Source organism: Lissotriton helveticus, chromosome 5_1 (assembly GCF_964261635.1).
Source record: "Lissotriton helveticus chromosome 5_1, aLisHel1.1, whole genome shotgun sequence".
Classification (NCBI taxonomy): Eukaryota; Metazoa; Chordata; class Amphibia; order Caudata; family Salamandridae; genus Lissotriton; species Lissotriton helveticus.
Window position 1 is genome coordinate 549390411 of NC_136065.1, and position 144179 is coordinate 549534589.

A 144179-nucleotide genomic window follows, 5' to 3' on the forward strand; every position below is an offset into this window, starting at 1 on the left:
CCTGAAACCCAATAGACTTGCGTTGAGTCTCATGGACACAGGCAGGGAGTTCCAAAGCTTGGGAGCCAGATAGCGGAAAGAGCGTCCACCAATCCTGGCCCGTCTAATTGATGGAACTTGAGCCAGAGCCAAGGAAGCTGACCTTAGGGTCCTCATAGGCAGATAGAATGCCAAACGATTTCTAATGTATTTAGCTCCTGTGCCATGAAGCGCCTTGAAAGTCAGTGAGAGAGCCTTAAAAGTCACTCATTTTTTAATGGGGAGCCAGTGAAGATTTTTTAATAAAATAGTCGCACTAGTTCTGCGATGAAGCCCGTAAATGGCTCTCGCAGCAGCATTCTGCACGACCTGCAGGCGAGAAAGAAGAAGCTCCGGCAGGCCCAGGTAGAGAACATTGGAATAGTCCAAACGTGAACCAATGAGAGCCTGGACCGTAACCTTCCGATGGCAAAGGGCCAGCAAAGGAAGAAATGTTCTCAACATCTTAATAATACCGAAGCATTTGCCAACAAGACCCAAGACCTGAGGCTTCAAGGTAAGACCGTCGTCTATCTGAACCCCCAGATTCTTGGCCCTGGAGGACACAGCTGCGGGGGGAAACATAGCCGGCGGCCACGAGGACTGCCATCTGGGGTCGGCGGGACAGCCAAAAAACAGCAGCTCCGACTTGTCGGAGTTGCATTTCAGGCTGTGCCGTTCAAATCACTCAAAAACGGCTCCCAAACAGCCTCTGATCTGCCCCCCATCGAAGTCTGACCCCTTCTGACTGGTAAAAAGAAGCTGGGTTTCATCAGCATAGGACACGATCTGGGCACCGAAGGACTCCGCCTGAGCTGACAGGGGTGCCATATCGATGTTAAACAACGTAGGGCTCAAAACAGAGCCCTGAGGCACCCCTACCTCGAGAGGTGGCATCTCGGCGGAGAACGGAGGGGCCCAGACCGTTTGCTGGCGGCCGGCAAGAAAGGACTTAAACCAATTAAACACCGCTCCCCGCAGCCCAATCTCCCTGAGTCTCAAAAGGAGACTGCCGTGGGGAACGGTGTCAAAAGCCGCCGACAAGTCCAACATAATCAGCATGGCCTTACCTCCCGCATCCAGCACCTCTCTGATGGCATCCGTCACCTCCAGTAGCAGATGCAGATGTTCCTTTTAGCTGAAACTGTGGATGGCAATGTCGCCTAAGTAGGTAGGACAAAAGGCATCCGTACCAGCGAGGACCATGTTAACCAACCATTGGAAGGTAGCAGGGACAGTTTTCTAGCCAAAGGTCATAACCCAAAACTGGAAGTGGCCCTCTGGGGTTAAAAATGCTGTCCTCTCTCTGGCCCCTTCAGTGAGAAAGATTTGCCAGTTCTACGATGTCAAATCAAAGGTGCTGAGAAATTTGGCAGCACCCTGACAGGCAATAACTCATCAGCATGGGGGCTGGGGTGTGCGTCAGTCCTGGTAATGGAATTGAGTCATCGGTAGTCAACACAACATAGAACAGAAGTTTTGGTGCGGGACCTGCTGGGGCAGCCTTCAGTGCCAGAGCCACAGGGCTGGACCAGGTACCATGGGATGGCTTAATCACTCCTAATGCCAACATCTTGGTGACTTTATCCTTGGTTCTGGCCCTCACCCTGTTTGACAACCTGTAAACTCTGTTCTTTACATGTAAGCTGTCTTCAGAGCCAACATCATGGATGCACAGATGTGTGAGTCCAGGGGGTAAGTGAGATCAGTGCAGCAAACTGTCCCAGCAACTGGTAACATTCACTATGCTGTTCTGAGGTCAGGGTGGAAGAGAGGTTGACACCCTCCACTTGCAAATCATGGTCCTGTGCAGAAAGGAGTTCAGGGAGAGGTTCCCTCTCCTCTTCTGGTGATCAGACAAAATATTGAGTATAAAATATTATGTGCCAAATATATCATGTAAAAAATATTGAAATATTACATATTGTGGTATGTAATATTGAAGTTAAAAATATCATAATTAGGTGTTGTGTAAAATATTGATGTTAAAAATATTGGTCTATAAAACGTCAATTCAGTTAGTTGAAAATATGTTGTACTAATATGTATCATCTATTGTTATTAATAGTAAAAGAATATAAATATATATACATTCTTATCTGTAAATATATATGTTGTAAATTATTTAAATTGTAAAATTGTTTTATTTGTGTTTATTAATATTTTAAGAAATAGGATGTTGGGGTTCTAGGGAATAAGGGTGGGTAGTAATATAAAAAATGAAAACATTGAATAAAAGTATTTTTTTATTAATGAGATCAATTTTTAGAATTTGAAAAAATTTAGGAGCGGGAAGTTGGGTTTAAAGGCGATAAAGGTGGGGAGTAAATTAACAAATTGTAAAAATGTGGGTAATAATATAAAACAATTATTGAGTTTAATACATTTATATAAAATTTGTAGAAATGTTGTAGTGGGATGAATTTGAGATTTCAAGGGTGAGAAGTTAGTTTTCAATTCGAAAGAACATTTTTGTTAAGTTTTTTAATTTCACATTTTTTACCAAATTTGTAAATTTGAAGTAATTTAGGTGTTTGAATTTTGCTGCTATAGGTTATTATGGTGGGGAGTAATTTAAAAATAAATAAATGTGGGTAATTAAATTATACAAATGTAAATTTAAAAAAAATTATATACATTTTTTGAAATTTTTATGGATGATTTTGTGAGTTAATTTATGTTTTTAGTTGCTGGTAATTATACATAAATGATTTAATAAAGGTTTTTTCAAATAGTTTTAGTGAAAATAAAAAATTGTAAAACTAGTTTTTGCATATCGGTGTTATGTTTATAGTTAAGAACAGTTTGTATAGGGACCTCCTGATCATTTGCTGCTGAGGAAGTGTTTGGGACTTCCAATCCCAGGAAGCTTTGCTGTGCCCAGGAGGAGGGACATGATTATGCGCATATGTGTGCAAATGTGTGCAACATCTCCCAGGGCATGGGATCCGAGCAGGCCACGCCCGGGCGGGCCCGTTCTGCGCTCGTCGGCGACAGGAGGATGTGGATCGGGCCATCTCCCTTGGTTGTAAAAACTTGGTTGCACTTGACCAGACCCCAAACAGTGGGCTCGACAGGAGGGTGCCCACCTAATACACAACATATGTAATGTTCTTAAACAGCTGTAAGGACAGTCATTCCAGCCTGTTTGTATTTGCCCTAACCTGGAGGGAAGCCAAATCATAATACCTCACAGTAACGTCACCGTAAGTAGCATGGCAAGTGTTATTAAGCCACGTCGAGTACAAGGTTCTTTTTCGATCTCTGCCTATCTTTCCCTACACTTTTGCATGTGACTTATCTGAAAACCGTCTTGGCATCTGTGGGGTCACATAACCAGGAGCCGAGCTCAATTCTACCAGAACACGAAGGCGGCGTTTCGACTCTTGTGCTCTCAAAGGGGGAAACGATACTTAGACTACTGAGTCCTGTTGGACCAACGATCACCAGCAGGGTCTGAATTTTGGTCATGATTTCAGAGGGGGATGGGGGTGCTTAGACATTCTGTTAACCTTCTCTGTATTAACTTGTATTAACCTGCACTTCCGCTCTATATACTGCTCTGCTTTATGATGTTAATTTGATTTCTATTGCCATTATCTTTCTCACCAATTAAAGTATTCCTTGAAAATGGGTAGGAGAATGCACCCTGCTGCTGCGAACAAGTCTCCGACTCTGCCCTCAGACAAATCACAATTGTTGTTACTAAAATATATTACAGGAGCAATTTGCAGATAGGCAAACATCATTGGTTGAAGAATCACTGTTAACCTGTGGGGAATCTGTAAAAACCTTAGCATCTTCGACTAATGTCACTTCTAAATGACCCAAAGGACCCCACAGAGAGTCTTACAACTAATGATGAAGGAAGACGGTTAAGCAAGGACAATTATATGATCTGGGGCACAAAGGATACTGGGTGAATTCAATTTATTTCTGAGTCAATATCCCCATCTTAACCCAACTCACCACCACCACCAAAATGAGTATTAAACCCCCCTAAATATTCTGTAAGCACTTGCCCTACAAATAAATCTTCATGAATAAGCAAATAAACACTCAAAATAATGGTTCCCAGCAAGCAGAAACAGCCCCGACTAAAATCAATATGGCTTCTAATAATTCAATACCTACTAAATTGGATGCCCTTGATGAGACATTTAAGCTATTCGTGCAAAATGTCAACAATGCACTGGGGGCTATGTACACCTATTTAACGAAAGTGGAAAGTAAAACCAATACCTGTCTGGACCTGCTGAATTCTCTTGTGAAGGGGCAAACACCAAATTTAAAACATCATGACCTGCATGTATCCTACAGAAGCCCCGACTAAGCCTCTAGCTAGAAAAACAGCTTCGGTTAAATCAAACTGTACCCTCACATTCACTCAAGTACCAAACCAACTTCCTATAATGGCAGAATCATTGATGGAGAGTCCCTAATTCAGGAAGTGCCCGGTCCCAGGGTGGATGGTGGCAGACATCTAGGCTCTTCCACAGTAACCTCACCCTTTGATGACTATCCGTGAGAACAAATGGAACAGATAGATGATTTCCTTGATCTCCACCCAGCTGCCATCCCATATGTGATCGTTTTGGCCAGTGCTTCTCTTCTACCTACTAATATAAAGGAGAATTGGACTGCACTAAGAAACAAGTCCCTAAATTGGCTGGGTGTAAGAATGGGTTGAACTGATCATCTGTTTAATGCTATCAAAATGGTGAGAAGGGCTAAATGAGTGGGGAAAGGTAAAACAACTTTGCACAGTGACTGTATAGTCCTGTATAGTCCTGTCCTTTAAAACCCCCTTATTTGGTGGATACTATTTGTGCAGGACTATAATATTTCCACAAGCTCCATCTCCTCTCTCCCTATGGGTTACTTCTATCAACCAGTTTGATAGGGATAGATCGTGTCTTTTATCCAACCCAGGACCCACACAGTATTTTAACTATGTGGTACCAACTTATAACTGCTTCCAAAGCCTGTCAAATTTGGATGGGCTGGATTGACTTAATGGGGAGGCCTCTATAGTTAGTGAGGAAGATCTAATGATTACCTCCAACTTAGTCAGCGAGGGACTTATGTAGTCGCATGATAGCACCACCCAATCTTTTAGTACTAATACACCAGCTGCTTCGATCAATAATCATAATTCCAAACCTGCATTAGTCACTTGTGAAAGACTTGGCTTTGTATTTTGGAACATGGCTGGTCTGTGGAGCAAGGGTCAATATCCAGAATGGTAGAGTTTGTTGTTGGCTTTCATTTTATACGTATACAAGAGACCTGGCTCGAGGAGCCCATTCACACGAATGGGTATAAAACATATTTCACCCCTGCCACCCCATTCCTGCACCATAGATCAAAGGGTAGACTATGTACATATGTATCTAATAGTCTACAATTTATCAACATCACCATGGCAACACATAACCCCCTTTGTCAACTAATATTATGTGACTCAACTGGTCTTATCAAGTTAACAAATAATTAACTTCTATGATAATGCCACTAGGCGAGTTATCATAGATACACTACACAAACTGAACGATGATCTGGATCACATTCACACAAACAATAGCAAGCATACTATAATTTTATGGGCATAATATAATTTTATGGACATGTGATTTTAATCTACGTCTGTGTAATGTACAGTCAAGAAAAATATGTGATATGACAAATGCAGAAGATGCTGACCAAACCCATTCCTACCACAACATTTACAGGGATAAGATTAATAAATTAATATTTAAGTTTGGTCTTGCCCTTGCAAACGAGATCTCCTCCCTTTATGCCCTTTCAATGGGAGAAATGCACATATTATCATTGATCCTTTTCTACTATCTAATAGGTGTGCTGCCGAGACTTTTAAATTCCATACTCACTCAATTCCACTAAGTGATCATTATCCTTTGAGCATTGAAGTATTCAAGTATTACCAACTTTATTTTCTAAGCAGCAGCATCACAAAACTATCTCACAAGCAGAGGAAATAGAGCTATCAAGCTTAAATGGGTATACCTTGCGCTGGACACATATTGTTCAGAAGTGGTTGCTTAAGCAACTGATATTAATAAACCAGAGCCTTGGAAATCTGCCTAATTGATTCAGCTGTGCCTAATGATATAATTGAGGCTTTTTGTTAATTACACAGGGGATAAAGGAGAGCCTTTTGACTATCAATAAAAAACAAGACAGGAGAGAAAAGGAAGGTTCGACACGACACGTACCAGGGCACATAAACGGATAAAGGAAGCTCTACATGTTACATTGAGGTGCAGACCTCTAGAGTTGACTACAACATGGCGGTGAAGCTAAGGCAGTCACAGTTTAGGGAGAGGGCTTAGAAATCTTTGGGTCATATTCTCAAGGACTTATAGCCGAGTTATCGGCACTTTAGTGCAGCAAAAGTAGTGAAAGAATTATCACCCCATTCTCAAGCTGGTGCAAACTGCCGATATCACCAGTTTTCCAGCGACAGCTTTGCCAAAAATAATCGCCATGGATCAGAGCGACAACTAATGCTAATGATATGCAGAGTAGGTGCTCCTGTGCAAAAACACACAAAAACACCACTTTGCGATATTCTCAACGACCTGCCAGATCTGCGATGTGATACAAAAACAGGCAATAAGGCGTGTTAGCAGCAGGGATTTAACACCTGCCTTTTACTTGTGTAAAGTAGGACAACTACCTTCAGTATGAAAGGGAGCCTAGCCCAGAGCCACATCTGAAGACCAACACATGTCATGGAGAGTATGATCATGCAGCTTGGAGACCCAAGAGGTCCACAACACCCACCACCACCACCCCCATGCCCCCTAGACCCCCACCGGATTACCACCGAGGCAGCGCAGAACAGGACAGCAGACGTTCCAAAAAGAGTGGCATGGCCCCTCAGCCACACAATCGCAGAATGTTGGGAGAGTTGGGAACCACGTATGTGTGAAGGAGGCAAGTCACCCATGAATAAGAATGTACACAATGCCAAGTATGGTGTTGATGCGCTGGACAGACCTCAGTATGCAGAGCACTGACCTGTCCATGTGGAAATAAAATGCTGGTGTTGTGGACAGTGGACACAACCTTGTAACCTCAAACAAAGTGAAAGACTTCAGTCATTAAGCTGTGTCGTCCCCCCTGTAAGTGTAAGCGGAGTGGGCAGTCCAGCGTAGGAGTGTGAATAAATGGGCCGGGGATCTGGGCGTGGTTCAATTCCGGGATGGCCAACACATCTGCCAGGGCGGCACCCCTCACTCTGCCACGAGGCCGCTGCTGTGACCGCCTCAGACAAACGCTGACATTCGCGACACAGGCCCCCAGCCAACCCTGAGGCACAGCACAGCGGAGTTATGTCTGTGCTGACTACTGCCCTTGACCTACACTGTGGTCAGCAGGGCTCACAATTCAGATTGAGTCAATATTGCAGATGACGCAGTCCAGCAGGCAACAGACATTGCTACCAGTGCAGCCCACCAGGCCACGCATCATCGCAGGCTGCGCACACGCTGAGTGCCACAGGTGCCAGTAACTCTGTGCACCACAAGTCTACACCACGTGGCCCTATTAAGGCAGAATTCAGTAGGCAAAAGACATTGCTCTTAGTGCGGCCTGCCCGGACCATGCATCATCGCTGGCTGCGCACCCGCTGAGCGCTTGAGGTGCCACTAACTCTGTGCAGCACAAGTCAACGCCACGTGGCTGTGGGCTCCTGCTGACCTCTGCCTCCGGCCTACACTGGGCTCACACACATCAGATCCATTCCTGACCTTCACCAACGACGCATCATCGTGGGCTGCGCACACGCTGAGTGCCACAGGTGCCACTAACTGTACACAACAGCTCATGGACTCTTCATGACTGAGTTGCATGCTGTGGACTGTGGATGCAACAATGTCACCTCAGGCAGTGTGGAAGACCTGGGACGATGATGATGGAGATGAGGCAGGTGGAGACGATGATGATGGAGATGAGGCATTACTAAGAGGAAAGTTATAACTGATTTCTGGTGGCCTAAAATGGATTCTCAAATAGATGATTTGGTGAAACAATGTTCACGATGTAACACTAGTGATAAAGTACTAGTACTTGAAGGAACGAGTAATTCTCCTGTCTCTCCTCCAGAAAAAGCCTGGCAAATGTTAGGAATGGATTTCTTAGGACCCTTTCATATTTTACCTTCGAACTCGAAGTATTTTCTTGTCTTGATTGATCATTTATCTAGATGGGTTGAGGTTTCAACGCTTATTTAGGAGCTATTGACGGTCTTAGGCATAGAGCTGAAAGGAAGAAGAACCTTATGTACAATCATTTAGGAGTGGAAGGACAAAATATTTTTGATCATTTACCTCCATTTATACAACCTGAAGGTGGGAATCTGGACGAATTTGACCAAGATGTTGCGCAATTAGACAAATACTTTACTAAAACTAAAAATCTAGTAGTTCACAGATATACATTTTTCACTAGAACTCAAAAATCTGATGAGAATATCGACAGTTTTATAACTGCTTTAAAAGTTCTAGCTGCTAAATGTGAGTTTGAAAATTTCACATCTCAATTGATAAGAGATCAGCTTGTTGCTCATTGTTATTGTAAAAAGACGCAGCAAAGACTACTTACTTGTAAAGATCCTTCACTAGATAAAGCTGTGGACATTGCAAAGAGCATAGAGACTCCTATTGATGATATTAAACAGCTTGAAACTGCTCTATCTAATTCCACTGTTTCCGGTGCAGTTTCCTCTAAACAACATCCATCTAATGACAAACTTCCTACTCCTCTAAACCAGAATACCACTAGAGGTTATGTCAGAAGACCATACGGGTTTAGAGGAGGTAGAAATGTTATACAAAATAGGCAACAATTCAATTCAAGACTGTTTTGCTACAGATGTGGTTCAAACCAACATGTTTCCTCTTTTAAAAATTGTCCTGCATCCAATCAACAATGCGGTCAGTGTGGCAAAATGGGTCCTTTTGCTAAGATTTGTATGAGTGGTAAGAAAAGTAATGTTAGATGTGTCATTGACGATAGTGAAGAACTTGTTAACAATGTACAAGATAGTTTACAGCAAGATGACGTTCAAGATGATATCACCTGTCAAAATTATGTTGTCGTAGTTAAACAACAACCTAACAAAGAAGAGATATTTCATGTACCTGATCCTGGAGTTGATGTTTGCATTGGTCATAGTCACATCCAGCTCTTAGTTGATACTGGGGCTCGTATAACTATTGTTTCACATGATACGTTTCTTAATTTTTGGAAGGACAAAAGTCTTTTACCACCAGATATTCTTACTGTAGCTTTTGAAGGAAGCAAAATTGAATTACTAGGTTATTTTTGGGAAAGCATCACAGTTTTTGGAGTAACTATCAAAGGGAAAGTTTATGTAGCGAAAAGAGGCATAAATGTCTTAGGTCTTTTGCACCAAGCTGAATTTGGTTTAACTATCAGACCTGGTAGAGCTAATCCAGTTTCAATTGACCAGAACAACAACAATTTTGTATCACATATCTCTAGTGTGTGGGAGCATAAGTATAGCAACATTTTTGAGGATCGTTTGGATAAAATCACAAATTTTCAACATTTTATAAAGGTAAAGGAAAATATTTATCCCGTAAAACATAAGTTACGCAACGTCCCTTTAAGCATCAGGAGTGATCTTTCTAAACATTTACAAAGTATGTGTGACCAAGGAATTATTGAAAAAGTTGAATCTACCCTCTGGCTTAGTCCCATTGTTTTAGCTAAAAAGAAGTCAGGGGATTTAAGGATGTGTGTGGACCTAAGAAGCCTCAATGAAAATATCTGGGTTGATGGTTTTCCCCTTCCTCGTATTGAAGAGCTTATTACCAAAGTTGGATCATCGTCATGGTTTTCTAAATTAGATCTTAAAGCAGCCTACCATCAGGTTGAGCTACATCCCCAGTCTAGACATCTAACTGCATTAGTCACTCCTGATGGAGTCTTTCAGTTTTGTAGACTTCCTTTTGGGCTAGCTTCGGCAGCCGCCGTTTTTCAGAGACTAATGACTGAAATGTTTTGTGACAATCCCAATGTCGTAGTTTTTCAAGACGACATCCTTATCTTTACTAAAACTGAAAATGATCATGACATCACCATTGACCAAGTCTTTAACACTTTAGAAACTAGAGGGGTTACCTTACAGAAGAGTAAATGCATTCTTAAAGTAAAAGAGGTTGAGTACCTCGGTCACATTATTTCTAAAGAGGGCATTAAACCCATACCTGGTTTGATTAAAAGCATTGTAGAAGCACCTCCCCCACAAAACAAAGAACAACTTTTGTCCTTTCTTGGTCTCTGTGAGTTTTATGCGAAATTTATGAAATATTTTGCAAAAAACACAGAATGTTTTAGAGAACTACTTAAAAAGGGTAATGCGTACATTTGGTCAGAGAAATGTGAAGAAGGTTTTCGATCCATTAAGGAGCATATTATCAAAGCTCCTGCGCTTCAGGCTTTTGTTGAAGGCAAACAAACTATAGTCACTGTCGATGCTTGTGAGTGTGGATTGGGTGCTGTTTTGTCACAGTATTCTGAAGGGAAAGAACTCACTATTGGGTTTGCATCTAGAACGCTCCGACCTGTTGAGCGAAAATATTCGGTCATAGAAAAAGAACTATTAGCCTGTGTTTGGAGTATTGACAAATTTAAATCTTATCTATGGGGCAGGTCATTCATTCTTAAAATGGATCATCGACCCCTTGTTGATATTTTGTCTGGTAAAAATGTGAAACACACCACAGCTCGCTTAGCTAGACTTTCTACAAAACCTTTGGAATACTTGTTTAACATAGAATATATTCCTGGTGGAAGAAATACCAGGGCCGACTGTTTATCTAGATTACCCATTGAGGACACTGATGAGCAGGGATGGGAATGTGAAATTGAAGAATGTTTTGTAGCTCATATTAGTCAGGATAATTTGTCCTTTAAGGAAGATTGTTGGGCACTAGAAGTTGATAAAAATCCCATACTTAAAGAAGTTGTTGGGTTAATAAAAAAAAAAGGATGGCCAAGAGAAAAATGTCTTTCACCAGATTTACAGATGTTCAGGAAGGTAAAAGATGAACTTTTGGTAGAAGGCAGAAAAGTTGTCAGGAGCAACAAACTGGTACCTCCCTCGTGTTATCGTGAAAGAATTGTGTTGGCCGCACATTCTGGTCATCTTGGTTCTACCATTACTAAGAGGAAAGTTAGAACTGATTTCTGGTGGCCTAAAATGGATTCTCAAATAGATCATTTGGTGAAACAATGTCCACGATGTAACACTAGTGATAAAGTACTAGTACTTGAAGGAACGAGTAATTCTCCTGTCTCTCCTCCAGAAAGAGCCTGGCAAAAGTTAGGAATGGATTTCTTAGGACCCTTTCATATTTTACCTTCGAACTCGAAGTATTTTCTTGTCTTGATTGATCATTTATCTAGATGGGTTGAGGTTGAACCTATTAACATTCCTAATTCTAAAAGCGTCATTAACTGTTTAAATTCAATTTTTCTCAGGGAGGGCTATCCTGAAGAAATTCTAACCAACAACGGTGTGCAATTTGTTTCTGAAGAAATTTATTTATTTATTTTATTTATTAATAACATTTCTTAAGTGCGAACAAAGGCCCATGGGTGTCTCGGCGCTAAGATATCTGCAGTATTTAACCAGAGAGGGAGAAACTGGGGTTAATGATTAAAAAGCCAGGTCTTGAGTTGTTTGCGAAAAGACCAGAGAGAGGGGCTTGTTTTTATCGAAAGTGGCAGGGTGTTCCATAATTTAGGAGCTGACACCAAGAATCTTCTGTCGCCCCAGGTGACCGATTTGGTACGGGGAATCATGAGGTCTTTTGAGGTGGAAGAGCGTAGTGTTCTGTGGGGACAGTAAGGAATCAGATTTTGAGTGAGAAAGACTGGTCCCAAGTTGTGCAGCGCCTTGTACACAATACACAGGGTTTTAAACTTTATCCTGTTTCTGATGGGTAACCAGTGTAGATCTCTAATGGTTTCTGAGGCAGATAGATATTTGGGGATCTTGCCCAGAAGCCTGGCAGCTGAATTTCGAATAGTCTGAAGTTTGTTTATAACTCTTCCCTGTGCATTTATGAACAAGGCGTTGCAATAATCCAGAGTGGATAGTACCAGGGAGGTCACCAATGTTTTGCCAGCTGTGTCAGGGAGGAAAGGGAGAATTTTGTTGATAAGTTTCAGTTTGTAAAAGGCAGAGGAAGTGATTTGATTGGCATGTGGGAAGAAGTTAAGGCGGTCATCGAAGATGACGCCCAGGTTCCTCACCTTACTGATTGGCTTAGGGGGAGGACCTAAGGACACGCGCCACCAGCAGGATGACCATTCAGGGGTGAGGTATCCGAAGATGACTACTTCCGTCTTGTCGGAATTTAGTTTAAGGCAATTGGAGGCCATCCAATCCCCAAATGCCAACATGCCCGATTTAAAAACCTCTGCTATTTTATGGCCATCATTTTTTATGGCGAGGACCAGCTGAGTATCGTCTGCATATGAGGTAAGGCTCATCCCGTAAGCTCGAATGACGTTAGCTAGGTCCGACACGTAGATATTAAAAAGTGTCGGACTTAGGGATGAGCCTTGAGGTACCCCACATGGCAGCGACAGAGTGGAGGAATGAAAAGGTCCTAGAGTGACCACCTGAGTCCTATCAGCCAGAAATGAGGCCAAGAGTTTCTTGGCAGTTTGTTGAACACCCATGTTTTCGACACGGTCGATCAGAGTAGCATGATCGACCGTGTCGAAAGCCGCCGATAGATCAAGCAGTATTAATACTGCTGTGCCCCCAGCATCACGGATGGATCTGATATCGTCCGCGGCTTTAATCAAAGCCGTCTCCGTCCCATGGAATCGGCGAAACCAAACTGGGAATCGTCAAGTGAATGGTGTTTCTCTATAAAAGCAGAAAGTTGTAAATTCAATGCTTTTTCAGCAATTTTTTCCAGGACTGGGAGGCTAGCGATTGGGCGGTAGCTTTTTGGTTCGGTCATGTCCAGATTTGACTTTTTTAATAACGGTTTGAGGAGGGTTTTTTTAAGAATGGCTGGGTAAATGCCTGTCCTAAACATGGAATTACAAATTGAAGTAATAGCTGGGAGAAGCACCTCGATAACTGGTAAAATTACTTTAAAAGGACAAGGGTCAAGTGCCGAGCCTGATCTAATCGTAGATATGATGTCCGCTGTCTGGGAGCTGGAGATATCTGCAAATTGAGTGAGGGTAGGGCCTGTGCAGATGACAGGAGACGTTATGGGGGGTGTATCAGTGTTATTTGAAAAGGCCGTGTAAATGTCATTGACCTTACTAAAAAAGAAGTTGGCCAGGGCGTCACATAGTAGTTGGGAGGGAGGTGGTGTCAGATTAGAAGAATAACCAGCTAACTGTTTAGTAGTTTCATACAGAGCCTTATTGGAATTTTTGGCTAACTCGATTCTGTGGCTAAAAAACTTTTTCTTGGCCTCACTGATCATAGATTTATATTTAGCCACCGTTTCTTTATACAACGTTTTGGCTTCTTCAGAGTAGTCTTTTCGCCAGTGCCTCTCTTTATTCCTGCACTGTTGTTTTTGTGTTCTTAAGACCTCCGTATACCAGGGAGCCGAAGGGGCAAGTCTGTTACGGGACCGCTGTTTGACCGGGGCCAATGAGGTGGCAGCCGAACCCAGCCACTCATGATATTGAGTGGTGGCAATATTGGGGTCAGCCGATAAGGATGGAATTTAATTAATTAGGAGCGTATTAAGGTTGGTGCTATTGATATCGTTCCACGCCAGAAATGGTTGACGGTGGGTTGAGGATGCTGTGGGGGCACTGGAATCGTGAATGGTCAACAAAGCCAAGATTGCATGGTGGTCAGACCAAGTGAGGGGAAGGATTTGAGAAATATGGAGATCATCTAAATTGGAAAAAATGCCGTCCAATATATGGCCTCCGTCGCGTGTGGACAATTTGACCAATAATGGAAGACCAAAGGTTGTCATGTCAGCGATAAAAGAAGCAGTGTCTTTATCCTCGGTTTTATCGAAATGAATGTTAAAATCTCCTAAGACTGTTAAAGAACTATCAAGGGCGGACGATTCTAGGATAGACCTGAAGTCAGAGATGAAGCCGGCCCTTGATCCCGGTGGTCGATACAAGAGGATCCCTCTAAAGTTATAGGAGGGAGTCAGCTTGATAGAAAACTGTATGGCTTCGCAAGACAATGACAGAATCGTGGTAGTCCTCACCGTTAATACGTCACGAGCAATGATCGCAATACCACCGCCTTTCTTGCGCTGTCTATCCAGTCTATGGATAGAAAAAACCTTAGGAACGGCGAGGACCAAATCTGGGTCGGAAGAATCATCCATCCATGTTTCAGTCAAAAATAAAATATCTAAGTTTTTATCCTCGATTAAGTCAGCTATGTCCTGTCGGTGTTTGCCGAGCGAACGGACATTGGTAAGGGCGATGGAATAGGACTTGGATGAATTGTTTTTGGTATTGGAAGACGAGTTGATATGGAGGGGTATAGATGTTTTACAGCAGGGACAGTAAGGTGTGGAGTTTCCAGTGAGAAGCGGTGGGTCAAATGTAAGACATGCCTGAGAATGATGATGACGCAACCTCAAGAGCTTGGCAGATGAATAAATGACTCGTGGGGCCAGGAGACCAGAACCAGGGGGAGTGGCCCTAGGCCCGGTCCCGGCACGGACGGGCGCAGACAGGCTTGCCTTCGGCGCGCCCGCTGCGCCCGCCCGCTGCGTGGACGGGAGGGTCTGCTGTTTATATCCATGGTTGGGAAGGTGGGAGGAGGGTGGGAGGAACGATGAACTAGAGCGCCAGCCTTCCCCTGACCAAGATGGCGGCTGAAGTGGCTGCAATGCGTTACCAGCGCCTAGTAATGGCGGCGCTGTACCAGAGCAGTTCCAATGACCACCTCGGGCGACTCAATCTCGCACCAAGGTAGGGACTATATTTTAAGAATGGTCTGTTAAAATAATTACACTTTTTAAAATCGTTATTTTAAAATCAATAACGAGCAGTCATTTAAATAAATCAATTCAAAGGGCTCAAGAGAGGCAAAGATCCCCCGGCTTCCACCTCAGGGGTGAAATGTGCAAATACCACGAGGGTCTGTGGGCACGCCCTTAAGTATCCTGGGAGGTCGGGAGGAACGATGAACTAGAGCGCCAGCCTTCCCCTGACCAAGATGGCGGCTGAAGTGGCTGCAATGCGTTACCAGCGCCTAGTAACGGCGGCGCTGTACCAGGGCAGTTCCAATGACCACCTCGGGTGACGCAATCTTGCACCAAGGTGGGGACTATATTTTAAGAATGGTCTGTTAAAATAATTACACTTTTTAAAATCGTTATTTTAAAATCAATAACTAGCAGTCCTTCAAATAAATCAATTCAAAGGGCTCAAGAGAGGCAAAGATCCCCCGGCTTCCGCCTCAGGGGATGAATGAATTCTTTTTTGCGTGCCTGTGTCATCAAACACACTAGAACTCCTCTTTACCACCCACAGCGTAATGGTAAAACAGAAAGGTACAATAGAGTTGTAGTTGAGTGTGTGCAAGCAGCTTATAAACCAGGATGCTATGTATTTCAAGCAGTAAAAGATTTGATTTGGTCATATCGCACCTCTCCTCACGTTTGTACCAAGTTTAGCCCTTTTGAACTCATGAGAGGAAGAAAAGCTCCATCTCAGGTTTACCCTTTCTGGATGGTGAAGTCATTTCAGCATGATTTTGACATGAAACACATGTGGGACTCTGCCAATCTAAAGTCTACTGAGATGTCTTCAAAAAATTGTCAATCTATCCCCATGAAGCCATCCAGAAATCTTTCTATTGGAGATTGGGTCAAGATTAAGAATCCCGTATCTGTTAAAAAAGGGTTGTCCAAATTTTCTGCTTCTCAGCAAATTGTTGATATTCGAAAAAATGCAGTTAAATTATCTAATGGGAATTGGTGGAGTACTTCCCGTGTTGCCAGAGATCGCAGTGTTTCATCTATTCCTGGTTTTTCATCTGCCCCAAGCCTTTCTTCTGAAATTGTTGAAAATGACAACAAAAGTATGGAAAGTAGTGGTAACACTAGATTGAGCAGTAGAAAATGTAACAGACCACAATATTTAAAGGACTATGTTTAATCTAAGTTTTTGTTTTCAGAGTGTTCATATAAGAATACATATATTCCTTGTTTCTTTCTATTAGTATTTATGATCTATTAGTTTTTTTTGTTTTGTTTCTGTTATTGAGGGGGGAGGTGTGGTGATGTGTTGTATTGATGTCATATGGAATGTCCTTGAGCTAAGGTTCTCTGAAAGGCAGTTGTTCCCTGGATGCCTAAGCTATACCTGCTTCGGTGGCTCTCTCCTTCGGAATAAACATCTTACCATATTCCTGGTGTACTGTACTTCATTACACACACCCCACTGCAGCTGGAAGATCCCGAAGGGATACAATCAGTGTCAATTTCTTCACATGAGCATGCTCAGCTCTGGTGCCCTTACCTCAGTGTACCACAAGTCATGGCCCCTTCTAATTGAATATTGGGTGGTCTCTGTACTTGCTCCGGCTACCTCCATGATGCTCCGCAGTTGTTCATGTTAGGTTGGTGTTTTCTGCTTCGGCTTTCATAGTGATCACTGTTCAAGTTGTTGCCAGCACTAACCACTCCCTGAGGGCTGGGTCACACTCACCCGACACCCATCCAGCACAAGAGTCACTGGATATGTGATCCTGGTAATAAAAAGGGACCGGGCACACATACCCGTAGCCAGTTCCACTACCTATACAAGTGTGTCCTTGTTGTCATTATGTATGAATGATGGCCCATCCACATTACATTGTGCTGTGGATAGCCGAGAGAACCATGTCACCTCAGGCAGTGGGTACGAGCTTGGACATATAGCTAAGTCCCCCCCCCCTCCTGTAAGCGACAATGTTGCAATGTAGCATGCATCCAGTGGGCGGGCGCGCACAAATGGAGTGATGAAGGAACGCAAGACCGCTCGGGTCCAGGATCACACATGCCAAGTGTTCTGTGTATATGTATTGTCGCAGCATGAGCCAAAAGCCTAGCCATGTTAGCAGCGCCAGTTCGGTCAGGCATGTACTCTACATCTGTGTCCGCCCTATCCTTTCCATATGACTGCACTCATGTGACCCACCACCTTCAACATCACAGTGTCGTTGTCAGGCTTATGGATATGCACAGACAGGTATGACAATACTGTGCCGTAGCAGTGCAAGTGATGCAATTGCGCAGCACACATGAGTAAATGGGTTTTGGGGAGGGAGGAGCAGCTGTGAGGCAATGTAACACACAGTGATGCCGCTCACATGCCACATGCAAAACATGTCAAAAATTAATCCCAAAGTCGCACTCATCCCACCCCAAACCCAACAAGCCACTTCACATTTCATGACTGCAAGCAGATTACAATCTTACACTAAGGGATGAAAGCTGCTTTGTCTGAACTATCAGGTGGAAGCACATCTGATAGTTTGGAATTGCATGTGGCCGGCAACCCATGAAAGATACTATAGCAGCTGATGCTGACTCCCACACTATGCACAGCCCAACGAGAGACCAACGTATACACACCCCACACACAGGAATCCTTGCTCAAAGTCATCTTGCATGGAATGGCCTTCACACTTACTCCCACAACATCCCAGGTGTACAACCGGTTCACACTAAAACAACTCATTGATCCGAGATGTGACATTTCATCCACAGTACTGGCGCAGGTCAGAATAGTGCAGCTTCAACAAGAGCCACTAACGCAATGGTCAAACATCCCGGACACGTGCACAGCCCCTGTCACGTGGAACTGTACCATTCACGAAAGCTGCATTTACTAGAGGCACTGCCATTTGCAGTGCTGCGGATCAGTTACCAGCTAAGCTTCTGCCATGCCAACGTCACCTGCATTCAGCCTGTGTTGCATTGTCGATCATGTATATCCGAGTGGTCCGTGGATTTCTGCCTATCCAAACGATGGTAGCTGAACTGAATTTTGACATGTGTGTGCGCCCCCTGTTGGCCCACAACCAGGAGTGTCACTGTGATACCCGTTTTTGGGATGCCTTGATACTTGGCATACATGCTGGCAGCTGGACCTGGGAGATTTCACAAATCCTTGTGTGCAGTGACCACATTGAACGGCTCCCCTATTGGGTTGTAGTGCAAATTGGTATAAGGGGTTGACACAGCACATCTGCCTGGACCTGCTAATGGATAACCTCACCGTCCTGTTTGATGAAGTCAACAACGACCTCATGTTGGAAATGTTAGCCTACGAAGCTGCAATCGCTTTTTCATGGACGAGTAACTATGTACCTACAGCCACAACAGGTTGGAACACATTGCACATGTCCAGACACCTTGCTGCATCTTGGAGATCCGGTCACATGTCCCACAACAACAGTGGACATGGCTGCATTCGCCTGAACTCCGAATACATGAGCGGACAACAACGCGGCTTAATACACACCTCTAAAAAGTGAGGCGCTCCCCCGGAGTGGACAGCGGCGCTTGGCAACGTTCCTCATTCTGACATACTGCTGCATTGGTCTGCATGTTGTGGCACTTATCTTGCCCATACTCACACGCATATGCTAATAAAGTCTACGCACCTTCACTTGTATTTAACTGTGATGATTGTTGATTTGAATGACAATGTGTGTCTCAATGCCTATCTGGGTCATCACGACGATACAGGCATATTGATAGCATTACCCAGAAAGTACCTTTTTGTGGAATCACTGTCTCTACAGTCATTCATACTTTCATTCTTGATTGATCATGGTTATGACATATCTGTGTGCATTGGAATGTTTTATTCACATTCAGTGGAGTGTGGAAGCTGGACCAGTACAGGGCCATGCAAACCCCACTTTATATTGTTTGGCCGTAGAGGATCAGCCAGAGTCCTTTTGGGATTGACAAGTTCATAGGGAGTGGAAGACTACAGTCCGCAGTGTGATTGCTGTGTCATTGGTAACCAAACCAAATATGGCAGTCCATGTCGAGGTCCAAGGTGACTGTCACTCAGTGTAAAGGGGGACAGTGGGAGGTGTTATTCCTGGGTATGATGCAGAGGGCAGAACCAAGCTGAACCTGGTCATATGGCGGAGGTGAATGCTACTAATTAATTCTAGCCACAAAGCCAGATTCATCATCATATTCGTCCTCTGATGTGTCAGGTGCCTCACATGTGGGTGGTGGTGTTTTATCTGCAACAATGTGTGGCAGTGACACATCAGGGTATAGAGGTGGAAAATCTGCCACACTGTGTGGCACTGACACTTCAGGGGGAGGAGATGTGAATGTAGTAGTAGCACCAGCATCCATCCGCGCCAGACCTTGTGGTGGCAATGCCATGACGAGGAGCTGCAGAGCATGGAAGATCACAGCTACATCTCGCTCGTGTGCAGCCGTGGCAAACATTCTTTCTGCCTACACCTGCTCCAAGCTCTCCAATATTCTCCTTATGTGTCCCAACTCACGGATGACATCGCTGGTTCCACTCGTACTAGACAGTTGTTCTTGGCTCAGAGTCATGACTCCAGCGATGTCAGCCATGGCTTGTTGTAGAGCAAGGAGCGGACAGTGAGTGTCCATTAGTGACTGTGAGTGGTCCCTGATGGAACTTAGAAACACACGTATATCATCTAGTTTGGCTGTCTTGAGGTCAAACCCTACCCGCAGCTGGTCAGACAACTCCTCCTGGCACCCCAACACATGGCGTTGGAAGGCCTTGTGTTGGTCGTGGGGGTCCTGGGAGACAGCTGTGGTGGTGGGTGCTTCCTGCTGTGTGGTCTGTGCAGGGGGTGGGGTCTCATGGATGCAGCTGGGCTGCCATGCTCCTGGAGGTGTAGTGCCGGAGCTGTCCCTGAGCTATTGGAGTGGGTCGGTGTAGATGTTGAGGAGGTCCTCTTCATCATCAGTGCTGAGTTGTTGGGTCTGCTCTGCAGGAGGTGTTCATTCTCCCTCTGCAATATGAAGGGGAAAGGCAGATTGACATTGTGTTCACATGTATGTTCATGCATTGTACAAGTTCACTGTCAGACTGCATGGCAATGTACATTGTGACTGTTTATGAGGAGACGCCTATTTGAAGCGGGACACTTGGCATTTCTACACCATCAGGGCCGAGAGGTTGTACTTGTACATTGTCATCTCACAGTTTCATGCTATGCTAAATGCGAATGGCCATTTTCTACACACAAGCAGCAGCAGTTGTGTCCTCTGTTCTGTAGTTAAAGTGTTGCAGTTTGTACCACAATGTTGTCAATGTTGGGGTGCTCTGCATATTTTGTGTGTGTGCTGCATTGTGGGTGAGTTGAAACTTTGGCTCTGATTTGGCTGGCCCTTATCCCTTTCAGGTGGTGTGCCTTACACTACTCTGCTTATACTATGCTGAGATGTTTCAGACCTGCATAAATTGGGCTCTTGGTCGGAGTTGTGACTCTTGGGCATGGTTTGTCCGCAGATGTGCTATACTTACTTGTACATGTGTGGCATTGTGCCCATCTCCCCGTCCCACCAGTCCCTGGCCGTTACTCACCCTGTTGCTGTTGGGTCAGGTCATGTTGTGCAGAGTCCGGTCCTCCAACTCCAGCCACTGTCTCCCCAATGATAGTCCCAGGCTGATCCTCCATGAGGCTTGTGGGGTTCTGGTTGTCCTCTCTACTTGCTCCGGCTACCTCCATGGTGCTTCGCAGTTGTTTGGGTCTTGTTTCTGTTTTTAGTTGCTGCTTTTATAGTGATTTTGACCACCTAACTTGTGAGACCTGCAGGATGGCTCTGCTTCTCGCTGGATTTTTTATCGCAGTTGTGCTCATCACAAGTTTTTTCATGATGGGGTTTAGATTTTTATCGCTGTCCAGAGACTTTTATTGCAGACATTTGACGCATTGTCAGGAAACTATCGCATGTTACTACCGTGTTGAGAATACAACATTGACACAGAGTTATTTTCCTGTGATAGACGGCAATATGAGAGATTGTGTTAATATCCCCCTTTATTTGAAGTGAGCGCTAGTAATGACAACATAGCTTTTTGGAGGGTAATTAACTCCACACAAGTGAGAGCAGATGAGGTCCCCACTATTAAGATGGTCATAGGGTAGGAAGACTGGATAAAGCATTTTACTAGCATTAACTCTCTCCCTACTGAGGCTTTCGTAGCAGAGTGGGAATACAGCCACTCTATAACTGCAGATTCTCCTCAGACTTCCTCCATGGTTATCTTTAGTTTGGAGTAAGTCAATGATTCAGAATTGGCAAGTAAAGGTGGTAAAGCCTGAAGCCCGGACGCAATCCCCATAGATTTATACAGAGCTAATACTGCGCTATGGGGACATATTGACTTCAGTACATAGGGCATGCTGCGCAGCTGGTTTTATATCAACATGGGCCTAATCAATCATCGTCCCTATCCACAAAAAGGCGAGATTGTTCCAACCCTGTTTCTTATAGGCCAATTTCTCTCCTCGATTCCCTGGTGAAGATTACTCTCTTTGAAGTAATTTATCTTTGGAGTGAAAATATGTATTAGTTTGTGTTTTCCATCCAGCACCTTCCCTGATTTAGGCTGTATTGGAGTGGGAACGATGTATTTTGTATGATTAGTGTCCAGCACTTTTCCTCAATTAATTTACTCAGTTTGTTAAGTGTAGTGCCCAGCACCTTCTCTGACTTCAGTTATATTGTGGTGGGAATATTTCATTTTGTATATGTTTAGTTTCAAGCGCTTTCTTTAAATTAATTTATATTTGAAATGGAATAGTTCTTTAGTTTTGTTTAATGTCCAGCAACTTCCTTGATTTATGTTATATTGGTGTGGGAATGGAAATTGCAAATTTAGTATGTTTAGTGTTAATTGCTTTTCATGAAGTAACATATGTTTTGGAGGGGGAATAGTTTATTTTGTATGTTTTGTGTTAAGCTTTTTAATTGAATTATTTTGTATTTGAAGTGGTAAAAGTTTATTTTGCAGGTGTTATAGCTGAGTATTTTTCCTTTTGTATTTTTCCTTTTTCCTTATGTATTTTGTATTTATCCTTTTGTGTTAGAATAAGTAATTGTTTTGTCTATATTTTTATATTATTCAAAGTAAATGGCTGGTTAATTTCTTGTAGCTGTTTTATATGTATAGATGTACGTATATAGTAGTGAAAAGACACACGTTCATGTTGTGTTATTTTTTATTTTTACGAATATAAGAATTAAATGCAAGTTTTTATAAGTTGTAAAACAAATTAAAATAATGTGAAAATATTAATACATTGTGTATATGACTGAATGTATTGTATGCATGTATTTTTTATATTTGTAATTTTTTTAACCAAAAATCTTTTTCTATAATTTTGATGTACAGTAGATACAAGTAGTGCATATCTGAAATAAACATTAACATATATTTACATAACATAATTCACATTAAGTAATATATATTTCAAATATATTAAATACTTTTATATATCAGTCAGCCAGTCAATCAAAGGATCTTTATTCGACCATCAACTGGTCATAAAAGCCACAGAACAAATACAAAGTATTTATTCATATTATAACAAATACAATTGTTAAAAAGCTAAAATCACAACAACACAGATATCACAAATAAAACAGACCAGTTTACCTCGATAGGATTTACTGAGTCTTGTAGCAGCAATTATAAAGCTTAGTGTTGCATGGCAAATTCCTGGGGAGGCAAAAACTTTAAACCCTCTTTTTGTGCTAGACGTAAAAATGGAGATCTTATCAGGCCATACAATGTGCAAAAAAGCATAAAGTGAGCAGTGGACTGAGTGGAGACAGCATCACATGGAAAATTCATGCCCAAGGCTACCCTTAAGCCTGCCAAAGGAAAGGTAACTAAATGATAAATCAAATTTAGGGCCTCATTATGATGGTGGTGGGACCACCACTGAAATCCCGTCAGTGGTGGTTCCACCACCATCGGACCCAGCATTACCACCTACCGCATTATGATGGTGGGCGGATGCTTGGCGGTCGGATAGAGACAAATCGCCACGATACTGACAGGCTTAAGGTGCCCGTCAGACCGTCGGAGGGTCCACCATCCATACAATGGTGGCAGTGCCTGCTAGGCCCGCTGTAGGGATTACGATGACCCTTCCTGCCAGCCATTCATGTGGTTTACCTGCCATAAAAAGGCAGGTAGAAAGGGACATGGGGGCCCGTAGCAGGCCACACTTACCCCCTGGCCCTCTGACATGGGTCCTGGTTTCCATGCACCATGTGGCAGGCACCGCTTGGTGCATGCCACAAAGTGCAGGGATATGTACAGAGTGTATTTTGTGTACTGCAGCATGTGCTGTAGGTCTTAGCACATGCTGCAATACAAAAGATACAAATTGAACCTGCTGTGAAGGTATTTGCATCATGTTTCCGGTTGCGTTTATGAAGGAATGGCAGTCGGACATAAGTCCGACCACCATCCTAATCACGCCCTGTGTCTTATACCTTGTCAGATAAAATCTGTACTGCCGTAAGTGGCTCACATGATATTGGGTGGAAAGACTCTGCATGATACTGTCTCGGATTCGGGACCGACCGACTTGTGGTCGGCAGTTCTGACTGCCGGATTATGATGAGACCGAACACCGTTTGGTCGGATTACCATTGTTTCCTATGGGAGCTTGTGTGATGCCTGAGAACCAGCCATGACACAGGCTCCTATGGGTAAATTGGATGTGTGTGTGAAACCCTGCACTCTGTCTCAGGCACTCCATGCTGCCTGCCACACAGTGCAGGGTTTTACTCAGCTACCAACCATAGGCCTCGGGGGCTTGGGCGCTTTCCGACAGCCCTTCTGTGTCAGACAGGCCATCGCAGAGAGGCTGTTGGAAATCGACATTGTAATGCCGATGGCCGAAACGCTGTCCTTAGGGGTGTACAATGTGTTTCTGATCGACACAAATACTCTGCGAGTTGGTCGGAAACAAGTTGGAATGACCATGCAGTTCACTTTCCCACCGCGAACATTGTAATCGGGCAGTCAAATGTAAACCGACCATGTTGGTCGGCAGGGCTCTGTCTCGGTCGGGAAGATTCTGACTGTCAGGAGGAGGCTTTCCGCCGGACATCGTAATGAGCCCCTGAGTGTCCTGTGATTGTGAAGGAAGGGTTGTCGGTTTGTTTCAGGGTCTCTCTAAAGGCTCCGGGCTATACTAACTTTCTCCGTCCTCCTGGCCTGCCCCCAGAGCCAAACACATACCTGTGCAGGCCACGCTCATCAAGGGGCGTGGCGAACTGCAGGATCGTTGGCCTCCTTGTGTGCTGCTGCTGACTCCCTCCTGAGCTTCTTGGAGTGAATCGGCCATTCACGGTTGCTCCCCTCCGTTCTCCAGTCTCAGGTCTTTGCTGCCTTCTCTCAGCTTAACGCTAGAACGACATCTTCCGTGCTCTCCTGTTGTTAGAGTCCTTAATGCTATTTGCAATACGAAATGAGCCCCGTGTTTGTTCTAGTTGCTCTTGAAATACTCCAAACTATCTCAGGTACACTGTGCCACTGTGCCAGTGTGGTGACAGACAGTTCACCAGCATCATATATTCCAAACACTGTCTCTCCTTTGCCTGGATCACCATCATAGCATAAGAATTTTATAAGTCATATCTTCATATTTAATTTATTTTTCACAAACGTTTATGTACATATGTCTATATATTTATGTATGTATAACATTTTTCATATATATTAAATAATATTATATATTTTTATAATTTTATTTAACATTATATTCTATTTTTAAACATAATCATAATGTTAAAAAACATGTTTACTTCATTTTTGTTTTCAAATAACAGTTTGTTATTGTTTGGTAAACATTTTTTACACTTTTGTAGATATATTTGTATGCATAATTAACAATATATATTTTAATATTTTATATTACTATATATTGTGCAATATTTGTAATACATTTTACAATCGTATTTTACATTTTTTGCAAACTTTGTTTATTAAAATGTTTATTTTACTTTAGTTTTATATTGTGTTTAATGGCCATTTTTATTGGTTAGTAACTGCATTTTGTATTCTATCCATGTTAGTTTTTTTCTTCATTGGAGAAGGAAGGTCGCGTTGGGAGCTGCGAATGATCATCGAAGGAAAGTTTGTTTTAAGTTATTTTTTAAGGTTATTTAAGGGTGGGGGAAGCAGTTGGGTGTTATATAGGGTATGTATCGTGTTATTTATGAATTTTGTATTATAGTGTGTTTGTAGTAGTGTATGGAGTAGCGTTACTGTATTATCTTTTTTACTATATTAGGGTCCATTATGATGTCTGGCGGAATTACTTCCACCAGACACCGACTTGATCCTGGGACTGACTGACACCCAGTAGGCAGTCCCGACCGCTATTTTTCACATTGGAAGCATGCATTACAGCCGTTTACCATCCATAATGCATGATCCCATAGTGAAATGGGTGGTGCGGTTTACCCCTTCCAACAGGAGACTGTGCACCAAAGGGGGCACTGCTGGGGGCCCCAAAATACGCTTTCCAACATGCTTTCCTTGTCAGACAGACCAGCATGGAAAGCATGTCGGAAACAATGATTGTAATCTCGAGGATGGAAAGACCCACCCTGGAGATTACTTGCCGGCTTCCGACTGGTGGACAGGCTCTCCGAGCCTGTTGGAAGTCAGCCAAAATGACCGGCCAGTTTCTTTTCCGACCTCCTCCAACATAATGAAACATTTGGAAAGGAAACCAACAGCCCAATAGGATGCGAGGTTGGAGCCTTTACAGTCCGTATCATAATCGACCCCTTAGTGTTATAATGTATTAGTTATATGTGTATTTGAATATGTTATGTGTAGCAGAAGGTGTTATTGTGTGAAATGTAAATATTGCAATTATTATTATTATATTTAAGTTTATAAAGCGCTCAGCTACCAGAAGGTTTCCCGGCGCTAAAACCAACTAATAGAGAGGGGAAGTCCGAGGGGAGGAGGCTACATGTTGAATAGCCAATTTTTCACCTGTTTGCGAAAGCTAAGGTAATTGGGCTCTTTTCGTAACTGAAGGGGAAGAGAATTCCATAATGAAGGGGCTAGCCAGGCAAAAGAGCGGCCTCCCATTCTGGCTTTTCTGATTCTGGGCACTGAGAAAAGGTATTGGCTAGATGAGCGCAGAGTGCGGGGGGGCAATGGTGGTGAACCAAGGATGTCAGATAAGGTGGGGCCAAGCCAGTGTTTATTTTGGGCATGAAACAGAGAGCCTTGAATTTCGTGCGGTTTTCGATGCGGAGCCAGTGTAGTGAGCGAAGGGAATTAGAGGTAGGAGACGTGTTGGGGAGATTGCAGAGCAGTCGTACTGCCATATTCTGGACTGTCTGCAATTTGCGGGTCACCTCTTTGCTGGCGCCCAGAAGAAGAATATTGCTGTAGTCCAGTCTAGAAGTGATTAAAGCCTGGACTACAGTTTTCTGGGTGTCCACAGGCAGCATCCAGATGATCTTGCGCAACCACTTAATGATTGTGATGCAGGTGGAGGAGGTTTTGACCACATGGTTTTTCATTGACAGCTGGTGGTCAAAGATCACGCCTAAGTTGCGTGCTGATTTAGAGGGGGTAGGAGGAGTGCCCATTTGAATGGGCCAGTGTTGGGGTCCCCATAGAGTGGTATTATGTCCGAACAGAAGAAGTTCTGTTTTCCCCCAATTCAGTTGGAGTTTGTTGTCCAACATCCAGGCTGCAATGTTATTCAGTCCTGAGCAGAGGGCAGATGAGGGGGCATGGGGGTCTGAGGAAAGGGAGTAGATGATCTGGGTATCATCTGCGTAGGAGTAAATGGTGAGCCCAGCTTGCTCCGCAACAGACGCCAGAGGTCTGACGTATAAGTTGAAGAGCAAGGGGCTCAGGATGGAACCCTGTGGGACTCCATACGCAGATGTAAAAGTTTGAGAAGTGGATGAGGAAGAGAAAACTTGGAAGGTGCGGTCGGATAGGAAATTGACAAGCCAGTTGAGGGCTGAACCGGTGATGCCAGATGATCGGAGGGCGTTGACAAGAATGGGGTGGGAAACCGTGTCAAAAGCGGCGCTCAAGTCTATGTATATGTATATTCAGGAGGGCTTTGTATTTTTTTTCCTAGGTAATTTTGTTTGAGATTTCAAGTTTTACAGAGGATGTATTCTACTCCAGTGTTTCCCAAACTGTGGTCCGCGGACCCCTAGGGGTCCGTGACCCATTCCCAGGGGATCCTCAGGCTGCAGTTTTAAAAGCACTGCAAAGTTCCAAGTATAACTAGACGTTTTCGAGCAGCAATTAAAGTGTCAAGATAACACCAGTGATTATTGTTCCTGCTGTAGAGATATGAGAGTTTTGTCCAGTGGCAGCTTGACTTATCTAATGTAGCACAGAGGGTTAATATGCCTATTGCAAGGAAAGTGTACCTGCATTTGTTTTTTTTAAAACTGTGTTTTATCTGCATAGGTCAGTGGGTTACTGCTCTTGTCACAGAGATTCTTTAGGTACTGTGCAGTTTATAAGTGACAAAGGTGATCTAGCACAGTGACGTATAAACTGGCATCAAAAAGATGTTTGCAAACTGCATGGTACAAGATAGTAACTTATGTTTTTTCGCAATCTTTCATTATCCCGATGCTGCTTAAAAGGTTTATTTGAATGGAAATAAAGATTCATTGTTATAGTCAATGCTAAACACTGTGTTATGCCTACTAGTATGAATTACATGTGAATCCTCCAACTTGTAGTCGCCTTTGCCTTATGTAACATTTTCTATACACTGGTTTACATGTATGATTCATTGTCTCTATGGGGCAGATTTACAAGGAAAGTGACTCAGTGAGTGCTGCAAGCCATTTGGCTGCGCGCACATAGTCACTTTTAAAGTACAGGTATGCAACATATTTACCACAGTATGTTGCATCTCAGTGCTCTCCCTGCGCTGGCCCACAAACTGCAGCCATGCGCCGGCACAGGCACCGTTGCACCATGGTGCAAGGATGCCTGCGTTGTGGGGAGTTTGTTTATGTGCAGGTAGGATTCCCTTTCTGCACATAAACAATCACTAGAGGGGATTTCATCTTCCTAAAAAACGAGGAGAAAATAATACATTTCTTCTTGTTGTGCCTCCTTTGAGGAGGTTTAGCATTCAGCCGCATTTCCAGATTTACGATTTCTCGTAAATCTGGATATGTGTGTGGTTTCATGGGTGTTGCGTGGGAACACCCACAGCAAAACCCATGGAATGCACCTTTCACACAAAGCGCTGCGTGCAAAGGGGCCATATTTACAAGAACAGGAAAAGTCACGCAGGGTGGCTTTTCCGGTCCTTGTAAATATGGGGCACTAAAATGCACCGTGGGAGAATCACTTTTGGGACGCACCGGTTGCACAAGGGGCTTGTAAATCTGCCCTATATGTGTGTGTTGTAAAGTGCTCTGACATCCTACAATGGTATGAGAGATGCTATAAAACAAATGAAATACATGTGACAGAGGGACTATGGAGAGATGAGAGGCACTGTTAGAGGGTGATAATAAGGGAATCATTGAAGAACCCCAACAAAGATTGTCGTATCCTGGTGCACAGTAAGGTCATCATTTACTATTCTTTAAAAGCTAATACAATTCAATATATAATGATAAATGTGTTGTAGAATGCACTACTGTTTCCTAATTTTTCATGGGGGAGAGCCTCCCAAAGCCCCCTTTGTAGTGTTTAGACTCACTCACTGCACTTGGTGTGCACCATATGGGGACTGGTCTGAAAACATGTTCCAGGGCTGCCTTGGGTTTCCAGCCTGGCCCTGGCAGGAGCAGGAGCCTCATACTGTGAAATAAAACCAACCATTTAAAAGTTAGTCTCGGAGATGCAGCACCACCCTTCCCAATAAAGGTTTTAGTTTTTTGCACATTCTTTCAATATAAAATACTAAAATCCTTCGTAATTCGACTATCTGTTTTGTGTGCACACCTGTGTTTATTTTTTTCGAATTACTGTTTTAATGTTTGAAATTTAAATCATACAGATTGCTTGGGGGTCCCCGGCTTCCAGTGCGGACTCAATGGGGGTCCTCAGGAGTCAAAAGTTTGGGAACCACTGTTCTACTGGGTTCTTTTTAAAGGAAATGTTTATTAATTTGATACAAACAAATTCTTTTTATACATTTCTTTTATTTTTCGGGTTTCTTGGAGGGTTTTCTTTTTTAGTCTATTTTTTGTTTTGTAGTTCTGCGCTATTTGTGAAGGATTTATATTTGCTCATTTGTATTTTTACATTTTTTTGTGGGATTCTTCACTTTTTAATATTGGGTTCGGAAGGAAGGAATTCCCGTCAGGGTATTTTTCTTTCGACAAAGGTCTGCAGCTATAAAACTGTAAGTAATTTTGTTTTTTTTATATAAATGGGTGAGAAATCATTGCACATGAAATGAATTGCTTTATTTAATATGTGTGGATATATATTAACTATGGGGGTCATTACAATGGTGGGCGCACCTGAGTCCGCCCGCCATCGTGGTGGAGATCAGAACCAGCTGCCATGCATGCGGCGGTCCTGCACACCCTATTAGGATGTGACCACCACCATGGCAGTCGCATTTTGCAAGTTAACATTGCGGCAGGTGCTGCTGACTGCAGCATCCACCGTGATGTTAAAAATGCATGTTGTGCATTTCACTGCACTACTTGGCAGGCACCACAGAGTGCCTGGAACTGGGTGCAGTGAAATGTAGGAGGTACCATGGGTACCCCAGTGCACAAAAACTACTCCCAAACACAAGTGGGGCCCATAACGGGCTCCCTGAAACCAATCCCTGCCAGCCTTTTAATCGCGTTTATCCACCATGGAAAGGCGGCTGAAGCCAGCATCCTAATTTGGCAGATGGTGCCTGCTAGGCACCACCACCATTTTAGGGATGCACACCGCTCTGCCAGTCAATCGGAATGATTGCCTGTGGCGGACTGTCTTTGCGTCCACCACAGTCGTAGTCTGGAATCTGGATCACCCCACTATCGAATGTGGCGGGGGATAATCGCGTTCCGATGGCGTAAGGCCCGCCACCGCATGGCTGGCAGTAGCAGGCCTTCTGCCATCATAATGACTTCTATGTTTGGTTAGTTCTTTGTTGTTTTCTGTTTAATTAATGTCTGGTGGGCTTTTCTTTTGCCATTCCCACGGCGATGTCCAGAAAACAGGCACCGTAGTGGGAATCCAAAAGAAGTTCCAAAACAGCATGGACTGTGTAAAAATATTTTTCCAGAGACAAAATGACACCAACCAATCTAACTTACCTCTGCTCCCCTGCACCGCATTGCCTGAAACACTATGGCCCTAACTACTTCTCCATGCTCTTCCTGTTCAATCTCTCACCCAAAGCGAAAAGAAATTTCAAACACAGGCTGATAAGACAACACCCGGAAACTCTATTCGCCAATCAGACAGGAACTTGCTTCCATACCCTATGGGAATGTCCAATAGTGGGGCAATACTGGCATAGGGTCACAAAGCAGATGGAGAGGGCGTGCATCAAGACCTTGAAGGTCTCCCCCCAACTATGCCTCCTTAATGTGTGGGAGGCCACGGACCTCACCCAGATCGAGCAGACATGGGCCTCATTGGGGTGGGCCATTGCACAGAAGTGGGGGGTGGGAACGGCCCGTGCTTGCGGGATTGAGCTATTGACATGGACACGGCAATGGTTCCTGAAAAGGATATGTTCAAGCAATAGAGGGTGCCCCAAAATAAGGGACCCTAAGTGGGGGCGGTGGAACAAATACAGAGGCAATATATGTTTGTCTCCTTCCATTGAACTGCGACTTGAAAGACGCCTATTGTTGGATGAACCTGGAACTTTGGCAGTGAGATCCCACATGATATGCACGTTTATATTCTCCTGTCCCTTCATACCGGTTGTTCACTGCTCAGGCTCGAACTTGTCACACTGGCTTATCTCTGGGAAGTGTGTGGTGCCTATCGATTGAATTTTGTATGGCAACATCAGTCGTTTTATTGTAGACCCGATTATTGCTTTATCATTGCCTTGTACCTTATTTTTATATTCCTAATATACTTGTTTACCAAAAAACAAGAAAGCGGGCTTAAGGGAAGAAAAATCCATGTGCCATCGATTCAAACACCCATCTTGGACTAACCATACTTAGGGGCTTATTAGGATAACGGATTTTCCGCATCCTCTGGGCCGGCGGAAGCCACCGCCAGCCCGGAGGATGGGGAAAATCCGCTGCGGACCCACCAAAGACCCACTGCCACATTAGGATGGCTGGTGGGTCCTGGTTTCCGTCCGCTGCTTTTCCGCCGCGTTTGGCTTACAACCGTGGCGGAAAAGCTCTAATATGGTGACGGTGTCTCTCAGACACCATCAGCCAGATTAGGATGGGATGTGAAACATGCTTTTCCGCTGCGGCTTTTCCGCCGTGGAAAAGCATGTGTAACTTCACTGCGGGGGCCCGTTGCGGGCCCCCTAGGTGAAGGGGGGGTGGGGGGTGCACATGGGGGTACCTATGGTACCCCCCTGCATTTGTATGCGGAAAGCGGCAGGCACCGCGCGGTGCCTGCCACTTTCTGCATACAAATGCAACACCTGCATTTTTGACATTGCTGCGGGTGCAGCTCGAAGCCGCACCCGCCGCAATGTTAGTAATAGAGGATGTGACCGCCAGGGTGGCGGTCACATCCTAATCGCACTTGAGGGAACGCCGCAGCCCATGCTGACGTTCCCTCCTCCTCAGTGATCGCGGACGGACTTTCGTCCGTCCGCGATCATAATCGGCCCCTAAATGCGGGAAAACAATTGACAAATCTCTGCTAAAGGAATATGGCATAGCATGTTAATCTAATGTAAACATTACAAAAGGTTTCTAGTTCTTACTCTATAAGGTAGAAGCTGTGGCGTCTGTCAGCGGTCTTATGCAGCCTACCACATGTATTGGAAGTTGTTGGAGAGACCGGGTATGAGATCTATTTATGTTTCAATACAATTAGCTTGATTTACTGATGACAATCTGGTAAAATTTGACTAAAGGAATGGTGCTCTATATCAGCTACATACAAAAAGAAAAGCAGATAAGGTATTGCATTGATTGTCATGGGTTACATCATAATATTACATTTATATTGGCACCACCTAGTGTCTATATGGGAATAAATTATATTATGGAAGGTCTTCTGTCCCAGATTCCACCAATTAGTCACGTTATAACAATTCTTAGATTTAATCGAGTTTTGTAAAAAAGTCACTAAGCCTGATTATACATTACTCAGTTACCAAATTGGTTCCCACAATACAAAGATTAGAACATTGTTGTACGACATAGGTAAAAATCAAGAATCAACTCAAGTGAGAAGCACATCAGAAGACATTATTCATCTTGCATATTGATTCACAAACATGTTATATTGGTACCAAGTACTGGTATGTAGAGTCCACTTGTTTAAAGAAAGCATCAAAGAACTATTACACAATATTGTTTGAAGATAGGTAATATTACATCTATATTGGAACCATGTAATGTCCATATAAGAAGGAACTATAGTATTGCAGGTCCTATGTTCCAGAATCCCCTGGTAAGCCATGTTATAACAATTCTCAAATTTAGCTGAGTTGAATAAAAAAGAAGTCACCAAGCCTGATTTATATTACTCAGATTACATATTGATTCCATAATATAATTATTGAAAAATTGTTTAAGGACTGTGGTAAACATAAAGAATCAACACGTGAAAAACACACAAGGAAAACATTATTACACTTACACAATGATTCACAACATGTGATATTGTTGTCAGGCAGAGGTGCCTAAGGTCAACTTAAGATTGTAGAGGGTGTGGGTTCCCTTACATGCTCGGACAAGTCTGTTTTTGAGATTAGAAACCCTTGTAAATCTAAAAGGCGGTTTCTCTTTCAATGCTGGAATATTTTTATATAGATTCCAGTGTTTTCAAATTATTTTTTTTATCTTGTTCGATAAGGTGCCATAAGTAGAAGCACATGCTAGTCTTTATTCTGTTGGTCGGTCTTTAATATCAAGTAGGGCATTTCTATTGTTATGCCAAGCTCGTTTAAACGATTTAGTCGAAAGTCTGGAGTGATAAACTCTGGCTTTTAGTTTCTCCTTAAGTTTGTGTGCCTTTAGGAAGTAGTCATCTTTCTTGAAGCAATTTCATAGATGGGGAAATTGGCCATATGGTAAATTATCTTTTAAAGCCTGGGGATGGTGACTTTCATATTCTAAAAGTGTATTTTTTGCAGTTGGTTTTGTGAATCAGTTTTATGACCAAGTCAAAAGTGTCGACAATCCACATAAACCACACATAAGTAAGTGGATGCAATACATAGACAACATTTTATTGATATGGAGAGGGAATACGAAGATTCTACTGGATTTCCATATATGGATTAATGAACTTAGGGCCATATGTATCAAGCAAAATTGCATTCGCAAACGCCGAAATTTGCAGAATTTCACCGTTTGCGAATGCAATTTTGCCAAATGGTATGTATTAAGGCAAAATAAGGAATCGCAAAATTTGCGATTCCTTATTTTGCGGTTGCATTTAAAGAATCGCAAATTTTGCGATTCTTTAAATGCAATGTAAGAAAAACCAAAAAAGTGCAAATTGGCCTTAAGGAATCGCAAATTACCACCAACTTCAAGTTGGTGGTAATTTGCAATTTCTTTGAAAAATTCACTTTTTTGCATTTTTCAAAGTGCAATGTGACGCACATACATGCCCTTAGGGCATGTATGTGCGCCACATGTGCACCCATGCTTATTTCAGGGGTGCAACAGGGTGTCATTTTGACACCCTTGCACCCTTGAAATTGCATTCTTAATTTGCAATTCGCTAATTGCTAATCGCAAATAGAGAATGTCTTCCCGGGCCTCTAGGCCCATAGGAATGAATGGGGAGGTATTCCTTAATTGTGAATCACAATTTGCAATTCGCAATTAAGAAATATGTAGGATTCGCAAAATGTATTGCAAATCCTACATACATAGCATTTTGCGATTCTCAAATAGCGATTTGCAAAAATTCGCTATTTGAGAATCGCAAAATGACTTTTTGATACATATGGCCCTTAAGTCTTCCTTCTTATAAAAATGGCCCTGGATGAAATTAACTTTTTTGAAATTCCCAAATTTTATGTAATGTGAAATTCAAACAATTTCGTAAAATTTACATTTCATGCTTTCAGTGAATATTCTCATGCAGCAGACAGTTTGTACAGAAAATGTCTCGCTGACAGACATTTTATATTCAAACCAAAATTGTCAGTTTATCTTTTTTTATGCAAAGTATTTGCTTGGTTGGAAGAAGTCACACACGATCTTGTCAAACCTTATTTGATAACAAATAGTAATTTCAGGAAATTATACAACATTACAAAAAGCAAATGTTGCCTATTTTCACATTAGTTTAGTCTTAACTTAGGTATGTGAGCATTGCAAGCACTATAGCATGCAGGGCTGATGCCTTAAAGAAACTTGTGAACTGAAAATGTCACTATATTTTCTGCATGATGGGAACAAGTTGAGGCAGTGGCATTCATCCATAATTGTCTATTTAACTATCTTGAGCTCCGCAGATCTCCATTTAATAATCATGATTTGTAACATCATCTGCATTATTTTAATAGACTGTAGGTCGCTAAGAAGCATATAAATTAGATTGATCTTATAACCAAGGAATTATTGTAGGTTTTTTAGAAGCAGCATGCTTGACAAGCTTTAAATAATGCATGCTGTATAAAACTGTCAGATCTGTGCCAAAAAATGGAAACTTTAAATATGATTTTCAAAATATTGATTTAATATCTTTTAAATTCAGACTTGAGAGAATATGCCTTTTGCTTTTAAGAGCTCATTATCACTCATGGGGACAGATTTAGCAAGACTTTGTGCTTGGGCAAAGTCACAATAAAGTATTTTTGCTGGTTTGCATCACTTTATCCCAAGGGTGGCACACTGGCATTCGATGCTACCATCCAAAGGGCCTCTTTTGCAAAAAATTATTGCATCCTGGTGCTGTAAGCCATCTGGCTGAGTGGCGGTGAGGGGAATGATTGTTTATGTGCAGGAAGGTGTCCCTTCCTGCACATAAACAATCTGAATGGCTTTTTTAAAACTTTTTTTGTGTCCTGCTTAATGCAGCACCCATAGAAGTTGAAAAACTGATTTTTTTCCAATGATTGTTTAAGTGCAGGAAGGGCCACCTTCCTGTACATAAACAATCACAAGAGGTGATTTCCTCATTCTATGTGTCCTGCACAATGCAGTACGCATAGAAAAATTAAACAAACGAGGAGAAATTAAAACATTTCTCCTTGTTGCGCCTCTCTACACCTCCCCTGGGAGGCGTAGAATCTGACGCATTTCCAGGTTTACGATTTCTCATAAATCTGGAAATGTGGCAGAAGCCGTGGGTGTTGCATGGGAACACCCACAGAAACACCCATGACACGCCCCTTTCTTTGCAAATTGTTTCATGCAAAGGGGCCATATTTACAAGGACGCGAAAAGCCACGCAGGGTCGATTTACAATTTCTTGTAAATATGCGGCAGAAGGTTGCACCATGATGTGTCACCAAAAGTAATGCACCAGCGGCGCAAGGGGCTTGTAAATAAAACACTGAGGTTTTAATGCAAGGCACTAAGTACTAAAATTAGTAGGAAGGGCTTTGTGCCAAAACATAATGCCTCCTTGAGGCAGACGTTAACAGGTAAAACATTTTCATTTTTCCAAACCTTTGCATATGTGTTGCACCGTACAATTGTAACATTTTAATGTTAGTCCAGTAATAGTATTTGCTACTGGAATGACACACTTGTAGTGCCAAACCTACGATAGACATCACACACACTATGGTGCGTAGGTGAGTGTGTGGCACTAGGCAGGGCTCTATATCGAACCAGAGCAGACTTCTACGGTTCAGGCCACGAGGGGCAACGGCGAGCCGGGAAAAACTGTAAAATTGATGAGAATAATAAACCTAGGAGCGCAAAGTAAGTGTTTTTATTTATTTATTTATTTCTTTACTCTCCACTTTCCTGTCGTATGTCACACTCCACTACCCCCCACCCAGCATCGCGCCCGCACCACAGTGTTACCTGTAGTTATCAGAAACACAGAAAGCCAATGACGGCCTTGTGTTTCGAGCACAGATGTCTGCACTAACTCTGAGATTTTTCTAGTTAATACATGGCTTCAAAATGTGAAAAAAGAAACACACAAGCACCTTTTATACCAGCGTTTTCTGAGCAATGTTAGCTCATTTGAATGCTAGCCAAGACGGAAAAAGTAGGTACACTTTTTCTTAACACGTTTACCTTTTACGACACCATTGCTATTAGCACAATAGCAAATGAGACTGAACATTGTTCTGCAAGTTACATTTGTGTGCCATAACTTGTCGAAATATTCACCATTTTCATTTTAGTTCTCTCTCACAGTCCTCAAATTGAAGAAGTATGCCTTTGCAGATATTGATGAACAGCTCATTTGGGGAGTAGCACTAACAGTAAAAAAAAAAATACGCAGTAACCCAATTACTCCTTTTAATAATGTTTGGGCACATTGTCAGACTAGCAGAGATGCGCAAACAGCGTTATCGCATCAGTCACTCAGGGAAACTTCATTAAAGCACAGAAAGACTGAGTGCAACTCGCACTACTGGATTGGTGGTGGTAATTACGTGGAAAAATACTTGTTAAAGTGTTTGTTACTCTACATTACTCCAAACACACAAATGGGGAGGATGCTAGCATTAAGTCGAACCAAAGTGGTATCATTTCAAGATATCAGGTTTTCTGCCCTCCATGCTACCTCAGATTAGACAAGGCCCAGCAATGGGCAAATCAGTCTCAACCCTGCTCCTGATTAGATTTATTGCCAGCATCCTCCTATAACGTTTCGTGGCAAAGGGTACGCTCAGATGTGGGTCCCTTGCTCACTCTCCCACAGCAACACCCGACTGAAGAACCACAATCAATGAGAAACCGGTTTTCTGTTTTCTGGTTCAAAGAGGACCTGTTCCTATTGGAGTTACTCTACATTATTCCCCACATTTCAAACTGGAAGTAAAATTGGAAGTGAAAATCACCAATAGAGGTATTCCGGTCTGTGGGTTTTAATTTCTAATTGTGTGCTCATTTTTAATTCAGCCACTTTGGTCCTTTTTACACCTGGGCGCAAAAATCCCAACCCTTTTGGCAGGGGGTCGAAATCATGAATTGTGAGGAGATTCCTAAACCAGGTAACAAGTCCACATTCCTGCAACTTCCCATAGGAATATGGGAAACATCCATTACCAGGCAAGCATTACATCGCACTGCCTTTACATCGCGGGATTACAACGCAAGTCGTTACAACAACTTGCGCTGGATGGCGCTCTTACCTAAGGAATAGAAAGATTTACTATTCTAACACCTTCCCTACTGTAAGTAGACTGGTGTTGGAATAGTAAATCATATTATTGCTAAGTCCATCGCCCTCCAGCGCAAGTTGTTGTAAAGACTTGTGTTGTAAAAACTGCGATGTAACGCACCACAATCATTTTGATTGCGGTGTAACGTCACACATTCCAGGAATATATATGTAAGGTCAGTCGAATGGAATTTTACTAGTTTGAAATGCCCAGAATATACCAGGGTATGCTGATTTTGGTGCGAAAAGGACATTTTTGATTAGCCAATTTTTTTCCATTTTTGATCAAATGTTTGTACCTTGATCTGTTTCTGGTGGGGGACATAGAGGTGAATCTTTCTGCTCTGGCTGGCCTTACCAGGGTGGGACTGAAGACCCTGTGCAAATAAATGAAGCTGAGAGTAAGACAAATTGTCAGGAAGCAGAGTATGAAACATCTCCCAAGGCTTGGGATAAGACCCACACAAACACAGACACTTCACAGGATAATGAAGATGAAGCTGAATGGGCACCCATTTTCCCCAAAGATCACTTTGCCTCTGTTGTTGAGGGCTGGGAGAACTGTATTGTCTCACAGTTTGTCCCTATTAGAGTTGTAGGTTCGCATATTAGCCTATGAGGACAAAGTCTGAGAGGCGCTTGAAAGTGAAATTTACTGCACTCACACTGGAGGAGATAAAGGCTGCTTTAGTGGTAGAGGAGAAATAGGTGGAGACTTCCATGCTACTGAGGATAAACATGGAACTTGGGCTCTTCAGCAAGGGTAAGAATCTTGTCATACTTTGGGGAAGCAGAAAGGAGGGACCAAAAGGGTGGGAAAAGCCCATTGGAAAAGGCAAATGCTTTGAGTGTCATCAAAGAAGTTTCTGTGCACTCCAGGAAGGCACTTACTAGCAAAAAAAGTACAACAGCAAATTCTATAGCGTTAGGGGCAAGTGATTTTTAGGAAGATAGATTACAACATTCCCTTGTTTCCCTTAACTGGGAGATGTAATCCAAAGAAAGACTGGCAAGCCACAAGAGTTCTAGAAACCATTCCTAGTTGGTCACAATGACTTATGACTTTGTCACTGGTCCGACGGGTGCCTGATGGACCCTGGTAATGGAATGGCTGAGCTCCCCCGAACACTTTGTACAGAGAGTTCTGTAGGGTGTGAAATGTTCACGGTAGGAGAAGCACCACCCTCTTCCATGGTCTCCTTAATGTAAGGGGGATAGTTGCCCAAAGGAAGGAAGCCGCATATCTCCAATAGCCCACGGATTGAATATTTGGTAGTAAACTTCCACCGGTGTCAAGTTAACAAGGGAGTGAAAGCTTCCAGATTGTCCCCTAAATATCTCTGAGATATGAAGGTGCTGTCTCTAATGTTAGGGTGCAGGGACCTACGAGAAAAGCAGGGGGTAGCAGGAATCAGGTGCCATTTGCAGTAAGAGGACAGATGGAGGCCAGGGTTTAACTGCTCTGACAGGAGAGGACATAAATAATTAAATGGTGAGGCCTGGAGGAGCTGTCTGCCTGAGACATGTAGCAGGATACCTGGTTCAGACACATCCCTGAGTGGCACAGGCAGAGTGTGTTACCTATTATGGGAGCTCTGCATCCTGACTGGAAGTCCTGGACTCTCACGCAAATTGTCAGTTTCAGGGTACAGGACCTGAATTGCAGGACCCGCCTCATGGTGTTGCCTCTGTGATGGTAGAAGTACAAATGAAAAGAAAATGCCTACAACTTGAGGTTGAAATATTCCACTCAGGAGGTACTATAAGGTGTGAGAGGGCTCAGAGAGGCTCCTTATGCTTTGTTATGTTATTGACATTTATAACACGCGCAGCTACTCTGATGAATGTACTGGCGTGTGCCGGAAGGTAGATAGACAGCAACGGTTAGGAGAATTATCTGAGGAGGAGTGACTTCAGTTTCTTCCTCAAAATACTTGAGGAGCAAACAGCACGAAGCTGATCCCAGGCCTTAGTCCCTAGATGCCCGGGAGAGGTGCCACCAGATTTTTGTTAATTGGATTTAGGGACAATCTTGAAAAGTTTATTTGAGGAGCGGAGCTGCCTGGCAGGTGAGTAGAAGCCAAACCTGGATTGGAGATAGGCCGGGCCATGACCATATAACTCAGAGTGCACTGTCACAAGGGCTTTGAACTTCACCCTCATCTCCACAGGGAGCCAGTGCAGAGCATGGAGATGGGGTCTAACCCTTGCTTTCTTGGGAAGGTTGAACAACAGTCTGGCCGCTGCATTCTGTATCACCAGCAGTTTCTTAAAAAGGTAGGCAGGTAAATCAACAAAGAGAGCATTGGCATAATCTATGTGGGAGGTTGTCAGTGCTTGGGTAACCGTTTTCCTAGCAGGGAAGTATAAAGTTTAATATGGAACGGAGAATTTGCCCAAAAGGAGGAATACCAGTTGTCAGGTGCATTACACTCCCGGTCATCTTTCAGGGACACTTGTGTGGCCCCTATCTGACTCTGACCTGGAGGCATGGGGCTGGGACATGTACTTACCCCAGGGCTGACTGTGCTTAAAGATCTGGGCTGTGCCCAGGTAGGCCCCATAAACAAATAGGTGACTCCTTGTCAGCCCACAGAGTGGAAGTGAGAGCTACCCACAGTATTGGGTTTGAGCATTTACCAGTCAGTTCATGGCCATTGGCCTTGTGCAGTAATCTGAAAGCTGTCTGCTGTCTCGCCTTGTTAGTTTTCTTGTAGCAAGAGGTAACTCTCTGTTTTGGACAGAGATCTGACAAAGGAGTAAGAACGGTCTATATGAATTGGTTAGCCATGAAGGTACTGTTTGCATACCAGGATGCATCTCTGAGTAGGCTATGGTTAGTTCTACCTACCACAAGTGGGGACTGTAGATTAACAGAATTGTTCCCTATGGACGTTATCAGTAAGCACAGCGGAACTTAACAAAGGGGTACTTGTAGGTTTACAGCAGAATAGAACAGACAAAATGTCACTGCGGAGGGCACACACTTTATTTGTTGAAAGGCCTAAATATCGTTAGAAAATGTACCACATTCCTCTGATATTGGCTCAGTTTTTACTTGGTCTAAAATACACATCTGAAGAAGATGTTTCTGCTAGAGTAAGGACTCATACTGGCACCCATGGATTATAGTGTCTATTCTAGGGTCCAGTGGTTGATGTTCTCTTTCCCTTGTTTCGGGGGGCATAGAAGTAGAAGGGCTCCTTCGTACGAGAGGGTATAGTTGTTTGCAGAGGACCAGGGGCATATTATCAAGGGGGTTTATCTCTGCTTTTTTGGCTTTAAAAGCCAAGAAAGCGGGGATAAAATTATCTCCCTATTACCTAGCTGTCGCTAACACCAGTTAGCGACAGCTAGTAGGAGATAGCGACCATCTTGGGCCCCACTTTGCATGTCAGTGATATTTATCACTAATGACCTGCAAAGTGGGCGTGTGAAATAAAGTTGTATTCAAAGGCAGGTGTTGTAAGTTGCAGGCTTCTTTATTGTAGAAGAAACAACACCCACAGGAAAATGCTGCCGCTCGACTCCAGGACTCCGGGCAACTGACTAGCGTTGCCCAGGGTGCTAGAACCGAACAGAGCCATAGAACGACAATACGCAAGGAAACAAGAAGAGATTCCTCGTGCTGAGTGCAGCACGAGAATAGGCATATACTACAACTTCTCCCTCTTCACAACATTTTAAAGCAAGAAAAGAAAAGAAAGCAAAAGCTTTTGAGCTGTGACATCAACATACATTTCAACTTAAAACGTAATCATTAAACCTGACAGGTAACTTCCTACATCGAACAGATGGGGTAGAATCTTGATGTAAAGCCTTCCCACCAACCTCAGAATCAATGGATGAGGGAGAGGAGCACATTAATGAAGCGGATGCATCTGAAAAGGTAGAGGAATCCGTAAATGACGCAGAAGCATCTGGCAAGGGACTGGATGAGGAGGAGTCAGTAGACACTGGAAGATCTAACCAAAAAGACCAGTCACACTGATCAAATTGTTCTTTGGACAAACTCAATAAGGAGCGAGCCTGTGAATTTGACAAGTGAACTAAAGCTCTCTTGTTCCACCATCCTCTGTTGCCAAGTAAAGCAGAAGCCTTACTGACAGCAGTTACTTGAACTGGAGTAGAGAACTTAGAGAGACCTTTAGCAACTTTTCTTGGGTTTTTGATGAGAACCCAATCACCAATTTTTAAGACAGTAGAACTGAAACATTTACCTGAATCATGTTTTCTCTTCATGACAAACTGTTTTTGTGAGACTTTTTCAGATAAAAACACATCAGAAGGTTGAAGGGTCTCAACATTTTTCTCAGATAACCATTTAGGACACAATTTGGTGTGGACATTCCTATTTCTTAATAAAGAAAAAGGAGACATCCCAGTTGTACAATGAGGAGAAATGTTGTATGACCAAAATTTCTCTTCAACAAAATTCCTTACATCATTGTGGGAGGAAATAGCAGTTTGAATAGCATCTTTGAGAAGTCTATTAGCCCGTTCAACCAAACCGTTTGAAGCGGGCGAGTAAAGTGCGACTTTGAAATGAACAACATCGTGTTCCAGTAAAAATGAGTTAAATTTTTCGGATATGAAATGGGAACCATTATCGGTAACTACAACAGAAGGACAACCTTCAATGACGAACACATTCCACAAAAATTTGATGGCATTGGCAGAGGAGGGAGAGTCACAAAACATGTGGTACAACCATTTAGAATGATAGTCAATCAAAAGAATGACATATTTCATGTCATGAGGAAGGACATCATATGGGCCAGAAAAATCCAACCCGACCTTTTCCCAGGGTTTAACCGGAAAAGGAACAGGATGAAGGGGCGTACTAATGAGTTTCCATTTCTTATCCGAGAGTAAACATTCATTACACGAATCAATGTAAAACTTAACCTGGGACTCAATAGAAGGCCACCAATATTGGGATTTGATAAGTTGAGATGTTTTTGTTATGCCCAGATGTCCTTGATGTGCAAATTTAATGATATCAGGTCTGACATCAGAAGGAGGAACAAAAACATCATGCCTCATTATTAAATTGTTGACAAGAGAGAGTTCAGAAGAAATCATGTTAAAGGCTTTCAATTCATTAGACAATTTCCTACTCTCAGGCCAGCCCTTAGAAATATATTGTGCAACCAATTTTAAATTGTGATCATTCTCATAGGCTTTGGACCAAGAATCTTCCGTAATGCAAGGGCACAATTTGGTGGCGTCAAGAGTGGCGACTACACACTCAACGTCACCAATTTCTTGAAAATCAGAAGAATCATTGAGTGACATACGGGATAAACAGTCAGCACGAAAATTTTTACCACCTGAAATGTGCTTAATATTGAAGTGAAACTCGTACAATTTGGACAAGAGCCTGACAAGTCTAGAAGAGGCTTTTCCTAGGCCATCCCCGTTGAGAATTTGAGTGAGTGGCTTGTGATCGGTAAATAAATCAAATTCTCGTCCCCAAATGTAGTTCTTGAACTTTTCGATGGCCCAAACGCAAGCCAAGGACTCTCGTTCAATGGTGCTATAGTGGGTTTCGGAATCCTTAAGTCTCCTAGAAGAAAAAGCAACTGTGTGTTCTCTACCAGAAACCCACTGACCTAAGACGGCACCTAAACCAGTCAAACTGGCGTCAACCATAATGAAACATTTGGCTGAATCTTGAAAGGGATGCAATGCAGGAGCACTAACAATCATGTTCTTGATGTGGGTAAAAGAGGCATCGATCTCTTCAGACCAAGAGAATTTAGAGCCTTTGCGAAGCAAAGAACGAAGGGGTTCAACAATTTGTGCATAGCCTTTTACAAAACGGGCATAATACTCCGCTAAACCCAAAAAGGAGCGGAGGGCATCCTTGTCCTTGGGAGGAGTAGCATGAGTGATAGCCTCAATGAGAGAGGACTTGGGTTTTATGCCTTCAGGAGTTAGGGTATGACCCAAGTATTCCAAGGATTGAGAGCCAAATTTGCATTTGTCAGCTCTGACAGTCATGCCAGCTTCATTGAGCTTGCTCAAAACAGAAGACAAATGAGACAAATGGGAATTCCAATCTGGCGAAAAAACCAAAATGTCATCCTGATAGGCCTGCACACCGGGAATAGACTCAAGAAGATGGTCCATTATTTTTTGGAAAACACTAGCTGCACTAGCAAGTCCAAATGGAAGTTTTAAATATTTGAAAACACCAAATGGGGTCACAAAAGTGGTGAGATCTTGAGAAGGCTCAGTTAGAGGCACCTGATGGTATGCCGAACGCAAATCAATTAGAGAAAAATATTTTGCACCACCTAGATTGGCGAGGAGGTCGTGAATTTTGGGAAGGGGATGGCAATCAACCAAAATATTTTTGTTTAATGTGCGTAAATCGGCACATAGCCTAACCTCACCATTCTTTTTGCGAACGATAACAATGGGCGAAACCCATTCGGAAGAGTCTGAAGGTGCAATGATACCATCCTTTTTAAGAGAAGTGAGCACAGATTTAAGTTCATCCCTGGCACTAATAGGGACAGGGCGAACTTTATGAACAATGGGTTGAGCAGAAGCTTTCAGCTTAATCTCATGTTGAAAGCCTTTGACAGTACCTGGTTGATTGGAAAAAACTTTAGGAAATGTGTCCAAGAATTGTTTAATGTCTGACTCATGATCATTAATGAGAAGACAATCAGGAACAAAAGGTGGAACAGGGGAATAACCCTCAGGAGGATCACCCAATCTAATGGGATCATCCGAACCAGGAACTAGGAAAATACCCATTTTGGCGAGGTCTTGCCAGCCAACAATATTGCGACCCTTAATCGCAACATAAATCTTTGTAATGATAGATCTGCCAAAACACTCCAGCCTATAGTTAAAATAGCCAAGCATGATAATGTCTGATTCGCCAAATGCCTTGGGACTGAGGTCAGATTCAACCAAAGAAATGGAATTGTTCCATTTTTCATGAAAGAATACATCATTGAGAATTGTTATCGGAGATCCAGAATCTGCCATTACTGTAACTTCAATGTTCCCAAATAGTGCAGAGCAGTATGGACCTTTGACTAATTTAGAAGCATCGATGAAATTGCAATGGATAGATACAACCATGTCTTGGAATTCATCAATGCAATCATCCAAATCAGGACATACAATATTATTAACAGAAGGTCTGGACGTCTTTTTGACAGATCTGCACAAACCCTGGAAATGACCCAATTTTTTACATAAAACACATCTTTTACCTGTAGCAGGGCAAGAGGGATTATTGCCCATATGGGATTTAGAACCACACCTGTAACAATAAGGGTTAGGTTTTTTTTGCAATTGTCTAAAAGACTTATTCGTACTAACTAAATTAACAGAACTAGAATTGTCAAATGAAGGAGTATGAACAGAAGTATGAGGTTGATCTTTTTGAAGAGCATTGGATGTAGTGATGGATCTTTCAATGCTCTTAGCAATGTCGATAGTTTCTTGGAGTGTAGGCTTCTTGCAACTCAACAGGCGTTGTTGAATCTTTTTTGAAAAACACGCAAACACAAATTGATCCCGGATGTATATGTCAGGATTAGATTCAAATTCGCATGTAGATGCTAAGATTCTCAACTGGGCAATGTACTCTTCAATAGACTCATCTTCCCGTTGTCTCCTTTTAAAGAAATTATGTCTTTCGAGCATTTCATTCGGTTCTTCACCATAATGCCGAGCTAAGCGAGACAAAGCTTCCTTATATTCGTCCCAATTATCACCAGCATCACCAGAGGGAGGAGAAGACCTTGGAAGATTTTCAAATACGTTCTGCGCAGCAACTCCTAAGCAACCATATAAGATAGCGACTTTTCTCTCAGGAGTGAATTTAACTGCATCAATTGCCACAATATGATTGGCAAAAGCTCTAACCCACTGACGGCAAGGAATAGTAGGTTTCCCAGGACGTTGAAGAAAAGGTGGAGGTTGAGCAAATTGTTGAGAAGAAGCCATTTAACATGAGGTGTTTCACAGTTATGGTTGACAAGAAAAAATATTTAAAACAAAGACATGTGCCCAAGAAATGAAATTCATAAATCAAAGCTTATAAAGCTAATTGAGATGTAGGCAGAGGTGTGCCTGTCACCGAAAGAGGACACACTTGAAATAATATATAAATAAGTAAATGACAAGTAATAAATGTAGTAAAAGACTGTGAAAATACCAGTATTTGTTTCTTCAGAATGACGAAGAAATGTCAGCAAAACGAAGCGGGGTTTGCGTTTCTGCGTTAATTCCAAGTAAATTGACTCCGTGCGAGAATTTATCACGGAGCGTGTAACCAGGCAACCAGCTAAGATGGCTGCCGTGCGTGAACGTGATGACGAGGAGACATGGTGAGGTAAAGAGCTGCAGCGTCGAGTGCACGTTAGGGGAATGATGACGTGCAAGGATTGATGACGCGCAGGGAATGCTGCGTACTCACGGGCTGGAGCTCGAGGCGTACTCACGGGCTGGAGCTCGAGGCAAACCGTCACCGTGACCGTCAATAAGGCGTCAAGTTGCGAGGAAATCCAAGAAAACAGGCAGGAAGCAGGCTACCGAAGACTTGACATGCAGGTAGACGAAGGTTTTGAAGAATGATGAAGCGCCTGGTAGGAGCTGAGAGGGCGAGCTGTGAAAGGTTGGCCGAGTATCTCCTGGTGGGTGTTTGGGAGGTTCAGGACCCGCTCTTCGCCAAATGAAATAAAGTTGTATTCAAAGGCAGGAGTTGTAAGTTGCAGGCTTCTTTATTGTAGAAGAAACAACACCCACAGGAAAATGCTGCCGCTCGACTCCAGGACTCCGGGCAACTGACTAGCGTTGCCCAGGGTGCAAGAACCGAACGGAGCCATAGAACGAGAATACGAAAGGAAACAAGAAGAGATTCCTCGTGCTGAGTGCAGCACGAGAATAGGCATATACTACAGCGTGCCAAGATGTTAGCGACTGGAAACAGTCGCTAACATCGCTATCTCCTATTAAAAACGTTTGGAGATATTCGCGCTAAGGGCGAAAATCTCCAAAAGCTAACACCTGCCCTGAGCAGTTCTTAGCCATGTTATCCAATGGGAGGTGGATAACATGGCTAAGAGCATTAGCTCGGTAATGCATAAATATCGCTGACTTTTCAGCTATATTCATGCATTGCGGCCGTTTTTTATCGCATTTGCGATAAACCTTGGTAATACCAAGGTTTATCTGCGGTAAAAATCGCCGCAGCTCAGCTGTAAAATTTTGTCTCTAACCAAGCAATAGCGCTAATTATTGCTATTGCTTGGTAATATGCCCCGCAATCCTTCAGAAGAAATGGCTGAAAAGAGACCTGGTGCTTAGAAGCCTGCACTGAGGAGCTAGGAGCTGATAACTGCCCAGAAGAAACTTTCCCTATTTTAGGAGAAAAGAGTGACATAGTATTTTTTTCCACATCCAGAGGACTGGGGTAAGGTGCAGAAGTGTGCCCAGGGAGGTCCCACCCAGGATGGACAAGTAAACTAGCTTTACCCTTTTTTCTGCACTGAAAACATTTCTACTGGGTCCTCACAATAAAAGTACACAGCCCACTGGATCTCTGCCCTTCTATTGATTCCTAGTGCGTCCCAAACAAGTTCCTACTAGGCCTCGTGGGAGGATTTAGAAAAGCCAAATCACCTGACTTCTGGTGCCAAAACCAGCGGCTTCAACAGGACTTGACAACGCATACAGCTTTGAGCTACCCTCGCCGGTCTGAGCCTTAGAACTTGTCCCCACTTACATTTTTTCACTACCATTTCAGAGACTGAGTTAGAAGCTAAAATCTTTGACTAAGATGACTGACCTCTGTTCCATCCCGGTCAGCCAGATATTGAGCTTAGGCCGCTTTTATCCGAAAACTCTTGCCTTTTAATGATTCTTTGCTATTCTAGAGAGTTTTTATCTTAAAAAATTATATCGGCAGGACCTTTTATCCAATTTTCATAATGTTTGTTTATTTGACTTTATTGCACTGTTTCTTTGATTTTAAAATTGTGACACTGCTTGAATTTCATACGCACATCTCTGGGGATTTGCAAGCAGTTTGTGACTACCGTAAACTGAGCAGAGATTATCTAACATTTAAGAACAGTGTTCTGGTACACTTAAATTGTGTTTAAGTTGGTAGAGGTCACCCTTCCCAAATAAATTACACACATTCTGACACCATTTTTTTTTTTATAGAGCAGAATAACATTTTTTACAATACATATCCTTCAATTTCAATGAATAAAATACGATCTATCTTCTTAACTTATGTCTAAGATTCCTTCCCCTCGTTTCTCTCCAGCTAAAAATGTTACCTCTTGTCCCTAACAAGGATGGTACAATGTACAAAATAAGCAATAAAGTGCTGTGATAAACCATCGCACAATAACCCCTCACATTATAGATACATAATGAGATAAAGTGCTGTGCACAATAAGCAATAGATTGCTGTGCAAAAACCTTCCTTTAGAAAAAAAATTATTTTTGTCCTGTTCCAGGATTTGGGAGCCGTACCGTTTAGCCCAATTGATTGCATGACTTCCAGTAGTAGCTGTTCTAATTCCGATCTACAGGTTTTATAGAGTTCAAGAGGTATCGTATCCTCTCCTGCCGCTTTTCCAGTCGGTAGGGAGTTAATGGCCCAATGTAATTCTGTCAGTGTTATATCGTCAGACAGTAAGCCCATGCCAGATAGATTCTCTGTGCTCACTGGATATTCGTCGACATATTCCCGGACTAGATCTTGATCTACAGGGCTATCTGGAGTGTATAAGTTTCTGTAATAATCGGCAAATTGCTCTAGTATATCTTGTGGCTGATTATAGAGTTTATTCCCTTGCCCCCGAATATTAGAGATTAGGGTGTCTGCTCTATCTTCGGCAACTTTATAGGCTAAGATTTTGCCGATTTTATCCCCCCCCCTCATATTGTGCAATTTTGAATTTATTAATCTTTGCGCTACTTTTTTGGATGAAATTAGATTTTATGTCATTTTTAAGTGCGCTAAGTTTTAGATTGATTTCTATAATTGTTGGGAGGTTGAGCTGTAGAGCTGTGGCCAGTAATTCTTCTTGTTTAGTTATGTTTGCTAATAACATGATCTTGTGCTGCCTTCGTTCTGCGTTTTGCCTGATGACATAAGCCTGCGTAAAACCCCTAATGCTTGCCTTGCAGGCGTCCCATACCATACAGCACCCAGTTGAGTTCTTATTAGTACTTATAAATTCATTGAGGTGGGCTTTGAGCTGCGTCATATAAGTTAAGTCTGCGATTAAGTGTCTAGGAAAAGAAAATGGTCTGGGGGGTGTCCTGATGCTTAGTGTATCAAATGTAATTATTAGTGCATTATGGTCAGAAGTTATTCGGGGGCATAAAATCATAGAGCCAGTTTGCAGTAACTTATCGTTGACTAATGCCATGTCTAATCTAGTGCACATCTTGTGGGGTGCTGAATAATATGTATACCATGGTGTGTTTGGATACAGATATCTCCATGCGTCCTTAATATTATGAGTCCGACATAAGTCCAATATAGATGTCCTGGTCTTGTGCATCCTATGATGAGCATACGGCTTTGTTGTGTCGATTTTATAGTCCATGATGCAATTAAAAACCCCCATTATAATAATTTCTCCCTCCCAGTCCAAAAGTTTCATATTTAATTGGTCAAAATACATTGGTTCATCTAAATTTGAGCCATAAACCACACATAGAACATACTTGTTATTTTCATAATTGATTTGCGCGATAGCCCATCTACCGTCCTTATCATGAGCAGTTTGCATTACCTCAACCCTAATTCGCTTATCCTTGAGGATAGCAACCCCTCTTGTGGGACTCCCAAAGGTAGAGCAGACCAGAATGTCATACCCCATTTGACTTAATATTTTCCTATCTTTCCATATGATGTGGGTTTCTGATAATAAACAAAAATGGGGATTATGTAGTTTTAGCTCTTCTGACACCAAAGATCTTTTGTTTTTCCTGTTAAGCCCTGCTACGTTCCAAGCTAGACATTTTATTACATGCATTTGACTAGTAGTAGAAATATTAAACCCCTCTTCAAATAGTCAGATAATCTTGATCTCTCGGACATCTAAAACAACCAATAAACCATTCGATACACAATGATTTGAAGTCTTTATCGTATTCTTCATCATATTTTCCCCTGTCAGCCAGCAAACAAATGTTTTTTCTAAAGAAAGATAAGCCTAAGGAGGAGAGAGGGTCTTATTGACCTATCTCCCTGATAAATACCAATGCGAAAATATTTGCCAAAATTATGGCACTTAGACTAGCCCCAGTCATGCCCCAAATTGTTAACCCACAACAACACGGGTTCATCTCCGGGAGAGATACAACGACACATGTAAATATGGCCATCACGGCGTTTGATGTCGCGGAGACTGAGTCCACCCCACTCGGCATGATCCTATTAGATGCTGAAAAAGCTTTTGACCCAGTGGGGTGGGACTATCTCTGGAGTGTGCTGTCCAAAATGGGTTTTGGGGGGAACTTTTTGAAGGGTATACAAGCACTCTATGACAAGCCTATCGCCTGTATTAGCTACGGGGGCTTGACCTCATCAGAATTTCCCATCATGCGTGGGACTCATCAAGGTTGCCCCCTTTCACCCCTTTTATTTGCCCTTTCGTTAGAACCATTTTTGCTCGCCCTCCACTCTCAAACCCTGATTGTGCCTTTTAGTTCCGGCTCACAGGAGCTGAAAATGACAGCTTATGCGGACGACATTGCCGTTTATACTTCTGACATTGCCGAAGCACTGAAAGGAATATCTATAGAGGCTGGGAAATTCGGGAAGGTGTCAGGCTACAAGCTTAATCGACAAAAGACACAAGTTATAGCTAATCACTCCCCTACAGTGGCTATCCCCGAGATCTGTAAAGAAGCAACCTACTTAGGGGTTAAATTAACGGCCAGACTACAAGATATTAATAACATAAACTATAATGAGCTGATCAAAAAAACTACTCTCCTATTAAAAAAATGGAACAGATTGCCCCTGAATTTGATTAGTAGAATTAATCTTATAAAGATGAAGGTTTTGCCAAAGTTTGTTTATTCATTCCGATCTATTCCACTCGCACTAAATAATAAGTTCTTCCAGCATCTAGATGGGGTACTGAGTAGCTTTATATGGAGTTATAAAAAGGCTAGAAGGTCACTAAAAATGTTGAAAAATAATACAAATAACGGAGGGCTGAACTTTCCAGATTTTAAAATGTATTTCTGGTCTGCGTTTTTTACACGTCTACGTTCCTTATTGCATGGAGACAGAGCTCTTTTTTTTCATTTTTTTATGTTGAAACAAGGCTCACAATTATTTTTGCTTAGAGTTAATGACCCGAATTATTACAAGAGGGTGAGATTTAAGACTGCTAGAGACATTGTTAGGATCTGGGTCAATGTACTAAAATTTTGTAAAACAACTTTTTTTCACCCGAAGCTGCCGTTGTGGGGCAACCCAGGCCTTCCGGCTATTTTCACGGATGCTATCACTTATAACTGGGCGGCGCTCGGGATTAAGGTATTGGCGGATCTGTATGGCATGCAGGGGTTTCTGGAATTCAATACGCTCAAACAGATATATGACTTACCGGAAGCCACAAGATACAAACACCTGCAAATGCACAATTATTTGATTAATAAAAAAAAGATTCAAAACATCACTGAATGTGATATATGGACGTGTCTATATTCAAACAAAAATAAATGAGTTATTAGCGAGGCATACAAAACACTTAGTACCTATGAAACGAATGATGGCGATAAACTGGCCGCGAAGTGGGGCCCTCAACTAGGTTTAAATATCACTTCAAATCAAATTGAGAACTCCCTGGCTAACATTAATAAACTAGTACGGTCATCCAGCCTTAGGCTACAACAATTTAGAACGACCTGTATGCTCTATTATACACCTGAAAGAATCTCTAGATGGTCTTATAACGCCTCTTTTAGAATCGTACTAAATGCCCTAAATGTCTAACCGATGCAGCCAATCTAGTACATATGTTGTTTTCTTGCCCCAAATTTAGGACCTTTTGGGGGGACATACAGAATGTTCTCAGATTAAAAAATATCTCGCTACCCACCATCACGGCTGCCTCGGTTTTACTAGACTTCAATCCTTCTTCACCCCCACAATCTGCCTTAGCCACTATACTCATCTCTTGTGCTAAATTAACCCTGGCTAGGGCCTGGACCGATCCGGAACCACCTACGATTTGGAAGTGGTGGACACTAGTAACAGAGATATATGCCATGGAGTTAGCACTAGCAAATCTTAGGGGAACACGCTCACTGATAAAATTTAATAGAAACTGGGGCACCTTTCTTGAGTAAAATCTTACTTAAATGTTGCATAATTGTTAAATCTCTCCTTTTTTGTAAAGAAAAATATGTCTATAGTTTGATTCTGTAATAGGAATCTTTTTACTGTCTCCATATATCAAATCATTTGTTTTACAGCATACATACTCTGACGTCTCTTTGTACATGTATGAAACAATCTATGTATTATTTGTCTTCTTACTTTTTCTTTTTTATTATGTCAGCTGGCTAACAATAATAAAAATATAAAAAAAAAAAAAAAAAAAGATTGCTGTGCAAAAACCTTGCATCATAACCCCATGCATTCTAGATACTTAATAAGATAAAGTGCTCTGCATAATAAACATTTTTAACCATCATCAAATAGCGAGATACCACTTTTTTTTTCCAAGGCATAGGAGCAAGCGCCAATATACTTTACCTAGAGTACGGCGCATAATAACATTTCAGCTGTAAAATATGAGAAAAAAAACCCACAGGGCTTATAACATCTTAATATTTAGTCGAAAAATGTCCAAACTGTTAAACATTTCCTAGTGGCCCCTACCCTCTTTGCCTAGGTTTCCTCAAAGATTTTAGTCTGCTGCATTTTTCTTTTCCAATCCAAAAGGGTGGGAATTTTCGTTGACTTCCAATTCTGAAAGATCAGGAAGCGAGCCACCAAAGCGGAAATCGCCACAAATGATTTCTCACTTCTCGGGATTGGAGTATTTGATCTGTGTGTTATAAACCCAAATAATGCTAGTTCTGGTTCTGCTTTCAGTGTTCTCTGTAAATTTTCATTAACACCGGAGAATACTCCCTCCCAAAACTGGGTTAAAGCCGGACAAGTAAAAATGGTGTGTAGCCAGGCACCCAACCCCGGTTGTACAACAAAAACACTGATCCTCAGGTACATTTTATGTAGGGTGGTAGGTGTACAATAGGACATCCAACAGGATAAAAAAGCCATTCTTTTAAAATTAGCAGCTCTTAATAGTTTATGGCCCTGTAATGAGATCTCTTGCCACTCTAATTCTGAAAACGTACATTGGGTTTATTGAAGAACTTTGTCTAGAAACCTCGCTACCACTGGATTTCCTCATTGGTCCCGCAGTAACCTATACCAGTTTCCAAAACCCCTTAATTTGATTCTAAAAAGAGCTGGCAAAATAGAGGCCGAGGTACTCAATGGGAAGCAGAATTCCTTCACCAATTTCATGATCTGAAGAAGGCCCAGAAAATACAAAGTACAGCTGGTCCCACATCTAGCCTGAATCTCCTCCCATTTTATGGATCTCCCTACGACCAGAAAATTGCCTAGCTGCTTGAAATCTTTACTTTCCCAAAACCTTATCTGGCTATTTCTAATATAAAGGCCCAAAGTTTTACACTCTATAGGTTTCAAAAATTCATAACTCCCTGTACTCACCCTAGTATGGTAGAATAAACGTAATCTTGCTTCTAGCCCCTGTAGTGTCTTGTATAGAGTCTTTTTCAATCATTTTGCTGTTTTAATGAAGACTGAAGTGCACATTTCTGCTTCCTGAATCATCTTATCTATAGGAAAACTCTCCAGAAATTCCATACCATCTAGCATTCTAACCAATATATCAGGCAGAGTTGCTTCATAGTAATTCCGAAACTCTGGGAGTGCTAGACCCCTTGTCTGCGATCTAGCTGGAGGACTGGAAATCTTACTCTTGCCACTTTTTAATTCCAGATAAATTGATGCATCATAACATCTAACTGTTTGAAATATGTAGTGCTGATTTTAATAGGCACATTTGCAAATAAACATATTATTAATGGTAAGATAGACATTTTATTGAATGCTACTCTACCAATTATTGTGAGTGGTGGAAGGGTCCATCTATCTAATAGGTTTTTAATTTTTCTAGCCATAGCTAAGTAGTTCAACTTAAAAAAGTTCCTCATAGCTCTTTATTACATAGATCCCCTACTAACGAATTGGCGATGAAGTTTGGGCTTGCTGTGGCAGAAACTCTGGGAGATTTTGATTACTGGCATTAAGAAATATGACTTCCGTTTTATTATGATTAATTTTATAACCTCCGATAGCTTCAGACTGTTTAAATTCAGTTACTGTTGTCCTGATATTCTGCTCCTCTGGCCTGAGATAGAGAATAATGTCATCAGTGAATAATTTTAGTTTTGCCATCCCTTCCAGAGGCGCTTGAATTTGTGAGTTGGCTCTATTTGTAGCTGCTAGGGGATCTATAGAGAAAGCAAATAAAGCAGGTGATAAGGAACATTCATGTCAGGTCCCTCGCCTGATAGGCACTTTTCCTACTATCTGCGAATTTATTATAACTTGCGCCTGAGCCTCTTGATATAGATTCACCCGCTTTTGTGTAATATGAATTGGGAACCCGACCTTTGTAAGAATTAAAAAAGAGTTTCCCAGTTAACTAGGTTGAATGCTTTTTCAGCACTAACCGTCATTAGAAGAAGAGGTAGTTTATTTGAATTGAAAAAATAAAGCGCTTGGACCAGAATCCCAGTATTCAATGACATATGTCTTCCAGAGACAAACACTGTCTGATCTTTATGGATAATCTTCTGCGCTATAGGAAAAAAGCGATTTGCCCAAATCTTTATTAGGATTTTATAGTCCGCAGTCAACAGACTAGTTGGCCTGTATAAGTTGACGTTACTCGGGCATTATCTTTTTTATCAAAACGTATTATTGTTGACTCTTTGATGGTAGAAGGAACTCCCCCCCACTTCCACAAAATTGAATAACTCTAACAGAAACAGTGTTAATTATACTGGGAATACCTTATGAAATTTTGTAGGTAGGCCGTCATTTCCAGAGGACTTGCCTCCCGTCATTGAAGCAAGGGCTGCCTTAATTTCTTTAGAGGCAATTTCCGCGTAAAACTTAACTCCCTGATCCGTTGTCATGCATGGAAGATCAATGTTCCCCAGATATTGGGTTATAGCCTCATTAGATACTGTGAACTCAGTTGCATAAAGCTTGTGGTAGTGCCTGAGAAATGCTTGTCCTATTTGTTCTTCATCTATAATCAATACCCCGGTTTCTGGCTCTATCAATTCTGTAATTAACATTGATTCCTGTTTATCTTTACTTGACCAGGCAAGAAGTTCTCCCACTAACTGACTTTCCTCGTATACCTGCTGTTTAAATGACATAGAGCTGGCTATTTCCTCAACAAAAAAACCTTCCTTCATTCCTTTTTTGTTCTTATTAATTGCTTTACTAATTCTCGGTGTTCTCCCTTGCGACTATCCCTCTTCTTTAAGGCTGAATCAACGGCATGTTGTAATTTAATTATTTGGTCCCTCCGCTCCTTAGACTTTAATGCCGAGAAAGCAATCATCTGGCCCCTTTCAGTAGGCTTAAACGCCCTCCAAATTGATAAAAGGGTCGCCGTGCTCTCATTTACCTGAAAAAATACCTTGATCCATTCCTTCATCTATTCTACCCATTTAGGGTATGAGAGGAGGAGCCTATCCATCTGCCACCTGGATTTCTCCTGTCTCGCCCCCTCTACTCTAATCTCGATAATAAGCATAGAATGATCTGAAAAGGAATTGGCTCTTATTTCAGCATTCAAACTATGTACATAGCGAGTGTGAGAAGTTGGCCTGGTATATGATGCTCACTAGTTCTAGTGATCACCTTGTACCATGCAAAGCAACCCTTATGATGATTGGTTGTAAGTCAACCTTATAGACCAGCTATCCTAGTAGCGTGGACAAAGCAGTCTTAGGCTAAACTCTGTAAAGGCATGTGAAGCAAGCTATTTTACCATAGACAATCCCCTTGAATTCCAAATGAAAGGACACCACACAGATATATATTGAAAATATATATATATTTATTCACTACAAATATCCCCTATACTCTTTATGAGCACAGAAGCAAATGCGTTAAAATAAAACACAGTTTAAATATACAAAAGTTGCACAATATGGATGAGCCCTAGGGGCCACTTAAACCATAAACTAAAATAGTGGTATAAGAACCACCAATTGGAAAGGAAATAGGCCTAGGGCCTGGGGAATCGCTGGAGCTGTTCGGGACTAACAGTGAAAAAGTCGGGAAACGCCCGCGGGACTCGGGTGCAGCGCTTAAAGCACACGCATGCACCAATGCAATGTCAATGGTGCGTAAAAGTTATAAAGTTACTGTTTTAGGAACCTTCCGACTGACCTAGAAGGACAAAACTTTAGATCTAGGCACTAGAGGTGTGTACCAGTGTAGGAGCACTGGCGTTGCTGAGTTACCTCACCCACAGGAAGCGGGTGCACAGGTGCCAAGTAGTGTCGGGTTTCGTCACGCAGGTCGATGGTGCCTGGAGATGAAGATGCTACAGGCGGGTCGTCGGGGAGAGTTCCGGTGGATCCAAGGATGGATCTGAAGATGTGAAGACCTGAAAGCAGAGGGGACAATGTTCAAAGTCACTAGCCAGTGACTACCGTGGAACCAGGATGGAACCAGGCGATGTTGGGTGCAAACAGGTGATGAGGTGCCGCTTGTCTCTGCAGCCACGTGGACACGAAGAGGCCGAGGACATCCAGGAGTCGATCACGAGCTGTCTCACAAAGGCTCTAGCTGATGGCGATGTCGGCAACTTGATTGGGGCAAACAGGCCTTGGCTAATGCAAGCCACGCAGGAAGTGAAGAAAGCTTATTTCTCGGACCAGCAAGGTCAGAGGGGCTGCTCCTTTTTACAGCAGTGAGGGCCAGTCTCGAGCAACCAGACCAGCAGTTTAGATTGTAGATTTCATTGCCAAGATGGCCACTAGCCAACGAGCTAGCGACGGGGATGACGCGTCGAGTGGCAAAGTGCAAAAGGGCCTCACGCAGATCGTGGAGATGCTGGGGGGCTGATCTTTGGTGCAGATGCTGCTTGGTGGTGGGGCTTCTCAAACACCAAAGCACGGCATTGAGGAAGCCTTGGATGCTGCGAAGTCAGCTTCTCGGGGGTCTTACAAGATGGCCGGTCCCACGTCTCTCGATGCCTCCACGGGTCTCTTCTTTTCAGGGACTGTGGATCGGGCTGTGAGATGTCTGGGAATCTAGGTCTTGTTGGGCTCTGGGCTCCGGCGGGAGGTGGCGGCAAAGCAGACGTTGAGTTGCTGGTTGGTGCCTGTATTCACAGGGTGGTCACTCCTTGGCCACAAGGGAGATTCTCTTCAGTCTTCTGTGCAGTAGAATGTCGAAGTCCAGTTTTATTCTTAGTTTCAAGTCGAGTTCAGGATGATCTGAAGTCTTGGGACACAGCTCCTACTCTTATACCAAATCTAGGGGCCGGATTACCTGCTAGGTCCCTCCTCTGGGTGGGACCAGGAAGGGGGGTGGTTACACCCCCTTTCCTTTGTCCATCTCCGCACCAGAACTGGGGCTGGGAAGCCCCAGCACCGGTTTGGACTTGCTTATGCTCAGGGACACCTTGTGTGCCCCAGGCATGTCTCATTCTATTCAGCCCTGTCCTACTCAATACACAAAATCCTGGGGTGCTAGCACCTCCCAAGGCAGGAAATCCTTTGTCCAAGCCTCCCTCGCTGGATGGACTCCCAGCAGCAGGAGGTCAGACTTGTGTATGTGGTGGCAGCATCCATTTTGTGATGCTGAGGCTCTAGTTTAACTTTAACCGGGGTTCAGGTTATGTACATGTCGTGTCCCTCTAGAAGGGTGGAATGCTACCCCCGTCACCAGAACTGGTGAGGGGGTAGTATTCCAATTCGTATGACACCTTACTCGACATGTTTTGATAAAGCCAAACCAAAGTTAGCAAATAACCGCGAGGATTATGATGCACTTAAGAGTATATGGTATGGCAGTATCATGGAACAGCTACAGGAAGTGGTTCCGAAAGCTGCAGACAGGCTCAGCTCATGCTAGAGCACCATCTCACATATTTCCAAGCACTCTGTCTCCAGGATTGAAGAAGCCTTCCATAGGAGTGGCTGATAGGAACATATGTGTCCATTTTAGGTTAGATATAGGCATACTATACTTAAGTAAGGGGTGATTACACCGACTTACCCCAGGTGAGTGATCAGCCAGTTGTGTCAAATATGGAGGCCAGGGGTGGCACAATACATGCTGCAGCCCCTGGTAGGCCTTGGAACCACCCATGCCCTGGGTACCTTGGGTACACTGTTACAGGGGCCAATAAGGTGAACCAGTTCCAATTGGTAATGTACCTAAGGTACATGGAGTCCATTTTAAGGAGAGAGCAATTAGCCTGGGGCCCTGAATAGCAGGATCCCAGGCCAACTAAGTCAATAACCAGCTAAACACTAGGCAAAAAGTTTGGGGGTAACCATAGTCAGATATCCACCTTCCTACAGCGAGGAATCAGAAAGAAGTCTATCTGAGAGGCTGACTTATGCTGCTGGGAATAACAGGTAAACTGTGTAGTGCCTGGGTGTAACTCCCGCCATGGATCAATCAATACATAATCCTGGATCATAGAGCCTAAAATCCTTTTTGTCCTAGGTTTTAGCTGTTTTTTTCCTTTGTTAGAAGTATTCTTTTTCAGATCCTGGATAAAATTAAAATCGCCTCCCAGGACTATCGGGCCCTCTTTGCCTCTTACCAGCTTGTTAATCTTTATAAGGGAAGTTAGATCATCATTGATTGGAGCATAGTAATTAATGAAGTTGAACAGTGCCCCGTTTACCCTGGTGGTAACCCAAATCCACCTCCCTTGGGGATCTCTTGTTACTTGATGTATCTCACTATTGATTCCTTGGGCAAAATAAATTGCTACCCCTCTCACAGCGAGCCCTGCAGAGGCAAATAGTGCTGTAGGATAATATTTAGGTATATGAATTCTAGGGGTATTAGTTTTCAGGTGAGTCTCTTAAAGATACAAAATCTGAGGAGAAAAGGATGTGAGCCATCTAATCAACCTACCATATTTTTTTATTAGAGACCCAGTTCACATTTATCAATATAAACCTTAAATTTGGATCCATCTTTCAGTGATGAAAAAGATACCATCAAACCCTTTGTAATATCTGTACTATTTGCATCCAGTAATGACCTTGATACTTATAATTATTTCTCTAATTCTGGTCACTTTTTTGGCAAATATCTGCTACCCCCAACCCTATGCCCAACCCCATCTCCCACCCTTCAACACTCCCCTAAGACCCTTCCTACCCACGGCAGATAAGGAATTGCCCGCCTTACTCACTGCCTGCCCCCAAGTTAACCCCCTGAAACAGGTGCCATGTAATTTCACCCTAGGGTGACCCCCTCACCGTGTCCCGCCCCAGCAAAAGAGAAGGAGAGAGATAAAAGAAATATAGACAAAAACAGCAAAAAAAGAAAAGAAGAAAAACAATGTCCAGCTTGACGAATAGTCTAATCTCTTTACTTCTCTTTAGTACTTTTGTAGCAGCTCCTGGGCATCACCAATGCTAGTAAACATATGAAACTTTTCTTGGACCAAGACTCGTAGTTATGATTGTTGGGCAATGGCCGCTTGAGCCCCATGCGCTTTAAACAAATATAGAAGCTTGACAAACTCCTTCCGGCGACGCGCTGCCGCTGTACGCATATCTGAAAAAATGCGACAGTTTGGAACATCTCGAGAGGAGAATTGTTTCTTCTGGATTGCTCTGGTCAAAATCTGTTCCTTTATTCGATAGTCAGCAAAGTTCACTTAGATAGTTCTAGGTAGTTTTGAGTTAGGGTATGGCTGCACAGGAACCCTATGTGCTCAAGTAATCGTGAGATCTACTGAGAACTCAGGGAGGATGTTTTCTTTGTTAAAATATTCGACCCACTGGAGTGCTTGTAAACCTTTGCAACCTTCGGGAACTCCAACTAACCGCAGATTTGTACATCGAGAATGATTTTCCAATTCTTCTATCTTGTTTTTCAGTAGGTTTTTCTGCTTTTTTTCTACCGAGGCCTGGTGCTGCATCTGTCACCTGGTCTTCCAGGAGTGAGATTCTTGATTCAGCCTCCTGCAATCTTGCCGGATAGGATCCTACTACCTCTTTGATTTTTGAAAGAGGTGCATGGAGTGCAGCTATCTTGGTTGCTTGAGTGGCTTTTATTTCTCCTATTTCATTTAGAATGACGTTGAGCAAAGCTTTTATATCACACTGAAAGGTAGTCCCTGTCTCCGAATGCAGAGTTTGACTTGCTAGTAAATTCCCATTGGCCACTGCGGGCAACAATGAAGATAATGAAGGAATCTCCAGTGGTCAAAAAAGTAGAGGGGGTTCCTGTTTAACTGGCTCAAGACAGGGTTGGGGCTGCAAACCCTGTGAGGCCTGTGCGTCCTGTTCACCTAGTGTATCCTGTTCTGATGCCTGATGTGATACAGATTAAAGGTGCGGAGGAAGAGGAGGAATTGGAGGCGCCTTTGATTTTGAAAATAATGAGTATTCCTTTACCTTGCCCAGAGGCATGCTGTATGAATTTTTCTGAACGTTCTCCTGATACCCAGTTCCATCCTGATTCACCACAGGGGAGTTGCAATCCAGATTTTCCCCTTCTCTCTACCAGACTAGCTGATTCATCACCACTTTCTGGTACTTCTGATGTTGAATGTGATAGTCTCTGGCTTGAGCGTTCAGCCCTCTCTTGGCTGTTGGCCCCCTGGGTCCCCCGATCGACCTAACACTGTTGCAAGATGTCATCCTCGGAACTATTAGGGCTGGTATTTAGGGCAGAACCACAGCAAACTTTTTGTGCTCGCTCAGCTCTTGCCATTGCCGAGGCCATCTTTAACTGTGTAGTGCAAGATTTGGATTTAGGCGCCATATTAATATTCGGCTGAGCCTGAACATTATTCATTTTTAAATTTTTCCCCATAATTTTTCCTTTTAGAGCAAAAAAAAAGGGTCCACCCACCTTGATTTTACAACTTTGTACTTAATTTAACTGCAATAATGCCCTGAGGTTGCCGACCACTCCCTTTTTCACACCCACCACGCTTACCGGGTAGAATAAGTCTCTCTCCCCCCTGAAGCTATTTCACTTTTTGCCTGCAGCAGCCAAGTAGAACCCAAAAAAAAAAAAGCTCTGTACTCTCACCAAATCCAGAAGGCCCACAGTGCAACAAGGTCTTTTTCCATCAGAAAGCCGGAGTTGTGAACGCCGTCCCCGCCTCTCTGTGCACTGACCTCGAGACTGTCAGCAGCCTCTCAGCGCTGCAAACTAAATGCTTGGCTTCCGAAGACAAAGCAAGGATGCAGTCCTGAACCAAGTGCCCCTCAAATGCCTCTGCTTTGCCACTTCTCAGAACGATTAATCTTCCCCGTCAACCAGCGAGAGGAGCAGCTGCATTGGCATTGGGAAATGCCGGGAAATGCCGCACGGAGCACATCCACACCTGCAACCAATGGTCAGGAACCACAAAGAGCGGGGCGGGGCGAGGATCACCTGGGACTACGTGCTGGCGGGAATCGCCATAGCCCGGGAACCATCCTGACACCATTTTCATTACAGATTTGTTTTTACATTTTTGTCCATAGACAACATGTTGTCGTAATTTATTTGTAAAAAAGACCACAAGAAGCTTCTGCGTGACCATTTCTGTAACAGGGGCTGTACTGAATTCTGTCCCTCTCACTGTGGCGACCTCTACCTATCAAGTTAGACTGCACTATTTCCACTTCTATAATATCAAAGACAAGTGCATAAGAGGACTGATGTGTATGAAGAGGAGAAACAAATATATTTCAAATGCATAATTTTATTCCATTATTTTCACATAAGGGACCACTTCCTTCACCATTGGTAAATGTTCAGGAATTGTTTATCACAACTGCATAGCATCTAAAAAAAAATAGGAGGAAAAAATTGCTTCTTTAGATAAATTTGTTGATGTTTCAAGATTAATAAAACATCATATATAAGACTTTAACCCAGTGGTCATACAGGATAACGTTTATCATTTGCCTCTGTGCTGCTTGAATTGATTTTATTGGTATGAACCAGGCACTGCAGAACCAGGTGTGAAAGTCCGTTGAAATTACATTAAACTTTACTATAATACTAAGCAAGTACCTACTGATTAATAAATATTGGAAAAAGTCTTTCCATTCAGCTTTAGAATGGGCAGTTTGCACAGAAAGTCAGAAACAATGCAATGAAGAGTAATTAAGCAGAACATTGTCAAGCCATCTGGGAAATAATAAAAAAAGTTGCCGACATAATCTATTTTCCTACTGATAGTAATTATGTGTTTAAAACAGATAGTGGAGAAGTGTCAAGAAGTTTTGGCTCTAAATTAATGTTATTTTCATAATGTCAGTAATTAAGCAAGCAAAAATTAGTGCTGGAGCGAGGACTCCAATACAAAAGTTGTATCACAGTAATCTTAATTCTCATAATGGTATATATTAGACATTATAATGACAATTTAATCAATATAAAACAAAGCCAAAAAATAAACTGTGAAATGCCATATTTTAAATGTTACGAAGAACTACAGAGCAATAAAAACAGTAAATTAAACTCAAACATCTCATCACTATTAATAAGGAGGCAGTCAGTTCATTCATAAATAGTTGTATTAGGCCAAAGGGCCGTAAAAACGCAATATTTCAGACACATAGTCAACTATACATAAAAATACAACCTTAAAAATAATACAAAGCTAAAAAAAACTATTTCGCATCTGAATCTGAACAGCATGACATTAAAAACTTCCCTACAGAAGACGTCAGACAGAACAAGTAATAGAAACAGTAGGTAGCATTTACAAGTGCAAGAAGTAACCCGTCAATTAGTAAAAGATACCAACCAACTCACACGGTACAACTGTGGGTCACACACATGTACGACAAAGTGGCGGAGTGTGTCGTTAGCCTCCTGGGCTTAACAACATTCTCCGCCACTTCGGAAACGCAAGGCTGCAGCATATTTACAAGAATGTGGTTCAGCCTTGCATTTCCCCCAGCAATGGCACTAAGCTTCACAACTTAGAGCCAACGCAGGCCCTCTGGGTCTGTGTGCAGGGGAGGATTGGTTATGTGTAGGAAGGTGTCCCTTCCTGCATATAAACAATCCTAAAATGCCATTTGTAACTCACATGAAAGTTACAAAATGGCATTTTTTAAAAGGTTTGTTTATGTACAGGAAGGGACACCTTCTGTACGTAAACCAACCATGGCATTTTCCATGTTCCATGTCTGCTGCAAAAGGCAGAACACATGGAAAAAGAAACAAGCATTTGCAATGCAATAGGTCTCGAATTACTTAATGTTTGAGCTATTGGTGTTGCATTATTATTAGCAATGTCAATACCTCAAACGTTAATAATGCGAGACCTATTGCATTGCAAATGCTTGTTTACATTTCCTGTTTAAAAACTGATCAGTGTTATTTGTTAGTAGTATTAAGGGAATTCATTGAGGACCTGATAGGCACCCATTTCATTGTCCGTTTTTAATTACAAACGGGTCAGAGACCCGTAAGGACCCGGGCCACTTAAAACCCTGATTCATTTCATCGCAATTCTAAATCTTTCAAAACACATTAATACCTGGGTGGAAATTAACAAGAAACAGATCTGGAACTAATGTCAAAAGAGACATTAATATTGCTTCCTGCGAAGCACACAAACGTGACAGAAAGTTTGCCCTAGTTCAGCACGCTTAGCACAGAGACATAGAAAGTGGTGAAAGGACTCGAAAGTTGTGGAAGGGATCGAAAGTTTGTTGTTGTTACTTTTACTGTTGACAAACAGACTTTGAGACTCACTCAGAGCCTGGTGGATGGGCAACCAAGGCAATGAGCTGCCAGGTGCCCCGTCTCTTATGCCCCTATGCAATCCATCTATATTATCTAATATATTCCATCAAAGTGCTTTCTGCGACAAGGCAAGAACAGTCTCGGAGATTGTCGTGGCTGCACGATGGACTGGCAACCAATCTTTTGTTTTCTTAAGATAAAAAGTAGGGTGCTTTAAAATATATATATATATATATATATATATATATATATATATATATATATATATATATATATATATATATATATATATATATATATATTGTGATCAAGGGCGCCTGAGCCCGAAACGCGTCATCTGTTGACTGCTGCTGAAGGTTGAATAAAACATCTTGCCTGACAAAGAAGTGGTTCGCTTCTCCTTCTTCGCCGCCGAGGCTTTGGTGGAAGTGGATGGAGTTATTTGCTTGCGATATATATATATATATATATATATATATATATATATATATATATATATTCACTGAAAAAACCATAGGTTTCACACCAGTTATAGTTAGGTGGAAATTTTACTCGCATAAAACCATTGAAATTCCCACGTTATAGTTAGTTGGACTCACTATAACTTGCGCGTGCAATGCACTGCTGATGACGTCACATATTACATCACTCATGACATGGTCAGTGACATCACTCATGACATCACTGATGACATCTCAAATGACATCACTGATGACAACATCCTTGTGACAAAGTGGCAGACCTCCTATCAGCATAAAACAACCTTTGACACACACATTCAAAAATAGAAACTAACATTTTCTTAAAAAAGGAGAAACCAATACCAATTACAACAATTTATTAGGTAATTCCAACATCTACATACACATCCACTCATTCACCAACAGTTCTATATAGTCACTCATACATGTACTTACTCATCATATGTACTCATACACCTATACATCCTGTTACACACTAATACTCATCCATATAGTTACTCACACACAAATTCACACATGCAAATAAACTATCAAAAAAACATTTACTTGATTATACTGCTAAATACACACCACTACACATACTTCTACAGAAACGGAAACATATTTACTCTCTTAAACAATCAATTATAAAAACACATACTCACTAACCCACCCATACACACAATCATCCACCCATACAGTCTTGCACACATGCTGTCTTCAAAATACATACAAATAGTGAGTCACTCATTCATGCATCTGTGCTCTAAGTAATATCCCCACCGAACCATACAGACACTGATACTGATACTCAAAAAAACAGCTAATAACCCATATACACACTCATGTAGCTACTCACCAACCCATGCAGCCACTTATACACAAAGTGAGACACAGATACAGATATTTAAATATTTAAACATTACTCGCTAATATATGTATTCACTAAGATACATTTAATAAGTCAGTTAACCAATCAATTTTACACAAAAAAAAATCAATTTAGACATTTATTTACCCATTTATTCTTCCATCAACCTTTAGAGATACATATATAAAAAATATTTATGTTTCAGAAAGATACACATTCACTGGATGATGTCATCAGTGATGTCATTTGAGATGTCATCAGTGATGTCATGAGTGATGTCACTGACCATGTCATGAGTGATGTAATATGTGACGTCATCAGCAGTGCATTGCACGCGCAAGTTATAGTGAGTCCAACTAACTATAACGTGGGAATTTCAATGGTTTTATGCGAGTAAAATTTCCACCTAACTATAACTGGTGTGAAACCTATGGTTTTTTCAGTGAATATAATAGGTTTTTTAAATGCTAATTCCTAACTATAACTGGTGTGAAACCTATGGTTTTTTCAGTGAATATATATATATATATATATATATATATATATATATATATATATATTACCTACTGGCGGTTGCCAGTAGGTATATATAGTTAGGATGTTTTCTCTATGGGATTTTTGAAAATTCTATGTCTAATAACTTTGGCGTTTGTGGACGGAATTGGCTGAAATTTTCAGGAAAATCGAACATTTTGTGTCTGAGCAGCCCCTGAAAATTTGGGGGGGTTTCGTCAAGGGGGGGCGAGAAAAAAGGGGGGTCCCAAAACGCGTTTTTCCCATGTTAATTTCCATAGGGCGGTTGGCCTCACTTTTAGCTCGAACGGCTGAATGGATTTGCACGAAACTTGGCAAAATTGTAGGGACTAGTAGCCCGATGTGCCTTTGCTAGGTCTCAATATATGTGCTCCAGTGGATTTTGAGAAATTAACGTTCAAAAAAATATATATATCTGTAACAGCGCTCCGGATAGCGCTCCGGTTCGCGTACTTGACGCGTAACGGAACTTCGCGAAGCGAAGCTGATTGGCTCTCCAGTGTCTGTCAACATTCTAAACAGTCCGGAGCGGCCGCCATCTTGTCTCTCGGTAGGATCGAGAGACAAGAGGAGGCCAAAACAAAGGGGGAAATGACCATAAGGGGGCATAGTAGATCCTCCCTGACCCCCTAGGTTTGATGTGGAGGCTTTAAAAGGGCCCCGCGGGGCAAAAAAAATAAATATATATATATATATTTTCTGGACGCCATCTTGTCTCTCGGTAGGATCGAGAGACAAGAGGAGGCCAAACAAAAGGGGCAAATGACCATAAGGGGGCATAGTAGATCCTCCCTGATCCCCTAAGTTTGATGTGGAGGCTTTAAAAGGGCCCCGCGGGGCAAAAAAAAAAAAAAAAAAAAATTCGGACGCCATCTTGTCTCTCGGTAGGATCGAGAGACAAGAGGAGGCCAAAACAAAGGGGGAAATGACCATAAGGGGGCATAGTAGATCTTCCCTGACCCCCTAGGTTTGATGTGGAGGCTTTAAAAGGGCCCCGCGGGGCAAGAAAAAAAAATAATAATCGTTTTTTTACGTGGGGAGCGCCCGGTACGCTTTTGTGCAATGGGCGGTGGTAATCTAAATGATGAGGGGGGGGGCAGCGTTCAAAGCACATCAGCGTGCATAAACACGAAAATGTTTTTATCTACCACGTACTTGACTTATCTCTCTGAGATGCATTCCCTTGTGTCTCGGCAATGGTAGTCTGTTCATTACATAGATCTCTTGAGGGCGGTAGTACAGACCGCGCGTAGGAAAGGGTAAAAAGCCAGGGGTACAGGAGTATGTAACAAGCGAGCCATTTAATTGAAAAAACTAAACGTGACAAACGGTTGCAGGATCAGTGAAGGTTGATTTTATAATTGAAAGTATAACAGGATCAGTTAAAATAAAATCGTCCATACGCACACCATGGGCGAGTATCATGGGTAACATTACTTCGAAGCATTAATAATACAATAATCAATAATAAACCAGTCAGTACCTTTCCCCGCACGCCATGTGCACAAAGACCGCATATATCCCCCATAACGTCAAGGCTAAGTAACTAGAACATCATAAGGAGTTGCAAGTCGCTCCTATACTGGCGCCATTTTGGTCAAGGCCAGGCAGGTCCAGAGTATAGTTCAATGTCTCCAATAAGTAGCGGCAGGACCAGAATCCCTTTCGGCAGTTCAAAAAGTTCTTTAGCGCCAAGAGAAAGAACAGGCAGCATGAACCAAGCACAGGCAGCATGAACCATGACTCAAAGGCGAGGGAGGCAAATTCTTCCCTACCGGGTCACGCTGAGGTCCCACCGGAGCTGATCAAGTTGACAGTCTACAGTGTCTCTTAGTAATTCGGACAAAAACTGGCGTCAGCATGAGAGCACTACCATCCTGTGACAATGTTGTGGCCACTTCCGGAGAGCGGGACAGCAGGCGTATCCCTCCGCCGATGCACTGAATCAGCCTCCCTCACGGCACCAGATGTGGAGAAGGTGGCGGACACCCGTGGCAGCGGTATATCCATGGGGGATAGTCCAGCAACAGTGGCGACTGCCCCCATCGGAAGCCCCCATCGGAGCGGGTGAGACTCAGCTGGTCGAGCGAGGCACTGTGCCGCAAGAGGGGGCGCAACTGAGCTGGCCGAGTGAAGTGCTGGGGTGCAGCTGAGGAACCTCCACCTGGGGAGGTGGGGGAGGCTCGTTTGCGCCACCTCTCCCTCCCAGTGCATCCTATGCCGTCTCCTGGTGCAGGTATATGTGATGGTCGGATAAGGCAATAAGAGGGGGGGGGTCATCAGGAAGGCATTCACCCCCCCCCCAAAAAAAAAGCTTCAATTAAGTTGAATGGCTGCAAGAGCCCCGATTACACCAGCAGCCCTGTTAATATGACGATCTTGGGAAAAGTTCCTCTGTTGGATTGCAATGGCTGCAGTGATGGTCTTGGGAAACTGCTTCCGAAAACTCTAAAGGCCACGAAAGCTTGCTATGCTGTTCCTTTGGAAATGCGGTGCTGGGTGATGGAAGTTATTGAAGATTTGGGAGTAGTGTTTTTTGTGGATTTTGGACGCTCTGCCACAGTCCATTGGAGTTCCAGGGTAGACCAGAGTCGTTCTAGTGGACCAGGCCCAAATCCTGGGAGTCGGCCGCCATTTTGAGCGTTCCACAGCAACAGCTGCTCTTCACCCCGGACACCGGAGCGGGTCCCCAGCCATCCAACCGAGTGGAACGCCAATGGCAGTCATGGTGCAGCTGACCGGGGAGTGAAACGCTAAGGGTCGCCCTGCTGCAGCTGACCGCGGGGACAGGCCTTTGCGCGTTGTGTCGCCCCCGGGCTATTTGCACAACGGTCCTCCACCCCTAGGCCGCCACCTATGCTACCTCGACAGGAACAGCGTCATGCATTTGGTTCGATGTTGCAGCAGGCTGTTATGTAAATAGTTATTTAATAAAAAGTTTTACCGTGTTACTTTGCTGGTGTGTTGTATATATTTATAATATTTGCATAGGGTTTGTCGTTATTTTGGGTGGGGTGGGCGGCGGAGTCAAGCTAACTTCTCTTATTTAGTCAGCACATAAATTTACTTACTGGTGCTCATTATTTTGGGTGTACATTTGGGATATCGGTTGGGGTCGGGTTCGTCGTACTGAAATAACCCTTCAAGTTTCTGGTGTAGGCTACTCTCCCATTCACTAGCCCCAGAGAGAGTCGTTCCTAAGTAAGGAAAGTGCTATATTTTTTTTCGTCCTTCACATGCGGATACCATGTTCGGGCTTATTTTTCTCATTCCATTAACCGTTCGATCACCGCCTCAGTCATACAAAAAGCATTTTTTATTGACCCAGTCGTGTGCCACACATACTCATTCAAACCGTACAAATCAGGGCCCATGGGCACATTCATACCATACAATCTTTTACGCTCCCAGTGATGGTCTGCACTCCATGCAATATCTCATAGCGCTTGTCTATGTCTTTCCCTACATGGAGCACGGTGTGGTCCATGTCCACTCCATTCTTCAGTCGGAACTCCGATGTAACCTACAGAGGAGAAAAGAAGGGGGGGGGATACAGCATTCAGAGCATGTCAGCTCGCGCAAACATGAAAAATGTTCTACTTATGTATCATACTAGCTGCTGGAACGTGTGATACAACAGATCTTGGCTATCCCTTTTGCATTATTTTTCTGTGTAACATATCCTCCCCTTTTTATGATGCAAAAAAATGTTTCATTTTGTTTGTCTCTAAATTCGAGTTCCCTCTTTGTGTATTTGTTTCTCAATTAGTCGTATTTTATGGGACAAAATACCACACCTTACATTCGGCAGATACCTTAAGCTACGGTCGACCATTTTCAAATAATTCTGGAAAAAGGGCAGGTGTGACGGATACAAATTTCAATCAATCCAAAATTCAGGCAAAGGGTCTGCATTATCTGTTTTCTATTGTATTCTATTGGGAATAACAGCCACTATTCAAAAACCCAACCAACCTAGACGATTGTTATGATGCTGATTCCATACTTCCTTCGAAAATTGTTTATTGCAAAAATGTCAGTATACAAATACGGGCCTACAACCACGTGGGCCGGCCATGGAGCAAACTGGAATCGTATATGATGGGGGGACATTTACACTGTAGAAAAACGTAACGGGCGGGCTATTAGGTTGCAGGAATTAAGGTGTCTAACAGTTGCGGAATCGGTGGACGTTAATTTTATAATCAAAGTACGACAGGACCAGTTACAATGAAATTATCTAGATATACATTTCCAGGCAAGTACCATGAGTAACGTTAATTCAAATTTTTAATAGTACAGTAATCAATAATACATCAGAACTTAATATCAATATGGATGTCCAAATGTTCAATCAGTACCCGTCCCCGCCCACCATGTGCTCCAAAACTGCATACATATCTCGTGATATCAAGGCTGAGCAACCAGTACACATCAAGGAGTTGCCAACATGTGGGATACATATTATCCAAATAGAAGCAGTTACCTCGAGAATGTTTGTCTGTATGAGGTTCTACAATATTACATATTCAAGAGGAACATCAAAGAAGATATTGATAAAGGAGTGTATGCTGTAATTGGAAGTGAGGGATGTCTGGTCATTTTGGGGAGGCCGGGCAGGTCCAGAATATAGTCAAAATGTCTCCACCAAGCAGCGGTCGGACCAGAACCCCTTTGAGTAGTCCAAAAAGTTCAGTTAAATGACACTAGAAGGGACAGGCAACAAGAACCATCAGTCAAAGAGGGGAGGGCAAGTTCTTCCCTACCGGGTCACGTTGGGGCTCCATCGGAACTGTTTGAATTGGTAGTCTACAGTGTTTCTGGATGTTTCAGACTGAAGCTGGCGTCAGCATGAAAGCACCACGGAGACGCGCGAGCGCGTCAACCAAGATGGCCGCCGCCACCTGAGCTCCGTGATTACAAGGAGCTTTCAGCTTAATTTAACGACGAATTCCTGCAATTAACCCGGCGAAAACACCAGCGCTTGCCTCCTGAAGCCTCTCCTCACCTGTGAGTGCTTTTTCTTGCGATTTTGGTCGACGGGAGTTTTCCCCTCACCTCCCATGCTTCTGCTCCACACTGCTCCTCGAGGTCCTGCCGAGATTCTGAGCCTGGGGGCGGAGAGCTAATTAAGAAAGAGGCTGGCTTGGGCCTAGCTCCGCCTACAGCTCTGTTTAGCTGCTACACCTGGGTTTTTTCAGTGCTGTATACTGTTTTGGTCCATATTTACGACAAATTTCCTCACATTTTGAGGTAATTTTGTTTCAGTCTATTTTGCTCATATTAAGGAACATATTTTCTCCTCAAAATGGATACAAAAAATCCTCCCACAAATAAAAGAAGGCAGCAGGTTTCCCCTCCTCCAGCAAAAGCTAAAATGGTGGAATCCTCGGAACCTTCTTTGACTCTGATTTTGGAGGAAATTAAAGCCTTGCGTTTGAATACTGACTCCATTGCCTCAGAAATTAAAAATGTTCGTAAAGATATGGGTTCTATGTCCATGAAGGTGTCGGATAATGCCATTAAAATCCAAGATAATAAGAATAAGTTGGATGGTTTTACACCTTTAGTGGACAGAATCATTCCAATGCATTCTCAACTGCTGGACTTAGAGAATCGCAATAGGCAATACAATCTGCGCATATTTAATTTGCCTGAAGAAATCGAAGGGGCCAATTGTCGTCTTTATCTTGAATCTCTTTTGCCTGGTCTCTTGAATATCAAGTTCCCAGAAAAGTTTGAAATTGATAAGGCTCATAGAGTTCCGTCACATCGTAATCCTTGTCATTCAAAGCCACGGCAGATGATATTTAAGGTCCTGCGTCCTCATCATCTGGTTCTCATTCGAAAAGCTGTTCGTGAAATTCCATCATTGCTGGTGAATGGAACCAAAATATTCATCCATCAGGATTTTGCTAAAGAAACTGTGGCTATTCGTAAAGAATTCTCTTCTCTTCGTCCGCAACTGAGGAGCCTTGGCTTCAAATATGGACTTTTTGATCCCTCTACAATGCGAGTCTGGAAAGACAATGTCTCTAAATCTTTTCAGCGCCCAGAAGATCTTCGTCTTTTCCTTGAACAACAACTTCCTCCATCGATGGATACACAAGACCCTAATTCTTGACTGCATCTCGCTGGTTTCTTATAGCAGGTTTATACCTAAATTTCCTTATGGGCTCCAACGGTAATTGGCCATGCTTGAGGAACGGGTGTGCGTTTCCTTGTCTTTATGTATGTTGTTTGTTTGTACCTTACTCTCTCTTTTTTGTTTCTCCCTTTCCTATTTTTCAATCAGAGTTACTCTCTTAACCTGTCCTATCTTGCCTTCTTCTTGTTTCCATTTCTTTCTTTTCCTTCTATTCTATCCTAATGGCTAATGTTCATAATATTAAAATTGTTTCTCTTAATGTAAAAGGTTTACGACATCCAGTAAAACGTTTAAAAATTTTAGATTATTTAGGTTCTTCTAAGGCTGACATCTGTTTTCTCCAAGAGACACATGTTGATGATAAAGTTTTAAGTTATATGAACAAAAAATGGGTGGACTCAATTGTCTCTTCTCCTGCTGCAGGTAAAAAGAATGGGGTCGCTATTTTCTTTGCCAAAAGGTTGCATTGTCAGGTATTGCATAAGATCTCAGACTCTGATGGCTGATATATTATAGCTAAAGTTAAACTTCATGACTCTGTTTTCTTTTTGATTAATGTTTATGGCCCTACGTCAGAGGATCCTGTTTTTTGGTCAACTATTACGTCTGAAGTTTTAAAGTTGGGAAATGCTCCATTGATTTTTGGTGGTGATTTCAATATTTTTGTGGATCCCCTATTAGATAGACTGTCTACATCTAAATTTCGGCCGTCTAAGACTTTTCATGCCTTTAAGACTTTTCTTCAAACCACCAAGTTAGCTGACATTTGGCGATTATATCACCCAACTGGTAAAGAATTTTCCTTTTTCTCCAATCCTCATAATTCCCATTCCAGAATAGATTATTTTTTCCTTTCTCCTTCCCTTGTTCAATTTGCAAATAATCCTACCATTGGTGCCATAGACATTTCAGATCACGCTATGATTTCTTTTGTTTTGAATGTATCCTCTTCCTTTACTAAACAGTCCAGATGGCGCATGAATTCCGACATTGTTCTTAATGATACTCATAAACCCAAAATACTTCAGGCTATTCAGGATTATTTCACTTTCAATTCAGAAGGTTCTACCTCTATTACCACTCGATGGGATGCATTTAAAGCCTATATTAGGGGTACCACTATTTCTATCATGGCTCATGAAAATAAGAAGTTTAATTCACAGGTTAAATCCTTAGAGAAACAAATAGCTCATTTTGAGCGTTTATTTATTTAATCTAATGATCCCCAATATAAAGTAAAATTACAAAAGCTAAGGTATGAATTTAATGCTATTCTCAGCACTAGAGCCGGTATACAACTCTCTAAATCCAATGCTAAATTTCGTTTTAACTCCAATAAGTCTGGCAGACTTTTGGCTAATTATTTACGTATTAAACGAGATAAAACTCAGATCACTTCCATTAAATGCCCTCAGGGAAACATTGCTTTTTCCCATAATGAGATTGCTAATGAGTTTTTGAATTTTTATTCCACTTTATATAATAAACCAGATGACTGTGATGATACTTTAATTGATTCCTTTTTACAACATTCGGCCTTACCTCACATTTCTTCCTCTGATAAACTTAAGTTAGATTTACCCATCACTAAGGAAAAAATTCTCACGGCCATTAAATCACTTCCAAAGAAAAAATCCCCTGGTCCTGATGGTATCCCTGCCGAATTTTATAAAGAGTTTCAACATCACCTTTTACCTTTTTTGAGCCAGATTTTCTCTCATTTTTCTTTATCAGGTACCATTTCGGGTTCTTTCTCTGAGGCCTTAATTGTTGTACTTCCCAAACCTGATAAAGACCCTACCCTTGTTGCTAATTATCGGCCCATTTCATTGATTAATCAAGATTGTAAACTATATGCCAAAATTATCGCTTCCAGGTTAGCACCTATCCTGCACTCAATCATTCACCCTGACCAATCTGGTTTTATGAAAAATCGATATTCTGCTAATAATACGAGAACGTTATTGCATGTTATTGAACAAAGCTCCACTATCCTTAGGCCTGCTGGTGTTATGGCATTAGATGCTGAAAAAGCGTTTGATAAAATCCATTGGCAATTTCTATTTAAAACTCTGTTATCTTTTAATTTTGTCCCCTCCTTTATTCGTATGATTTCTGCTTTATACTATGCTCCCACGGCTCGATTATTTATTAATGGCCAGATTACTAACCAATTTTCCCTTTTCAGAGGAACCCGTCAGGGTTGTCCCCTCTCCCCTCTTTTGTTTTTACTTGGAATAGAGCCATTTCTTAATTACATTCGAAAATGTGATAACATTCAGGGAATTAATATCAATGATATTACTGTTAAAACTTTAGCATATGCTGATGATGTGTTGTTATTTATTAGTAATCCTGTTTCCTCTGTTCCTTTTTTTACTTGATATTATTTCTAAGTATTCTACTGTGTCAGGTTATAAGTTAAATGTTACTAAAACTGAATTTTTTCCACTAAATATGTTATGTACTTCAGATATGCTACCCTCTCCAGATATTGTTTGGCAAAAGAGTAAATTGAAATACCTTGGAATACTATTTTCATCGTCCCTTCATGCTACTTTAAAATTAAATTGTGATTTCCTCCTAGAATATATTAAACAAAAAACATCCAAATGGTCCTCCCTTCATCTTTCTTGGTGGGGGAGAATGGAATCTATTAAAATGACTATTGCACCTAAAATATTTTACTCTCTCGCAATGATCCCGACTCAATTTCCACTCAAATTTTATAAAGATGTTGACAAACTTTTATCGAAATTTTTATGGAATAATAAGCCTCCTCGTATTGCTTATAAAAAATTAAAAATCCCCAAATGTCATATTGGTTTTGCCCTACCTGATTTCCTGTTGTATCATAAAGCGTTTATCCTTAAACAGAGTTCGTTATGGTTTAATATATCTTCTATGCTTATTCCCCCTATTTGGTTTCATATTGAGACTTCCCTCGTTAAACCGTTTCCTTTATTATCCCTGTTGACCATGTCTCCCGTATCTAAAATTGTACATTCTTCTTCCATTATTAAATCATCAAGATTAATTTTTAATGATTTAGATTCCAATTTTGAATCCCCCTTACTTTCTACAGTACATTTGTCCTTGTGGCATAGTGCCTTGATAAAATTAAATAGGAATATCTCCTTTTGGTCTTCCTGGATTACTAAAGGTATTTTTTATCTTGGAGATGTTTTCATGGATGATGAGTTTATTCCATTTATTCAACTCCAATCAAAATTTAATCTGCCTTTATCTGATCTGTCAAAATATCAATTTCTCTGTAATTCTATTTTAGATTCCTTCCCCAATGGTATTCCTTCAAAAATGACAGCTGATTTTATGCTTTATGTTAAACCTGTTTCTTTATCTTCTAAAGCGGTGTCTGTATTCTATAAAAAACTCACTGTATCCTTAGGTTCCAATGTTGATACAATTTCTACTTTCTGGAATAATGAGTTATCTTTATCACTGCCAAATGATTCCTGGTCTTTAATTTGGTCCCTTTCCATTTCTGGATGTTTACCAGTATCTATTTATCAAACTAATGCTTATATTTTGTTTAATTCCTTATGGACACCATTACGTTTATTTAAAGCTCACTTATTACCATCTAATTTATGTTGGCATTGCAATTCACATCCTGGTTCCTTACGTCATATGTTATTTGATTGTCCGACTATTTTAAAATTTTGGTCTGAAGTATGGAACGTGATACAGAAAATTTTGCCTATTTCTGACTTACCCTCTTATAATTTAGTTATCTGTAAATCTGTTGCTCTGAGTGTACCCCTTGATGATATTGAAGCAAAATTATTTAATTTTCTGGTATCTGCTGCGTTAAAATCCATCACTTTTTGTTGGAAGGATGTTTCTTCCCTTTCAGTTCATGCTTGGTGGTCCTGGATAATTTTTACAAGAAGAGGTGCACAATTGTCATTACAAGGTCTTCCTCATAATTCGTCGACTTTTCAATCTTTTTGGTCTCCTATTGATTCATATGTACAGTTCTAATTATTGTTGTTTTATTGCTAATATAGTGTTGGTAACTCTACTTATTTGAGTATTTATGCTATGAAATGTATCATTCCCTTTCCCTTCTCCCTTCCCATCCCATTCCCTCCTTTCCCTTTCTTCTGTTTTCCTTTAATTGACAAATTATTTTCTGGCGATGAATTTTATTGTTGACTGTAATTTTATGATTATTCTTTTTCGCTTCTTTGTATTTTAATGAATTCATTCAACTTTTTTTTTGTATGTCTTTATGTACTTCTCCTTTCTTGAAAATTCAATAAAAATGTACTGAACTAGCATGAAAGCACCACCATTCCGTGGCTACGTCGTGGCTATTCCGCAAGCAATCATGGCAGTCACTCCTCACCGGAAGCCTGCGGGAGTCGGGGGCCCCGGTGACTCTTGTAGAATCTTCAAGGCTGAGGGGACGCTTTCGGGAATGGGGCCCATGCCCTAGCAGTCAAGCGTCCGAGTTCCAGGGTTGCCCAGAGCCATCCTTGCAGGCCAGGCCCAAGTCTGTAGAGGCGACCGCCATTTCTTGAGGTCCGTGGCAGCCGCCTGTCGCTGTTCCTCAAGAGTGGGTGCAATTCAGCCGGATGGCGGGTGAGACGCTGTAGCCGCAAGAGCGGGCGTAACTCAGGTGGCCGAGCGAGGCACTGTACCGCAAGAGCGGGTGTAACTCAGGTGGCCGAGCGAGGCACTGTGCCGCAAGAGCGGGCGTAACTCAGGTGGCCGAGCGAGGCACTGTGCCGCAAGAGTGGGCGTAAGTCAGCTGGCCGAGCGAGGCACTGTGCCGCAAGAGCGGGCTGAACTCAGCTGGCCGATCGAGGCACTGTGTCGCAAGAGTGGGCGGAACTCAGCTGGCCGATCGAGGCACTGTGTCACAAGAGTGGGCGGAACTCAGCTGGCCGATCGAGGCACTGTGTCGCAAGAGTGGGTGCAACTCAGCTGGCCGAGCGAGGCACTGTGCCGCAAGAGCGGGCGTAACTCAGGTGGCCGAGCGAGGCACTGTAGGTCTTCCTCTCACAAAGATGAAAGTCAGAGTGAGGAAACAAGGAGGGGTTTTCATCATTTGGGAAAAAAAAAAGTTCTAAACCAATGAAAAGTGTTATTTTTAGGTCACATGACCTAGCCTTACATTATTAGGAAACCAAAAGTGAAATGAAGCAATGAAAATTTTTATTAACAAGTCACATGACTTGTTATGCTTACGTTACGCGCTCCGCTCCGCGCCCCGGATCGCTTCCGGGAAGCTGTGCTTCGCGCATCGGGTGCGCTAACGAGGCATGTCATATGACGCATTACGCGACAACGTGATACTACAATAATTCTGGATGTTACAGACTGAAGCTGGCGTCAGCATGAGAGCACCTCGTGGCTACGTCGTGACCGTTCCGCGAGCAATCATGGCAGTCGCTCCCCACCAGAAGTCTGCGGGAGTCGGGGGCCCCGGTGACTCTTGTAGAATCTTCAAGGCTGAGGGGATGCTTTTGGGAATGGGGCCCATGCCCTAGCAGTCAAGCATCCGAGTTCCAGGGTTGCCCAGAGCCATTCTTGCAGGCCAGGCCCAAGTCTGTGGAGCCGATCGCCATTTCGTGAGCTCCGTGGCAGCCGCCTGTCGCTGTACTGCAAGAGTGGGTGCAATTCAGCCGGATGGCGGGTGAGACGTTGTAATAGCAAGAGCAGGCTGAACTCAGCTGGCCGAGAGAGGCACTGTGCCGGAAGAGTGGGCGTAACTTAGCTGCCGAGTGAAGCGCTGGGGTGCAGCTGAGAAACCTCCACCTGGGGAGGTGGGGGAGGCTCGTTCGCGCCGCCTCTCCCTTCCGGTGCACCCCACGCCGTCTCGTGGCGCAGGTAGGCACTGTGCCGGAAGAGTGGGCGTAACTCAGATGCCGAGTTAAGCGCTGGGGTGCAGCTGAGAAACCTCCACCTGGGGAGGTGGGGGAGGCTCGTTCACGCCGCCTCATCCTTCCAGTGCACCCCACGCCGTCTCCTGGTGCAGGTATATGTGATGGTCGGACAGGGGCACCGCAGGACGTGTCTTCAGGTCAAACGGATTGTGGGACAAGGTCCAGAATGGAAGAGTCACCAAAAGACAAAAAGTTCCGCCGGACCCCGGCCGCCTATGTCGGGGGCGATCTCAAGCCACAGCAGGGCAACAAGACTTGGGGAGGGGGCAGGAGCCAAGCGCCCCTTCCGAGTCCGCGCCACCACACCGCCCCTCGGGGGCCTCCGTCAAGCGGCTCAGGGAGGCACCGCAGGCAGCGGTTCTTCAGATCAGTGGTCTCACCGGCAAGGCTCCCCTCCGTCAGCAGCGATCGTTGGCGCTGTGGTTTCGGCCGGAGGCCCCGCATAGTCAACGCCCCGGCCTCTCCATCTCGTAGGCCGCAGAGTAGTCGGGGAGAAATCCCGGGAATGGCGGCATGTATTTGGATCGATGTTGCAGCAGGCTGCCATGTAAATAGTTATTTAATAAAACGTTTTACCCTGTTACTTTGCTGGTGTGTTGTATATATTTATAATATTTGCATAGGGTTTGTCGTTATTTTGGGCGGGGTGGGCGGCGGAGCCGAGCTGTCTTGCAGCCATCATGGCGTCGAGCTCGGTTCCTCTCACTAGTTTCATATTTCTCATGAGGGGTTGTTCCTAATGTTTCTATTTTAGCGAGGTCAAAAAGAGATCCCATTAGTGGCCTACTGATTTTGCTTGATTCCTTTTGTTTTTTCTAACGATTTTTCACTATCTGCAAAGACTAAACAGAGTATTGCGACTATGTGCTTGTTTGTAAATAGAGAATGAACCAAAGAGAAGCAATTCCAAAACAGTAAATGCTTGGATAACAATCAATCAAATGGAGAGGGAAGCAGGCACGACGGATTACAACGGGGGCAAAGGCCTGCGTTACCTACTCTTCACTATCTGCAAAGAGAGAATACTCCTAAAAGAAAAGAGGGGAGGGGGGGCAGCGTTCAAAGCACATCAGCGTGCATAAACACGAAAATGTTTTTACCTACCATGTACTTGACATTTTAAAGCTTTTGATATTTGCTAATAAAAAACCATTGAAATTCACTGAAAAAACCATAGGTTATAGACCATATATAGTTAGGAATTAGCATTTACAAAACCTTGAAAATTCACTGAAAAAACCATGGGTTATAGACCATATATAGTTAGGAATTAGCATTTACAAAACCTTATTTTACTCACACAAAACCATTGAAATTCCATATATAGTTAGTTGCACTAACTATATATCGCGCACCCGCAATCCACTGCTGATGATGTCACATATTACATCATTCATGACATGGTCAGTGACATCACAGATGACATCACTGATGACATCTCAAATGACATCACTGATGACATCACTGATGACATCTCAAATGACATCACTGATGACATCACTGATAACATCTCAAATGACATCACTGATAACATCTCAAATGACATCACTGATGACATCTCAAATGACATCACTGATGACATCTCATTTGACATCAATGGTCACATCACTGATATCATTCATGTGACAATACAATGCATCTCCTCACACTTTAATATAACCTCTGTTACACCCAGTGTTAAATACAGAATATAATTTTTTAAACCATTGACACACCAATACTAGTTACTACATACGCACACACTGATTCCTACGTCTACACACACATTCACTCATTCACCCATACAATCATTCATACATACAATCACTCATCTTTACAACACTATCATATGCACTCATACACCTATACAGACACTCACACTCTGCCACTCATCCTTGGAGTTACTCACACACCTAGTCAGTCCTGTAAAGAATCAATCACACTTCCATTTTCTAATCTATACAGTTAAACATAGAGTACCTTACATTTTGAAACATATTCTAACACATACTTGCTCTCTTATACAATCATTGATACAAGGACACATTGATCTGCACAGAGTCACACATCTCCTAGCCAGCCACACACACACTCAGTCTCCCATACAAATACTTGGACAATCAATCAATAACCCATATAGTTACTCATATAGCTACTGATCAACACATGCAGCAGTTTACAGAATAACAGACATAATGATGCACAAATTAAGACAGTTTAGTCACTAACCCATGCATTCAGTGAGACACATTTAATCACTCACTCATACAGTCAGTCACGCACCTACTAAATACTTCATCCAGACACTTCTACATCTACTCATTCTTCAATATGTAAAACATATTTAAAGTTTACAGAAACACACAGTCGCTGGATGATGTCATCAGTGATGTCATCAGTGATGTCATTTGAGATGTCATCAGTGATGTCATCAGTGATGTCACTGACCATGTCATGAATGATGTAATATGTGACATCATCAGCAGTGGATTGCGGGTGCGCGATATATAGTTAGTGCAACTAACTATATATATGGAATTTTAATGGTTTTGTGTGAGTAAAATAAGGTTTTGTAAATGCTAACTATGTATGGTCTATAACCTATGGTTTTTTCAGTGAATATATATATATACATTACCTACTGGCGGTCGCCAGTAGGTATATATAGTTAGGATTTTTTCCCTATGGGATTTTTGAAAATTCTATGTCTAATAACTTTGGCGTTTCTGAACGGAATTGGCTGAAATTTTCAGGAAAATGGAACATTTTGTTTCTGAGCAGCCCCTGGAAATTTGGGGGGGGTTCGTCAAGGGGGGGCCGAGAAAAAAGGGGGGTCCCAAAACGTGTTTTTCCCATGTTAATTTCCATAGGGCGGTTGGCCTCACTTTTAGGCCGAACGGCTGAATGGATTTGCACGAAACTTGGCAAAATTGTAGGGACTGTTAGCCCGATGTGCCTTTGCTAGGTATCAATATATGTGCTCCAGTGGATTTTGAGAAATTAACGTTCAAAAAAAGATATATATCTGTAAGCGCGCTCCGGGCAGCGCTCCGGTTCGCGTACCTGACGCGTAACGGAACTTCACGTAGCGAAGCTGATTGGCTCTCCGGTGTCTGTCAACATTCTAAACAGTCCGGAGTGGCCGCCATCTTGTCTCTCGGTAGGATCGAGAGACAAGAGGAGGCCAAAACAAAGGGGGAAATGACCATAAGGGGGCATAGTAGATCCTCCCTGACCCCCTAGGTTTGATGTGGAGGCTTTAAAAGGGCCCCGCAGTGCAAAAAAAACAAAACATTTTTTTTTGTTTTTTTGCATGGGGGGCGCCCGGTCCGCGAACCGGGAAGCGTTCTGGGGAGCGTACTATAAGGAAAAAAGAATGATAGACTTTTCAAATACTGTATGTTAATTGATTGTTGGTTTTGTTGATTATTTTTTAATTTCTTTATTTTTTAAGCAATTATTTATTATTGTGATTGTGTTTTAAAATTTAATACCATTTCTAACATTTCACTGTCTGAAATGTCGTCATTTTCATTGAACATAGCTTGTAATCTCTGAGTGTGTAAAATGTCCTCATTTTGAAGGAGGTCATCTACTGCTTGCACACATTGCAGTAGTTCTTGGTCCCAAGTTTCATCCATAAATTCTATATAATTTGGATCAATTAATTCTTGGCTGCTCTCTTGCAGGACAATTTGAAATGAAACTTTCTGTTCGCCTTCCATGTTGCCTGAAATTTGGATAAAAAAAATATATATTAGTAGAGATAGGGCACTGTTGGGATTAATTTTAGATAGGCAGTTTTTATCAGTGAATTTATCTTTGGGCAGTGTATAGTATCAGAGTGGAAGTAGGAATATAAAAAAGTGTATGTGATTTAACGTAAGTAAATTCATAATTATACAAGAGAAACCTAACTCCATCCATAACTATAACAGAGAAGTCTATCTAAATCTATAACTACTACAGAGGGATAGTATATAACTATCAGAAAAAGTTTACCATATTAACTGATAGTGCACAATATACTTCAGTTTTTAAAATAACAACTTACCTTTACAAAGAAGTTGAAGTGATTAGTGAAAATCCAATTGAAATGTACACCAGGAAGTAGTAGTCAAAATGGCTGTGTTTCCTTCTCTTCCTTTATATATATTCAGGTATATAACCAATCAAATGTCAGGTAAAAAAAGTAGAAAATGAAAGTAACATTTTCATTGGTTGTCAATTCCAACACTTCAGATGTGTTTTGTGAAGTAATTTACCTCACGGTATTTAGAGAGGTCTACAGGCTAAATGGCTAAATGGAATTTCAATCAAATTTGTGAAAATGATAGGGATTGGTATGTAGTATGAGCTAATCTATATTTGGTGAAAGTGTCTCCAGTCGTTTTTCTGTAAATTACTTTCCCACCTTTTTTGATGGAGCGCTCCCGGGGAGCGCCCCGGTACGCGAACTGGCGAGCGCCCCGGTACGCGAACCTGAAGCGTTACGGGAGTCCACCATTTTGTGTTTCGGTCGAATTAAGATACAAGATGGAGGGCAACTAATGTTCAGAATGGGTAGAAGGGGGCACGGTAGACTTATCTTGACCCCCTAGGTTTTCTGAGGGTGGCTGAGGAGGCACATATGTGCGAAAAAAAAACATTTTTTTTAAAAAATTTCGCGAGGTTAGCTTCCGGTTCGCGTACCGGGTAGCGCCCCGGGGAGCGTACTTTGTTGAAAATTAGTGAAAAAAGTTAGAGTAAAATAATAATTGTGAGTGATCAGATGTAGGGTAGCTCTGAGAAGAGCTTTTGGGTTTATGGTACATTTAGGTACTTATAAGTAGGTACCAATGCACAGTCTTAAATTCAGAATGAAAATTCTGTTGCCCTCATCTGAGAAGTGAACTCCATCTCCTCTGTAGATATCTTGCATGTAGTAACGCAAGTTATTGTTGTACACGGAGCCCATTCCATGGTCTCTCATGTAAGCTGAAACAGATTTGTTTACATGCTTCCTCGACTTCTCAATTTGTGGACAAAATTGGTTCGACCACCTCCATTTCTGTCTTTGGCATATATTTGAATATACCAAGGCAGTCTGAGGAAAAAGTGCCATTAATTGCTCAAAGGTGTCCTTTAAAAGCATTTCCAGACCTACCCCAGTCAAAGTGCCCAAGTCATTACCTCCACAGTGCACAATTAACAGGTCAGGTTTTGGCAAATGCATAAAGGTTTTCACCAATGGTATCAATTGGTGACATTTTAATCCTCTGTGGCCAAACCACTTAATTTCCACATCTTGTAAATTGAGGTTAGGTACATTTCTGTTATCAGCATACCTCTGAGCCCAGTAGATGTAACTATGTCCAACAATCCAGACAGAAAACATGGTGAGAGAAGGTTCTGCTGCAGTCAGATGAAGTGTGGCAATGAAATGGCAGTTGAAAAAATAAGAGTTTAAAATTAAAAAAACTGTGGAGTTTCTGTGTTAATGAAGCAGTAACAGTGATTGGTGGATTTTCATTGCTGAAAACAGAAAGTTAGGGTGCATGGATGAGTTCTTTGAAAGATGTATTTTGAATGGTCAAGAAAAAATCATTAAATGAAAGATTGCACTGGATATGCAGGTGCACTGAGAGTTCAATTGAAACATTGTTGTGTGAACTTGCAAACACCAGAGGTCTTCCAAGAGGTGGTTGCTATGCAAAAAAGGCAGAGAGGGCAGAGGGGGGAAGGGTTTTGATTTGAAAAAAGTGAGGGAAGAGTTTTGATTGGGTGACATGAGAGATATGTGTGAAGAATTACAGCATTTCTGTGCTTTTGATAGCTGCAGACTCTGGAGTGCATACCTTTTGCTCTGCTAAAGACAAAGTGGTGTGTTTCTGAGACTGTTTTGAAACTCATAAAGTATTTGCTAAGGTGAGAAAAGATTTATTTAATTTAGATAGAGAATAGTGTGCTTTAAGGAGAAAATTATGAAGAAAGTTGTGTTTTTAAAATGTTGCTTTGCCTCAAGTGTTTTACAAATAGATTTTGTTTCTTTGAGAAATTGTAATTGGAGAAAATGTGAAGTATTAGTACTGACAGGGTGTTTTTGTGCATAGGAGCTGTGCAGTGTTTTCAAATTATGACTTGAAAATCGTTTTTGAGGAAAAGGAATGCTTTTAACATTTATGACAAGGACATAATGGTGTATGCTTCTTTATAAGGCATTTGAGTGTCTCTGATGTTATTTTTCCCATTTTAATGTAAGACCTTTCCCCGTTGTGCAAATTCCTTGTAAATATACTCCCACCTGTGCTTGGCAAATTTAGATTTTGAATGTTTGAGTTACATAGCCATGTTAAAAGTGACCCTAAAATGCTGCAAAGGCAATCAAAAAACGCTTCCATGTGTCTTAAGGAGCTCTAGGACACCCCCGCGCCGCACGGCCACCAGCTGCTGCGTGCGTCTTCCCCGCCTTCTGCCTCGCTAGCCGAGCCTCCGCCGCGTGACCACGCCCCCTGCATTCTGCGGAGTGGTCCGTGACCGCCTGATCTGCCCCTTCGTATTTACTGTTCTGTATAGTGTTTTGTTACCTGTCTCCCTGTAACTTGTTTTTTGCCTCCTGAATTGCTTGCTTCGTTTGGCCCCTTCGTCCTCCCTCCCCGCTCCCCGCTTCCCGCCACAGCCGCTAACCCGCCCCTTTTGCCTTCTGTACCCTCCCCGCTCCCGCCTCCCAGCTGCTCCGCCCCCCCGCGCACTTGGCCATATATGGCGACCGTGCGACGCAGGTGAATGTGACCTAGCTCTAGGACACCCCCGCGCCGCACGGCCACCAGCTGCTGCGTGCGTCTTCCCCACCTTCTGCCTCGCTAGCCGAGCCTCCGCCGCGTGACCACGCCCCCTGCCTTCTGCGGAGTGGTCCGTGACTGCCTGATCTGCCCCTTCGTATTTACTGTTCTGTATAGTGTTTTGTTACCTGTCTCCCTGTAACTTGTTTTTTGCCTCCTGAATTGCTTGCTTCGTTTGGCCCCTTCGTCCTCCCTCCCCGCTCCCCGCTTCCCGCCACAGCCGCTAACCCGCCCCTTTTGCCTTCTGTACCCTCCCCGCTCCCGCCTCCCAGCTGCTCCGCCCCCCCGCGCACTTGGCCATATATGGCGACAGTGCGACGCAGGTGAGTGTGACCTAGCTCTAGGACACCCCCGCGCCGCACGGCCACCAGCTGCTGCGTGCGTCTTCCCCGCCTTCTGCCTCGCTAGCCAAGCCTCCGCCGCGTGACCACGCCCCCTGCCTTCTGCGGAGTGGTCCGTGACCGCCTGATCTGCCCCTTCGTATTTACTGTTCTGTATAGTGTTTTGTTACCTGTCTCCCTGTAACTTGTTTTTTGCCTCCTGAATTGCTTGCTTCGTTTGGCCCCTTCGTCCTCCCTCCCTGCTCCCCGCCACAGCCGCTAACCCGCCCCTTTTGCCTTCTGTACCCTCACCGCTCCCGCCTCCCAGCTGCTCCGCCCCCCGGCGCACTTGGCCATATATGGCGACCGTGCGACGCAGGTGAGTGTGACCTAGCTCTAGGACACCCCCGCACCGCACGGCCACCAGCTGCTGCGTGCGTCTTCCCCGCCTTCTGCCTCGCTAGCCGAGCTGCCGCCGCGTGACCACGCCCCCTGCCTTCTGCGGAGTGGTCCGTGACCGCCTGATCTGCCCCTTCGTATTTACTGTTCTGTATAGTGTTTTGTTACCTGTCTCCCTGTAACTTGTTTTTTGCCTCCTGAATTGCTTGCTTCGTTTGGCCCCTTCGTCCTCCCTCCCCGCTCCCCGCTTCCCGCCACAGCCGCTAACCCGCCCCTTTTGCCTTCTGTGCCCTCCCCGCTCCCGCCTCCCAGCTGCTCCACCCCCCCGCGCACTTCGCCATATATGGCGACCGTGCGAACGCGCAGCGGTCACGTGCAGCGGGCGCGCCGTTTGTGCGCCGAAGGCGCGCCAAAGGTAAGCCCGTCTGCGCCCGTCCGCGCCTGGACCGCGCCCAGTGCCAGGACCCCTGGCCCACGAGGACCCCGGCCAACCCGCCTGACACACACCGCCGCCACCCTCATCGCACTCAACACCGGCCGAGCCCCGGGATGCCACCAAGCCACCCCGAGACGCACCCACGGACCCTTCAGCTGCCTCGCCTGCAAGTTCACCTGCATCCGGACCTGCCCGGCACCAGCACCTGCCAAGCCAAACACCAGCAGCAACCACCTCAAGTGCATCCTGCTCAACACCCGCTCCGTCCACAGACACGCCGTCGAACTCTGGAACCTCCTCGACACCACAGCCCCCGACGTCGCCTTCCTCACGGAGACCTGGATGAACGCCTCTTCAGCGCCCGACATCGCCATCGCCATCCCAGAGGGCTACAAGATCACCCGGAGGGACCGCACCGCCAACCAGATGGGAGGAGGCATCGCCATCATCCACAGGAACACCATCCGAATCACGACTAGCACCGACAACACCCTTACCACCGCCGAACACCTGCACTTCCAGATCCACACCGACCCGAAGAACACCCTCAGAGGCACCCTGATCTACCGACCCCCGGGACCACGCACTCAATTCAGCGAGGACATCGCCGACTTCGTCAGCCCGCATGCCCTCCCCTCCACCGACTACATCCTCCTGGGGGACCTCAACTTCCACCTGGAGAACAACAACGACCGCAACACCAGCACCCTGCTCGACAACCTCGCCAACCTTGGACTGAAGCAACTGGTGAGCACCCCCACCCACCTCGCCGGACACACACTCAATGCCGTCTTCTCATCCAGCAAAGACATCACCTTCAGCCACGCCACAGAACTCCACTGGACGGACCACAGCTGCGTACACTTCACCTTTGAAAGAACAACGATCCACCACCACCAGCAACAGGCTGCCCGTAGAAGCTGGAACAAGATCACAGCCGACCAGCTCGCCGCTTCCCTGAGCCAGCACCCTCCTGCCAGCTCAGCGAACCCCAGCTAGGCCGCCGACAACCTCACGAAGTGGATCAGCAACTGCGCGGATGAACTCGCCCCGCTGAGGACCCCGCCCAGCAGACCCGGCAGCAAGAAAGCCCCATGGTTCACCGACGAACTCAAGAGCTCCCAGAAGAACTGCAGAGCGCTCGAAAAAGTCTGGAGAAAGGAACCTACACCGGGCAACAAGACCACCCTCAAACTCGCCACCCGGAAGCACCACCAACTGATCCGCACCGCCAAGAAAACTGCATTCAAAGACCGGCTGGACAACAACGCACACAACTGCAAGGAACTCTTCAACATCGTGAAAGAGCTCTCCAACCCCAACGCCGGAAACAACGACATCACCCCTTCGCAAGACCTCTGCAACTCCCTCGCCTCCTACTTCCACAACAAGATCGCGGACATACACAACAGCTTCAGCACCCAACCGACGCACGCCACGACCACAGCCACGCCGCCCACCGCCGCCCTCCGAACCTGGACTCCGATCAGCACCGAAGACACCGTCCGCATGATGAACTCCGTCCACTCCGGATCGCCGACCGACCCCTGCCCTCACCACGTCTTCAACAAGGCCGACGCTGTCATCGCACCCCACCTGCGGGACATCATCAACACCTCCTTCGACACCGCCACCTTCCCCGAGAGCTGGAAGCACGCCGAACTCAGCGCTCTTCTCAAGAAACCTACAGCAGACCCCACCGAACTCAAGAATTACCGCCCAATCTCGCTCCTCCCGTTTCCTGCCAAAGTCATCGAGAAGACCGTCAACAAACAGCTGGCCGCCTTCCTCGAGACGAACGGATCCCTCGACCCCTCGCAGTCCGGCTTCCGAGCCAACCACAGCACCGAGACCGCCCTCATCGCCGCCACCGACGACATCCGAGCCCTGATGGACAACGGAGAAACAGCGGCCCTCATCCTCCTAGACCTCTCAGCGGCCTTCGACACTGTCTGCCACCGCACCCTAGTGCAACGCCTCAGCAACGCCGGAATCCAGGAGAAGGCACTGGAATGGATCGTCTCTTTCCTCGACGGAAGAACACAGAGAGTCCGCCTACCACCGTACAAGTCAGAAGCCACCGAAGTCATCTGCGGCGTCCCTCAAGGATCCTCGCTGAGCCCTACCCTCTTCAACGTCTACATGAGCCCCCTCGCGGCCATCGCACGCCAACACAACCTCAACATAATCTCCTACGCCGACGACACCCAGCTGATCCTCTCCCTGACCAACGACCCCACCGCCGCCAGAGCCAACCTGCACGAAGGGATGAAGGAGGTAGCCGAGTGGATGACGACCAGCCGCCTGAAACTGAACTCAGACAAGACGGAGGTCCTCATCCTGGGCTCCACGCCCACCGCCTGGGACGACTCCTGGTGGCCCCCCGCCCTAGGCACCGCACCCAAACCGACCAACCACGCACGCAACCTGGGTTTCATCCTGGACTCCTCCCTCTCCATGACCAAGCAAGTCAACGCCGTCTCCTCGGCGTGCTTCAACATCCTGCGCATGCTACGGAAGATCTTCTGGTGGATCCCCACGGAGACCAGGAAGACCGTCACCCAGGCCCTCGTCACCAGCCGACTGGACTACGGCAACGCCCTCTACGCCGGAACCACCGCCAAGCTCCAGAAGAGACTTCAGCGGATCCAGAACGCCTCAGCCAGACTCATCCTCGACATCCCACGCAACAGCCACATCTCCGGACACCTAAGAGACCTGCACTGGCTCCCCGTCAACAAAAGAATCACCTTCCGTCTCCTCACCCACGCACACAAAGCCCTACACGATCAAGGCCCGAGCTACCTCAACAACCGAATCAACTTCTACGCTCCCAAACGCCACCACCGATCAACCAGCCACGCCCTCGCCGCCGTCCCACGCATCCGTAGAGCGACCACAGGAGGAAGGTCCTTCTCCTACCTGGCCGCCAAGACCTGGAACTCCCTCCCTCCCGACCTGCGCCTGACCCAAGTCCACCTCTCCTTCAGGAAGAAGCTCAAGACCTGGCTGTTCGAGCAGTAAAGGCACCCCCCCCCCCCAAGCGCCTTGAGACCCTACGGGTGAGTAGTGCGCTCTATAAATGTCTTTGATTGATTGATTGATTAAGGACATTTTCAGTCATTTCCCCATGTGCAGTGTTTTCAAATTATGACTTGAAAATCGTTTTTGAGGTAAAGGAATGCTTTTAACATTTATGACAAGGACATAATGGTGTCTGCTTCTTTATAAGGCATTGGAGTGTCTCTGGTGTTATTTTTCCCATTTTAATGTAAGACCTTTCCCCGTGGTGCAAATTCCTTGTAAATATGCTCCCACCTGTGCTTGGCAAATTTAGATTTTGAATGTTTGAGTTACATAGCCATGTTAAAAGTGACCCTAAAATGCTGCAAAGGCAATCAAAAAACGCTTCCATGTGTCTTAAGGACATTTTAAGTCATTTCCCCATGTGCAGTGTTTTCAAATTATGACTTGAAAATCGTTTTTGAGGTAAAGGAATGCTTTTAACATTTATGACAAGGACATAATGGTGTCTGCTTCTTTATAAGGCATTGGAGTGTCTCTGATGTTGTTTTTCCCATTTTAATGTAAGACCTTTCCCCGTGGTGCAAATTCCTTGTAAATATGCTCCCACCTGTGCTTGGCAAATTTACATTTTGATAGTTTGAGTTACATAGCCATGTTAAAAGTGACCCACAAATGCTGCAAAGGCAATCAAAAAACGCTTTCATGTGTCTTAAGGACATTTTAAGTCATTTCCCCATGTGCAGTGTTTTCAAATTAAGACTTGAAAATCGTTTTCGAGGAAAAGGAATGCTTTTAACATTTATGACAAGGACATAATGGTGTATGCTTCTTTATAAGGCATTTGAGTGTCTCTGATGTCATTTTTCCATTTTAATGTAAGACCTTTCCCCGTGGTGCAAATTCCTTGTAAATATGCTCCCTCCTGTGCTTGGCAAATTTAGATTTTGATTGTTTAAGTTACATAGCCATGTTAAAAGTGACCCAAAAATGCTGCAAAGGCTTTAAAAAAAACGCTTTCATGTGTCTTAAGGACATTTTAATTAATTTCCCCATGAATGTAGGTAGGCCTCACCTTAAACAAACCTCTGGATAGGCCACACCTTATCGTCATCCTGAATTAATCATTTAAAATGCTAGGGACAGATTTATGATAGGTGTATGCCTCTTTTGCGCCACTGTGCGTCACTTTTGTGACGCAGTGGCGGTGCAAAGGATTTGCTATGTGGCGACAAAATTACAAATTGATGCATCTAGGCAGATGTGTCATGCTGTAAAAAAACCGTGCCACATGAAACAGATGCAGCAGTGATGCAAAAGATGCACCATGTTGCAAGACAGGCCTCACTTCATCTCCAACAAGATAAGAAGCTTAGGGATAGATTTATGATGACTGGTGCATCCCCAGGGATGTGCCAGTCATCCTGCGCCGCTGTTCCGCCACCCATGGTGCGCTGCATTTATAATGCGGCGCACCATGGGGCAAAAACAGCACAGATGCGTGACGCATCTGTGCCGTAAAGGTGGCGCATTGCTGGAGCTGCATCGCAAGTGCCATGCAGCTCCAGCAAGGCTCAGGGGTGCCCCATCTCCATTTAATCTGCAACCCTGAGTAGGCCTCACCTTAAACAAACCTCTGGATAGGCCACACCTTATCGTCATCCTGAATCAATCATTTAACATGTTAGGGACAGATTTATGATAGCCGTGTGCCTCTTTTGTGCCGCTGTGCGTCACTTTTGTGACGCAGCGGCGGTGCAAAAGATTTGCTATGTGGCGACATATTTAAAAATTGATGCATCTAGGCAGATGTGTCATGCTGTAAAGTCCTGTGCCACATGAAACCTGCGTCAGTTTTCATATAGGTGTTTTGTTGCAAGGTATGCATTAATTTGCAAGAAAGCCCTGTAAAACTAACACAGTGAAATTTAGAAGATTTCACTGACTCAGCTTTATAGCATTGCTGAATCAAATCATTACGCCTGTTTGAAACAGGCATAAGGAGTGATGCACCATGCAATGTGTGGCTTGCTCCTGTGCATTGCAGTAGACATGTTGCGCTTACGACGTGATTCCTGCAATGTGCTGCTTTTGCGGCACAGATGCGTGACGCATCTGTGCTGTTTTCACTCAATGGTGCTCCACATTGTAAATGCGGCACACCATGGGTGGCAGAGCAGCGGTGCCCATTAACTGGTGCATCCCTGGGAATGCGTCAGTTAACATAAATCTGCCACTTTGCATTTAAGTATGAGCAGGGGACACAGAGTTGGTGAGGCTTATCCAAGGTTAAGAAGAGATGAGTCCTGTTCACTGAAAACTTGGACATAGGCCTTACCTCCTCAGCATCGCTGGTCATGGCTAAATAATAGCTGCAAAATGTTACTCTTGTTAAACAATTTTACTATTATAGTCCCTGAGATTTGTGCCTTACTCTGCAACATCTCATTGTTGTTCTCTTTCTTTAAAGATAACGACAACATCAACATGAGCGACAATCAGCAATCAGTTGATCTCGACCTCATAATTGAACTCGTAATTGAAACATCAGTGGAAGTAGATCCCTTGGATGATTTAAATCCTGAGGATGAAGAAGAACATGATGAGGATGCAGATTTGTCAGAATTGTATGACATAGGGTGGGAAGCTGACGTGCTTGAGCCTATGGAACTATAAACATTTATTTTTAAAAATTTATAATAAATGAAAAGTAAAAATGTAAACCGTTTCATTTAAAAATAAAGACACCTTCAAAAACAGGTTATGTGTAGTGATTACAATAAAATATTAAAATATGCTCATAAAATTAGATCAGATTCACATATAAAACAGCACAGGTAAAATGAATATGAATTCCATTTCTTTTCTGCTATTTCTGTATTCTAAATTTGCCAAGCACTAAAAATGTCAAGTAGTGTGTTAAGTTTTTGATGACTGTTATTGATTTACTGTTTGGTAATAGTGGTTAATAACATTTTTTATTATATTTTACCACAGATTCAACTGCAGATCATTTCAAGATTTCAGCATGCCAACGAAAGAAAGACTTAGAAAGGCTGCAAAACGTCAAAGACAGCAGGTACATGATATAATGCAGCAGTCCTCTAACAAAAAAACTTGTCAAGTCACCAAGAAAGCACCGGGTAAGAGCACAAAAATATTTATAAGAAATATTTGTAGTAAAAAAAATATTACTACAGAAAATGTTTCAGTCCAGAAAAAGAGAAGCATTTTAAACGGAAAGGAAAGGCCAATCAAAAATGTTACTGCTAGAGCAAGAGATAACTCTGTGCATGATAGTAGAAGGAAACAACAGTTTAGGGACATTCGTAAACGAATGTTCCGCAACAGGATAATTGGCAATTTGTTAAAAAATATTAAGAAAGGTCAACAGAAAGTGGTTTTTTATAAGAGAAAAAAAAAAGTTGAGAAAGTTATTGATCAGGCATTTGAAATTAAACGTAAGTTATTTATTTTGATAATCAATAGAATTAGGAAGCTAAACAAGGCAATTTATGATTTCAAAAGAAATAGTAGATGGAAGAGAATAGTTAATCGTAGTAATTTTTGTGAAGTTTTTTCCGGAGAATGGATGCATAGTTCAAGTTGTGAGGCATTTTTTAATGAGGAGAGTTATTTCCAGGATAATGATTTGGTGCATGCAGTTGACACCAGTGGTCGAGCTTATGAAGTGAAAGATGGTTGTCCAGTTGAAAAAGAAAAACTTGTGACAACAGAGACAGAAGAGGTGTTAGGTAATGAGGTTTTAGGAAGACGTCCTAAGGGTCCTGTGTACACCTGGAAGTGTAGTAGTATTTGCAGTGTGCGACAGAATTCCATCAATTTGCTTTGTGATTTTGTACGGACATTTAATAAGAAAAGTTTGAAGCAGAAATGAAGTTGTTGCAATAATTAGATCCTTGCAGAGTGAGAGAAGTGACAGGTTTGCATGGTCATTCACTGGCTTGTCTTTCCAGGAGAGTATGCCAGAGTGTTTTTCATCATTTCAGGATGCTAGCAGTGCATCATAATAAAGTGAGGAAATTAGTTAGAATGTTGTATTATGCTAAGAGTCCAGCAATTATGCTTAAACAATTATGCGCTGCTCTTTTGCATGGTTCTGAAATAGATGTGAAGAATATTTGTGCAGAAATTGAGTTTTGTTACTTTGGAAGTAAAGAGGAGAATGTTGAAATTGACCAAGAAGAAGAGGGTAATGTGGAAGATAGTGTACAGGTTTCCAGTACAGATAATTTTCAGAGGGAAATTGCGACCTTTCAGGTGAAATCAAGTGAGAGGCCTAATTTCACTTGTGTGTGTTGTCGACGCACTTATTATAAGAATCAGACTAAGTTAGTAGATTTATATGCAAAAAGTGAAAGGGAAAATAATAGTGACTGGAAGGATTTCACAACATATTTGATGGTAGAAAATTGTTTTGATTTGGGATCGGATCAACGTGTGTGTACTTATTGTTGTAGCAAATTAAATCAAAACCAGATGCCTGCTAGAGCAGTTCATAATAATCTGGAATTGGTTGAGATTCCTTCTGAATTGAAGGATTTAAATACTTATGAATCTATTTTGATTCAACGTATCCATCCCTTTCAGGCTATTGTAAGAATGGAGCCAAAGACAGGGAAATTGCCTCCATCAGATTTACAGAGAGGATTAAAGGGAAGAGTTGTTTATTTGCCTCTAGATTTGAAGAAAAACATTAACACAATTGGAGTAGAAAAAGTGGAAGAGGACCCTCTGGTTATCTTAGTTAATGGGGTTCCGACAAAGAATAAGAAAATATGGCAAGATTTAGTGAATGTTAGGAAAGTCAAAAAGGCAACATTGTACTTGAAAAAAAATAATAAGTACTATAAGAATATATATGTTGCAGAAGAGGAAATAAGTGAGGAAGAGGATAGCGATTTGTGTGCTGGTCAAATTGAGAAAGTAGAACCCTCTACTAGTGAAGAAATATATGAACATTATAGTGTTCATCCTTTGCATTCCAAGGAAGTCAGGGGGAATGCTATTGAGTTGTTTCAAATGAAACAAGCCAAAGGGAGTCCCATTAGTGTTTGGGAGGAAAGTTTGGAAGCTCGGTGTTTCCCACAGCTTTTTCCAACAGGTCAGGGAGGAAGATATGATGAGCGACCTCATCAAATTCCTGCTTCTGAATACCGGACTTTGCGATTGTATGCAGGAGATGCTAGGTTTCGACAATGTATTCCCTATTTGTTTCATCTCCTGTTTGAAAGCGATCTGTCTGGACTGTCATAAGCAGTGAACCACATCTTGAAAAGTGGTATACACATGCAAAACATCTCGGCAAGTGACTTTATGGATAAAGTCAATGTCCAAGACAGTATTTTGGATTCTCACCTGATTAATCTCATGGCGTGTCAGCGTGGTACTAATGAGTACTGGTACCGTCGTCATGGTGATTTAAAATGTATGCTGAGGAACTTAGGAACTCCCACATGGTTCCTCACTCTGAGCTGTGCCGAGTATGGCTGGGAAGACTTACTTGAATTTCTACGAGAGGCAAATGGAAACATTGAAAACATCGAATTCAAGACACCTGGAGAACTGTGCTCTTTGGATCCAGTCAATGTATGCCGGTACTTCAATCATAGATTTGAAGCTATGATGTCTTTCATCATGAATAAGAAGAATCCACCTCTTGGAGAGGTGTTGGATTTCTTCTGGAGAAAGGAGTACCAAGCAAGAGGTGCTCCTCACATACATATGCTGTTGTGGATCAAGGATGCACCTAAATTTGGAACAGATCCAGAAGACTCAGTGATGAGTTTCATACAACAGTATTCTACGTGTGCTGTTCCAAACGCAAAGGAGAAGAAAAGCCTAAGAGAAAAAGTTCTACGTTTCCAAAGCCATCGTTGTGGAAAGTACTGTCGTCGTAAATTCCGAAACAAGGACAAGTTCTACACCAAATGTCGTTTCGGCTTTCCACGACCGGTGATTTCTAAAGGAAGAGTAAACAGTTTGATGTCTTCGCTGCGACATAATGTGATGAAGAAATCACCTAAAAACACATACAATTTGAAGAGGAACGAAGAGTCCAAGTACATCAACGACTACAACCCGGTGATTTTGTCCATGTGGAATGCTAACATGGATATACAGTTTGTGGCTGATAACTGTATGGCTGTGGCTCGGTATGTGACATCTTACATCACCAAAAAAGAGAAGACAGAATTGAAGGATATGTGGGAGGACATTTCCCATGAAAAGAGCCTCAGTAAGAAGTTGTACAGTTTCAGTCTGAAGATGTTGTTGCATCGAGAAATCGGAGCTTACGAATGTTCTGACCGGTTGTCTTCAGCAAGTCTCTATGCCAAATCTAGGAGTATCGTTTGGGCGAGTCTTGGTCTTGCTGCAACGCGTAATCGAGTTCTGAAACCTGTGCGGGAAATTGAGTATTTGGCGGAAAAGGAGCCAAACAGTACCGACATTTTGAAGAGCAACATGTTGGATACATATTATCCAAATCGAAGCAGTCACCTCGAGAATGTTTGTCTGTATGAGGTTCTTCAAAATTACATATTCAAGAGGAACATCAAAGAAGATACTGAGAAAGGAGTGTATGCTGTAATTGGAAGTGAGGGATGTCTGGTCAAGCAAAGAAAATGCCACTTGGTAAACCATCGAAAATTGAGTGTTGAATCTCCTGAAAAAAAGGAGTTTTTCTATTTAGCACTTTTGCAACTTTTCAAGCCTTGGCGTGCAGAAGAGGAACTGCTTGGAGATTTCCTCTGTTACGAAGACTCTTTCACTGCCGCCAAGGAGACCATAGAATGTCCTGCTTTTCCCAAATATGTAGAAATGTTGAATGTGGAAATCGAGCAGGAAGCAACGATTGCAGCCGAGATTGCCAGAGACAGTTCTCAGGACAGTCAGAGTTCTGCTTCATTGAGTCAGGATCCACTAGGAGGACCTGTTATCGAAAATGAAGCTGCCACTGCTATGAATGAAGTGGAAAGAGCCATGGCACATGCTCAGGAGGATGCGGTTAACTTAGAAGAGTTGGAAAGACAACTCAACGTTGAGCAGAGGAAAATATATGACGAAGTTACCATGCAAATTGATCATGGATTAAGTCATGAGAAGAAAGAGTGCTCATGTACGTCGTTGAAGCCTGTCCGACTCTACGTGAGTGGAGAAGCGGGAACTGGAAAAAGTTTCCTTATTAAAGCAATTTCATGTTATTTGCAGGAAAGGACTGAGTCATCGCTGTCTTGTGTTGTCACCGCTCCAACTGGACTGGCAGCACATAACATTAAAGGGATTACTTTACATCGTTTACTGATGCTGCCAGTAGAGCATGACAACAAATTACAATATCACAAGCTATCTGGAGATGCTTGTTGTGAAGTTTCAAGAATCTTGAGGAAAATGAAACTTCTTATCATTGATGAAGTAAGCATGGTTTCCAATGTCATGCTTGCCTTTGTGCATTTGAGAATGCAAGAAGTTCTCAAAACAGAGTATGATGTGTTATTTGGTGGCAAACACATCATTGTTTTCGGAGATCTTCTGCAGCTGACACCAGTGAAAGGGCAACCTGTGTTCAAAATGCTCACGCATGAAGATACCAGGAAGTGCCTAGGGAGCATTGGCAACGTCAATATATGGTTAAACTTCAATTATGCTGAACTGCATGAAAATATGCGTCAGGCGAAGGATGAAGTTTACAAGAATATTCTACAAGATGTTAGAATAGGAAAAGTGACCGAGCATGGGAAAGAAGCTTTACATGCACGATTACTGTCAAATTTATATCCAGAACAAGATGTTGTGCCTGAGAATATTTTTCAGAAAATTACTGAGAAGAAATCTGGAATATGTTTGATGCCAACTCTTGCAGAATGTGCCATCTTCAACAACAAAATGTTGAATTTAGAAAAGCAAGAGATTGTGAAACTGGAAGCTATTGACAGAGTAGAGCATATGGGATCAACAATTATTTTGTCTGAGAATTTGAAATCAAAATTGGATTCATTAGAGAAGACTATATCTAAAACTGCAGGTTTTGAAAAGAGTCTGAATGTGTGCTTGAACTGCCGTATAATTTTAAGAAGGAATTTACATGTTGAAAGAGGTCTGGTAAATGGATCAATGGGTAATGTTGTTGATTTTGTGAAATACAGAAATAGAGATGGAATTGAATTTTTAAAAATTAAATTTGATGGCATTGAGGAAGTACAGCTAATTGGTCGTTGTTCTGCTAGATTTTTGCTTGTAAAAGACTTATATGTTCGCCGTAAGCAGTTTCCTGTTTGCTTGGCATATGCGGTGACAATCCATAAATCGCATGGTTTAAGTGTAGACAGTGCATTGGTGAATATTGGCAGTTCTGTGTTCAAGGAGGGTATGGCATATGTGGCATTGTCAAGAGTTAGAACTTTATCGGGATTGTACTTGATTGAGTGTGATGTCACAAACATTTGTGCGGATCTAGATTGTGTTAAGGAATACAATAGGTTGAGAAGAGAGTATGCGCCACATTTGCCTCAATATCCTTTGTTTGAGAAACGTGTGGTAGGCCGGAAACGAAGAAATGTGACCAATACTGGGGAGGTTGTAGCAAAAAGACGAAAAGTCGATGAACCTGAAATTATAAGCAGAAACAAAAAGGATTCTGTTGAAGATGTTGTTGGTTTTCAATTTGAAAACACTTTTGGTGTCAACTGCTATGCTAATGTAGTGGTTAATGTTTTGTTTTCTCTAGAAAATGTAAAAGAAGAGATTGTGGTCAATTCTGATCAAAGATTATGCAGTTTGTTAAATTCTGTGTTAGAGAAATGTAGCACTGATAGAACAAAAATAGAAAGTGTGTCTGAAATTCGAAATCTGTTAGACAGATGTTCAGGCCAAACACAATTCTCTCAAAATATTCAGCAAGATTGTCAGGAGTTTTTAATGTATATGCTTGATGTATTGCATGCTGAAGGTGTAGATGTAGATCACCTGTTTGGGCTTTCTTATCAATGGCAGCATGACTGCGAGAACTGTAGGGTATCAAGTACTACTAGTGTAGACTCAGAAAGATTTATATATTTAACTTTGCCAGACAGTAAATCAGTCTCCTTTAATAAGCTAGTAAAAGCAGCTGATCACAACATGGAATGTAGCCAATGTAAATCTGAAATGATGTCAACATTATTTATACGAACATATGGCCAGTATGTCATTTTAATGTTCCAACGATGTAGGCCTGATGGAACAAAATTGACAACTTTAATGAAAAATTTTGTGGCTTCACAGTTGTCAATATCAGGAAGGACTTTTGTAACTGTAGCAATTATATATCATGACGGTCCTTCAATAACATCAGGACATTACACAGCTTATTTAAAGTCTAGAAATGGCTGGTCATTCTGCAACGATTCTGTTTTAATTTTCAAAAAAAAATTGACGTATGACCTTAAAAATTCTTACCTGGTGTTTTTAAAACCAAAATTTTAGGGAAAGAATCTCGGGATGTGCTCTGAGGAATTTCAAGACGTTCTAATGGCTCCTACACGATTTGGCCTTGAGGATAAGTGTAGTACAGAGACATAACTTCTTACCATAACACTGGACGTCATGGAAAAATAAGTGCACTTTGAATGAGTTCAGAAAAACTATTTCTTTTTATAAGCTAATTCAAGCAGCCAATCAAAACATGGAGTAGAGGGAATGTAAGTCTGCAATGCTGTCTACTGTTTTATATTGCTTTGTGATTAAAAGTGATGTAGAGAATTAAATAATTGTAGTAGTCATAGAGGTAGTGTAAGTCTGCTTCATCGTAAGCAGTATCAGTGTCATAGGAAATGTAGAACATGAGTGAGCAAGAAGGGTAAGATATTAGTAGTCCAGGATTGTGAAAATGATCTTCAACATTTTAATTCTGAAAGTTGCGGAAATACAACATGACGGGATTGGCTTACAAGAATTCCAAGAGTTATAAATGGCTCTGACATGATTTGGCCTTGTGGAAACGTGTGGTAGAGAGCGAGAAGTCATTTATTGTATGTAACATATTTTTCAAAACGATGGAGGTTTTCTTTCAGAAAGTGGCGGGCTGAAAGTAATAACAGCACAACAGAGTGTAAGCTGTTCATAGGACATCCTTCGACGTCATGGAAAGTAAGTTAACTTTAAGGAGTTCTGAATTCTGATTTGTTATGTTGTATGGGTTTTTTAAACACAATCATTTTGATTGTGGTTTTTTTTCCCCGCAGTTATATGATGAATACCTTCAAGTCACTGTTTTTAGTGAAATTTGATACATTCTGAGAACAGCAAAAATAAACCATTTAACATGTATAATTAATTCTGTACTGTTTGCATTTATGATGTACATGTAGAACTGTGTAGGAGGCATGGAGAAGGTGAGGCTTCTGTAAGTGTCAAAGTTGTTGCATACAGTGCTCATATTCTACGTAGTCTTTCATATGATAGACTACATTTCCACAATGAGATACCTAAGCAAAGGAAACACAGGTGATATGATTGTGGAATGAGCAAAAAAAATTGCACGTTTTTCAATTATATTACCTGTGTTTCCTAACATTACACATCACATTGTGTAGATGAGGTTTAGGCCTGTTCCTGGAGACAGAGGAGGTCTGACATTTGTTCAAGAGTGCAGTGGACATGACTCACTTCGTTGGTAGGCCTGCACATGTATTATCTCCTCTGTATTCTTCAACAAACCTAAATTTCATCTGCAACTCTGAGTAGGACTTACCTGAAACAAATCTGTGGATAGGTTACACCTTATCGGCATCTTGAAACAATCATTTAAAATGTTAGGGTCAGATTTATGATGGCCGTGCGCCTCTTTTGCTCCGCTGTGGGTCACTAAGATGCACCATGTTGCAAGATAGGTTTCAGTTCATCTCCAGCAAGATACCATCAGTTTAAAATGTATATAATTAGCACTGTGTAGGGGGCATGCAGAAGCTGAAGCTTTTGTAAGTGTCAAAGTTGTTGCATGCAGTGCTGCACTTCTGGGTACTGTTTCATATGCTGGACTACATCTGCACTATGAGATACCTAAGCAAAGGCAACACAGGTGATGTGATTGTGAAATGAGGAAAAGAAACTCCACATTTTTCAATTACATCACCTGTGTTTCCTAAGTTTACGAATGACATTGTGCAGATGTAGTTTAGGTCTGACCACGGACACGGAAGAGGTCTGGCCTTTGTTCAAGAGTGAAGTGGACATGACTTACTTCATTGGTAGGCCTTCACATGTATTATCTCCTCTGTATTCTTCAACAAGCATAAATTTGATATGCAATCCTGAGTATGCCTCACCTTAAACAAACCTCTGGAGAGGCCACACCTTATCGTCATCCTGAATCAATCATTTCAAATGTTAGGGACAGATTTATGATAGGTGTATGCCTCCTTTGCGCCACTGTGCGTCACTTTTGTGATTCAGCGGCGGTGCAAAAGATTTGCTATGAGGCGACAAAATTACAAATTGATGCATCTAGGCAGATGTGTCATGCTGTAAAAAACCCGTGCCACATGAAACCGATGCAGCAGTGATGCAAAAGATGCACCATGTTGCAAGACAGGCCTGACTTCATCTCCAACAAGATAAGAAGCTAAGTCTTCTGTAAATGTCAAAATTGTTGTATATACTGCTCAACTTCTATGTACTCTTTGATATGCTAGACTCCATCTGCACTATGAGATACCTAACCAAAGGCAACACAGGTGATGTGATTGTGAAATGAGGAAAAGAAACTCCACATTTTTCAATTACATCACCAGTATTTCCTAAGTTTACGAATGACATTGTGCAGATGAACTTTAGGTCTGTCCACGGACACAGAAGAGGTCTGGCCTTTGTTCAAGAGTGAAGTGGACATGACATACTTCATTGGTAGGCCTTCACATGTATTATGTCCTCTGTTTTCTTCAACAACTCGAAATTTCATTTGGAACCCTGAGTAGGCCTCACCTCAAACAAACCTCTAGATAGGACACATCTTATTGGCATCCTGAAACAATCATTTAAAATGTTAGTGTCTTGCGACACTTTTGTGAGACAACAGCAGTGCAAAAGATGCACCATGTTTTAAGATAGGCCTCACTTCATCTGCATCAAGATACTGTTAGTTTAAAATGTATATCTTTAGGACTGTGTAGGGGGCCTGGAGAAGCAGAAGCTTCTGTAAGTGTCAAAGTTGTTGAAAAACTGTTTGTCCTTCAATCTTTTCCCTTGTCTTTTCTAATTTTTAAATACATGTTTTAATATTTTTCAAATGTTTGTTCACTCTTTCACAGATTGAAAGTATAAAAATAAAAAGTGAGTAAGTTAACAACAATTATAAGGTAAATGTTTTGTACTCTTTTCGTTACATTTCTATCACATTCACCTACTATTAGTTCCACAGCTTCATTTCTTTAACCCTCAGTGTCCTGCCTTTGCTACTTTCCTCATTCCTTTCTCTATTACCTACTTATTCAACTCCTTCCACTCTTTTTCTTAGTCCCTCTCTTCTCATAGTTCCTCACTCTTGTTCACTCACTCCGTCTCTATTACTCTTAGTGTCTTTGACTGATCACTCTTTCACTACTTGTTCATAATGCTTTCTCTGTGTAGTTGAAGCACACTAAGGGGCATATTATGAACACAGCCAATAAAATTATTGCTGTTTTTATTGGCAGAAAACTGCTGCAAAAGTGGTTTTAGCGGCAGTTTTCTGCCGCAAAAGCGGCTTTAGCGACACATTTCTGCCGATAAAAGCTGCAAAACTTTTATTGGCTATGTTGATGATATGGCTCTATGTTATTTACATTTCTTTGCTGTTTCAATTAATCTTTTTCTGTTATTTTTTCTTTTCTGTTTTCTGTTTTTTCTCTCTGTTATTCCACATGTTTTAATCTTATTTTGAACATTCACTCACATTCTCCAAGAAACTCTTCTTTGTTATTGTTCTACTCTCTTTTTTTTCTTTCACTTCCTTTTTTATTTTGTTTTTCACAATTATACCCTCTTCCATCTTTTCTTCGGTAAATAGATCTATTAAACAGTATCTCTGGTTTACTCCCTATAGCTGTCTTTCTTTTAACATTACTCTCTGTTTACTTCCCTTATACTAACTCTTCTTTTTTTTTATTTTTTTATTTTTTGGTTCGCTCCCGGTTCGCGAAACGGGAAGCTAACGGGGAAGCGAACCAAAAGAAATAGAGCTTGCCAGAGTGCTAAACATTCTAGCAATTTTTTTTTAAAGGGGAGGTAGTTCTGAAAATAACTTTTTTTTTAATGTTTTTGTTGTTTTATATATTTTTTTTATTTTTCTGAACATTTTTTGTTTTTTTTGTATTTTTTGAACAGTTTTATGGTTTTTTTTTTGTTTGTGATGGAGGGGAAACAACAAAAAACAGGCATTGGAAACGGCTCAACAGGAGCAAAAAAAAAATTTACTGTCTGGGGCGTTTAGGGCAATTGTGATTTTCATAAGCTCGGTTGATTAAGGTAATACTCATATTGCCACAAGACAGTAATGCACCACAATAAAAGCAGGTAAACTTCATATGGACAAAGTTGTCCTGAATGTTTGGCGCGGTTTCCCGTGCCTCTGCTGCTGTCAAAGATATCTGTGATGATGACCTGGCCACAGGAGTCGTTGGGTTGTCCTGCTGGTCACGCATCTCTGCCCGGCTGTAGTTTAATGGATGCCACCTGCTCATATGACGATGCATGGTGTAGTTACCGAAGCTGTATTTTTTTAAGGTGCCTCTAGATAACTTCTCCTTACATATGAGGCAGGTGACATATCTGGCATTTACTTTCTTCTGCCCTTCAGGGATCGAAAAAAACTGCCAAATAAAACTGGTTTTCCAATGAGAAACCCGGGGCTGCTCTTCTAAAAACTGTGGTCCTTCTGTCTCCTCTTCCTCTTGCTCATCCTCTTCCTCCTCTGTGTTGCTGATGAACTGGGGAGGTGGTCCTCTCTTCCCATGAGGAGGTGGTGGTGGTGGTGGGGGTCCACCAGCTGAAGCTACCAATGAAGCCATTGCTGAAATATCAAAAAAGGTCTTCCTCTCACAAAGATGAAAGTCAGAGTGAGGAAAGAAGGAGGGGTTTTCATCATTTGGGAAAAACAATAGTTCTAAACCAATGAAAAGTGTTATTTTTAGGTCACCTGACCTAGCCTTACATATTATGAAACCAAAAGTGAAATGAACCAATGAAAAGTTTTATTAACAAGTCACATGACCTGTTACGCTTATGTTACGCGCTGCGGAACGCGCCCCGGATCGCTTCCGGGTCGCTGCGCTTCGCGCCTCGGTTCGCGCTCCGGAGCACTTCCGGGTGCGCTAACGCGGCGCGTCATAAGACGCATTACGCGGCAACGCGATACGTCGCGCTTTCGCGATGCGCCCCTGATCGCTTCCGGGGAGCTGCGCTTCGCGTCTCAGTTCGCGGACCGGAGCACTTCCGGGTGCGCTAACGCGGCGCGTCATAAGACGCATTACGCGACAACGTGATACGTCGCGCTTCCGCGACGCGTCACGATGTTGATTTCTAACGCGGCAGTTGCGCAAACGGAACGTTTACCGGTTCGCGGACCGGGTCGCGGCATCAAATTGAGCTAACGGGAAGCTTCCCGGTTCGCGAACCGGGAGCGAAGAAAAAAAATATTTAAAAAAAAATTATTAATAAACATATAACATATATTTTGGGATTTAAAGAAGAATACATTTTACAGCTACAGATATTAGCTTTTAAAAAACCAATGAAATTCACTGAAAAAACCATAGGTTATAGACCATATATAGTTAGGAATTAGCATTTACAAAACCTTGAAAATTCACTGAAAAAACCATAGGTTATAGACCATATATAGTTAGGAATTAGCATTTAAAAAACCTTATTTCACTCACACAAAACCATTGAAATTCCATATATAGTTAGTTGTACTAACTATATATCGCGCACCCGCAATCCACTGCTGATCATGTCACATATTACATCATTCATGACATGGTCAGTGACATCACTGATGACATCACTGATGACATCTCAAATGACATCACTGATGACATCACTGATGACATCTCAAATGACATCACTGATGTCATCTCAAATGACATCACTGATGACATCACTGATGACATCACTGATGACATCACTGATGTCATCTCAAATGACATCACTAATGACATCACTGATGACATCACTGATGACATCTCAAATGACATCTCAAATGACATCACTGATGACATCTCATTTGACATCACTGATGACATCTCAAATGACATCACTGATGACATCACTGATGACATCTCATTTGACATTACTGATCACATCACTGATGACATCATTCATGTGATATTATGATGAACCTCTTCAGACTCTTATATAATCTTAGATACACTCAGTATAAACATACACTCACAGACTGTCACTCATCCATGGAGTTACTCACACACCTAGTCAGTCATGCAAAGAATCAATCACACCTCCATTTCCTCAACTATACAGTTATACACACCTTACTTATTCAAACATATACTAAAACATATTTACTCACTTATACAATCCTGGATACAAGTTCACAATGATCCATACAGCCACTCACACATTCACTGGCTCTTATGCACAGTTATTTATATATGTCAACTCTCACATGTACTGTATTTTACATATGTACTTACTTTGACATGTAGCACTGAGATATCCATTCACTCACCAATACACTCATGCACACAGTCAACCGCCCATACAGCTGTTTCCACATGCACTTTTGAACCCATACATCTAGTGAATCAACTGCTCACACATCTATGCAGAGAGTCATACACCTCCCAGCCACCCACACACACACTCAGTCTCCCATACAAATGCTTGGGCAACCAATCAATAACCCATATAGTTAATCATATAGCTACTGATCAACACATGCAGCAGTTTACAGAACAACAGACATAATGATGCACAAATTTAGACAGTTTAGTCACTAACCCATGCACTCAGTGAGACACATTTAATCAGTCACTCATACAGTCAGTCATGCCCCTACTAAATCCTTCATCAAGACACTTATACATCCACTCATTCTTCAATATGTAAGACATATTTTAACTTTACAGAAAAATACAGTCACTGGATGTTGTCATCAGTGATGTCATCAGTGATGTCATTTGAGATGTCATCAGTGATGTCATCAGTGATGTCATTTGAGATGTCATCAGTGATGTCATCAGTGATGTCACTGACCATGTCATGAATGATGTAATATGTGACATGATCAGCAGTGGATTGCGGGTGCGCGATATATAGTTAGTACAACTAACTATATATGGAATTTCAGTGGTTTTGTGTGAGTAAAATAAGGTTTTTTAAATGCTAATTCCTAACTATATATGGTCTATAACCTATGGTTTTTTCAGTGAATTATATATATATATATATATATATATATATATATATATATATATATATATATATATATATATATATTACCTACTGGCGGTCGCCAGTAGGTATATATAGTTAGGATTTTTTCTCCATGGGATTTTTGAAAATTCTATGTCTAATAACTTTGGCGTTTGTGGACGGAATTGGCTGAAATTTTCAGGAAAATGGAACATTTTGTTTCTGAGCAGCCCCTGAAAATCTGGGGGGGGGTTCGTCAAGGGGGGGCCGAGAAAAAAGGGGGGTCCCAAAACGTGTTTTTAACATTGAGTTTTCCATAGGGCGGTTGGCCTCACTTTTAGCCCGAACGGCTGAATGGATTTCCACAAAACTTGGCAAAATTGTAGGGACTGGTAGCCCGATGTGCCTTTGCTAGGTCTCAATATATGTGCTTCAGTGGATTTTGAGAAATTAACGTTCAAAAAAAGATATATATCTGTAACAGCGGACCGGGCAGCGCTCCGGTTCGCGGACTTTTCGCGGTACGGAGCTTTGTGAAGCGAAGCTGATTGGTTCTCTGGCGTCTGTGAACATTCCAAACAGTCCGTAGCGGCCGCCATCCTGTCTCTCGGTAGGATCGAGAGACAAGAGTAGGCCAAAGCGAAGTGGCAAATGACCATAAGGGGGCATAGTAGATCCTCGCTGACCCCCTAGGTTTGATGTGGAGGTTTTAAAAGGGCCCCGTGGGGCAAAAAAAATAATAATAATAATAATCGAACGGCTGAATGGATTTGCACGAAACTTGGCAAAATATTAGGGACTGGTAGCCCGATGTGCCTTTGCTAGGTCGCAATATATGTGCTCCAGTGGATTTTGAGAAATTAACGTTCAAAAAAAGATATATATCTGTAACAGCGCTCCGCTTCGCGTACTTTTCGCGTTACGGAGCTTTGCGAAGCTGATTGGTTCTCCGTCGTCTGTAAACATTCCAAACAGTCCGTAGCGGCCGCCATCTTGTCTCTCGGTAGGATCGAGAGACAAGAGGAGGCCAAAGCGAAGGGGCAAATGACCATAAGGGGGCATAGTAGATCCTCCCTGACCCCCTAGGTTTGATGTGGAGGTTTTAAAAGGGCCCCGCGGGGCAAAAAAAATAAAAATAATAATAATCGAACGGCTGAATGGATTTGCACGAAACTTGGCAAAATTGTAGGGACTGGTAGCTCGATGTGCCTTTGCTAGGTCTCAATATATGTGCTTCAGTGGATTTTGAGAAATTAACGTTCAAAAAAAGATATATATCTGTAACAGCGCTCCGCTTCGCGGAGATAAAATTATCTCTGTATTACCTAGCTGTTGCTAACACCAGTTAGCGACCGCTAGTAGGAGATAGCGACCATCCTGGGCCCCACTTTGCATGTCAGTGATATTTATCACTAATGACATGCAAAGTGGGCATGCCAAGATGTTAGCGACTTGAAACAGTCGCTAACATCGCTATCTCCTATTACCAACTTTTGGAGATATTCGTGCTAAGCGCGAATATCTCCAACAGCTACCACCTGCCCTGAGCAGTTCTTAGCCATGTTATCCAATGGGAGGTGGATAACATGGCTAAGAGCTTTAGCTCGGTAATGCATGAATATCGCTGAGTTTTCAGCGATATTAATGCATTGCGGTCGTTTTTTATGGCATTTGCGATAAACCTTTATAATAGCAAGGTTTATCTGCGATAATTTCTGACGATGCTTAGCGGTAAAAAATTCGTTGCTAAGCATCGTTAGGGATAAATATCGCTTAACTTTGGTAATATGCCCCAACGTCTGTTAACGTTCGATTCGAAGGAAATCAGGAAGTGTTGAAAAACATTGTCTGCGCCATCTTGCCTTTTTTCAAATGCCACACTTTTGTCGTGCACGGCAGCCATTTTAGATGACTTGACCAGACCCACTCTCTGCACGCTGTCGATCCTTAGCATGGCTCCCCACCCTCGCAAGCATCTCCCCCAGGCACTGGTCACCCCCGCTCTCTGTCTTATGCATGGGTAATAAACCTCCCCCCATCTGCGCTGTTCTTCCCTGAGAATCACACCCTGTGCCCGCCCGACACCTCCCTTTCGCCCTGTTCACTACCGCACCCTCTGACACTCCTTTTCCTCTGTGTCCGATTGTCCAGGCCGGTCCTAGGCTATCAGCTAGCCCTGCAGATGTAGTTTATGGCCCCAGCTGTAAAGAATCACCCCTCTTCAAAGGAGTTATAGTAGATCAAGGCCCACACTCGATGAGATCCGTCACAGCACACGCGTTCCTACTATCTGAAAACCATCCTGTATTGTGATTGGGGAGGGGACCGAGCCTGAAGCGGAAGATTCCAGGGATGACTCTTTGTACATCAAAGTTTTTACAATTATGTGTCACATTAAAAATATATAGCACTCCAACAAAGTAGTAAGATTATAAAACTTTAATAACTTATAAATATATACAACAAAACAAAAACAGTAAAAACATATAAACATTTTTAGGGAAAAACAACGAAGTAGCGGTCGGCTGTGCGAATAGTCCCAACGCAGCACAACGTCCAGATTTCTGGACGGCACCCAGGTGATGTTGCCTGAGTGGCGCACTGATTTCGGCATCCGGCGTGGGGCGTCGCGGGGGGTGGGTCATCAGTAGCAAACTGTTGTGCGAATAGTTCCAAGGCAGCAGAACGATGGCACCAAGGTGATGTCCAGTAAGTTGCCGCACTGGTTTTGGTATCCTACAATGCTGCTCCGAATAACGGCGTGGGGCGCCCCGGGGGGGGGGGGGGGAGGCGGCGTGAACGGGCCTCTCCAGGTGGAGTCTCGTCTGTTGTAGTGGGGCGCCCCTTTACCGTTTCAGTTGCCATTCCGTCCGCTTTTGGTCCACTGTGTCAAAATCCGCAATTCAGCTGAGTTGCGCCCACTCTTGCGGTGCAGCGATAGGCGGCTGCCACAGGACTCTCAAAATGGCGGCAGGCTCTTTTCTTTTTGGGCCTGGTCCACTGAAATGGCCCTGGGACACCTTGGAAATCGGACGACTGTCTGCTAGGTCTTGGACCCCATTCTCGAAAGCGTCCCCTCCGCCTTGAGGGTTCAACAAAAGTTTTGGGGGCCCTCGACTCCTGCAGGCTTCTGGTGGGGAGCGGCTGCCATGATTGCTCGCGGAATGACCACGACGGAGCCACGAGATGGTGGTGCTTTCATGCTGACGCCAGCTTCAGTCTGAAACATCCAGAAACAAGGTGGGGCTTTCATCGTTTGGGAAAAAAAAAAGTTTTCATCCAATGAAAAGTGTTATTTTTAGGTCATATGATCAAGCCTTCCATCATTAGGAAACCAAAAGTAAAATGAACCAATGAAAAGTTTTATAAACAAGTCACATGACCTGTTATGCGGCATAGGGTATAAAATGCGGAGAAAATACGTTGGCACGTGAGGCGGCGTCAGTAGCGGACCGATGTGCGAATAGGCCGAAGGCAACACAACGCGCCAAGATCCGGATGGCACCGAGGTGGTGTCCAGCAAGTTGCAGCACTGGTGTGGCCATCCTACAATGCTGAAAGTCGGCGTGGGGCGCCCCGTTGGCCTGTGAGTTCGCGTCAGTAGCGGACAGATGTGCGAATAGGCCGAAGGCAGCACAACGCGCCAAGATCCGGATGGCACCGAGGTGGTGTCTAGTAAGTTGCCGCACTGGTGTGGCCATCCTACAATGTTGAAAGTCGGCGTGGGGCGCCCCGTTTTGGCACGTGAGGCGGCGTCAGTAGCGGACCGATGTGCGAATAGGCCGAAGGCAACACAACGCGCCAAGATCCGGATGGCACCGAGGTGGTGTCCAGCAAGTTGCAGCACTGGTGTGGCCATCCTACAATGCTGAAAGTCGGTGTGGGGCGCCCCGTTGGCCTGTGAGTTCGCGTCAGTAGCGGACCGATGTGCGAATAGGCCGAAGGCAGCACAACGCGCCAAGATCCGGATGGCACTGAGGTGGTGTCTAGTAAGTTGCCGCACTGGTGTGGCCATCCTACAATGTTGAAAGTCGGCGTGGGGCGCCCCGTTGGCCTGTGAGATGGCGTCAGTAGCGGACCGATGTGCGAATGGGGCCAAAGGCAGCGCAACAATATTTTCGGAATAGAAGACACCACAAGGCGCTGAGATGCCAACATCCGGATGGCACCGAGGTGGTGTCTAGCAAGTTGTGGCACTGGTGTGGCCATCCTACAATGGTAAAAGTCGGCGTGGGGCGCCCTGTTGGCCTGTGAGATGGTGTCAGTAGCGGACCGATGTGCGAATGGGGCCAAAGGCAGCGCAACAATATTTTCTGACTAGAAGACACCACAAGGCGCTGAGATGCCAAGATCCGGATGGCACCGAGGTGATGTCTAGCAAGTTGCTGTACTGGTGTGGCCATCCTACAATGCTGAAACTCGGCGTGGGGCGCCCCATTAGCCTGTGAGATGGCGTCAGTAGCGGACCGATGTGCGAATGGGGCCAAAGGCAGCGCAACAATATTTTCTGAATAGAAGACACCACAAGGCGCTGAGATGCCAAGATCCGGATGGCACCGAGGTGGTGTCTAGTAAGGTGCACTGGTGTGGCCATCCTACAATGCTGAAAGTCGGCGTGGGGCGCCCCGTTGGCCTGTGAGATGGCGGCAGTAGCGGACCGATGTGCGAATGGGGCCAAAGGCAGCGCAACAATATTTTTGGAATAGAAGACACCAGAAGGCGCTGAGATTCGGTTAGCACCGAGGTGGTGTCTAGCAAGCTATGCAGCTGAGTTGCGTGTGCACTTGCGGCGAATAGGTCGAAGGCAGCACAACAATGTTTTCTGAATAGAAGACACCACAAGGCGCTGAGATTCGGTTACCACCGAGGTGGTGTCTAGCAAGTTGCTGCACTGGTGTGGCCATCCTACAATACTGCTCCGAATAACGGCGTGGGGTGCCCGAAGGGGGGGGGAGGCGGCGTGAACGGGCCTTCCTAGGTGGAAGCTCGTCTGCTGTAGTGGGGCGCCCCTTTACCGTTTCAGTTGCCATTCAGCTGAGTTTTGGCCGCTCTTGATGCTACAGCGACAGGCGGCTGCAACAGGACTCTCAAAATGGCGGCCTGTTCTTTGGATTTGGGCCTGGTCCACTAAAATGGCCCTGGGACACCTTAGAACTCGGACGCTCGATTTTTTTTTTCCTTTCCTCTACATGCAAAAAAAGGTAAATGCCCGGTACGTTATACGCTTCATCTGCCACGATGTACTCTCCAGAGGAACCGAAAAAAAATATAGTTATGGTAACTATACCATGCATCGTCATATGGAGAGGTGGCACCAATTAATTATAGTGCTGCATAAAAGAGAGATTTGGAGGAGAACCCCCGACCTGCCAGTACATTCACCAAAGAAGTGGCACTGACAGCATCAGAGGCAAGGGAAACGGTCCCAAATATTTAGAAGAACTTTGCAAAGATTAAAATGACATGTTTAGATTGTGGCAAATTAATTTCATGTGGACAGATGAGTGTTACTCTATAAATACAGCATATGAACATCATCATAGTCGATGGTTGGTAGAGACATTTTGACTATATCCTGGACCTGCCCGTCCTCGCCCAAAATGGCGCCGGAATAAATGGGACTCGTAACTCCTTGTTGTGTACTGGTTGCAGAACCTTGAAATCACGAGATACGTATGCAATTTTGAAGCACATGGCGGGCGGGGACGAGAATTGATTGAGTATTTCGACATCCCTATTGATATTAAGTTCTGATGTGTTATTGATTACTGTACTATTGAAAGTTCGAATTAACGTCACGCATGGTACTTGCCCGCAAATGTATATCTAGATAATTTTATTGTAACTGGCCCTGTCGTATTTTAATTATAAAATGTACGTCCACCGATTCCGCAACTGTTAGACACCTTAGTTCTTGCAACCTAATGGCCCGCCCGTTACGTTCCTCTACAGTGTAAATGTCTACTCATCATATACGATTACAGTTTGCTCCGTGGCCGGCCCACGTGGTTATAGGCTCGTATTTGTATAATGAAATTTTCACAATAAAGGTTTTTAAAAGAAAACATGGTAGTAGTATATACATTGGTAAAGTTTTTAATAATAGTCACTGTTTTAGAATCATTAAAAGGCAAGTGAAATAAAGCAGACCAATCACATGAAGGGTAAAAGGTATAATACGCAGGAACGCAGTAAAGATAAATGGTCAAGGGCTGTTGTGTTTTCTACTCCTGCAACATAAAGTGATCGATAAGAATCTCATATTTAGGCGTATCGGCGACTAAGACAGCAGGTCGACCCTCTTTTGCTCAACGGCTCCGTCATGGGACGAAGAAACGCCCTTTTTCTCGAAAAAAGAATATATTTTACTTGCAGGACAGTTGTAAATTTTCCGGGAAAGTACATTAGCCTGGAACATCATAACATATATTTAAGAAAAAATAATGTTCGAAAGTAATAAAAAGCGTAATTTTTAGGTCATATGACCAAGCCTTTCATCATTAGAATAAGAAAAGTAAAATGAACCAATGAAAAGTTTTATTAACAAGTCACATGACCTGTTATGCTTACGTTACGCGCTGCGCGTCGCGCCCCGGATGACTTCCGGATGCGCTGACGCGGCGCGTCATATGACGCATTACGCGACAACGCAGGTCCAGAATATAGTCAAAATGTCTCCACCAACCAGCGGTCGGAACACAACCCCTTTCAGCAGGCTAAATAGTTCTGTTAAATGACAACAGAAGGGACAGAACCATCAGTCAAAGAGGGGAGGGCTAGTTCTTCTCTACCGGGTTACATTGGGGCGCTACCGGAACTGATCGAATTGGTAGTCTACAGTGTTTCTGGATGTTTCAGACTGAAGCTGGCGTTAGCATGAGAGCACCACCATTTTGAGATGTCATCAGTGATGTCATCAGTGATGTCACTGACCATGTCATGAATGATGTAATATGTGACATCATCAGCAGTGGATTGCGGGTGCGCGATATATAGTTAGTGCAACTAACTATATATGGAATTTCAATGGTTTTGTGTGGGTAAAATAAGGTTTTTTAAATGCTAATTCCTAACGATATATGGTCTATAACCTATGGTTTTTTCAGTGAATTTTCAAGGTTTTGTAAATGCTAATTCCTAACTATATATGGTCTATAACCTATGGTTTTTTCAGTGAATATATATATATATATAATTTCTATGGCAAAATGAAACCCCTCATTTTGTTCCTTTTCAAATTAAATGTATTAAGTGTTACCACTTTATTCCAATCAAGATGACTTCAGGTGTGCCATACTTTTGTCATAAGTAAGACTGTTAGCGTTCTAGTTGTTCTTTAGAACACTCTGGGACATTCTGTCATTGGGCTATAGTTGGGCTACATCTGGCTGATATTTGGGCTACATTTGGGCTCTTTTGTCTCTGGTGGCCATCTTGGGAGACTGCATATCAGAATTTTTTTAATGAAATATAAGAGGATTTGAGAAGTCACTCAAAATGTGCCCTAATTTTTCTTTCTTCAGCACTAATCATAATTTCTATGGCAAAATGAACCCCCTCATTTTGTTCCTTTGCAAATTAAATGTTTTAAGTGTTAACACTTTATTCCAATCAAGATGACTTCAGGTGTGCCATACTTTTGTCATAAGTAAGACTGTTAGCGCTCTAGTTGTTCTTTAGAACACTCTGGGACATTCTGTCATTGGGCTATAGTTGGGCTACATCTGGCTGATATTTGGGTTACATTTGTTTTTTTTGTCTCTGGTGGCCATCTTTGGGCTACATTGGGCTACATTTGGGCTCTAACATATATATAGCCCAATGTAGCCCAATATATATTTTTTCAAAGTTAATTTTCGTAAAAACCACTGGAGCATATATTTTGAGACATAGCAAAGGCACATGGGGTACCAGTCCCTACAATTTTGCCAAGTTTGGTGGAAATCCATTCAGCCGTTCGGGCTAAAAGTGAGTCCAACCGCCCTATGGAAATTAACATGGGGAAAACACATTTTGGGACCCCCCCTTTTATCTCGGCCCCCGCTAGACGGATCCCCCCGAAACTTTCAGGGAAAGAGCGGAGCGCAGCGAGGCAAAGTTAAGGAAAATTACAGGCAGATCCCTCATTCGGCGCCAAGGTTATTCCCAATAGAATGTTGCGGATTTCCTATGGAAAACGATCCAAACTATAACTACCTACTGGCGACCGCCAGTAGGTAATATATATATATATATATTACCTACTGGCGGTCGCCAGTAGGTATATATAGTTAGGATCGATTTCCATAGGGAAATCGCAACATTCTATTTGGAATAACTTTGGCGCCGGTTGAGGAATCAGCCTGAATTTTTCAGCAACTTTGCCTCGCGGTGCTCCGCTCCTTCCCCGAAAGTTTGGGGGGATTCGTCAAGTGGGGGTCGAGATAAAAGGGGGGTCCCAAAAAGTGTTTTCCCCATGTTAATTTCCATAGGGCGGTCTGTCGCACTTTTAGCTCGAACGGCTGAATGGATTTTCACCAAACTTGGCAAAATTGTAAGGACTGGTAGCCCGATGTGCCTTTGCTATGTCTCAAGATATGTGCTCCAGAGGATTTAGAGTAATTTAGGTTAAAAAAAATGTATATATCTGTAAGCGTGCCCCGGTGCGCGAAGCGGGGAGTGCTCCGGGCGCGCCACGCGACCTGCGCACGGGAAGCTGATTGGCTTTCGGGTGTCTGTAAACATTCGAAACAGTCCGCAGCGGCCGCCATCTTGTGTCTCGGTAGGATCGAGACACAAGAGGTGGTAAAAACAAAAGGGAAAATAATGAAAAGGGGGCAGGGTAGACCCCCCTGACCCCTAGGTTTGATGTGGGGGCCATAAAAGGGTTTCTCGGGTAAAAAAAAATTTAATTTTTTTTTCCGATTTTCGCGGGGGGAGCGCCCGGTACGTGCACCGGGGAGCGTACCGGGGAGCGTACTTTGGTGAAAAATAGTGAAAATAATAATGAAAAATAATCATTTTGAGTGATTACAGGTAGGGTAGCTCTGAAAAGAGCTTTTGGGTTGTGTGGCTGTTTTAGGTACCTACAAGTACGTCCCACACACACCCACACGCACACAACCCTACACCCCCACAGTCACACACTCCCCACACACACCTTACACACGCACACCTCCACCCACACCCAAACACCTCAAAGCCCTACACCGACACCTTATACATCAACACTCACAACCACACATCCCACACACCCAGACAGACACACACACCTCACCCCCCCAACACACACACACGCACACACAGATACCTCACAGACACACCTCACACATCCCACACACCTCCCCCCACACACACACGCACATCTCACAGACACATCCACACATCCCACACATACACACACATCCTATACACATACTCCCCACACCCACACACACCCCAAACACACCTCACACACCCACACTTCTACCTATACCGAAACACCCCACACACCCACACCCACACACACACTTTACACACCCACATCCCCACCTACACACCCAAACACCCCACAGCCCTACACCGACACCTTATACATCAACACTCACACCCACACATCCCACACACCCAGACACACACACACACCTCACCCCCCCAACACACACACAGGCACACACAGATACCTCACAGACACACCTCACACATCCCACACACCTCCCCCCACACACACACGCACACCTCACAGACACATCCACACATCCCACACATACACACACATCCTATACACATACTCCCCACACCCACACACACCCCAAACAGAAGTCAAGTCAAGTCAAGTCAAAAGATTTATATAGCGCGCTACATACCCATAGGGCCTCAAGGCGCTTGAGGAAGGGTGGGGAATTACTTGTCGAATATCCAAGTTTTAAGTTGCTTTCTGAATGCTAGGTGGTTCTGAGTAAGGCGAAGGTGAGTAGGAAGTGAGTTCCAAGTTTTAGCTGCCAGGTAGGAGAAGGACCTACCTCCCATGGTGGTTTTGTTGATGCGAGGTATAGTGGCAAGGGCTTGGTTGGAGGATCGTAGCTGACGGGAGGGGGTGTAGAAGGACAGTCGTGTGTTGAGGCATTCGGGTCCAAGTTCGTAAAGTGCTTTGTGTGCGTGTGTTAGGAGGCGGAAAGTAATCCTCTTATTTACGGGGAGCCAACACACCTCACACACCCACACTTCCACCTACACCGAAACACCCCACACACCCACACCCACACACACACTTTACACACCCACATCCCCACCCACACCCACATACCCCACACAGATATACACCTCATCCCCCCCAGACACACACACACACACATACACACCTCACAGACACACCGCGCACATCCCCCACACACACCTCCCCACCCCCACACATGGGGAAAACTCAGTGAAACACTAAAATAATAATTTAAAGTGCTTAGAGGTAGGGTATCTCTGATTAGAGTTGTTGTGTTGTGTGGGTGATTTAAGTACCAACATGTAGGTACCAATGCAGAGTCTTAAATTCAATGTACACCGTTTATTATGTAGATAATTTGCATGTTGTTATAGAAGTTATTTTGGTATATGGAATGCATACCATAGTCTGTCAGGAAAACATAAAGAACATGGAGGCAGGAGATGAAAAAGAGATGTCAAATACACTTTGGAGATAATATAGTGGGAGAAGGGAAGTATCTATGAGCAAATTTACTATGTAAAACAAAAAAGTTGCACAGTATACTATTAATCTCACATTATATTATATTCATTTTGGTACTATTTCATTGATTACATATAAAAATGAATAATGTCTGGAACAATTTTTAATTATTAAATATCAATTTATTGCTCTGATTTTTCAAAATTTAATAAGACTTCCAACATTATGTCGTCGGGAATGTCCTCATTTGGATTACATGATTCCATTTCTTCCACATATTTCAGAAACTCTTCATCAAGAGACTGATCCAAAAAATCTGAATCATTATTCTCTTCCTCTGGGTTGTCCTGAAGATCAAGTTCGAATGAAATATTACATTTATTTTGATCTCCTTCCATTATGTTGCTGTAAATTGCATAAAAAACAAATATATCAGTAGAGATAGGGCACTGTTGGGTTTAAGTTCAGACAGGTAGTTTTGATTTTTTAACAGTGAAGTTATCTTTGGGCAGTGTATGGTATCAGGCTGGAAGTAGAAATATAAAAAAGTGTATGTGATGAAACCTAAGTAAATTCATAATTATACAAGACAAGCCTAAATCCATCCATAACTATAACAGAGAAGTCTATCTAAATATATAACTATTACAGAGGGATAGTATATAACTATCAGAAAAAGTTTTCCATATTAACTTAAAGTGCACAATATACTTCAGTTTTTAAAATAACAACTTACCTTTAAAAAGAAGTTGAAGTTATTAGTGAAAATCCTTTTGAAATGTACACCAGGAAGTAGTAGTCAAAATGGCTGTGTTTCCCTCTCTTTCTTTATATATATTCAGGTACATAACCAATCAAATGTCAGGTAAAAAAAGTAGAAAATGAAAGTAACATTTTAATTGGTTGTCAATTCTAACACTTTAGATGTGTTTTTGTGAAGTAATTTACCGCAGGGTATTTAGAGAGGTCTACAGGCTAAATGGCTCAATGGAATTCCATCGAATTTGGGAAAATGGTATGGATTGGTATGTAGTATGAGCTATTCTATATTTGGTGAAAGTGTCTCCAGTGGTTTTTATGTAAATTAACTTTTAACATTTTTGGGAGCGCTTCCCGGTGTGCGCCCCGGTACGCGTACCGGCAGCGCTACGGGAGTCCTCCATTTTGTGTTTCGGTAGATTTGAGAGAGAAAATGGAGGTCAAACAACGTTGGGAATGGGTATAAGGGGGCATCGTAGGCACTCCTTGACCCTCTAGGTTTTCTGAGGGGGTCTTAGGAGGCCGAAATAGGCAAACAAGAAAAAAAAAGGTTTTATTTTTCGCGGGGGGAGCGCCCGGTACGCGCACCGGGAAGCGTACCGGGGAGCGTACTATAGTGAAAAATAGTGAAAAAAGTTAAAAAAAGATAATCATTTGGAGTGATCAGAGATAGGGTAGCCCTGAAAAGGGCTTTTGGATTCTGTGGCTGATTTAGGTACCTACAAGTAGGTACCAATGCACAGTCTTAAATTCAGGAGGAATATTCTATTCCCTTCATCTGAGAAGTGCACACCATCTTCTCTGTAAATATCTTGCATGTTGTAACGCAAGTTGTTGTTGTATATTGAACCCATTCCATAGTCTCTCATGTAAGCAGAAACAGATTTATTCACATGTTTCCGTGCTTTTTCAAATTGTGGACAAAATTGGTTGGACCACTTCCATTTCTGCCTTTGGCATATATTGGAATATACCAAGGCAGTTTGTGGAAAAAGTGCCATCAATTGATCAAAGGTGTCCTTTAAAAGCATTTCCAGACCTACACCAGTCAAAGTGCCCAAGTCATTTCCTCCACAGTGCACAATTAACAGGTCAGGGTGTGGCAAATGCAAAAAGGTTTTCACCAATGGAATCAATCGGTGACATTTTTATCCTCTCTGGCCAATCCATTTGATGTTCACGTTTGATAAATCAAGGTTGTGAAAATTTCTGGTACTAGCATACCTTTGAGCCCAGTGGATATAGCTATGTCCAATAATCCAGACAGAATACATGGTGAGAGGAGATTCTGATGCAGTCAGATGAAGTGTGGAAAAGAAATGGCAGTTGGAACAATAGGAGGTTGCAAAAAAAACCTGTGGGGTTTCAGTGCTCTTGAATCACAAGCAATGATTGGTAGAATGAGATAGGTGAAAACTGAAAGTTAGGGTGCATGGTTGTGTTCTGTGTAAGAAGTAATTTGAATGGTTAAAAAAAAGTCATTTAAAGAAACATGGCACCAGATAAGCTGGTGTATTTGCAGGTCAATCATCCTTGCAGAGGTGATTTGCAACATTGTAGAATAAACTTTTAACCCTGGCAGCTCAGTGAGGAGGGACTTGCTATGGTAACAGGTAGAAAAGGCTGAGGGGGGGAAGGGTGTTGGTTTGAAAATACAGAGGGAAGAGTTTTGATTGGTTACCATGAGCAATATGTGTGTAGAATTAGAGGTTTTCTGTGCCTTTATGGTTTGCAGTGCCTGGAGAACATACCTTTTGCTCTGCTAAAGAAATATTGGTGTGTGTATCTGACACTGTTCTGAATCTCTTAAAGCATTTGTAAAGGTGAGTTATGATTCATTTAATATACATAGAGTCTTGTATACTCTATGGAGAAGATTTGGAAGCAAATTGTGGTTTTTTAATGTTGCTTTGTGTCATGCTTTTTGATAATGCTTGGTAAAAAGTTTTTACTGCATAGAGGAATTGTATTTTGTAAAATTGTGAAGTTTTAGTAGTGATATGGAATGCTTTTATTTGGGACCTGTGCTGTGTTTTTTAAATGTGAAGTCAAAAACGATTTTGTGAAAAATGAATTTATTTTACATTTTTTTAAAGGAATACAGAATGTGTGCATGTTTAAAGAAATATATTTGACTCTTTACAATGATGTTACCTGTGTTAACTCAGTGTAGGAATCATATTGAGTTTGTTTGCATAGAGGAATTGTATTTGGTAAAATTGTGAAGCTTCATGTGAAAGTGTTAATTGTATTTTGTAAAATTGTGAATTTTTAGTCGTGCCATGGAATGCTTCTACATAGGACCTGTGCTGTGTTTTGTAAATGTGATGTAAAAAACGATTTTGGGGAAAATAAATAGTTTTTACATTTTTTAAAAGGAATAAAGAATGTGTGCATGTTTAATAGAAATACATTTGACTCTTTACAATGATGTTACCTGTGTTAGCTGTGCCGAGTATGCATGGGATGAATTACTTCAATTTCCACGAGAGGCCAATGCTAATATACAAAATATAGAATTCAGAACACCTGGAGAACTGTGTTCTTTGGATCCAGTGAATGTATGCAGATATTTCAATCATAGATTTGAAGCTATGATGTATTTTATTACCAACAAAAAAAATCCTCCCCTTGGAGAGGTTTTGGATTTCTTTTGGAGAAAGGAGTATCAAGCGAGAGGTGCTCCTCACATACATATGTTGTTATGGATTAAAGATGCACCCAAATTTGGAACAGATTCAGATGAGACAGTCATGAGTTTCATTGAAGAGAATTCAACATGTGCTGTTCCAAAAACTACGGAAGAAAACAGTTTAAGGCAACAAGTTTTACGCTTTCAATCCCATCGTTGTGGAAAGTACTGTCGTCGAAAATTCAGAAACAAGGACAAGTTCTACACAAAATGTCGTTTCGCTTTTCCACGACCAGTGATTTCTAAAGGAAGAGTAAATAATTTAATGTCTTCTCTGCAACATACTGTGACGAGGAAATCACCAAAAAATACATACAATTTAAAAAGAGACGAAGAGTCCAAGTACATCAACGACTACAATCCAGTGATTTTGTCCATGTGGAATGCTAACATGGATATTCAATTCGTTGCTGACAACTCTATTGCTGTAGCTCGATATGTGGCGTCTTACATCACAAAAAAAGAAAAGACAGAACTGAAGGAAATGTGGGAGGACATTTCACATGAAAAGAGTCTAAGCAAGAAATTGTACAGTTACAGTCTGAAGATGTTGTCGCATCGAGAAATTGGAGCATATGAATGTTCTGATCGATTGTCGTCAGCAAGTCTCTATGCCAAATCTAGGACCATCATTTGGGTGAGTCTAGGTCTTGCTGCAACACGAAACCGAGTTTTGAAATCTGTACAAGAGATAGAGTATTTGGCGGAGAAAGAACCAGAAAGTATAGATATTTTGAAGACAAACATGTTGGATACATACTATCCAAATAGAAGTCATCACCTTGAGAACGCTTGTCTCTATGAAGTTCTGCAAAGATGTATTTATAAGAGGAACATCAGAGAAGATATCAATAATGGAATATATGGAGTCATTGGATGTGAAGGATGTCTAGTGAAACAGAAAAAAGGTCATTTGATTAATCATCGCAAATTGAGTTGTGATAATCCAGATAAAAGAGAATTTTATTATTTGGCTCTTTTGCAACTGTTTAAACCATGACGTGAAGAAGAGGAACTTCTTGGAGATTTTCTCTGTTATGAAGACTCCTTTAATGCAACGAAGGATACCATAGAATGTCCTGTTTTTCCAAATTATCTGCAAATGTTGAATGAAGAAATAGAGCAAGAAGCCACAATTGCTGAAGAGATTGCGAGAGACAGTTCTCAAGGTAGTCAGAGTTCTGCTTCATTGAGTCAGGATCCACTAGGAGGACCAATTATCCAAAATGAAGCTGCTACTGCCATGGATGAGGTGGAAAGAGCTATGGAACAAGCTCAAGATGATGAAGTTAACTTAGAAGATTTGGTGAAACAACTAAACCTTGAGCAGAAACAGATATATGACGAAGTCACAGAACAGTTTGAACATGGATTCAGTCATGAGAAAAAAGAGTGCTCATGTACATCATTTAAGCCTGTCCAACTGTACGTGAATGGTGTACAGTCTTAATATCGAGTCATTTATTTCGACTGGACATAATATCGACTAGAGAATATCGAGATGGCATTAATATCGAGGTAAGTAATATCGATTTTTTTTTTATCGATTGTTATGTATGTAAAAAATATCGACATAAAAAATATCGAGTAAGTAATATCGTCAGTAAAAAATATCGATATGTTTATTAGTTTAAAAATATCGAAAGTTGTGTTATCGACTGTCACAATATCGACTCTCATGATATCGAATTTTAATATGTATATATATAATATGTAATAGTTCAATGTACATTGTTTTAATGTTTTATAATAGCATTTTGTGTTAAAATGTATTAATTTTATTTATTTATTTATATAGAATTAATGTTAAAAATAATTAATAAATTAAAAAAAATTTATATTACTATAATAATTTCGAGGAGCGGGTAGTGGGTTTTTAGGGGAATAGGGTGGGAAGTATTTTAAATATAATTAATTAATTATGTAAATATATTAATTGGTATTAATTAATTAAATATGTAAATATATTAATTGGTATTAATTAATTAAATATGTAAATATATTAATTGGTATTAATTAATTAAATATGTAAATATAATTATTGGTATTAATATGTAATTAATTGTTAAATTACTATTTAATTAAATATATAATATGTAATTGGTAAATATGTTATTTTAATAGCTTATTTGAGAATTATGCTTATTTAAATCATTTTTTTCATGTAGCCGGTTGTGGGATTATAGGGGATTAGGGTGGGAAGTAATTTAATAGTAAGTAATTAAATCTGTTAATTAATTAATTTGTAAGAATAAGTAAATACTTGTTATTTATCTAAAATATGTTAATTATATATAATTTAATTGTTAATTTATTTAAATAAATGGAATTATTGTTGAATATGTAAAATCAAACTTTTTTAGGATATGTAGTGGGTTGTGGGATTATAGGGGAATAGGGTGGGAAGTAATTTAATTGTAAGTAATTAATTATGTTAATTAGTTAATTGTTATGAATAATTAAATATTTGTAAAATAAATTAAATATGTTAATTATATTTTATGTAATTGTAAATTTATTAACATTAATGCTATTATAGTAAATTATGTTACATCTCACATTTTTATGTTATGTAGTGGGTTGTGTGTTAATAGGGGTATAGGGTGGGAAGTTAATTAATTATAAGTAATGACATATGTTAATTAATTAATTGGTATTCATAATGAAATAATTGTTAAAGACTTAAAATATGTTAATTATATAGATATAAATAGATATAACTAATATTATAATAATTAAATATAAAATATATATATATGAAATATATTTGTCTAATTACATTTAATTACATATATATATAATATATTTATAATTAGATATATAAAGATATATATAACATATATATATATAATTATAGATATTCTCATATATATATATTATTTTGTATTTGGGGAAAGAGGTTGGTTTAGTCTTCTGGGTTACTTTTCTGTTTGGTTATTAAGGGGTATATGTTGTGTGCAGAGTCAGTTGTCAGTTTTTTGGTAAAGGTGTATTTGTAGGGGTCAGGGTCAGTTTTCATTTAGTGTGTAAAGGGGTATTTTTAGGGGTCAGGGTCAGTTTTTAGTTAGTGGGTAAAGGGGTATTTGTAGGGTTCAGGGTCAATTTTCAGTATTTGGGTAAAGGGTAATTTTTTTCTTTCAGAGTCAGTTTTCAGTTTGTGGATAAAGGTGTTTTTAGGGGTCAGGGTCAGTTTTCAGTTTTTGGGTAAAGGGGTATTTGTAGGGGTGAGGGTCAGTTTTCAGTTAGTGGGTAAAGGGGTATTTGTAGGGGTCAGGGTCAGTTTTCAGTTAGTGGATAAAGGGGTATTTTTAGGGGTCAGGGTCAGTTTTCAGTTAGTGGGTAAAGGGGTATTTTTAGGGTTAAGGGTCAGTTTTCAGTATTTGGGTAAAGGGTATTTTTTTGGTTGCAGGGTCAGTTTTCAGTTTGTGGGTAAAGGGGTATTTTTAGAGGTCAGGGTCAGTTTTCAGTTTTTGGGTAAAGGGGTATTTTTAGGGGTTAGGGTCAGTTTTCAGTTAGTGGGTAAAGGGGTATTAGTAGGGGTCAGTGTCAGTTTTCAGTTAGTGGGTAAAGGGGTATTTTTAGGGGTTAGGGTCAGTTTTCAGTTAGTGGGTAAAGGGTTATTTTTAGGGTTAAGGGTCAGTTTTCAGTATTTGGGTAAAGGGTCTTTCTTTGGTTGCAGGGTTAGTTTTCAGTTTGTGGGTAAAGGGGTATTTTTAGAGGTCAGGGTCAGTTTTCAGTTTTTGGGTAAAGGGGTATTTTTAGGGGTCAGGGTCAGTTTTTAGTTAGTGGGTAAAGGGGTATTTGTAGGGGTCAGGGTCAGTTTTCAGTTAGTGGGTAAAGGGGTATTTTTAGGGGTCAGGGTCAGTTTTCAGTTAGTGGGTAAAGGGCTATTTTTAGGGTTAAGGGTCAGTTTTCAGTATTTGGGTAAAGGGTATTTTTTTGGTTGCAGGGTTAGTTTTCAGTTTGTGGGAAAAGGGGTATTTTTAGAGGTCAGGGTAAGTTTTCAGTTTTTGGGTAAAGGGGTATTTTTAGGGGTCAGGGTCAGTTTTCAGTTAGTGGGTAAAGGGGTATTTTTAGGGGTCAGGGTCAGTTTTCAGTTAGTGGGTAAAGGGTTATTGTTAGGGGTCAGGGTCAGTTTTCAGTTAGTGGGTAAAGGGGTATTTTGTGGGTTCTGGGTCAGTTTTTAGTTTGTGGGTAAAGGGGTGTTTTTAGGGCTTTGGGTCAGTTTAGGGTTTTAGGTTAGAGGGATACAGGGTAAAAATATGGTCAATTTAAATGTCTATTAAATTAGTTACTTTTTCATATATTTTATATAAAATATTTCAATTAATATACATTAAAACAATTATTGGTATTGTAGGACTTTAAATATTAATACAATTTTTAAATATATTTAAATGTATAAGGTATTTTTAAATAGATTATTTAATATGCACATAATATTTATATACAATAATAAAGAAGGAAACATAGACAGGGTTAAATGCCATAAATGAAAAATTGGTTATTCACATATAAAAATTTATTTGTAAGTAGAGAATCATTTTTTATTTATAATCAAAAATTTTCATTCAATGTTTTTATTAACATAACAAAAATATGAAGTACATGTATATGTTTATAACACATAAATTATATTAACATAATTTTTTTATCTTTTACATATATTAACATTTAAATAGTTTCTGAAACAAATTGGTAATATGTACTTTTTATTTAATAACAAAATATTTATTCAGATACACATTGAATTTATTGTGATTGCAAATTATGTACATTTTTTTGTAATTGTAAAATTTTTGTTTATTACCAAGTCATGTTATATTTTTGGAAATAATTATTATGAATATTGAACATATTTATAATATTCATTTTTAAATACATAAACACCAAAAACATTTATTATATACATACATAATGTTTTACATAATATTTGCAAATTTAAAAAAAACATTTCTTGTAACAAACTTATATATGCAATTTATTTTTACATTAACATTATTTACTAAATGTATTTATAAATCAAAAATTAATTTTTTAACTATAACATAACAGTTGAATAATTATTTCAAACTTATGAATATTTATGAAATAATTTTATACACTTTAAATAAATATTTACACTTAATATAATACTCTGTGTATTTTTTAAAGTGTTGGAATATAGAAATTAAATAGCATTTAGCTGTATACAGGGACTACTTTTTAACCGCGTAATGTTACTTAGGCGTATTTGGTGCTTCAACAGATCGCTGTTGGGTGCTGCTTCGCGTTAGAGAGGGTAAGTTTGTTTTAATTGTGTTTTATAAGTTTCTGAACTTATTGCTAGTGTATGTGTGCTGTGTTTATGTTTATGTAGGTAGAGTTAATTAGAGAAGATTGTGTGTTCGGTGTTAGGTAGAGTGTACGATATTGGATTTTTACCGCGTTTTTGTTGTAGGTGTGTGAGGTGAGGTAATATGTTTAAATGTTACTAAGATAATATGTTTGATGTATAAATATGTGTTTTTATATATGTATGGGTGTTTTTATGTGGGTGGGTATGTTATTTATTTTTTCTAGGTTATCGTCGCGTTTCGCTGTTTTGGAGGACTCCCTTCTTTTTTGATCACAGCTGTGTAACGAGTATTATATACTCTTATTTTTGCACACTATTTTTTGGGTTTTTACATTTTCTTGGAGCGTTTATTTTTCGCCATTACGGATTTTTGGGTTTTCTATGGTATCTGGTGTCTACTGAAGTGGAAAGGAGTCGCTATGCATTTGCTTGTATTTTTGCATTTTTTTTGGGCTTTCATGGATTGTATGGGTTTTTGGAATGGTGTCCTATGGATTGCTTGGAATTGGATTACGTTTGAAGCTGCATCAGAAATATAAGTATTTTCTGGATTTTTAATGGGTGGGAAAACTGTTTTTAATTTTGCTTTACTTACGTTGTATGTAACATTTTGTAAATACATTATCTAAATACATTTTATATATGTTAATATTATGTATTTGATAATTTAATTGCAATTTGTTACATATTATAATGAAGAATTTTAGGAAAAATATGTTTAGTTTTACGTGTATAGTTATGTAATGTTTTAAAGAATAGTTTTGGCAATCATTGATAGATATTCTAGTCCTTTGCTAGTTGGATAGAGGGTAACTTGACTTTGGAGTGTGTTATACATTTTTTTAGTTTCTTTGGTGAGTTTAGGTCCAATCAAAGTTACTGATTGCTCCATTCGGAGCTCCTGGTAACTTTGTTCTTTTTGTAAGGATTGTATTAATTTGTGAAGGGTAGGCGTTCCTCGGCCTGTAGTTGCTTGGAAGGCATTGTGCCATCCTTCAACTGCATTGTTTGTTTTTGCTTCCTTATTTAGTGTGCTAAGGTAGACATTCCACCAAGCTATTTGGTATTTGGGTTGTCTTCTATGGCCTGATCTGTGTAGCCTTCCTACCCATGTGTCTTCGAAGTAGTCAAGCATAGGGCTTAGTTTATCTTCGTTTCTTTTATAGTAGGGGCTGTCTATTAATAAGTTATAGTGCTCAGTTACATCTGTTAGTGGAACATAGGCTAGGGCGATGAGTTTTTTGATTTGATAAGCAAATGTGCTATCAGTGGCGTATTGGATACTCAAGGTTGATTTTTGTAGATGTCGCCAGATACATTGATTAAAGTGGTAATAGCAACCTTGTATTGCTGTGTGTGGGTATGTTTTAAGGATGCTGTTTATCATAGCTTTTTCAAAGTCAATGATAATTTTTTGTGGAAAATAGTTGTTAGTATGTTGCTTGACTTCAGTTAGTATTTCTTGATAGGTAGTTTGCTGTTTGTTTGGTAGAAGGGCATAAAGGAATGGAATATTTGCATTTTGGAAATGACCATGGATGGTGTATAATTGATAAAAAGGTTTGGGGCATACAGAAAAAGTACCGTCCATCATCCAAGTTTGGCATTGGGTAAGTTTTGTCATGTTGTTTGCTGTGGCAAACAGTATAATTCTTTTATCTTTAGATTTGTTGTCATAGAGTATAACATTTTCTTTATTGTGAGTTACAGAGAGTTCAGGTGGAATTTGGACTTCTTCTAAAGTTTTTGGTGTGGGAGGAGTAGTGCATGTTGCTCTTTTTTGTCTAGCTACTGTTCTTTTAAGGGATTCTATAGATGGTAATTGGCTAGAAGCATGTTGGGGAAGTACACTTAAATGGTGTTTCAGAATAGCAGTTGTTGGTTGATCAGTGCTAGTACTAGCTTCTTTAAGGGAATCTAGCATTTGTCTAATCTCTATTTCTGTTACATTGGGTGGGTGATTATGTTCTTTAGTATAAGTAACAGTAGTTTCCTGAGTTATAGCTCTACCATAACATTTGTTGGCATAATATTTCGTACACTTCCAAAACACTTTCAAATCTTTTTGTTTCTCTTGAGTGTAGACATATCCCATGTAACAAAGAAGCATTTTCCCTTTTTGTGAATAAATGAATTTAGCTCCTTCAGTCATGATAGTATTGTAGTGCTAGGAGGTAATTAAAAGAGAATGTAAATATTTTTTAAGGAAAAAAAATGTTCTAATCACATTATACAGTTTCACACATTTGTATTTTACCTGTAAATGTTTTGATGCTTTCAAGTCGTTATTTTCAGCTGTTGATGTTCTTCAAACTGTTATTTTCTGTGTATATCTTTTTGTACCTGTGGAAGTTGAGAAAATGTGTAGAAATATTTTATTACTATTTATGATAATTTGTTCGACGTTTTTTGCTAGTTTAGATTTAGTTACCTATCTATTAATTCTCGATTTTACATTTCTAATATATACTTACTTTTTTATATGTAACTTTTGATGTCCAGGTGTTGTGTAGGTCTTCTGTTTTTTTTTTTCATCTGTAGGATGAGTGCTAAAAAAAAAAGATATATTTGATGTATTTTGCTTTAAAATATAGGTGTGAGCTTTGAGAGTTACATTTTCGCTGACTAATAATGTAGTAGTACTTACTTTAGATATGTGTAGGTCTCTTTCTGTTGAAGTCCATCAGTTTTCTTCCAGAAATCCAGCAGAGTTTCGTCTTCCTTTACTTAGGAGATGTATACTGCGTTTTTAGTTACTTATTATTTCATTTATATAGTATTAGGTTAATTGTTTCAGAAATAGGATTGGTTGTTTAAATGGATAGTCTGTTTTTATTTGTTGATTTGAATTTTTTTTTCTGTTATGCTAATTGCTTTCCTTATATGGGTGACGCAAATTAACGTTTATTGAATGTGTAAGGATTTATTTTGTATAGGTAATGTTCTAGGTAATGTTATTTTGATATTTGTAAAGTGGAGGAATATATATAATTAGTTGTAAAAAATGTGTAGAAGGTCGAAACATTGTTTATGTATTATAAAATGTATGTTAGTATTTATTGTGTGTTGTAAATGTTATGAAAATAAATAATATATGTCATCTATTTATATTAACTAAATCTGGTTTTTTATGATCAGTATGACTTAATTATTAAATAATAAAGTCATTTATTTTAGGATCTATTAATGGCGATTTTTTTACAATCGATAAATTTGCTATCTATGTTTGTGTAATCGATATTTTGACTGTTGTTATATAAATATTTGATAATCGGTGTTTTAGAAATCGATAATGTTGTGAGTCGATATTGTTGTAGTCGTTGTTTTTAGTAGTCGATATTGTGTAGTCGATATTTTTGATGTTTGTTGTGTAAGTATAGTAAATCGATAATTTTGTTGTCGATAATTAGTCATCGATATTTTGTCCAGTCGATATTCGGTCTGTCGAGGTTATGTCAGTGATCCACGTGAATGGAGAAGCGGGAACTGGAAAAACTTTTCTGATTAAAGCCATTGCAACTTATCTGCAGAAAAGGACTGAATCACCGCTGTCTTGTGTTGTTACCACTCCAACTGGGCTGGCAGCACATAACATTAAAGGGATTACTTTACATCGTTTACTGATGCTGCCAGTGGAGCATGATAACAAATTGGAGTATCACAAGCTATCTGGAGATGCGTGTTCCAAAGTTTCGAGAGTCCTGAAGAAAATGAAACTTCTTATCATTGATGAAGTAAGCATGGTGTCAAATATAATGCTTGCTTTTGTGCATTTGAGAATGCCAGAAATTCTTAGAAAAGACTATGATGTCTTATTTGGAGGAAACTATAAGTATTTCTTGCAAAACATGTGTCATGGGGGTCTGTGTTTACACTTATCACATTTCATACCTTTTAAATGTGGTGAGTATGTTCAATCAGCTAAAAGTTGAAAGACGAGAGACCAAGAATGTCAGAACGTAATGCCAATGTTAAGTCTCACAATAACTACATAAGAAGCAGTGTGGAACTCGCTTACCCGACAATTTTCTTGGATTTAATGACCTATGAAGGGAAAACCGTTTATACCCGGACGTTAGTCACAGCCAGACAAATGTATCTTCTTAGAATCATGTATAAAAAGAATCCTACCTTAACTGGGTGGGCTGTCACGACCTATAAACATATAATATGTTGTTTAGATACTGAGACATAGTGTCATTCATATGTAAGATTTTAGCCTTCCGTATCGGGTTGGCATACCTTCTGAGTGGTTTCTTGTATCCTATGGTTAAAAACGAATAGATTTAGAAACATCTCAGGGCTTAAACCTCGGGAAAATATCAATGAGTCATATAGTAATCTGACTGCCTCAAATACCTTATTATTCCGCTGTCGATATGGTGTACAAAGTACTCAAACAGATTACCGTCGATATAATAGTTTGAAAACCCGCACCGGATCCGTTGTTTATCTTAACTGAGCGGGCGTCGTATATTAACACAAAGAAAGGACTAAAACGAAGAACACCATCTAATCTGAAAGGCAGAAAGCGCCATTTCGAAAATATATGTGGAGTATTGAACTCTAGTCAATTTCTATTTAAGAATGTATATTACCAATGCTCATGACATGAGTATCAGTACAAAGATGGTTCCATATGTGAAGTTAACAAAGCCGCATCATTTCTCTGGATAGTAATATCCACGTCATGAAATAACGTAGATGAAAAACCCTCTGTAGTATTTCACAACAATATCCCATATTATAAAATACTGTGACGGATGATAAACTGATGACGTTATATCAAATATTATATATCCACGTAAAGTAGTCACGTGGGGAGGGGGAGCTCTCTGTCACCTACGTCTGGTGGTGCGCCATCTTGGAAGGTGATGGACTATAAAGAATGGTATCCTAATGCTGTTAGTTTAATGCAAATATTCACTCAAAAAAAATAATAAATTAAATGATAATGAATTCCCGATACGATATTGTAAATCACAATAATTCCTTCATTAATTATGGGTACTAGATGATGATAAACAAGAAAAGGCTGTCATGAGTATGAAAACCAGGATAAAGTTAAACGTTAAGATGTTGTGTATCTCATTGCCCTGTGTGAGCTGTGTGAGTATGTAGAGTCAAATAAATTCACCATGACATCCTCATCAACATTTAAAACCTCGTGCAACATAATATCATAGTAGCACAGACTCTTCCTAAATTATGATAATCATTATCCAGTTATACAAAATCATAAATCGTCATGATATATGCATATTACAATTCCATTGCTCCCAAACACTCATATTATATTCATATTACATCAACGCAAAGTCAAGTTTATCCTAAATCATGATGACATACACTTATTCTCAGTAATGTGCACGTGATTCAAATATTACATTATAATGAGTCATTGTATATGTTGTAAATGCATCAGTCCCAAGTTATCAAATTATATTCATGGTACCTATTCACCAGAAATACTCATAATTTCTTTAGAAAATACTCATATTATAAGAGTGTTTTGCTCTGGCTGTGTACTATGACCTACTGCTGATTAGGGTGTTATAGGTAGCATGATAGATCATATCTGTCATTCAACCCTTTCGGTTGCATTGTCTGCAATTGTTTAATCCAATAAAGTTCTCGTTGAAGGAGTCTTTGTCTGTTGTCAATCCCAGATTGAATAATCACTTTTTCTATAATGAAACAACTTAATTGAGAAATGGTGTGACCAATTTCTTTCCAATGTGTTGCAAGTGGTGATGATAAATATTGGTTGCGTATTCTGCTTTTATGCTCATTTAATCTAGTTTTGAATTTCCGCTCTGTTTTACCAACATACATTTTGCCGCATGGGCACTTGATCCCATAGATTACATTTTGAGTATTGCAGTCACTGTTATGTCTCAATTTTATTGTTGTTCCTGTAGTTGGATGTGGAAAGGTATTCCCAATAATTATATTATTACAGTTTGTGCAGTTTAAACAACGTGTTGTGCCCTTGTAATCAGTAGTCCGATCATCCGCTCCATTGTGTTTCAACAATTGTCTGATGTTAGATCCTCTTTTGTAAGCATGCATTGGTTGTTGAGTAAATATACCATTGAAATCTTTTTCTGTGGATAAAAGTTCCCATCTCTGGTTGATGATACGTTTAATTTTTGTTGATGATGTAGTGAACTTTGATACAAAGACCATTCTCTCCTGATCAGTTTTAGGTTTTGGTCGAAACAATGTCTCTCTACTCATTTGTGTGACTCTCTCTCTGTTGCGTGCCACCGTTTGCTCTGGGTATCCACGTTCTTGGTATCTTTGGGCATACCGTTCAATGTTAGCCTCACATGTAAGTGTTTGAGAACAAATCCTCTTAATGCGGATGAATTGGGAGAGGGGTAAATTCTCCACAAGTTGCCTCGGATGAAAACTGGTATAGAATAATGCACTGTTTTGATCCGTTGGTTTTGTATATAACTCTGTGGAAAAACCCGCAGGATATTTATGAATCCTCACATCTAAAAAATCCATAGTTTCACGGTCCATTTTGTGAGTGAATTGAATTCTTGGGTTCACCAAGTTGAGATGTTGAATGGTGTCAAGTAATAAATCCTCAGTGCCGTCCCAAATCAGAAAAATGTCATCTATAAAACAACAATACATTTTAACATGTGACCACATGGGAGTTTTGAACAGATGTTCTGCCTCAAATTGCGCCATGAAAATGTTCGCATATGCAGGAGCCCCTGCAAAACCCATGGATGTTCCAGTCATTTGGGCATAGAAATGTTGATTCCATTCAAAGTAGCTGTTATTAAGGCAAAATTTCAGCAATTGTAGGAGAAACACTTTATCTGTGGGTAGATCCCCCATTTGCAAAAGTGCCCATTCCGCTGAGTCTAACCCGGCAGAGTGCGGTATTGAGGTGTACAAAGAGATTACATCAATTGTACAAAGAATCCAACTTTCATCCACTTCACCATGTATTTCCGAGATTTTAGTTAGGAAATCACTTGTATCCCTAATATAGGATCTCCAACTTTGAACAAATTTTTGCAAGAATAAATCCAAATATTTTCCGAGGGGGTCAAAAATAGACCCACATCCCGAAACTATGGGTCTACAAGGTGGATTTGTAGGATGTTTATGTATCTTGGGGAGCATATAAAGTTTAGGACAACGTGGATTACTGGTAGTCAAGAAATTCTTAATTTTCTCATCAATCCATCCGCGTTCAATAGCTGCTTGCAGTAGATCCTTAAGCATTGATTGTAATAATCCTATGGGATAGCTATCCAGAAGTTGATACGTATCAGAATCAGAAACATGTTCACCGACTTTTGCCATGTAAAATTGCATATCCATTACCACTATCGCACCTCCTTTATCGGCTGGTTGTATCTGTATTGTTGAGTTCATGGCCAAGTTGTGTAATGTCCGTTGTTCAGATCTTGTGAGGTTACCATGTTTCTTTGACTTGTAGTCCAAACTTTGTATGTCTTTTTTCACCATTGTTTCGAAGGTGTCAAGCATTTTATGCAAAGTTGGAGGTTGATACGTACTCTTAGGTTTAAACCTCATGTTGTATTCCGTTTGAATGACTTCTGTTGGTGGTGCTACGTTACTGAAAAAATGTTTTAATCTCAGTGTTCTCATGAAGCGATGAAAAGCTCCTTCCAATTCCATATCATTAACTCTGACTGTTGGCACAAAAGATAATCCCTTATTTAGCACTCTTATTTTCGAAATGGCGCTTTCTGCCTTTCAGATTAGATGGTGTTCTTCGTTTTAGTCCTTTCTTTGTGTTAATATACGACGCACGCTCAGTTAAGATAAACAACGGATCCGGTGCGGGTTTTCAAACTATTATATCGACGGTAATTTGTTCGAGTACTTTGTACACCATATCGACAGCGGAATAATAAGGTATTTGAGGCAGTCAGATTACTATATGACTCATTGATATTTTCCCGAGGTTTAAGCCCTGAGATGTTTCTAAATCTATTCGTTTTTAACCATAGGATACAACAAACCACTCAGAAGGTATGTCAACCCGATACGGAAGGCTAAAATCTTACATATGAATGAGACTATGTCTCAGTATCTAAACAACATATTATATGTTTATAGGTCGTGACAGCCCACCCAGTTAAGGTAGGATTCTTTTTATACATGATTCTAAGAAGATAAATTTGTCTGGCTGTGACTAACGTCCGGGTATAAACGGTTTTCCCTTCATAGGTCATTAAATCCAAGAAAATTGTCGGGTAAGCGAGTTCCACACTGCTTCTTATGTAGTTATTGTGAGACTTAACATTGGTATTACGTTCTGACATTCTTGGTCTCTCGTCTTTCAACTTTTAGCTGATTGAACATACTCACCACATTTAAAAGGTATGAAATGTGATAAGTGTAAACACAGACCCCCATGACACATGTTTTGCAAGAAATACTTATAGTTTCCTGTTGTTTTCATTTTTCATTGCAGATCATCCCCTGATGAAGGCACCAAGGTGCCGAAATGCATTGGGCATGTACAAAATATAAGTGAAATGTCATGTATGATGAGTGATAGAAAACTCATATAGAACATATTGTATTGAGACAAATAATGCGAGAAATTGTGTACATATGATTGTATTACAACTACAGAATGGTTTATGTAATGATTAACTAAAAAACTCAATAAGAATCAGTATATGAAAATAAAATAACTGATTGACCATTATATTTTGTTTGAGGTTGTTCAAATACTTAAGGTGTAGGGTCACACCAAGTGTACTGTGCGCAACTAGCTGAGATTATCTCTCACCTTAACTATCATTTTCACTGACAGGCGTGACAAACCTGATTAGTTGCCGCACCGTTTGATTACATTGAAACTTGTGTTGAAACGAGTGCTCCTCACAAACCCCCTAAACATTTTTTCATATTTTTGTCAACCGGTGGGGAAGCACCCAACATCGAGATGCAGTTTGATAATATTACAGCCATGACGGACAATAGAGCTAGCACAATGGTTTATACATCGGAACAGGCTGACAAAATGTATTCTATGATACAGGAAATACGTACAATGGATGCTCATGGGGGCTCTATCAGTCAGCAATTAAAACAACTTGAATATCTCACTAGACGTCAGTTAAACCAGAAAATGCATGCATCAACACTGGTGCAATATCACAAAGCAAAACGCATACCTAGAGGATTACGACTATCTATTAAGCCAATGTTGTTTCGGTTTAATTTAAACGCAAAATTCATGGAAAAGTGGTATAATATACTAAATAAATGTTCGCTGGATTTGATCCTGTTGATCATTGAGGAGTTATCTAAAACAATCCGGGAACTTGAAGAAGAAATTTCAATATTGAAATCAGAACTTGAAACTAGGATGGAAATTGATTCATGGCAAATGAGCATAGATGGATTAACTCAGAAACTTGAAAAATATAGCAGAGAACTTCAGGAGGGTAAACTCAGGAAATATAAACGAGATACCATAGATTATAAACTGAATGAAGTGTATACTTGGGCGGAGATCTATGCCCGTCGACAATACCATCCGAAAAAAGTACAAGCACCAATACACTCTTCAGAAGAGAGTTTAGTAACTGACAAGGAAACATCAATCACTCGTGGTCCAGTTCAATTAACCAGCCAGATTCAGGCGACATCCTCGGACAGTATTCAACAACCAACAACCAGTGGCAATGTAGCTTTTTTGTCCCAGACACAAGACCAAGGATTACAACCTATGGGTCAACCTATAGTCACAATCACCAGCGAAAAACCAGGCGAGGAAATGGCCGGAAAATCCCTAAGGAGCGGGAGGACAGTAGTCTGATTATTAATATCTCATCTCTTACTCTCACACAGCAACAAATAAGAGTGTTAAATAAGGGATTATCTTTTGTGCCAACAGTCAGAGTTAATGAAATGGAATTGGAAGTAGCTTTTCATCGTTTCATGAGAACACTGAGATTAAAACATTTTTTCAGTAACGTAGCACCACCAACAGAAGTCATTCAAACGGAATACAACATGAGGTTTAAACCTAAGAGTACGTATCAACCTCCAACTTCGCATAAAATGCTTGACACCTTCGAAACAATGGTGAAAAAAGACATAAAAAGTTTGGACTACAAGTCAAAGAAATATGGTAACCTCACAAGATCTGAACAACGGACATTACACAACTTGGCCATGAACTCAACAATACAGATACAACCAGCTGATAAAGGAGGTGCGATAGTGGTAATGGATATGCAATTTTACATGGCAAAAGTCGATGAACATGTTTCTGATTCTGATACGTATCAACTTCTGGATAGAGATCCCATAGGATTATTACAATCAATGCTTAAGGATCTACTGCAAGCAGCTATTGAACGCGGATGGATTGATGAGAAAATAAAGAATTTCTTGACTACCAGTAATCCACGTTGTCCTAAACTTTATATGCTCCCCAAGATACATAAACATCCTACAAATCCACCTTGTAGACCCATAGTTTCGGGATGTGGGTCTATTTTTGACCCCCTCGGAAAATATTTGGATTTTTTCTTGCAAAAATGTGTTCAAAGTTGGAGATCCTATATTAGGGATACAAGTGATTTCCTAACTAAAATCTCGGAAATACATGGTGAAGTGGATGAAAGTTGGATTCTTTGTACAATTGATGTAATCTCTTTGTACACCTCAATACCGCACTCTGCCGGGTTAGACTCAGCGGAATGGGCACTTTTGCAAATGGGGGATCTACCCACAGATAAAGTGTTTCTCCTACAATTGCTGAAATTTTGCCTTAATAACAGCTACTTTGAATGGAATCAACATTTCTATGCCCAAATGACTGGAACATCCATGGGTTTTGCAGGGGCTGCTGCATACGCGAACATTTTCATAGCGCAATTTGAGGCAGAACATCTGTTCAAAACTCCCATGTGGTCACATGTTAAAATGTATTGTCGTTTTATAGATGACATTTTTCTGATTTGGGACGGCACTGAGGATTTATTACTTGACACCATTCAACATCTCAACTTGGTGAACCCAAGAATTCAATTCACTCACAAAATGGACCGTGAAACTATGGATTTTTTAGATGTGAGGATTCATAAATATCCTGCGGATTTTTCCTCAGAGTTATATACAAAACCAACGGATCGAAACAGTGCATTATTCTATACCAGTTTTCATCCGAGGCAACTTGTGGAGAATTTACCCCTCTCCCAATTCATCCGCATTAAGAGGATTTGTTCCCAAACACTTACATGTGAGGCTAACATTGAACGGTATGCCCAAAGATACCAAGAACGTGGATACCCAGAGCAAACGGTGGCACGCAACAGAGAGAGAGTCACACAAATGAGTAGAGAGACATTGTTTCAACCAAAACCTAAAACTGATCAGGAGAGAATGGTCTTTGTATCAAAGTTCACTACATCATCAACAAAAATTAAACGTATCATCAACCAGAGATGGGAACTTTTATCCACAGAAAAAGATTTCAATGGTATATTTACTCAACAACCAATGCATGCTTACAAAAGAGGATCTAACATCAGACAATTGTTGAAACACAATGGAGCGGATGATCGGACCACTGATTACAAGGGCACAACACGTTGTTTAAACTGCACAAACTGTAATAATATAATTATTGGGAATACCTTTCCACATCCAACTACAGGAACAACAATAAAATTGAGACATAACAGTGACTGCAATACTCAAAATGTAATCTATGGGATCAAGTGCCCATGCGGCAAAATGTATGTTGGTAAAACAGAGCGGAAATTTAAAACTAGATTAAATGAGCATAAAAGCAGAATACGCAACCAATATTTATCATCACCACTTGCAACACATTGGAAAGAAATTGGTCACACCATTTCTCAATTAAGGTGTTTCATTATAGAAAAAGTGATTATTCAATCTGGGATTGACAACAGACAAAGACTCCTTCAACGAGAACTTTATTGGATTAAACAATTGCAGACAATGCAACCGAAAGGGTTGAATGACAGATATGATCTATCATGCTACCTATAACACCCTAATCAGCAGTAGGTCATAGTACACAGCCAGAGCAAAACACTCTTATAATAGGAGTATTTTCTAAAGAAATTATGAGTATTTCTGGTGAATAGGTACCATGAATATAATTTGATAACTTGGGACTGATGCATTTACAACATATACAATGACTCATTATAATGTAATATTTGAATCACGTGCACATTACTGAGAATAAGTGTATGTCATCATGATTTAGGATAAACTTGACTTTGCGTTGATGTAATATGAATATAATATGAGAGTTTGGGAGCAATGGAATTGTAATATGCATATATCATGACGATTTATGATTTTGTATAACTGGATAATGATTATCATCATTTAGGAAGAGTCTGTGCTACTATGATATTATGTTGCACGAGGTTTTAAATGTTGATGAGGATGTCATGGTGAATTTATTTGACTCTACATACTCACACAGCTCACACAGGGCAATGAGATACACGACATCTTAACGTTTAACTTTATCCTGGTTTTCATACTCATGACAGCCTTTTCTTGTTTATCATCATCTAGTACCCATAATTAATGAAGGAATTATTGTGATTTACAATATCGTATCGGGAATTCATTATCATTTAATTTATAATTTATTTGAGTGAATATTTGCATTAAACTAACAGCATTAGGATACCATTCTTTATAGTCCATCACCTTCCAAGATGGCGCACCACCAGACGTAGGTGACAGAGAGCTCCCCCTCCCCACGTGACTACTTTACGTGGATATATAATATTTGATATAACGTCATCAGTTTATCATCCGTCACAGTATTTTATAATATGGGATATTGTTGTGAAATACTACAGAGGGTTTTTCATCTACGTTATTTCATGACGTGGATATTACTATCCAGAGAAATGATGCGGCTTTGTTAACTTCACATATGGAACCATCTTTGTACTGATACTCATGTCATGAGCATTGATAATATACATTCTTAAATAGAAATTGACTAGAGTTCAATACTCCACATATATTTTCGAAATGGCGCTTTCTGCCTTTCAGATTAGATGGTGTTCTTCGTTTTAGTCCTTTCTTTGTGTTAATATACGACGCCCGCTCAGTTAAGATAAACAACGGATCCGGTGCGGGTTTTCAAACTATTATATCGACGGTAATCTGTTTGAGTACTTTGTACACCATATCGACAGCGGAATAATAAGGTATTTGAGGCAGTCAGATTACTATATGACTCATTGATATTTTCCCGAGGTTTAAGCCCTAAGATGTTTCTAAATCTATTCGTTTTTAACCATAGGATACAACAAACCACTCAGAAGGTATGTCAACCCGATACGGAAGGCTAAAATCTTACATATGAATGACACTATGTCTCAGTATCTAAACAACATATTATATGTTTATAGGTCGTGACAGCCCACCCAGTTAAGGTAGGATTCTTTTTATACATGATTCTAAGAAGATACATTTGTCTGGCTGTGACTAACGTCCGGGTATAAACGGTTTTCCCTTCATAGGTCATTAAATCCAAGAAAATTGTCGGGTAAGCGAGTTCCACACTGCTTCTTATGTAGTTATTGTGAGACTTAACATTGGTATTACGTTCTGACATTCTTGGTCTCTCGTCTTTCAACTTTTAGCTGATTGAACATACTCACCACATTTAAAAGGTATGAAATGTGATAAGTGTAAACACAGACCCCCATGACACATGTTTTGCAAGAAATACTTATAGTTTCCTGTTGTTTTCATTTTTCATTGCAGATCAGCCCCTGATGAAGGCACCAAGGTGGCGAAATGCATTGGGCATGTACAACAATATAAGTGAAATGTCATGTATGATGAGTGGTAGAAAACTCATATAGAACATATTGTATTGAGACAAATAATGCGAGAAATTGTGTACATATGATTGTATTACAACTACAGAATGGTTTATGTAATGATTAACTAAAAAACTCAATAAGAATCAGCATATGAAAATAAAATAACTGATTGACCGTTATATTTTGTTTGAGGTTGTTCAAATACTTAAGGTGTAGGATCACACCAAGTGTACTGTACGCAACTAGCTGAGATTATCTCTCACCTTAACTATCATTTTCACTGACAGGCGTGACAAACCTGATTAGTTGCCGCATCGTTTGATTACATTGAAACTTGTGTTGAAACGAGTGCTCCTCACAAACCCCCTAAACATTATTTGGAGGAAAACATATTATTGTTTTTGGAGATCTTCTGCAGTTGACTCCAGTGAAAGGACAACCTGTGTTCAAAATACTCACTCATGAAGATATCAGGAAGTGCTTAGGGAGCATTGGAAACGTTAATATATGGTTAAACTTTAAATATGCAGAACTGCTTCAAAATATGCGGCAGGCAAAGGATGAAGATTATAAAAATATTCTACAAGATGTAAGGATCGGAAAAGTAAGTCAGCAAGGGAAAGAAGCTTTACATGCACGATTAATTTCAAATTTGTACACAAATGAAAACATTCTTCCAGAGAACATTTTTAAGAAAGTTAACGAGAAGAAATCTGGCAATTGTTTGTTGCCAACTCTGAAAGAATGTTCCATGTTCAACAACAAAATGTTACAGTTAGAAAATGAAGAGATAGTGAAACTGGAAGCTATTGATAAAATAGAGCATATGGGAGCAACAATTATTTTGTCTGAAAATTTGAAATCAAAATTGGATTCATTAGAGAAGACTATATCTAAAACTGCTGGTTTTGAAAAGACTGAATGTGTGTTTGAATTGTCGTGTCATTTTAAGAAGGAATTTAAATGTTGAAAGAGGTCTGGTAAATGGAGCAATGGGTTATGTTGTTGGTTTTGTGAATTACAAAAATAGAGATCGAATTGAAATTTTAAAAATTAAATTTGATGACATTGATGAAATAGAACAAATTTGTCGTTGTTCAGCTAGATTTTTGCTCGTGAAAGACTTATATGTTCGCCGAAAACCGTTTCCTATTTGTTTGGCATATGCGGTGAAAAATTATAAGTCTCAAGGTTTAAGTGTAGATAGTGCTTTGGTGAACATTGGAAGTTCTGTGTTTAAAGAGGGTATGGCATATGTGGCATTATCACGAGTCAGAGCTTTATCAGGATTGTACTTGATTGAGTGTGATGAAACAAAGATTTGTGCAGATCTAGATTGTGTAAAAGAATACAATAGGTTAAGAAGAGAGTATGCTCCACATTTGCCTCAATATCCTCTGATTTAAAAATGTGTGGTAGGCCGAAAAAGAAGAAATGAGAGTAATTGCAGTGAGGTATCAGCAAAAAGGCATAAAGTAGATAAAAGTGTAATTGTAAAGAGAAACAAAAAGGATTCTGTTGAAGATGTTGTTGGATTTCAGTTTGAAAACAGTTCTGGTGTCAACTGCTATGCTAATGTAGTAGTTAATGTTGTTTTTTTTCTTCAAAATTTACAAAGACAGATTGTTGAAAATCGGGAACAAACATTGTGCTGTTTATTGAATTCTGTGTTAGACAAATGTAGTGGTGATAGAGCAAAAATAGAAAGTGTTTCAGAAATTAGAAATCTTCTAGATATATGTTCAGGTCAAAATCAATTTTCACAGAATATTCAACAGGATTGTCAGGAATTTTTAAAATATATGTTTGATGTATTACAAGATGAAGGAGTAGATATAAAAAATCTATTTGGCCTTTCTTATCAATGGCAACATGACTGTGATAACTGTGCTTCATCAAGTACTACTAGAATAGACTCTGAAAGATTTATATATTTAACTTTACCAGACTGCAAATCAGTGTCTTTCAATAATCTAGTTAAAGCAGCGGATCACAATATGGTGTGTACCCAATGTAAGTCTGCAATGCTGTCCACATTATTTCAACAAAATTATGGTCACTATGTTATTTTAATGTTCCAACGATGTAGACCTGATGGAACTAAATTGACAACTTCTATTAAAAATGTTGTGGCTTCTCAGTTATCGATATCAGGAAGAACCTTTGCAACTGTAGCTATTATTTTTCATGACGGTCCTTCTACAACATCAGGGCATTACACATGCTATTTAAAAACTTCTAAAGGTTGGACCCAATGTAACGACACTCATTTGACTTTCAAACAACGTTTGCCTTTTGGCTTTATAAATTCATACCTAGTGTTTTTACAGCCAAAATGTAGGTAAAGGTAATTGGCCTATGAAGACGGGAGGAGTACTCATATATACTCATACATCTGACACTATTTGGCCAAATGGAAAGGTGCAAGAATGAGTAAAGAGTCATGACTGAAAAAAAGGAGTATATTAAAATTTTGAAAATATTTCAGATGTTCTTGGAGCTTTTCTTGTAGAAAGTCGTTTAAATGGATTTCTAAGTGAACAGCAAAGTACTATGCAATGAAAAAAGGACCTCCATGATATACTATTTGGCCTCAAGGAAAAGTAAGTCAATCAAAGATTAGCGTACATTTGTCATTTGTCAGTATATAAGGTTTTTTTAAAACACAATCTTTTAGACTGTGTTTTTTTTTCCGCTGTCATATGATGAGTAATTTGAACTCACTGCTTTAAGTGAAATTCAATATATTCTGAGAACAGCAAAAATAAACTATGTAACATGTTGTAGAAGTTATTCTATACTTTGGATTGTGTAAATTAAATTGTATTCCCATTCTCTGACATCCACTCTCCCTCGCTTATCTTTGTTTGCTCCTTACTTTTGACCTCTTCTCTCTATTTTTCGTTCACTACTTCTCTGTGCTCAGTGCCTCACTCTACTTGTGTTATTTTCACTTGTGTTTATCTACCTTCTATTACTTCTTTTACAACAACGTCACTGCTCCTCTCTCATCGTTCTTCATCCCATTTCTTTTACTCTGGTTCCGTTACTATCCATCATTTCCTTTCTTTTAATGTCCTTCTCTTTACTTTCATCACTAAATTATTTTCTCTCAGTACCACTGTTTTAGTCGTCTTCTACTCTCTTTCCTTTTTTTGCTCACTTACTTTTTTTCTTTTCTCACTCATTGTACTCCACCTCACTCAGTTTTTCTCTTAGTGTGTCTACCTTATAACTTCCTCAGTCCATTTCCTTCAATTGTTGTATATTATTCTGTCTCCCTTCATCCTTTCACTCTATGACTGTTACTTACTCTCAGTTATCTTCTATTCCTCATTCTTCTAAATGCATCCTTAATTAGACTGTTTTCTGTCTCAGTCATTATCTTTTTACTTACTTCTGTTTCCTGATTTAGTTTTGCTAACTCACATTGTTTTAGTATCTTTCTTACCTTCAGTTCATTTCTCTGCTCTTCTCTCTTTTTTCTTAGTGAATCTATATGCCTTACTCTTTGTAATTTGCTCTCCTTCTATTTCTTTTCCCCTCTTTTTGTCCTTCTTCCTTAGTTTATTTCCCTTTCTGTGTTCTTCACTCTAACTTTATTTCTAAATAGAGTGTTATGATGTTTTTAGCTCTTCATTTGTATCTTTTAATTTAAAATACATATTTTACTAATTATAACTTATTTTTTCTTCTCTCTTTCACAGATACCAACTGTAGTAAATAAAATTAAAGTTACATTTATTATATGGTAAGTATGACTACAAAAATGTAGTTTGTTATCACCCTTTGCTTTAAGGTCACTAACATTTTCTCAATCTACCTCACTCCTGTGTTTTTACTCTGCTTCTCTCACTTATTCTTATTCTCCATGTTTACTCCCCTTTCCCTATTTACCCTCTCATATTCAACTTCTTTTGATCCCTATTCTTTACTTCACTTACCCACTGTTCCCTTCCTTTGCTTCTTCACTCATTCTCTTTTTCTTAATTATTTACCTTACTCCTACACATATACCTCATCCCCCTCCCAACACATACACACACCTGTAACATACACCCCACACACACACCACCCACACACCTCATACACACAAAAAAAACCTCCCACACACACTCCTCAAAAACACACACACATTCCATACACACACATACATCGAACACATATACACCCCACACTCATACACTTCTCACACATATTTCACACACCCTCATCTCTACCCACACCAAAACACTCCACACAACCACACCCACAGACACACCTTACACACCCACACTCCGACCTACACCCACTGACTCCCTGTAAGTCACACACACTGCATTACTTATCTTTTTTTGCTGTTTTACTCAAGCCCATTCAGGTACTGTTTGCTTTACTCTCTTTGTCCTCTCTCTTTGTCACTCACCATGTGTTATCCTAATTCAATATTTCTCCCTCTTTCTCCCCTCTTTACTTATACTATGGGTAGCGCACCGGGGAGCGTAACAAGGAGAAAACCAAGAGAAACAGTAAAATAATATTTTAGAGTGCTTTGAGGTAGGGTAGCTGTTGTGTTGTGTGGGTGATTTACTTACTGCACTCCTTCCACTCCTTTTCTCAGTCCCTCTGTTCTCACAGTTCCTCACTCCCGTTCACTCAGTCCGTCTCTCTTACTGTAATTGTCTCTGTTTCTTCACTCTTTCACTACTTGTTCATTATGCTTTCTCCCTGAAGTTCAAGCACACTACATTATTTACATTTCTTTGCTGCTTCAATTATTCCATTTCTGTTACTTCTTCTTTTCTTCTTTCAGTTTTTTCTCTCAGTCAATCCACATGTTTTAACTTTAGTCGATTTTATCCATCTTATTTCATCCCTCTTTAGTTATGCACACTACTTTTTTCTCTCTCTCCCTCACCAGTGTTATTTCAATCTGGTTCCGTTATTACCTTTTATTTGTACATCATTTTTTCTCTTTCCTTTTACTCTTTACAGCCACTCAGATTCTTCATGTGCCTCTGCTTTAGTATTCTTCTTCTCTCTTTCTTTGTTTCACAGCCTTACATTTTTTTCATTTTCTCTCTTACACTTTCTTATATCTTTTACACTGTTTTACTATGTATTACACAGTACCTCTGTGTTGCTCTCTCTTGCTGTCTGTCTCTTAACATTACTCTCTCTTTCTCTTTCTCTTATGCTCTCCTTCTCTTGTTTTTTGTAAAAAAAAATTTATTGCGCTAACGGGGCGCTCTCCGGTGCAGTGATGTCATTTGAGATGTCATCAGTGATGTCATCAGTGATGTCACTGACCATGTCATGAATGATGTAATATGTGACGTCATCAGCAGTGGATTGCGGGTGCGCGAAATATATAGTTAGTGCAACTAACTATATATGCGAATTTCAATGGTTTTGTGTGAGTAAAATAAGGTTTTATAAATGCTAATTCCTAACTATATATGGTCTATAACCTATGGTTTTTTCAGTGAATTTTCAAGGTTTTGTAAATGCTAATTCCTAACTATATATGGTCTATAACCTATGGTTTTTTCAGTGAAAAAAAAAATATATATATATATATATATATTACCTACTGGCGATAGCCAGTAGGTATATATAGTTAGGATTTTTTTCCTATGGGATTTTTGAAAATTCTATGTCGAATAACTTTGGCGTTTGAGGACAGAATTGGCTGAAATTTTCAGGAAAATGGAACATTTTGTTTCTGAACAGCCCCTAAAAATTTGGGGGGGTTTCGTCAAGGGGGGGCCGAGAAAAAAGGGGGGTCCCAAAACGTGTTTTTCCCATGCAATTTTCCATAGGGCGGTTGGCCTCACTTTTAGCCTGAACGGCTGAATGGATTTACACCAAACTTGGCAAAATTGTAGGGACTGGTAGCCCGATGTGCCTTTGCTATGTCTCAAGATATAGGCTCCAGTGGTTTTTACGAAAATTAACTTTGAAAAATATATATTGGGCTACATTGGGCTATATATATGTTGGAGCCCAAATGTAGCCCAATGTAGCCCAATG